A 144,179-nucleotide genomic window follows, 5' to 3' on the forward strand; every position below is an offset into this window, starting at 1 on the left:
GCAAGCGGAGAGTTGAGCATAGAGTGGGTGAGCACGAGTGAGCAAGCGGAGAGCTGAGCACGGAGTGAGTGAGCATGACTGAGTGAGCAAACGGAGAGCTGAGCAGGGAATGAAACAGCATGAGACACACAGCGCACGCATGCTATCTGATGTTTAATTCCGCATATACAGGTGTCGCTGTAAATTACCCAAGTGCGGAGACAAACATGCGCGTAGAAGCCAACATACGGGACAGGGCGTGATAAAATGTCTGCGTGATTTCGAGCGGAACGATCATTCCTCCAGAAGGGAGTTTGAGTATACGACAGTTTCCTAAAGGGTTGCCACCTTGCCTTGACGTCACCCGGTGGCCATGCACAGCGAAGTGGGAACTTCATGGCCGCGCCCAGTGATATGCGCCGCAGCCAATACGGCAGTTTCCTAGAGAGCAGCCATCTTGCCTGACGTCACCCGGTCGCCATTACAGCAGTGTGGGGGCGTCATGGCCGCGCCCAGTGACATTGCGCCGAAACCAACGTATACATGGGAAGGTGCTCACAATAACAGTTCCGAAAACATGATAAGCCAATCACCGTCTTTATTTGGAGCGAGTGACATCACACTGCTAAGCTTATGTTTGATAACTTCTTTTATCGTATCGTTTTCGTAGAATTCTTCCGATGTAGAGCTTGAGACAAACGTTTACGTAATAACACCGGGGTATCGCGTTTCTCCGTTGAAGCGACACCATAGCAGCAAGCAGCAGTGCACGCACATACCGGGATATGGATAAAATAACCGGTCACCCGTTTTTTATTCGGTCTCTTCGTGATAGCTAGAAGGGGGCCGGTCCGATGAAGCTACACGCCAGTGCCATGTTCAACAAACTTTTGTCCCAAGCTGTACTAACTCACTAGTGTTCTGTACCTCTTCACTGCTTGGTGGGTCGGTGACCTTCTTCATTCGTAGCCACTGCAGGGATTTGGGATTATACACGCCTTCTGCTCTGAAAGTATTTAACTCAGCATCAACGTTTCCGAACCAACGAAGTCGCGTATGGTCAAATCGTCGTCCAAACAACAACTTCATTTTATGATGCTCATGTATATAACATGAGCAATAGTAGTGCTTTGATGGGTGCTGCAGGTTTCTAAGAATTAACAAAATCGCCTGACACTCAATGTCGGGGCTCATTCAGGAAAAAAAAAAAAAGCTATTTGAAGTCGTTCCACAGTATAGGTGTCTTCTTAAGGCCATGTCGACGCCTTTCAGAAGCGAGAAAATTATCCGTAAGGTGCATCAGTGTGATTGTAGCCATCTGATAAAGTATTACAGCTTCCAGATTAAATTATAATATATTTAATACTTGCATTTCCTATATTATGATACAAACACATTTACGAAATGAATGTTATACAAGGCCATCCAAGTATTACAGTACTAATTATTATGATAATTATTAATCATAAGAAATCATTACTATCAATGCCCACCCGGGCGTGTTCACATGAAGCAAGATGCGCTACTGCAAGCTAAACATCCGTAACTGTCCCTAACTTGGAATCGTGAGCACTTGCCATTGGCTTGACGGTAAATCTACTTCATGCTGTGGAGGAGCCAGTTTGGGGACTGAACATCAGCCTGACCGAAGCAGCGAAAACATCATCGACATGTGGGGAAGAGAACTCCGAATACCTGAATGTAAGTTCTTCTAAATACAATATCCGCGGGGACAGCGAATATGCGTACTTCATGCAACAACAACACTAACCTTATTTCGCGATGATGTACGTGGAGTTTCAGCAATTCATGCACTTCCGTTGAAAACATGCCATAACGTGCAAAGCATGCATAATCTCATCAACTCGACCATCCCAACCACGGCCAAATACGTTAAACAGACCAATTACCGTGTCAAGAGAAAGAAAAACAACAACATTCGTTTGCATTAAAATCTGTGCTCTACGATTGTTGCTGCAATATTAAACCTAGAAGAACGGGTTATAAAATTTTTCGGATAAAATCTTGCTTCATCCGCGCGAACGACACACCTCAGTTCACAAGCCTGAAACGAAAATTTCGATTTTGTGTTTCCATTTCAGCAGCTCGAATATATCGTGCTCATTTCCACAGTTACATATAATTTTTTTACTCTTTCACTTTTGCACGCGTGTTACGCACGCAGTTCCCGGGCGTGTTATCGGTGTTGCTATCATGGTCGCACTGCGAGAAGGTGATCGGCGCCCTCAGATATGCCTTCTCTTCCTGGTGTTACGAAAGAGCCAAGGTGAAAGGAATAGAAGTTAGAAGCCCTTCGAACCTTCGGCCATACGACAGGGACGCACACCTGCCAGACGCTTTTAGTCCCCATTGAGGAATCTGCACGATCCGAACCAACGCAGGAACAAAGGCCTACCCCAAGTTGGAAAGAAAGGGATGCAGTCTAAGTGCTTCCGCAGCTCCAAGGGATTTCTGGGAAACCGTGCTGTCATATCCAGCGAAGGTCAACGGTGGCTCCTTTGTTCAAGCCTTTAAAAGCGCTGCGCGCCATTTTGTACTGCTCACTCGCATACTGACATGTCACTGTAAATAAACCTGTATAGTTTTCCTTCCCTGGCTGTGTAAGCTCGCTTGCACATGGCGCAGAACCACCATGCTATCACTTACGGTCGTAAAGGCGACCAGCGTACTTTATACTAAATCTCACTAATGTCGCTCGCACGGGTTACCCGATGCTGTGTTTAGCGGAGGAGGAGGAGCCAGGCAAAACGAACGTAAGCGAGCAATCCACCTTAAACGATGTGTATTGTTTTTTACCACTGTTCATTTCAAGTATTAACATTTATAGGCGCCCTTGCTCGCTGTTATACGCCATGAAACATTGTTCCTCTTCCCTGGCTTCGACAGACCTCGAGCATTCACAAACATACTCTTCATGCCACACAGATTGTCGCGCGTATCCACGAAACGTATAGTCACAGCTCGCTTTTGCAGGCTACGCTGCAGTATATGACGGAGGCACCCTAGAGTATCTGAATATACGCACGAAAATGTAAGTGACATAGCGCCTAACCTAAACAGAACAACGCTAATCTTTTTCTCGACCTTCCTGTCTCCCCCCAACAAATTATGAAATGGTGTATTTTTGGCTAACTTCAGAAATGAGCACAAGTTGGTTCCAAGAAATATTTAAGATACTAAATAAGGACTCGAAAAAGCATTTGTAAGATACCAAGTTACTCTCAAAAGTATTCAATAAAGAGTAAGTTGAGTAGACTATTTAAGTCACGTACAAGTCTGGTTGAATTATGCGATTCGATTCGGTAGCATCGTCACTTTCGATAGCATGATGACTAATTTGTTTACAGCTGGAAAGATTCTCGTTAACCAACTGCTGTATAAGTAGAGGTTACGTAATCATATACTAGTCTGATTTGTTGTAAGTAAGTGTCTAAGAACGCAAATGCTTTGACAGTCTCACTTCTGCGTAGCATTATTCGCCTACATAAAAGACTATTCTTACTTAGATGTGCTCGGAATGCTTTTCCAACATTCCCCTGTAAAAATGCAGGTGAATTTTCTCGCAGTAAAAGATTCCGTTTTACTGAGTGTGGGACATACAGCGTGTATAGGCACATGCGGGCCATGTAGCGATGACGAAATAGCGTGTAAGTGCGATCTTCGAAAGCCACTTTCCATATTATTTCACTCATCACTCCTGTCATTTGTGTCACTCTTTCGCTGGTATGTAGTACGCTCTCAGTTGTACGATGACGTGCCCGTCGAATGGATCACATTATCTACTTTCCTACTATTATAAATTTCCTTTCGCATTCTTCCAGCCTGTACAAACGTTTTCTATATGTGGAGAATTTGTTTTCGTCAGCTACGGACCAGTTTCTTATGCAGGTTCGCACTTTAAATTCCCAACCAAATGTTGCCTTAGTGTAGTACTTACGTTTTAGGTTTATTATTGTGATACATTAAAGTAACGCCCCTTACCCTTGACGCAACCTCACTGAGCTGCATTGACGCCATCTACGTGCAATCTTTAATTACTGCCTGATATTTGACAGGACTGCCAAGAGACACATACATTATACATTAAGAGAGGGACATGCATTATGTCTTGCTCTGCTTATTCGAGATAAGTGACTGCACCACAAGGCCTCTGAAGAAGAGCAGGCGACAAAAAGAAAATTAAAAGTGGCGGAGATACCGCGACTTACGGGACATTATTAAGTTGGCGATCATTCTTTTTCTTTACCCCAGAAAATGAGTGCGCACAGTATATTGGTAAAAACAGACTTCATTTTCAACATTTGTACATTTTCACATGCGCTGCCGCACAGTTCAGACACTGTCACTGTCAGAGGCTTTGGTGTAACCCGATGTAGGTGGTGCCGTAGCTTCAGATGCTGAAGGAACGTTCTAGCAGCGCTTTTAGTGGCTAGTTGAGGGTGGCTCAACTGGCAGTTGACATATCACTGCCAGCCACCGCCACCTCCGGCTTGCCAACCGCCGCCGCCGCCTCCGGCTTGCCATCCGCCACCGCCGCCGCCGGCCTGCCAGCCGCCGCCTCCGCCTCCGGCTTGCCATCCGCCGCCGCCGCCGCCACCGCCTCCAGACGTGGTGGTGGTAGTCTTGACAAGGAACACGTGCTTTCCGCCGCCGCCGCCGCCACCACCGCCGTGGCCACCGCCATGACCGCCTCCGAAGCCACCTCCGAAGCCGCCTCCATGGCCGCCACCAAAACCGCCGCCGTGTCCTCCGCCACCACCTCCAGATTTTGAGGTTGTGCGGATAATGTACACATGCTTTCCACCACCTCCTCCGCCACCGTGGCCACCGCCTCCTCCTCCGGCTTGCCAACCGCCGCCTCCGCCGCCGCCGCCGCCAAGCATCCATCCTCCTCCACCACCGCCGCCAAGCATCCAGCCGCCAGCACCACCTCCGGCCTGCCAGCCACCTCCGCCGCCTCCGGCTTGCCATCCACCGCCACCTCCTCCGGCCTGCCAGCCACCACCGCCGCCTCCAGCTTGCCAGCCTCCTCCTCCTCCGCCGACTTGCCAGCCGCCGCCGCCGCCGCCGCCGCCTCCTCCTCCGCCGCCGCCGCTAACTTTGCGGATGATGTAGACGTGCTTGCCGCCACCACCACCGCCTGGACAGATGCGGCACACATGTTAAGTGGGTACAAACAGATCTCTTCTCATCATTTTTCAATGATGGCGACTAGACAGCAATGGTGCTAAAGTTATGTAGTGGGTGATAGAAAATACAAAACATATAATAGGATTACTCTGTCTGCAATTAACTCATTGTAAGAACTCAGCATTCTTCTGTGCATGAACTCCCCTTTCTCATAGTCGCTGTTTGCAACGCTAGCACAAGTGGTAGTTATGAGAGTATACATGGAGTGACTACAGGACTTCCACCACCAGTTCTCTTTTGTTGCAGCGCAGATAGGCCTTCATAAGGTCACTACTTCAGATTTGCATAAAACTGGCTGACTCAGCAACACATTGCATGTTTCCATGCGTTCCAGCTAGCTTTCAGCATACCTCCACCGGCTTGCCAGCCACCACCGCCGCCACCAGCTTGCCAGCCTCCGCCGCCGCCGCCGCCTTGCCAGCCTCCACCTCCTCCGCCGGCTTGCCAGCCTCCACCTCCTCCGCCGGCCTGCCAGCCCCCACCTCCTCCGCCAGCTTGCCAACCGCCGCCTCCGCCGCCGCCGAGGTTACCTGCGATGGCAACCCCGAGCAGGGATGCCACTACAATCTGCAACAGAGCGTCATCCATTATCACTGAGCGTTTGTAGCATACCGTATTCGGCAAACTTTTCAGGATCACTGATCTATCACGTTCACAGGAAACTACGCTGTGATGTCCGAGCGCAAAGATGTTCTTTATAGCGTTTGATATCTAATGCCTTTGCCAATGTCAGCTAATATATAACGTCTAATGCCAGCGTCATTATTACCAATGGTGCCAACCTAATACTTACTAGAAACACGTATGACTGTGGTATTGGCAGTGGACGAACCGAAAAATGTTGAAAACGAAAAAGGCGGTATGTTCCACCTTGTTCATATCCTCATTTTAGAACTGTCTTAAACTTAGCCACATGAAAACTGTATTAGTGTCTATAGGTTTTACTGTTCTAGCGTCTTCGGTCACGCCTGTCACCAGCTCACTACGATCTGACCCTGAAACTGCGCGACCTTTTGCACATCAACGTTCCTAGTTCTGGCCCTGGAAAGTTCGCTTTCACGCTTCATCTTGCGTCAGAAGCTGTTCACATCCTAGGCTTTGGCCTAGAATATCTAGGAAGTGTGCTCTTCCTAGATATTCTGTGACCGATTCCGAGATCTGCTTCAGATCTACTGATACTAGATACCTCACCAAACGCAAAAAAAAAAAGAAGAAAAAGAAACAACTCAGGGTCATTTCTACAGTCTCATTAGTGGCACAACACTGGATGCAAATACGGACAAATAGATACGGCTACTAAAAACGAATGACTCTAATAATGAAATTTGGCTGAATCCCGGACAAGGAAAGCACAGACGATCACAAACAGATTCTTGATCTGACTATAGTTCGAGAAGCCAATGGTGAAGCGGGTCTAACTTCACGATCGACTTCTCCACATCACATGGCTCACTCACCAAGGGCCTCATCGTCGCTTCACACTCCGTGTATCACAGATGTACGGTAGCCAAAGACTCAACCTGTAGAGACAGTTGATGAGAAGTGGCTTGCTGTAACGTGGTGAGCTCGGGTATATATACTGCTGACAGGACCTCCATGAATTGTATCATCGTACCTTCCCACTTTCACCCTTTCCATACTCCTTTCCATACCCCCTGCAAGCTTGGCAGGCGTCTGAGTTCGTCCACAATGAGAGGAAGAAGAACTGAGCCAGCGAGAGTGACAAGGGTCAGCGAAGAAAGTGACCCTTTCGCCGTCTCCTCCAAACGTTCTACTTCTGCTCCGAGAATAAACCTATCGGACGTCAGCTTCTTTGTGTGCTCTTCGTCATATTTTCCTGGTGAGGAGGCCCACACGGCTTCCGGTGCGTTTGGCTCATTAAGAAAAGCTGTGCAATTATGCGGAGGAAGAGCGCGTCACTGGTGGACTGTACCCTCAGCCTGACCCACGTAGGGCTACACGCAGCTGGGAAGCGCATATGGGCTACGGAAGTCTGACCTCTCCGCTATTATGCAGCTGCTTAATGTTGTTTCAGTTTCGGTTTCGTTGCGTCCGAATCGCTAGGGCTCGCGGTGGGGAGGGAGTCAGCTTTGCGTAATCGACTGGTTCGTAGGGTTCGGTCGCTTTCTTGTCAGCCGTCTGCGTTTCGTCGCGGTTATTTTTGGCTCAATATTGACTAGTACTGCTTGGGTAGATGGTTTTTGGTGGGGTGGATCATGTAACCGGAACTGGCGTGAAAGTGGCGTTATTAATGTGCGCATTGAAATGTGGGTGTTCATGGAGAAAGGTCGGCTGTTGAGGTCGGCGGTCAGAGTTAGGTCGTGAGGGCTTGCTTCGTGATAGGAAGCGAATTGATGTGGTCCAATGAATGATTGCTTATTTCATGGTTATACGTAGACCGGATGGGCGGATTTGGAAAGTTTTTTTTTCTTCGGTTGCGAGCCAAACGGTTGCCAATATTAAACTGTGGACCAGCGAAAAAATCCTCTATGAAATACTATGAGTTGTGAGCATGTCAAATGAAATTATAACGGCGAAACTGTTTGTTCGGTTTGGATGAAAAAGGACTATCTGAAGCACCCAGCCCCGACGGGGTCAGGACCATGTAGTCCGTTACGCCAATACATCCCACATTATGGCGGCTTCAGTGCTACTATATGTTTTCAAGCCAAACTCATCTAAACACATTTTCTCCGTTATAGTCTTATTCAGCATTGGATTGTAACCATCGCTGTACACACTACAAGATAATACATGTTGATGTGTCTCCACGCGGTATGGGTCAGCAGATTTTGCTCATCGCGATAAGTTGTGTTGATAGTTAGTTGATAGTATCAATAAATAGTTAAATAAATCTCCTCAAACAACAAAAACGGCATAAATGCAGGCTAGCTGCTGGACAGGCTCGTTTCCATATTTTTATATATAATAGTAAAGAGGCTCCATCATGAGAGAGAAGGACGACAAAGACTGAGTACAGAGTGACATCATGAAAGAGACGCCTCAAAGCTATCTGTATGTCGTCCGCGTCCGTTTCTTTCTTTTTTTTTTCTTGTTACCCAAATTTGGGGGGGGGGGGGGGGTTGTAAGTAGCTAAATGCAGGTTCATAATGTATCCTCTGGATGCATGCACTCGAACACTGCATTAACTTCTTCTCTGTACATATTATATCTGCAACAGCTTCTAAATGTCAACTTGTACGTGCTAAACAAATTACAGTGAAGTGTAACATATACAGGGTGTCCACCGTAACTCTACAGGAAGAAAAATACAAGAAGAAATTTTTAAAAATAGAAAAATCACTTTTTCCCACCTTTAACCAATGGCGATGTAGTCTACGCCTAAAGCCCCACCTTAAGATGGCTCAGGCAAGCTTTTGTGACGATGCATTAATTAACTTTCGTTAATTAACTTTCTAATTATCAACGATACAAGATTGACCCAATCAGAACGTCGGATCGCTTGGGGTCACTGGTAACGTTACCGTTTTCAGAACAAAAATTGAGGCAGTTATCGCGCGAGGAAAGGGCCTGGAAATAAGGTGCTCTGGTGGTCATTTTTTCGACGCTCAAGTAGAAGCGCTCCCGTTTTCATTTCCTGTGTATGCGGGGGCGGGAAATAGCTGTCGAACTAATCTGTCCCCATGCAATCTGTCCCGCGTGCGACAGTGTTTTCCCTCCCCCGCATACAGAGGAGAGGAAAACGGGAGCGCTTCAACTTGAGCGTCGAAAAACGACCCCCAGATCGCCTTGTTTCCAGGCCCTTTCCTGGCGCTATAACTCTCTAGATTTTGTTCTGAAAACGGCAATGTTACCAGTGACTCCAGGGGATTCTATGTTCTCATTACGCCAATCTTCTGTCGTTGTTAATTAAAAACTTAATTAATGCATCGAAACAGAAGCTTGCCTGTGCCCTCTTAAGGTAGGCATTTAGGCGTAGAGTTCATCGCGATTGGTTAAAACTGGGACAATGGATTTTTCTATTTTTAAAAATTGCTTCTATAGATACGGTGGACACCCTGTATACTTGATTGCATTAGTGCCTGAGGAATGGGCGGCTATGTCAAAAGCACCAGCTAAACAACAACAAAACTCGTGGTGGTGGTGACGACTTTTATTTTGGTCTAACTTGTGCGGGTCGGTCACGCCGTAGAAAACCGCAGCGTCCGGCTGGTCAGTCTGCTGGTTTGATGTCGCTGGCTGCCACACCTGTCTTAGTCTTTGGGCTCTTCTTGGGTGTTGTTTCCTTTTTGAGGGACGTCCATCAGCACTACGATTCACTAAAAACAGATTGTACTGCTTGGAGTATTACACTGAACTTGACTGTACAACACGCTCTGCGCGAACCACCTTCACCGAATGCTACAGTCATCGGTTCCGATTTGAGGAGAAAGCGTGGCGAACGCCTCTTTGTGGTAACTAACATAGCTGCGTAAGTGTCACAAACAGGCGTGCACCACTTATTTTCACCAAATCAGGAAACAGGACGATATGATTCCGTAGGGCGATTGTTTTCGGGAGTGCTATGTGGTCAAGTGCTACTTTGAATGGCAACAGAAGAGCGGCCCTCAGCTGCAACCCAAGATTGCCAACGGCGGGAGACAGCAACATACAAATGAATGCTAATGATGTAGTAGAAGCACAACGTCCTGGGATTAGGGAAATTATGCAAAATCATCACATAGATCTTCCCATGAAAGGACTTCCACGTGGGGGGGGGGGGGGATATGTTTAATAGAGTGTAAGAGAAAAGGGACGAAAAGAAAAAGGAAATGTCAGCCAGGCTATTGCCAGCTTACTATTCGGAAAAAGAAACCGAAAAATAAACAAAAAGAAAGAAAGGAAAGGAAACAATGAAAGAACAACAGGCACACCGTGCAGTGCAGTACAGGCACGAAAGAAAGTCCCAAGAATGTCCAGTCAGAGGGCAGACGCAAGGCCCGAGTCTTTCAAGAAGCGGAGCAGGGCTGTGGTGACGGCCCACTGAGTAGGCCGGCAAATGTGTGTAGGCTTCGAACAGGACCCGCACTGACTAAGTAAGCTGCAATCACATAAGATTGACCCCTTGGACGACGCATATTCAAGATACTATCAGCAAACCGAAGCTATTGAACACTCCTGCAGAAGCGGTACGCTGCATGATGTCCTAAATCTCAGAGACTCGCATCCTCGGGTTCCTTCAAGGGTCCTGGCCTTGTGCAAAGACAGTGTGCTTCAAGTTACTGACCCCTACTCATTGCATGAAGGGCTCCCTGGGAATCCAGAGGTCGACCCATCTGCTGATCAACTTTCAACTTTCGCCCTTCTCACCTCATCTCTAGGTGACGGTGCCACCGCGAGTGAGGCCGACGACGGCAAGCCGCCATCATCATCACCACCACCACCACCACCACCAGCACCACCACCACCAAGAGCAATAACAACAACTGCTTTTGGAGAGTACCGCTGCAATAATTCGTCGTGCCAGCAAAACAAAGAAGCACGAAAAGGTCATTGTGCAATGTTCTCTAATGTTTACATGTTGCACGATGCGTTATGTTGATCGACGGGGGAGGGGTGTACGAAGAATTATAAAGGAAAAAGGAAAGGTCAGCCAGAGAGAGGTCGGCTTGCTATTCCAAAAAGAAAAAAAAGAAGGGATTCCGCTACCAGGCACCCATCAAGGCTTGGCGCTGCGTTTCGATCTGATAAAAACAGGTGAACGACTGTTCGGGTGTGGCAGTTGATTTGTAACTGAAGGTGAGAGAAGAAGTATCATATGCCTCTGTGACTGAGTTGGTAGCGTGTTTGCCTACTGATCCCAAGGTTGCGGGTTCAAACCCGGACGAGGACACCAGTAGCTTGGTGGCAGAGTATAAGGTGCTCCAGACGGCTGTCTACCGTGAGGGACGTTAAATAGGGTGCCGTTGGCTGAACTTTCGGCACGCGTTAAGGAACCCTCAAGTAGGCAAAGTTAATCCACGCACCTATCACAGTGGCGTCACAGTTGTCTCGCGTCATAAAGCTACGAATTATTAGTATTATTAATAAAAAATAACATCATGCAATCACGAATTGTTCAACCATCAGGAATTTGTTGTGTGGCCTGCGTAGAGGCTTCAGTGTTTGCCAAGTAACGCTCAGGTGAGCAAAATTAATTCGAGCCATTTCTTTCATGAAGCAATAGCTGCTTAAATTGGGGCTTCTCGTAAGTTGACTACTCGTCAAACCAAACAGATCATAGCGTCGTATGTGCATACTCACTTCGTGCTCCCGTGTTTTTGTGCCCAGAGAGATGCGTTCTCTTTCGGGAATAGAGCAGCAGCTTGAGAGCAGTGCATGCACCTGTAACGTGTGTTCGATTATTCAAAAACGAAATCATTCGTGCATGTAAAAAGGAAACGTCATCCGTGGCAAAAAGCCAACGGGATCTCCAGCAACCGGTGCGCCTTGTTAAGCATGACAAGTGCCGTGCGACCAATCATACGGCCATTGCGCACGTTTCTTTCACTTGCGAAGTGGACAGCACAGGATATGAGGTTCATGTTGTTCGGGTCAGTAGATAGTATAATGGCCCATCAAAACGAATCCGCCGACACAGGAAGCGATCACCGAAGGCGAGAGCAATCTCATTTTCGATGATCACTAGAACGATGCGAACTAGTGCACTGCGAATTATCAGCAACAGTATAGCGATACATAATCGCTTCCCACTTATAAATATCCATTTGCGTGGAAGCCGTCCGAAGAGTTTGGAGGATATGTGATGGGGCACAAGTGGAGCGTGTCGCGTGCTAAATCTGAGCCACCCCGTACAACTGTGGGAACTACGGTTCGCTTAACGTTCATCAGTTAAGGCGTTCTGTCCAATTACGAACTTGCGTGCTGCAGTGCATTCGCTGCACTGAAGGAATCCTGATCACTAACGATGCCAGGAAACGTTTTGTAGAAGAGCTGGATAAGTGCTCCAGACGATGTCAAGAAGTCTTCCTCGCTATTCTGTTGAAGAGCCCCAAGTGGGACGAAAAGGCCGTTCGTAGCTACCGTGTCATGCTTCACAAGCTTGCAGATACAAGACACCTCGTTGAGCTTTACCTTCTGCTCTTCCTGTAGTTGTACTTGCCGGGTTTACGTTCAGTCCTCGTACCCAAGGTAATGCTAACACAGTGGAACACTTATAACCCTCTCAGGGACACTGTTCGCGCCTACCTCCGAAGCTCGCCACTCCATGAGTTACGCTGAAGGCCTGAAGTAGGCCGCTGCTGCCGTTCGCACCTCTGAATGCTTGACCGGAACACTTGTATAACACACATTTACGAAAACGTGTATTAACAGATGAGATCCTGTACGGCCATGAAGTGAGATAAACAGTAGAACAAATTCTGGGTGGATAAGAGTAGTATGGAAAGTGAAGAAAATATATCTGATATAAATAAACTATGCTTGAGAATGGAAGACGTAGGAAGCATCCAAAATTTAGAGACTTATTACGAGCTTTCAGGCAGAGACTGCCCTTCTTCAGGTACATTGCGCAATGTACTTGAAGAAGGGCAATCTCTGCTTGTAAGCTCGTAATAAATCTCTAAATTTTGAATGATTCCTACGGCTTCCATTCTCAAGCATACCTTTGTGACTTCGACATTCTTCACTGTTTTGTTCGTCTATAAATAAAGTAGTTAAACAAGTTGGCAAGAGTATTGACGCCACGGCGGTGTCTCCGCCTCGATCATTAATGTATAATTCTAGGCCTACAAAATGTCACACGGTTAACGTCTCCGCCGGGACTTCGCCTTCCTCAACGTTTATTTATTTATTAATGAGTGTCCAACAACAACAAAAGCCTGGAGGTGGTGCACTCTACACAACGAAAGTGGTTATCTCCGCCTTAGAGAAGGTCAACTGAATATGCACGATATTGCAACATGTACAGCTTTTCTGAAGTCACTTGTTTTCAAAGAAATGTCGACGTGTTGTGTCCTCTGAACACGTACGTTAAGAGGAACACTGGTTTCGAATTCCTAGTGTATAGTCCCGAGGAAGCATTTTCCCCGGTTTCTTTAACCTCTCTTGCTACCTTTCATGCCTGTTACCATGTATAGCATATCATATCATTCATATGCCAGAAAGCTTGATCTACCGGCATCTGTGTATTCCCCTTCGTAAATTTTTCTGCTTGGACAAAATATGTCAATAATTTCTCCTCTCTAACTACCTCAAATAAATGACTGATGTCCTGCTTTTTTCGGAAAACTGCTTCCATGTGTACCATTTGTTATCCTCTATATCTTTCTACGCATTATTGAAGTGTCCCAGTTGCCAATGTACCCGTAAAGGTTGCAGATGCAGCGTGTCTTGGGTGAATTTAGTAGGTTCATAGCCGCTCGCTTTCACGAACATTCTGACATTGCCAATTGATTTACTCAAAGAATGAAATTGCAATAGATTAAAAATCCTTTCCACAGATGACCTTGTTTGCACTTGCTGCCAGAGTGCACATTGGAAAATAAGCGTGACTCACGGGGTTGATCCTAACTGCCTACTAAAGTAGCGGTTGACCTTGGCAGCCTAATATATGTCACACTTATTATTTTGCTCGTGTCAATGCCCTGCTAGCTTGCCCCCTTCTCACCTTCGAATTCTTAAAGGGCCCTTTATAATTTCCCCGTTGCTTTCCCTGACAGTCTAAGTCTTGAGCGAAGGAGCTTTTGTGTGATGGCTGGCAAACCGGTCCCCGCAGTCAAAGTTCAAGACACGAGGAATTTTTGCGGCGACAAGTATTGCGGCAAAATAGAAACACCGCAACGTCGCACGTTACCTGCTATTTTTGAGATGACGTTGGAATAGATTTGTGTTTGCTCTCCTGCATGTGTCAAGCTTGTTTGCCTACTTAAAATACTTGCGTCGTCCGTCTCTTCGACGTCTTCAGCCCGAGCATAGGTTGCCTCCTTCGGATCCAACGCATTATTTATAGATGCACCACTCTGTGCAGAAAGGCGCTCCCAATGGCTTCCACACCCGACACTTGTCGAGAGCTGTATACTGCTGTATACTGGCTTTTAGCTTTAGCCTCTGCAATACGCCTGCGCTAATAGCGTTCGAAAGGAAGTCCACTACATAATTGAAACTTTGCGCGCAAAACAAACGCAGTCGCGTCCGTGATGTGGAAGTGATCTGGTACGATGCTGACACAATACTTTTTTTTTTTCTTGCTGGTTACGCCCTAATCCATGAGTAAGGTTTTTTTTATTCCGTGCTAGCACTGCGAAGCAACTGTTGCTGTGAGCGGCGTACAGACGTGTATAGATACAAAGAGGACAGTAGGAAGGAGTGGGGGACAGGGATCTTAGTGTGCACCCTGGGCCATCTTCAGGGGGAACTGCGTCGACATTCATCTAGAAAGTCTGCCGGAAAACCTAGGAAAACCTCAGACGGCACAGTCTGTGCCGGGATTCGAACCCGCGGGGCTTATTGAACTCTGCATAGAGGAAATTAAAGAGTGTTCATTCTAGCTTTATTGTTCCACCCACAAACGCGCTTTGGAGTAGCTAGTCCTGACTGGGTCGGGACTAGCATCTCCATATTTTTCTTTCATTTCCAATTCTTATTCCAGTTCCAGTTTTCATTCATTCATTTTGATCTCCTTTTTTGACTTCCACGTCAATATATTGAGGTGGTGCCCGAGGTTTCACTAAACAGCCCTATGAAGTTGATCGCGTCGAGGAAGCTCCCCTGCGCACCCTGATAATGGCTAGACAAACGCTGTTGGTCACGATCATGACCGCAAAACTTGAACGCCGTTCGCTGTGTCGTAACACTAATGTGTCACTCGCTGTGATGACAGCTTGTTGTGTAAGACGCCTGGCGACCCAACACACGTCGTATACGTCTTAACAACCGCAGTACGCTTGTGTCAAAGCTGGCTTTAGCGCTGCATTTTCCGGGACGGTGTTGCCAGGCAGAATGGTCAAGAGAGGCCAGTTCCCTGAGGCTGCCAGAAAGAATGTATCTTCCAATCCAGGAAGCCTTTTCCAAGGCTGACATCTCTTAACGCGTATTAAGCAAGCAAGAAAGCCTGCGTTCAATGTGTCGTCGGGAAACGAAAGGTCGGCGAGTGGTATGAGCGACAGAGAGTATAAACAGGTCAAAGTCAACGCCTAGAAATATAGTTCGCCCTATGTTTCATTTGTTCCTCGAAGCCCCATCCGTTTGGTCCCACAGTTCGTGTCAACTATAGATTTAGGAAGGCCGCAGAGGAACCGCGAAGAAAATAGTTGGATGACCTCTAATGCAAAGGTAATTAGCGTCTGGAAGTAGCACCCCATCAAAAAAAAAAAAAAAAAATAGAATTATTAGCTATGACGTTATAAGGTGAGAGCAACACTTAATTGATTAGGCATCAAATTCGTCCAACGTATCACATGCCCTGTCGATGCTCCTCGCTCAAGGTGAAAAGTTCTCTGCAAGGGAGTTCCGCACGGCCTGAAGGGTTGGAAGGCCACAGTCTACAACATATCTTACGTATAGCACTGAAGCAGCTGGGATTACCGAACAGCTGACTGTAATCCCAGCCGCTTCAGTGTTGTGCCTCACAGCGCGGTCTGGGGACTCTCAGTATACCACTATATACGCCCAGTCTCAACGGCTTGTCGTAACACCGTCATTTGCGTTGCTTCGACTGCAGGGTTCGTAAATTTCGCATTATAATTCGGCACTACTGTGATCAGTCGCTGTGAAGCTTGCTTGAGATTGAATCGCTACATCCGGACAACACAATGCTCCATCTGCATTGAGTAATGCTGCACACGGCATGCCGGCACCGGTAAGCGTTTATGATCCGCTACCTGTATACAATGGATTGCGGGCGAACCAGTATCATAGGGTATACCATTACATTTTTAGTTTTGCGAAAGATTAAGGGTCGGAATTCGGAAGGAGCCCACATAGATGATAGGTCAATCCTCTTTCACCGCATGCGGCTAAATGATTGTTTTTCCGCTGCACAGCATCAGATGTAGAGTCTTCGCCTATACACGGACTTCTTTATCAGGGTAGGTTTTCAGCAGGCCAACCTCGGCAACGAACACGACTTCACCGCCACAAATATAGTAATAACCAAAATTAATCGAGTTGGAATCATGGCACCACTTCTTTGGAACGTATTTGGACAGAGCTTGGTCGACGGGCACTGTACCGTGTCACATCTGTGTACAGGTAGTTGTACGTGGGATACAATCCAATGACATTCGTTTGATGTATACGTGTTTCTGTTAAACTAACCAGCTACGTCTCCATAGTGCCCATTGTGCCTTGGGGTAGTGGGCCGCACCATACGTGGCGAATTTCCTCATTCATTATCATTAACTTATTTGTTGTTGTTGTCTCCATAGTTCACTGTAAACTCGCTGAAGAACACAGTATGACTAATGCTGCATGGCACATCGGTACCAGTTACTTTTCAGACATGTCAGGAAGAAAATCACAATCGTCCCGCATTTAATTAATGTCGGTGCCAGTTACGGTGGGTTTCAGTTACGTTTATGTGGGTTTCAGTTATGGTTCCAGAAATGTGAAACACAGTAGACACGGATATCCTTTGGTTTTATTTACGAAGTGAATGACTGTTTTTACAGCGTTACACCAGCATCCCGTGCCGTTTCGCGTCACCGAAGAGCGCAATGTTTCACAAGATAACTCAAATCAATGCAAACTGATTGATTGAGTTTGTTAGATATGAAATGCGGTGCCAGCAGACTTTGCGAAGTTTGAGTATCGAGCGTTAGCACCAGTTCAACTGCCCAGCAGGCTGCATCACCCAAGCAATAGGAATCATATAAAAATGAAAAGCAGCAAAAATGATCTGTGTGCTGTTACACAATGAACGAGCGACATCCAACAAAACAAACACATTCTCAAGCGAGAACTTTCCGAATACCATTAATTATATTACATGCGCACTTTCCAATCCCGAACACATTCATTACAAACGCAAGCTACTTCTGCTGTTGGCGGAACAACGCAATGAAGGATATTCATTACCAGCCGCCACTGGTTAAAGGCTCTGAATCAAAGCCGTAACTCGGCCATCCACTTGAAGAGAACATACTGGGGGCGGAAGACCTAACGACATACACCTTCTTGGAACTTACAAGAGGCGCTGTACTGGTACCTGCGAACCTTAAAGCTCCACTTACAGCATTGCGTATGGCACTCTTATAACCACTCAAGGCCGCGCTCGGGTCGATGCTTTTAACAACGTACGTCTGTCTAGAACCCGTGTGAGTAGGTGCGAAGCTAGCATGATAGCTTCGGGAGTCAAACGCCGGTGCACTATAAGTTGGAGCGGGAACATCAGTATCCAACACTGCTGTTTTAACTAAGTACGCGTGTTTCATGACTTGAGGAGCGGAACTTTGATACTGCGTAACGGGCTCAGCAGCCCACCCATCTGATGCAGCATGAACGGGAGCTGACTTTACAACGTAAACTTGTCTATCGCTAGGATCGGTGTCGAACTCCGCATTCTGCCAGCCGCTCCTGGCTCTCCTGAAACTCGCCGAGCTAGGTTCCAAACCAGCACCTGATCCAGGACTGCCCTCGTTGACACTGGTGATATGGAAAACATAGCTGTCGTCCGCAGATGGGGCGTGAGCAGGTTCAGCGTATTGTCGATCCCAGCTTTTCGGAAGCCGCGCTGACCTGCTGGAGCTCACTGGCCTCACTTCATAGACGAGTGCACTGGCGCGTGATGGGCTCGATTGAGTGGGTGACCGTCCATTACCGTAGCGGCGAATCTTCGGGGGCTGCCATCCGGTTTTCAGCAAGCTATCCCTCTGACGACTTCCTGATGCATTCTCGTCGCCTGGCGTCTTAGCGTACAGTTGACGAGCGGTATCCGTTCCACTTCCTTCATGATGAGGGTCCGCTGCAAGGGAAAAACGCATGGTTATTGAGATAGCGTTATTAGTAGCACACGACTGTTGCCCTTCAACTTGCGGCCTTAGCGGAAGTGAAGTTATCGAACTCGTGCAACGTAATATCGCACTGTAGCTCGTTACGGGGCGAGCGTGCAGTGTAACTGTATAGTTTAATGGAGCGTTCCTAGTTGCGATTGTCCATGTACTTACTTGTTAAATGTTTCGCCTACCGTGCGTACACCCTCAATCGCCACGTACCAGGAATTGAGCAGTAGACCCGTTTTATTTGTTTTTTTGTGTGTTTTTTTTCGGGGAAAATGCAATGAGGTGGCAGCGCGTTGTTGCTTTATCGTCGATATCTGACATGCAACAGTGCGTAACGAATGCCCACTTGGTACACGTGAAGTTTGCACGTTACTATATATAGCTGTTGGTAGGGTTTAAATACTTGCATAGCATATGAAGCAGAGCGGTATTGGCACGTGCAGAGTAACTTTTTTTAGGTGCACCAGCTGCATCGTCTAGATCGAGATGCATGCGCGAATCTACGTGTCCCTTCAGTATGCCTCCACGATACCTCGCTCGTATGCACATAGATTTATGATGTGATTCGTATCATTACCAAATGTTTACGATATATTTGTTGAGTACTGTACTATCGTTCACTGGTCGATGCAGAAATACGAAAGCATTCTTTATTTTTATTTATTTATTTATTTATTTTTGTAATGGAAGCCTGGCTGATTTACTATCCAACCGATGCAGCTGAATAATGAAAATTTTCTCCGCGATCCCTGTGGTCCACAGTCTTTATGCATCAAGCTTTAGATGTGTTGAAGTATCTATCTGGTCCATCCATGGTCGAACAATGCTCTCCATTTCAACTCCAGCTCACTTCAGAATAAACGTAAATGGCATGGTTACCAGGTGTATAGTTGCGTGCCTCATCCCATCGCTATGCACGTAGCTGCTACTGCTGCTGCTGTTAGTTGTAGAGGTGCGGGCATTAGAGTACAGCCTACGTAAACGCAGCGCAAGCGACATTAAGAAACGACAGGATAGCTGCTTTACACTTTACTGCGAGACCTTAGAGTGCATGGACACAAGGGACATGGACATGGACATGCAAGAAAACACTGATCTAGTGCGCTCAAGATACACAGCGGAAACATTCTGCTACATGTGGATGACCTGTTCCGAAAGGTGTAGTCCGTCACCAGTCACCGGCTTTTAAGATAGAGTTGTAGGGAGTTTTGCATGTGGAATTATTGCTTTGTTTTCAGTACTAGTGAAGAACTGACATGCATCCGGACCCTCCTTTTTGTTTCGTTTGCTTAGCTATTCAAAGTAATATGGTCACAACGTGGATACTATACTATCTCTACGAATTATGAAGAGTGGTACGAAAATGGCACTCGTCACATACATTAAAATGTTTCGTTTGTTTGTGGAGATTAGAAGGCTTTGCCCAAATTTTCATGCCCCCCCCACCAAAAAAAAAAAGAAAGAAGAAAAAAAAGTACAAACGCATGACCGCTATATTACGTGATGCTTCCGTCAACGTAGTACGAACGCGCTACGCAAATCTCGGAAACATACGAGAGCTAAAGTGCCTGCCGTCGAGGTCTTCCTGGTGTTTCCGGGGCGACCCTCGCTCCTCCCGGCTCATGAATGGGCCGTATTTTGATACAGATACTTTCCGTAGCGTTTTCTTCCGCGCAGAAGAACAGCACATATTCTTGTATAGTCAAAATCGAAGAAGGCCTAGCCGCGCACATCCGATTGTCAGCTTGGATTGATCCGTAACAATTTCATCTTTGAGGTCCGTATCGTGTAATCTGCCCACAAACTTCGTTCCTGGATGAAGCTGAAGGGTTGTTTCGTACTTATTCTACGATCTAAAGAAGTAAGCATGGGCCTGTCTTATGGAAACGAGTGGTGAGCACTTACGCGAACTATTTTTCAGTTCTGACCGTATAGCTTTCCTTCTCTATCGCAAGTTTCGCGTGTATGTGAACAGATTTAGTTTGCTTCGTTCCGCGATGGAAAAATATGTGTTTGCGGATTTCTGTCATTGCCCTGTTTTCTTTCAGCTGAAAGACGGAAACACGGTCGATCATGCAAGCACCATAAGATTGAGTCGAAAGTGTTTTGATGGGGGTTTCACCTTCCTCACTCGCCCGTAATGCATCGCATACATAATATATGTCAGTGACGCGTGGTAGTCTATCTCCCGCATCATCTCATGCGTTTGGTGTGTTGTTGACCCGATTGCGTAGAGGATACAGCATTATAAGGGCACACTGTCCATCGAGCTTCGGGGCACGAGCGGCACTTAACCGAAGGAAGATGCCGTGAATTCTGCCATTGGCTTTCCTTTCTCTGTGGCTGTAATTACGTGAGCGCTAGCTTGACAGCGCTAACTACACGAGCCAGTTTTCTTTTTTTTTTCTTCTGCGTCTTTCTTGCTCACGTGCGAGACAGCGTGTGAGTGTGGTCAAGGACTCGTGCGTAATTCTATCGGGAGTGAAGCTAAGTAGTGGCGCCATTGCTAGATAGTATTGGTGAAAAGGGTGTATTGCGTGGCGTGCTAGTGTGTCGTATACCCATGGGAAACAGTGCGAACTATAAACATAATGCTATTAATACTGCCTATAAGCAATTAGTTAGTGTTACAGATTTTATATTTCCATTACGTAAGTGTGACACCGACGTTGCATGTGACCAGTGATGTGACAAGTGATGACACCGACGTAACATTGAACCTAACGGCATAGGTAATCGAAAAATGTTTCCACAGCAGCCACGCACTCGTAGGGACTATATGTTTTTCTACTTGCAGGACCCAGGTTTTGAATAACATCACGTTTTTCAAACACTATAGCCCAGCTTCGACGTTTACATTCCCCATTGGATGTCTCCCACGATCAACGACAAAGGGAAGCTTCATTTGGGAAAAGAACTGTCGTATGAAATTTCCTTTCCCTTTTCTATTTTTTCGTTCACCTCCTCTTTATTCTCTTTGAACGTGCTTATTTGTTTTTCTAACGGGTTTTACTGCACGTTGTGTTCTGCTGATACAGTCAAACCTCGTTACAACGAAACGCGATACAACGAAATTCGCGATAGAGCGAAATAATTTGGATTCCCCGGCAGATGGCCATAGAGATCAATGTATTTTAACTCCCGCTACAACGAAACACTTTTTAGCCGCCGCCTCGATACAACGAAAGAACGAGATAAGGTTTATGACCCCAAAGCCGACTTTAGGGTCCTGAAAACAAAGGGCGCGAGCTGCGTCCTGTTCCCGCGGCGAAAGATGGCACGCGCGATTATGGTCGGGAGGAATCTGGTGCCTACAAAAGGAAGTCTGAGTCATTGGAAGGTTAGGGATTTTCTTCCGAGGCTTCTTCTTTTCGCGCTTGTTTTGAACTGTCCGGTTGCAGCCAACTAAAAAGAGCACGAGACGCAAGGCGCCATCGCGCGCGTGGGAAACGCTTCGTTCGCGTGGCGGCGTAAATGACGAAATCAGCCTAGATGATTTTCTTGACGGGGACAAACATGCCGTAGCAACGGAGAGCCTTACGGAAAACGCACTGTCATAGACGTAGAAGGTTTGCGGGAGATCGCAACACGATATGGAGAAAGCTGCGGAGGCTTCGGCGGCGTACGAACAATGCGTGACACCGCGTCTTCTAGGCACGACGCAGACGCGTATAACCGGCTATTTCACGCAAGAATAAAACGCCGTAGGTGCACCTTGGCGCTGTATTTGTAGTTGTTGTCATTTTTCACGAAAAACATTTCCGCATCGTCGCGGGAGTTATCGACGCTTATCTACAGCGCGCACCCTCGCAGAGGTCGCGATCCGTGACCTTTAATTCGGTACAACGAAATGTTCGATACAACGAAAGAAATTGCAGTCCCCGTGGGTTTCGTTATATCGAGGTTCGACTGTATTTCACATGTGTTCGGTTGAGTCCAAACACTCTGAGCTTATGGTAGCGTATTCTTTTTAAATTTTTATATTGTGTTGCGTATCTACTCCGGCCCTACTTTTCTCTTTCATCACCGTGGGGTCAGCGCAAGTAAAATGACCGCCGACCGCGTTAGCTTATCCGTGGAAACAAAAGCATCCCGTTGCACATCGGCCTCTGAGGACTATAGAGTGGTGGACAATGCGCTTTGGAGGCTGATATGTGAGGTACTGTGTCTTGTGGGCTCAGCTGACTCTTTCTGTTCTGCTGGCATGATGCAGTCTGACAAAAAAGTATAGAGTGTTCAAATTATAAACAAAAGTAAAGCGTTTCGTGCGCCATTTCCGACATCGCTAAATTCAACATATCATGAACTCCTCCTTAACAGTAGTGTAGACATATATTGGTTATATTTAACGACGTTACTTTAATATCTAACAACCCACAAGCATATGATGTAAAGTGGTGAAGGCATATCGAAGCAAAATACGTAGGTCGGGACCCGTTGGTATTTTCAACAGGGACTTTCCTTTTAACAATATAGAAGAACAGGCTCCGTTCGAAATACAGTCAAACATCGATATAATAAAATTCGCGGTATAGCGAAATAATTTGCATTCCCTGCCGCAATTGGTTGCCATATTTTGCAAGACTCGATACAACTAAATAGTCGATATGAAATAAATTGTGTTCACCGTGAGTTTCGTTATGTCGAGGTTCGACTGTACCGGCGGATCCCGACCGCACTTACCTTCGATCAACAAGTACCTGATGTTCGAAAAAAGCTTTTCTTACCTATACAGTTGTTCGCCGACTTCGTATAGTGATTTTGTAAGCACAGAGTATTTACGTCATGCTGCACTTATATTATATAGTTGTCTGGCGACGTGAAGCCCTGAATTAATGAACTTATAATATATGATTGGTACATTTTATCGCACGTGCGAAACTACGCCAATGATGCATAGTGTGTTCAGTTCAGTTACGTATACATTCGCTCGGCTTGGCACACAGGCGTTCCTGTTGAGGCAACAACATGAAAAATCCTCAACTGAACCCCTCTATCTGCAATACGGGGCTAAGTCGAAAAAAAAAAAAAAAAGAAATGAAAAACTCCATGTGAACGTTAGGGCTTCGTTAGCAACTTCAGTCAGAACGTTAGCAACGTAGCAGAAAAGAAACAAAATTTGAAAGCGTGCTCTATTCCTTTTTATGATATGGCAGCGCCTGCACAAGGTTTAGGAGTAGGAAAAAAAAAAAGAATTTTCACACGAGTCTGACCTTGCTGGTTTAGCAATGGTAATCCTAGGTACAGTACTGCTGGACGGAAGTTTACAGAACACGCACGGGCGCATTCCTTCCCCAGAGTGACACGCTAGCAGCGAATGGGACCGTACGAACTTAGAGACATGTGCCTAGGTAACCTAATCACCTGTTTGCAAGTCCATACGGTACCATTCGCTGCTAGCATGTCACTCTGCAGAAGGAACTTGCCGGAGAGTGTTCCGTAAACGTTTGTCCAGCACTGTGCATAGGATCAAGCAACCTGTGTGTAGTGGAGCAACCACGATCGGACTTAGGCCGGTTTCGTAGTAACGTTTTTTTCTCGAACGTGTTCTTCACGGAGCCAAAACGGACCAATTGGAACCTATGGGCTCGATTGCCCTTAGATTACTTCTGTGACGCAAACGGACGACAAATACGGCAGTGTGAATATACGCGTGAAAATACGATACACAGTAAATCATTTTACACCTTTATTTGCTCAAACAAGGTGTATTCTTATAAAAACACCCTTTTCTATTCCACAAAGAGTGCAAAAAGTGCATTACTAAAGGTGTAATATCGACATACACCACGTTTTATCCAATGTGGATCATTAAGGGTGTAAAGTGGGGTGTTGAAACAGGTGTTTTCCGTCGAATGCACCTTTTTTACACCCATTTGAATTGGGAGTATGGTGTTAAAAATGGTGTGTTATTTCGTGAGAGGAAAACTATGCTGGTTTCACAGCTCCGCTCAGCAAGTAATCACATTATAGACGATAACCTGAGTTAAAAACACAGTATTTGACAGGGAGGGATGTCAGAAATTTAGCTTACATCTTTGACTCGTTGCATGCGTGAGTGTTAATTGCAAAAACACATTCCCGCCACCGCTACAAACGTTTCCCGCCCCACCACATGTAACGAATGTGCCCGCAACAAATTGTATTTCAGTATATGATCCATCCGACACGCCAATATAGGCTACTGAGGGTGCCCTAGGTCTCTTTATGCCTCTGCACTCAGGTTGGTCCCACAGTGTTGCCAAGCTAACGAGGCGTGCCTGCGACGCATTGCGCTCCGGTTTAGGTTCTACGATGGAACCACGGCTGGAAGTCTACTGTGTTCGCGGTGCCGCTTGCCATAGAAGCAAGAACGTCGAACTGCATGCCTCGGCCAGTGGTGTCGGTATGCTGCCGCGGAAGCTCCTATTACACTATTTGCGAGGGAATATTTGCGAACGAATAATTCCATCATAAAAGGTGTTTTCAATAGAATACTTCCATTTTAAGGGTGTTTTTGTTTTTATACACCAATTATAACAGTGTTTTACTAGGAATACACTAAACTAAAAGGTGTATTAGAAAACACCCATCATTTCAGTGTAAAAGCAACACCGAAAAGGTGTGCGCCATGGGACAAGCCATTTACACCAAAAAAGTGTAAAAAAGTTTACTGTAAAAGTTTAATGGGCCATTGTGAAATGACAGATTAGCATGAGTGCACAAGTTTTCCTGTCCACAGTCCTGTCCTGAGTTTTCTTTGGCAGGTACATACTGGTGTTTAGATGTCACTGTAGCAAAAATTACTGAAAGGTGGATAAGTGAACTTATTGCATGCAGAGGTTCAATTAGTCGTCATTTGGATATAGATGTCAGAAACAGGCAAAAAATTGCTTGAAAGATTGCATAAACTTATTTTGAGCATAATGTAAAAACCCCGAGACTAGGGAACACGAAGGGACAGACACAAACACGAAATCTCTTTATGGAGGCTTCGTGTTTGTGTCTGTCCCTTCGTGTTCCCTAGTCTCGGGGTCTTTACATTATGCATCATCTTCACCAGCTCGCTTGCTTCCTAGCCATTTTTTCATTATTTTGAGCTGCTGAGTGTTTCCGCGTGCCTAGTCCCTGACAGAGCCACAGTTCAGACAGTTCATCCTATCGTAACTTGCACTAATGTAATGAATGTCAAGTCACTGAAGGTCTAGGATGTCATGGCCTACAGGGACTCTTAGTTGACTATCGTTTTATTTCTTGCTCATGATCATAGGTGCCGAGCGGCTTAAAATCCCGATTCATCACTACATGTCGTTCGTTTCTTTCACAGTCGTCAATTCATTCCAAGTTTCACCTCTAAACCGAGGAAAACTTGCAAAAGTTCTAGTTCTTTACTCGGTTTGCACATGCCGTAACGCTATTTTAAAATATATCTCAAGCTAAACAAAATACATGTGTATAAATCCTGTTACATTGTCTGAGCGAACAGTTCGTTAAGCGCATGTTTTTGTTCGCTTACATCGTGAGAGCTGCTCCTTCACTGTTACTGGACGTCTGCCGCTTTCTTGAATAATCATAGGGAACTGCAGCGGTTAAGACCTGTCCGACTGTCAACGTCGGTCTGCTTCGAGGCAAGATGGATGATTGTGTCTTCAGAAGCATGACAGCTCCTATACCAATTCTAGCTTGTACTAAAGCCCTTAAATAAGTGATATTTGTTTTTTTGTTTATATCCAGTCAAAGTTCGCAGTAGTCGGGATTGTCCGGTGCAACGACGTTCTTTCTCCCGCTCTATTTTTCGCACTTCGCTCCTTCTTTCAGTCGCGGAAACTACCTTTAAAAGACCTCCAGAGAACAAAACGACCACAGAAGATCACATTGTACGAGTTTGGGCACGCTTCCTCTTCCTGTTTTTTCAGCCAGCAAAAAGTAAAAATAAATGGATAAAAGAAACATCATCTAGAGAATGGAAGCTTTGTTCCAGAAACATCTCTGTCACGGCCAAGTGTAGCTTTTGGATGGGATTGATCTGTCGAGTTCTCGGTTCACTGCGCGTATTGTTAACAACCAAGGTTGCGGTTAGGTGATGTTACCTGCGGCTCTAAATTTCCTTTGGGGAATGCTGCTCTATTTTTTCTTTTTTTTTTTCAGAGATATTCCTTGAACGTCTACCAAACATTCGAACGTCACGCCCTGTGCACCCCAAAACAGGTACACATGCAAAAAATTGTCAAGTGAATATACGATATATATACTATTCATTCTAATAATCATTCTGTACGTAATACACCACACACTTTGTACATTACATGCCACATTTGAACCTTGAACTTGAACCTTGAACGGTCAAGAAAGGCAAACTACAAAGATATTGATCTCACTCCACGTTGGGCCGGGCGCTTGTGATGCTTGTAAAACATGACTTCTATGACGTTTGGGGCTCGTGTTTAACGTAACCTGCTCGCGTGGCTCAGTGGTTGCGTGCTGGTCATGTCACGTCGAGACTGGGAGGTACCCGGGTTCGAATCCCGGTGCCGGTTGTGCTGTCTGGGTTTTTCTCAGACGCTGTCAGGCATATGTCGGCACAGTTCCCTTAGAAGTCTGCCCGTAACGTTGCCGTCCTCTGTGAGGTCGACAATGGCGAGCCCTTTCACCAGCACCGCCACCACCAGCGTGTTTAACGTAACGTATCCAAATTCACAAAGAACGCACTGCACGCGAACATTCGTACACTTGGTACATGTCCAGCGAAGGGTGGCAAGCACGGCTCTACCAGCGTTCAGGGTACTTGCACATAAATTTATTGTACAGGAAAGTGGTGACCAAGGTGGGGGGGGGGGGGGGGGGTTCCACATCCCCGTACACCATGAAGACACGTTTATTGGCTATGACTCAAATTGTTAACATCTCCAAAACAGAAAAACACAGGCAACTTCATCATCAGGATCAGGCCTACAATGCTTTGGGATTCAAAGAACGTTATGTACTGCGTGGGACACGGCTGTCTGAAATCTCCAGCCCGTGGAGCAGCGGTCTTCTATCAGCGATGTCGCTCACAAAAGGAACTATGCCAATACCATCCCCCGAGGGGAGGCCGCACTCAAACGTGTGCCACGCATCGCCAACAGTCGGGAGAGATAATCCTGTCGAGAGAGATGCATGGCGCACAGTTGTGCACGGCCTCCCCTCGGAGACGGTATTGGTGTAGGTCATTCGTGAGCGACACCATCGATAGGGGACCGCTCCGCCGCGGGCTGGAGGTTTCAGACAACCGTGTCACACAAAGTACTTGAACTTGCGTAACCCTGCAAAATATCCCTGCCCAGTGCTATTCAACCCTGTTCAGTCAATGACGGTAGAAATGCGTTCTGAACGCAGACTACAAAAAATTTTTTTGCTGCCTTCAAGACAGTACTCGTACTCATATTCCAGCTTATGCAACGCAACCCTCCGTCCTCAACTGGAACTTTCTGCCTCATCCACTCTCCAACCTTGACTTCTCTAGATCTGACACCTAATGTCGTGGTTTCATATGTCTGTTGTTGTTCTGCTACATCTGCTTATCACTTATATTATATATAGCAGACAAAAAAAAGAAGAAAAAGAAAAATCAACAATAATGACGAGGTCAAAAGGGGAAAAAAAAGAAATAAAAGCTTATCTGATTTAACTTATATTTGACCACCCTCGAACATGCGGTCACACCAGCACAAATATATGATTATGGGTCACTAACGTACAATTATGTAGCTGTCCGCAATGCCTGAACTAATGCGTTTGACGACACACTCAAGTATAACTTTTTTCTGTCTCTTTGTTTGTAACAAACTGAAACTCAGCCATAACTTTGCCGCCTTTACTGTAATCTTTCGTACCCGACTATGGCAATAATTTGTCCGACAAGATAGGAAGTTCGGCTTCCAGTACTGCAGCACTTTCATTGTTAAGCTCATTATCATCTATAGGTCTGCAGATAATGGAAGACTTGTTCCCAAAGTAACGCCTTCATCCACAAAAGCAAAGACCTTTTTTGTTCCACAAAGTTGCCTCACAATGAACATGCGCCCCCTTTACAAGTTATCTGCCGTCGCATAATTACCGCGTCGGTCTCTGAGAACTGGCTACGGTGTCTCCGCGTGATTAACGAAACAAAGCTCCTTGCGGAAGCACGGCACTGAGCCAGACTCCTGCGATATTCTAATTAGAGAATGGAGAACATACACTGTTGTAATGATCATCGTTGATTGCGTAAAAGGTATAAACTGGGGGGGGGGGGGGAATATAGGTTTATTGCAAAACAAAACAAAAACACGAAAGAGGGGAAAGGTTAGCCTGGCTCCAGCAGCCGGTATAAACTGTGAATTGAATCAATCATACATGAAGCGAAATACATTTTCTTTAACGAGATGATTGCTTTGTTGTGCGTATCCAGAGTACTCAATAGAGTAAATTCCTCATACTAACAAGTATACCCTTGCGTAGTGAATCTGGAATTAAAAGTACCATACAATAGTGGACATACAACCTCAGATAAGTTACCTATTCGGTAGCCTGAGCCCTCAGTGCTTTACGTCACAATTATCGTCCCAAATATACTCATAGTCTTTAGAGAAAATTATAATTTAAAATACGGGCAACACTGTGTCGAAGTTGCCGCAAGCTTCGCTTCGCTCGTCAAGTACGGCGGCAAAACTGGACTGCATGCGCATGACACTGCGTTCAAAACGAAAGTCGGCTACATGTCGGCTACGTAGCCATCAAGTGCAGGAAATCAGTCGGGAACATAGATCACTGTTGCTTGACGAATTTGAGATTATTTTTCGCAGACATCGCCCCGAACCTTTTTACTGCGGTTTTGCTGGCAAGCTAAAATTATTAAGAGAGCTCAGTCACATGTGTAACGTGTTGCACGCGGGTTTACAAGCAACAAGCTGTTAAACCCCCATCATATGTACATAGCCACAGTCATGGAGTCATATGTACATAGTCGCATTGTGCATTTCTCAATTTCTCATCGTAATGGATTCTAGATAGTGTAATAGTGAGTGTTGACGTTGAATAAATTTCCTCAAACAACTGTTAAACTATACGCTAGCATAAGCCGTCTGTCTGCAGCTTTGCGGTGTACCTTTAAGTAGCAAATTTCCTCATTCGTCGTCACCACTTGTATTCGGTGTTGTTTTTATACTCTTGTTGGTATTTCTGTGCCTCATTCAACACTTTTCTGCGGACTATACAGAGTACAGGAACTATATTTCTCCCGATATCATTACATTTCCGATCTTTCTGGATCGCCAACCAAGCAACAACCGGAGAAGGCAACGTAGATGGTGCGTGCGCCCGAAAAGGCAACATTTCCTTGAGTGGGACGGAGAACGAATGAAGTGGACACACTTTTCAGGCTGTCCAGTCCACTTAACGCGTTCTCTGTCCTAACCTATCTCCTGTAAGTCAAGGAGATGACGCCCTTCCCATCGTACTTAGTCGGGTCCAATGCCGCCCTTGAATCCCACACTGCCTCACGTAAGGAGGTTCCTCCTCTGCAAACAAACATAAGATCGTTTTGAAACGCCCGTTTGTTCAATGTCAATACTATGTCTTTCATCACCGGTTGACAGAGCACTAGATGTGTGCGAATATTCGAAATTTCGAATCATTATTCGAATAATTGATAATTCGAAGTGCTTTTCGAATCGAATAGTCATATTCGAAAAGTATTCGAAAGTTATAAAATATCGGCTTCAAGGCACGCCGTGGTAAAGCTGGCGCGGACGCCGCTGGCACCGGGAGGCCACTGTCACGTGGCCTGCGGTAGTTGTTGTCCGCGAGACTGAAACGGACGCTGGCCGCCTATGCGCTTCGTTAGTATTATCGGCGCTAGTCAGAGACAATGGATCGTGACACGGATGAACGTGGCAGCAGCAGTACGGAGACGGCTTCTCGAAAACGGCGGAGTGTTTTATGGGATTTCTTCGAACAAACATCGTCATGTAAGGCGAAATGCACTGCCTGCAAGGCAACCTTAAGAAAGGACCCACTACGCCTCTTCCCAATCATCTAAAATTTCATCCTGCTGCCTACAAGTCGTATGAAGCGAAACTGTCGTTTGTAGACGCAATAAAACCCAAAACGACCGAGACAAGCCAGAAGTCACTGAGCTCCTACATGAAACCGAAACTGAAGCCACGTATGCCCGTACCAAGCTACTGACAAAGAAAATTGCAGGGTTCATTGCCAAAGGCGTTCATTCGTACTCCGTTGTTGAAGAACGTGGGTTTCTGGACCTAATTGGGGCTGCTGCACTGGAATATGTCGTTCCGAGCAGCACTACGTTTTCGCCCTCGGTCGTCCCAGACTTGTACGAACAAGAAGTGCAACAGGTCAAGTCCGAGCTACGCAGCTGTATCATGGACGGCACGGAGTGCTATTCCATTACAACTGACGATTGGACTTCGCGCCGTGGAGACAGTTATGTGTCCATGACGTACCATGTGTTGGACGCGAATTTCACTGCCAGCAAGTACACTTTGGCTTGCCGGGGTGTACCCCAGGTACACACGGCTGGTATTTTGCGCCTTTTTCTGCAAAACGTCTGCGCGGAATGGGACCTTCCACGAGACCTGCCGGTTTTTGTGCTCACGGATAATGCACGAAACTTAATCGCAGCGGTCGCGCAGTGCAAGTCGTGCACCGAGATACCTTGGTTTGCCCACACACTGCAGCTCTGCGTTGAGGATGCTAAAAGGGGGACATCTGGGTTTAACGAAATTTGCGCAAGAGCAAGGTCAGTGGTTGGATATTACAAGCGCAGCTGGCAAGCACGATCGCGTTTGCGGAAAATACAAACAAGCATGAGATGTGCACCGCTGGAACTAATCCAAGACGTTCCCACAAGATGGAATAGCGAGTACATGATGATTTCAGGTATCTTAGATTTACGTTTGGCAATTTCGGGACTTCGGCAATTTCGGGAATGGTGCCAAATGTCGTCATTGACTGACGTGCTCAAGTGCATCGATGAGACAACTACAGAAGCCTGTACTGAAAGCAGTCCTACTCTCTCACTGGTCATTTCTCTGGTTCACTGCATGTCCTCACTGCTACCAAAAAAAGGCACAAGAAGGTGACGTAGTGTCATTTGCGTCAAACCTTCTTCATAGCATGAAAACAAGGTTTATAGACATAAGAACGAATGACACTTTTGCACTTGCACCACAGGCAAACCCAAGATTCAAGAATGTCTGCTTTATAACTCAGATAGGGAAGCAGTGGACTCGGAAACTCTGGAAGCAGCAGTAGAGAAGCATGCTTCAACTGGCTTTCACTGTGATACCACAGAGTTATTTGAGGAACTTGCATCAGTGCCCTCTACATCATCTGCTGTCTGGAGTGTGTTTGGACAATTGGCGTCGGCCCCAGGTGTTTCACCTCAAACGACCCAAAGGCTACCAACACTGAAAGTGGAGGAGTCCCTTCGTTGTCCCTGTCTCGCCACTCTCAGAAAACCCACTACTCTGGTGGCAGTCTCACGGCATTCTGCTCAGTGAGCGGAAGACATCCCCATATCATCGTCATCATGTATATATATATATCTCTCTCACGGAAAATCATGGTTTCCCGCAATGGTTAAGGTAGCACAGCTATACTTGTCCATTCCTGCAACTCAGGTGCCAAGTGAAAGACTGTTTTCTATTTGTGGCCTTACCGTGTCCACAAGACGGCAATCTTTGTTGCCTGAACACGTTGAACAGTTGTTGTTCCTGCATGAAAACCTGAACACAAACGCCTATGCCTAACCACCTTCTTGTTACATCTAATTTAATATTCAAATTTAAGAAGCACCACTAGTGTGCTGTGGCACTACATTTATGGTCTTGTTGATGCAGGCAAAATAATAAATTATTCGTTAATTACTCGAAAAATATCCAAATTCGATTCGATCGATTCGACAGTGGCACTGTTCGATTCGTATTCGATTTGGTGCTGAAAACCACTATTAGCACACCTGTACAGAGCACACGTTGATTTGGTCACGGCTTGGGCTAGTGTAGGCCGTCTTTCTGGACGGAAAATGTGCTGCTTTGGCACCTGGTACAGGCTTTAATTTTCTTGCGCCATAACACTGAGGCATCGTACAGGCTGAAATATTTCGGTGACATTGCTTATGAACATTTTTAAGTGCGAGTAAAGTTTCAATATATCTTCTTCTACCAAAACAACCAACATATTTGAGTATTCTGTAATGTGAGTATTCAATGCGACCTATGTTCCCATTTTTTTCTTTCTACTTTTAATCTAATCTAATCTGCGACGACAGGGCCAATAATCAAAGTTATCGGGTTATGACTTTGTTGGGTGGAACGACGTCAGAATTTGGCTACAGAAGCAGATGATAGCAGATATCCAATCTCATAATGGTTTGCACACATTGATCAGACTTCTGGGATTGGACGTCTGCTACCAACCACTAGATGAGCCGGATTTGACGTTAACTATGACGTTGATTAGCCGTTTACTTTTCTTTTGTTCTCTTTCTTATTTTTTCTGTCCAGGTCTATGAGATTGAAACGCTGCATTTGCACGGTTCGTGTATGAAAGATGTATGTTCGAAAGAAAAACGGTGGAGGGTATTGTGAGTCGCCCTTGCTCGATCTCAGTTTTAGAATCCAGTTAACGAAAGCGGACGAACTTCGACATATACTTCTGAAACGACGGCTTTTTTTCTTCTTCTTCTTGGAACCAACTACGACATCTAAGCAACCGAGCGTTTGCCATTTCCTGCAGAGCCCCCTCTCCAAATAGCTCACAGCCGCTGTGTAACCGGGCTTCATATACGCTTACCTTTTGCCGTTGCTGGCCAAGCGACAGAGGGCTCATTGCTTGTGCCAGATCCCGCCCGTCTGCCTGCCACAACCAGGTGAATGAACAACGCCAGGGGAACCTTCAAATCGACACACACTATGTCTCAGTTTGCGTTCATTTAGTAAAACATTTAAGATATTTACAAATCATCGTGAAACAACAAATGTATATGTTCAAAACATAAGTACCACATGCTCGCAATTATTATTGTTATTACGAATAGCCTCCATGAAACCAAACGACATCGTGTTCCACGACGTGATTTCTGGTTCCGAATAACGGTTTCAACATACCAATGTACTCACTATCCGTGTTATTCTTAACCTATAACGTATCACACGTTAAGTGGCATATTCTGATAGAAATAAACATTGATTTCAACGTGTTTCAATTATAATCCAGCAAACTAGGCCGTGTTTCCCTCGAGTAAGCCGTGTTATTGGACTTCATCTGACTTCTGCACATGTGTAAACAGCGTACATAAAGACACCGTGTAGAAATTAACTCGTGAGAACGCGGAATACAATTGCGCTCTAGCGGCCATGATTAGCACTAGAGCACCATAACGTTTCCCGTTCTCATCGCTTATACGGAGCAAGAACTTAGCAAGTCATGGCAACAACTTAACAAAAACACCGGCATCACACGGGAGCTGTTCATCTGAACAAATTTAGTTTCAGACTTTTACTTCTACACCACATTCCAGCAGGCTGAGCTTACCAGACACTTCATCTTTAGCTCCTGCACGTGATCGTGTGAAATTTCCCAGGTCTACCGGCGCGTTGCCGTGCCTTATATACTACTTAGATGATGGTTGCCACACCGTACGTCACATATATACGTGGCATGCTGCATATCATTAAACTGTGCAAAATTCAGTGAGCGTGACCCAATCGCACATGCAGCTACCGTGAAAACGCACTCGTCAAGTGTTCCATTTTCCTCATCAGCTGGCGCATATTTCACTTTCAAAAACACTCCCTTTAGGCCGTCTTGCCGAACATTCCTGTTTCATTGCACCACATGCTGCGGCATTTGTGTCGCGGCATGAGTGCAACATGAAAGAATTGCAGTGTACTGAGTAGATTACGCGGCAGTTCCAGCATGGAAACCAAGTCGGTGCTTTACGTCGCAGATGCACCAAAAGGGAAAATCTACGAAATAAACGAAGTATTTTCGTTCTTTCTCGTCATGATTGATTGATTGATTGATTGGTGACAGCACTGCTGTTGTTTATTTGTGTGTGTGTGTGTTTTCACATCGTCACTGTTTCGAGTAAGGCCGGTAAACGAAACAACTGAAAAATGTAGATATGCTGAAAATCCTACGAACCGGTGAGGAAATGTTAAAGGAAGAGCCTTATAGGACGAGAGCCGCCGATATCTTGAACAGAATTTGTTCTTTTTCAGGACTGAAAGAAGAAGTACAGTCTCTGTTCGATCGTCTCTGTTGTTTCGATGCCGGCCCAGGACGGTAGCAATGTGGGGAAGGTAAGCATTGCTTCCAGCAACCGTGTATCGGAGATTTCCGACGCACGTCAAAAGAACCCCAGGTGGCAGAAATTATCCGCAGTCCCACCCTGTGGCACGTGCAACATGTCGCCACACAAATAGGCTCATATATAGGCTCAAATCATACGTGTAAAAACCTACTCTAATTAGTTTCTGTTTGAAATGTCGTCGGCTCTGGCCCTGGGGCTCTTCGGTTAATAGAAAATGGAGAGGCAAAAAGAGTTGAAACGGAGAGCAAAATGCGAGAAGGCAATCGAACATGGCACGTCACTACATGCATGCTTGGCGAGCGCGTTGGACGTTTTCCTCCAAAAAATAATGGCTGATGCTGTTCATGCATTTCTGCCGCGATGCCCTTCTGAGGACAATTTAGTCGCGCACTGGCGTTGACGGCTGCTTTTTTGCTATCTTACATGTGCGTATTTCTTCCCAAGGTGACGTACTGACTATGCATTCCATGTAGAAAGCGGACGATTGGCACATCCGCGCCCGGAGACGCGTTCCCGAAAGGTTCGAGCGTCAATCAAAAGATGTATGTGGTACATGTCTTTCATGGCGGGTTATTGAAGCAGTCGAATAAAGATCACAGTTGACTTTGACCAGTGCATTATGCAAAGTTATGCGCATTTTTACGGCATTTCAAACATGTTCTTGGCCATACAACGTCGTACGCCGCTGCTTCGAGAAGAGTGCGTGTTTATACCGCCCTTCTTAAAGGAAGCGCAGGTTTAGGTACTGCTTGGCTTCCTTCGCTTCCTTGTGTGTCACTCTGTAGTTCACTGCCGAATAGTTCCTAATATTTACCTGTCAGTGTCAGACGTTCCACTATCCCGCTCTCACTTTCAACACGATTTCGTGCGTGTTGCCAACTGGAAGACAGTAACGTAGGAAATAACTTTTTGGCCGTATCAATACGGTGGCAGAATTACATGTGTTGTCGTATGGGGTTATTGGCTGATGTCATTAATAGAAGAGAAATGAAGTTTCCTCTGTCGTCAGACCAGGTCTACTGTCACAGAACTTGCTCTGGTTCAAGAAAGAAAAAGACAGGGAAAATAACCAGGGAAAATTAATGATTTCTTACGCAGTATTTTTTGGTTTTTCGTTAGTTTCAACTTTGTCAATGTCATGATTCTCTAACGTCTTTTACGATCCTTCCTAATAATTGCTGCTCAAGTACGATGTGTGTAAGAGTGTCACATGACAAAACAATTTTCGAACGGACTTTTCGAACTACGAAGCGAATCCCCGACGTATTCTGCGATGATACCTTGACAGCATACACAGTATTTGGAACGAACTATGAGGATTACAACAACGCCACCGAGGAGCAAAGGCACACAAGAACGTGTATTTCAAAACAACACAAAATCCCGAGGATCAACGGTGACGTCGTACGCTAGCAAGCACACGGGTTGCAAATTTTCGACATTTGTTTTTAATGCTCCACCGAAAAGGAGGGGCAGGGGGAATAATTTAAAGAAGTTACAAATTTGACCAGTGTGTCACTCGTGGTGCAACCTCTAGGTAAGCTCCTAATCTCTCCACTTGGGTTTTAACAATTTAGATAAATATATGTGTACGCTTCGGGTAATGATGATGAATACCAAATTCATTTTAGTTGCTTCAGACATAAATATGTTATTTCGGGTCCTCTTTACGCTACTTGCAGATACATTTGCTCTTACATTTCTCTTAGATTGTCACGTTTGTCGTTTAGGTGCCCTCATATGAAACCAAGTTAAGAATAAAGGAAAAATTATTGTTCAAAGCACGTCGTCATACCTCATGTATATATAAAATAATAATAACACACAAAAAAAAAAAACGATAGCGCGGAGGTTCAAGTTTCGTATCCAAAGCGGTACGGCTGCTGTTGCTCCTGTTTTCCCTTATCATGCCGTACAATTTCAAAAAAGAAAGAAAACGATGCTCAGCTTAACTTCTCCATAAATGTAGAACATGTATATTACCGCTCATAGCCACAGTAGCTTCGCGGCGCCAAGTCAAAAAAAAAAAAACATGTATATTAAAGGACACCTTTTCATGTCATCATCGATACGTTGCCACCTGGCATCGAGACATTAATTAAGGCGCCTACCGTTGTATTACCGCCGAATGCTGGATTGAATTTCTCGCAATACCGATATGGTTAATCCGACGGCACTTACAGGGTATCATTCCCTGCCCGCAATGGGCAGCATTGCAGGCATCGTGAATTAAGCTAGCTATCACAATGACACGCTCAATGGCTTACTGGTTTAAATTTAGACTCTAATTGTATCACAGACACGTGAACAATGACTGCATGTCTGATGTGTTCAGTGCACCGGTGATCTCAAATTATGACTGTAGGCGTTATGCATGACAAACCCCCTTGCTGATGTTCTGCGACAACAATGCAAAAGATGACATGGCTCGTTTCGTAGGCAAATATGGGGGATCTTCTCGAAGCTGACTTTGCGATCAAAAATAAAATAAAAAATCGCTTTAGAGCGCCGAATTTGGTATCATCTCATTTCGTTTTGATTGCGCATGATAAAACAAATTGCGTTTTCGACACATTGTCTTTCTGTGTCGTTCGATGTTGTTGTATCACGTTTTCACTGCCTGCGATGAGATTTATACGCAACATATAATAATAATAATAATTCAATTCAATTCGTTATTTCACTTCTGGCAAGTTACAAAGTAACAGTAGTGGCCCCGCCTAAGGCCGAAGACTTGTGACTCAGGGGCCGGCGTCAGCAGTGGTGTATGTGTATGAAGATACAGAAGGCATATACAACACTATCAATCCATAGAAAAATTTAAACACACGTAACAATAAATACAGGGCAATCAACATAGTTATACATGCGAAAAACAGTGTTGATAGACCACAAAAGGAAATGCACAGTAAGCAGTAAGGTACAAGAGAAAAAGGAAAGCTAACGATAAATTATTTTTGTGAGACAAGTTTTAAATTTAGGTTTGGTTTGTATGGCACGAAGTTCCTCGGGTAGATGATTGAATATATCCGCAATATAGTAGCTTCCACGGTATGTGCCGTATCGTGTGAAGTTAGTATAGGAACCACATACGGGGCTGCGGTTTTTCAAAGTTTTCGTATCACTGTGTTAGCTATTTTGTACTCGTTGATTCAAAAATGTTTCGAAATGACCGAATATTTAAATAAGTTCTCTAAACATGGCAGCTTGACAATGTTAAATATATCTGTTCCCGTATAGGTTTTACGAAAGATAACACTCTTTATGCAGGTTCTAAGGATCGAGTTCACTTTAAGTTTCCGTCCTTCACTCCTGTGTCTGAAGAGAGTGATGCCATACCGTAGCACACTGTGCCCTAAACTTTCTAAGATAGTCCTTCTAATATGCGGTGGAGCAACATGGCGTAGGCCATATTGAACGGTCGACACTTTCACACCGAACCTTGAGGCACTCGGGCATTGATGCTTACTACATTACTGCGCTCCCCGCATATAAAGACAAATTGCGTTCTTCCATGAAGGAAATTATACACTGGGCCCCGTAACCCATATGAGTAGACTTTGTTAAGCATAATTTGGTGTGAAACAAAGCTTTCGATAGATAAAGGACCTTGCAAGTAGCGTATTTGTTTTGCTCAAATGAATTGAAGATTAACTCAATAAAATCCTCGAGGAGCAGTTGCGCCCCCTTACCCTCAATGCAGCCGTATCGCATGAAGCACATAATGATGTTTTTATCGATAACACTCGACATGACAGAGTACACGTATTTCTCCATGATAATTGAAAGAACCGGAAGCAAGGGGACAGGGCGATAATTTACTACAGTGTTTTTACGCCCGTTTTTGTGAATTGGTAGAACTGTAGCCCTTTCAAGGTGGTGGTGGTATCAGGCACGTAATAAATGTCCCATGTAAACGGTTTGGGACACTTTCATAGATGTGGTTCATTACGTCATGGACGCGTTGTACTGCACGCCAGAATACTGAAGAAAAAATAATTATTCTTCTACATTTCTTACTCAGCGAGGTACAAGCCCTCGAACACAGTCCCGAACAAAGCGCCGACGTCAGAGAGCTCAGAGTTGCGTCCATTCCTATTGGCAGCCGTAAGCAGGTGACTTCTCGTGCGCTGCCTCACTGGGAGCGACGTGCGCTGTGATGTCAGAGCCGCTTGAGTTTCGGTATCCACGGTACCCATTTTCTCCGCTTCTATTGCTCTTTTCGCTGTGAAACATTCAATGCAAGTTCACACTGGTGCAAAGAACCGTATTTTACGTTCGTCTGGGATAACATGTGATGGCCTGTCTCAACCCCTTTAAGATATCAAGCAGACTATCTGAAGTAAGATTATAATTACGACTAATATCTGAGATACGGATCTGATTGCAACAACACGATCTTGTAGATAAGTTGTTAACAGTGGACCGTAAGTCAGGCTCTATCATAACTGGATACCCACACGTGTCACTAACAGGTCCGGTGCTAGGGGTGTGCGGGACCAGAGGCAAAGGCACATCGCGGGGCCTGTGAAACAGACCCCGCTTGGCCTGCTAGGCCTGCGCGGGGCCTATGCAAGCGCGGGGCCTATGCAAGCGCGGGGCCTAAGGCGGTCGCCTTACTCCCCCCCTTATCGCCGGCCCTGGTCACTGGCAGCCGGTGGGCCCACGTTGGAAGTTGAAACGTCGCTGCTTCCATGCACGGAGGCAAGATAGTTACTAAAATGCTCTGCCATACCGGATGAACCCGAAAAGTTCCGTTTTATGACCTCATCAGGTCACTGGTATTTGATTGCCCTCTAACTTCGTTAATTAGGTTCCAAGTTGTTTTTACGAGGGATGTTCAAGTCAAACCGGGACTTTCTGTCTCCTGAGTGTACAAATGGCTCGCGCTACTTCTTTTTCGTCATTTTCACACGCGACAGGCCTCCGTATTCATCACGTGGTGGTGCAAAGTTTGTGCAAAACAGAAGACTCGTGCTGGACAAGATGGCCGACAGCGAGGTGAGCCCGCACATCGAACAGCGAATTGTCATGAACTTTCTCGTGAATGAAGGCGTAAAGTCATCTGAAATTCACAGAAGACTTCAGGCTCAGTATGGCCACGCTACACTTAGCCGCAGCAAAGCGTTTGAGCGGTGCAAACGGTTCCGAGACGGCCATACATCAGTGCAGGACGATCCCGTCCGGGGCGGATCAGAGCCCAGTGTAAGAGTTCCTGAGAACATACAACTTGTGGAGCGCCTGATCCTCAAGGACGCATGACATGTCTCCAACTGGCTCGAAAGACGGACCTTTCTGTGGGAACGTTGAACACTATCATTCATGAACACCTCCAGTTTCGGAAAGTTAGTGCCTGTTGGGTCCCGAGGCAGCTGTCCGTGTTTGACCGGCAGAGAAGACTGGAAATCTCCCATGAGCTAATGTACCTTTCGACACTGAAGGACAGCCGTTCCTTGATCGGATCATCACGTGCGATGAAACGTGGGTGCACCATTTCACTGCTGAGTCTAAACGTGCATCAAAACAGTGGAAGCATCCGGGCTCGCCAGCTCCCAAGAAGTTCCGAAGCACCCCGTCTGCGCGTAAGGTCATGGCCACGGTTTTCTGAGACAAGGCTGGCGTTGTTCATGTTGATTTTCTGCCCAGTGGTACCACCATCAATGGTGCATATTACTGCCAGGTTCTCAGGGATGTGCATAAGGCGCTGAAGCAACAGTGGCCGGGCCTCATCACCAAAGGAGTCCTCCTCCTATAGGACAATGCACGCCCGCATAGCGCGCATTTCACGACACGCACCTTACAGGAACTTGGCTGGGAGTTGCTGCCACATCCCCCTTACAGTCCAGACCTCGCCCCCAGCGATTTCCATCTCTTCGGGCCACTGAAGGCGTTCCTTGGGGGCCGCCACAGCTACGACGACGAGGTTAAGAATGCGGTCCGATCATGGCTGCTACATGCCGGTAAAGTTTTCTACGCTGCTGGCATCCAAGCCCTCGTGAAACGCTGGGACAACTGCATTAGTGCCAGCTGGGGATTACATTGAAAAATAAAACTAATTTCTCGCCTGTAAGTTCAGTTTACTTTTGCGAAAAATGAAAAGTGGCGGTTTGTCTTGAACACCCCTCGTATATTCTCTTTGTTTTCATGGAACTTATTATAGTAGTAGGACTTTTTAGACACTCGAATCATAGCTGTGACCCTGTTCCGAAGTATTCTAAATTCCAAAAGATTAGAATCTGCGGGGTGGCGCAGACATCTCCCCCATAACACCTCTTGATATTTAATTAAGCCTATGATTTTATCGGTCAACCATGGCTCAAGACGTCTTTTCTTTATCTTTCTTTTTGGTTTAGGGACTTGATAACTATCAGCGAAATAGTGGGCAAATATGTTATAAGCCAGTAAATGATCCGCATTGTTGTAAACTGCAGACCAGTCGCAAAGAGCTAGACGTCTATTAAACAATTCTATGTCAATACACTCAACAAAACGATTGTGTGAAACAGTAGGAGTGGAGGGCGTACTTGCTTTCAATAGAAATTTTGTGTAATAGTCCACTATCTCATACGAGAAAACACCTGCTAATAGAACTGTATCACATGATCTAATGTTTATAGGATCCAAGCATGACGACATTACTTTATTACCCATGAATTCCTCTCTTGTTGGTATATTAATCAATGCAGCAGGCCGAATTCGGTCAGTACATTGAGCTAATCTGATAAAACAGGTTTACCAGGCTTTAACAAATCAATGTTTATGTCACCCAACATATACAGATATCTGTAAATCGATCAAGGTCATGACATCTCTCGCAACTCAGTCAAAAACACTTTTACTGGGAGGTCGGTATATCGACATTAGAGCAGATGTTTTATATTGGTTTGAAATTATAAACACTCAACATCCCATCTCAGTTGCTGTTATCGCGACTGGTTCAACATGCAAAGAATTCTTTAAAAGCACTGCAACACCGCCATCTTTGCGGCCTGCATGAGTGAAAAAGACGCTCTTGTAATGTGATAAATACAACAAGGATCTTTCGTTTTCAGTGATATTAATTTCGGTTAAGACAATAGCCTGAAAACTAGACTGATAGCTTTCTAAGTAACATAAGAGTTCGCTCCAGTGTGTTTTGGCGCTGCGGATATTTACATGCAACATTCCAAAGACGTCAGTATCACGCTTTATAGGTTCACCTCATCAAAAAGATATACAATACATAGAGATATATATGTAGATATACAAAAATATCTACAAATGACACAGACATCGTCAAAGCTAATGAATGCTACCAATATCATCCTCTGCAACTATTCGCAACACAGGGCTCTCTAAGCTTCTCTTTGAAAAAATCTTTCCGTTTCTCACCCATACAAATTGATAATCACATTCTTGAGCTTTGCTCTTGGTGGTTCCAGAGTAACTATTTGTTGTATCATGTCAAATTATCATTGAAGAAAATGCTGAGAGGCAACTGCCCAGTTTTCGCAGATAGAACGGAGAGTCTTCCTAGCTCTTATCCACCCATCTTTGGCGTGGACGCAATAATACGTGGATGATGATGATGATGATGATAATAATAATAATATTTATTTGATTTCAGAAATTATTATCTGTATGGTGGCTCGCCTAAGTTCGGAGGCTTGTGTTACTGAGCTCGGCGTCACCAGCAGTTATGACAAGACAGATACAACATGTACATTTAACAACATATATTATTAAAATAATAATAATAATCCAGGGCTTTACGTCGCGGCTAATAATTATAATAATAATAATAATAACAATAATTGAGAGTATAGATTTACACGTAACGTGTGTCCGCTCACAATCACGTAAGACGTACAGTACTACATGTATCCAGTTTATCGGGACCAGATATGCTGCGGTCTACAGGGTGTTTGCTCTAACGTGTCCAGAAATTTTATTTCAAGCGAGCGATAAAAGAGAAACGAGCGCTACTTTTCAGCTACTTGACTAAGAAACAGGTGAAGCAGCACCTGTTTCTTACTCAAGTAGCAGAAAAGTACCACTTGCGTTTCTTTTATCGCTCGCTTTAAACATAATTTCTGGACACGTTAGAGGAAACACCCTGTATACGCAGCATATCTGGTCCCGATAAACTGGATACATGTAGTACTGTACGTCTTACGTGATTGTGAGCGGACACACGTTACGTGTAAATCTATACTCTCAATTATTGTTATTATTATTATTATTATAATTATTAGGTAAATGAGATCATAGATAACAAAGCCAGAAAAAGACAGGATATGGGTCAGAGAGAAGAATAGGCAGTAAGAACGTGTCATACGAGCATCACACAGACGAAAAGCTAGGAGCAGATATAAATCCTTGTGCTTGGCGCAGCCGACAGGGTTAACGATCAAGGTGGAGTTTGCGGTCTCGCGCGAGCAGCAACGGGATGCTGCATTTTTAACGTTCTGTACACATTGTACGGAATACTCAGGCACCGCACTCTATAAATAGTGCTTCACGTGAACTTTACGAGACACACATAGGAACATAGGATTAACCATTACGTTGAACAGTGTTGCTTGGCGAGATATGGTTCAGAACTAACACGTAAAGTCATTGAGCTTCGTTTTGGCCGTTTATGTGTGTACTTTGTCTTTGCACAGCCGCCTCTATGGGTGCAAGGTCGCACTGACTGTGAGCTGAGATGGGATGCTCGTGCTCACCGTGCAAAATGTCGATTCCTAGCCTGTCACCCGTGTCTATAGCCTGTCACTATAGCGTCACAGTTCCACAGTCAATAAACCTATATCCCCCCCCCCCCCCAGTTCCACCCAGTGGTAGCAATACCACCGAATGCCTCAGTGCAAAATCAGTAGATGGATGCAAACCACACAGTCTTTGCCAAGAGGTTTTGCGTTGAAAAGTACCAATGGACGTCGTCACATGAAATGCTCTAATAATGTTAATACTAAAGTAACGGAATAATAACAAGGGAAATAAAAGACGCAAAAATGTAGCGTAACATCACGCGTTTCACATAATTCACTTTCAGCGAAAACTTCCGGAGATTCCGTGGTCAACTGAGAGGTGTTAAGTTTTCCTGAGCTTGGTATATCTCCCTGATGCATCGTGTAACTCGACATAAAATGCCATGGTGGTGATGATGATGATGCTGTACTCGGTTGCCGAAGTTAATCCCACGTTGGCGGGCAACGTCACGTTTTGCGCGAAGTAGGAGATGATAATGGTAAATGATAATGAACAGGATCAAGAGACTTCGGACGACGGCCTGGTTCCAGACTGTTTAATACCCCAGTCAAACGGCCAGTCTTCAATTAACATTGAAACCAATTGAGAGAACATGCGCGAAGCGCCACCGAGCGCATAACGTGTCAACCTGTCAGCGAACATTGAATCCAATGCTCTTTGAGAAGTTGACACGTTGTACGCTTGGTGGCGCTACGCGCATGTTCAATGACCACTGGTTTTAATGTTAATTGAAGACTGCCCATTTGACAAGAGTATGAGATACCTGGTTTCCTTCTTGAATTGCCACTAAATGCGTCTCGTCTGTGAGTAACATAAGTCGATCCATTTCCGAACCCTCGTCACACGTTCCCGCTTCAAGTGTCACTACAAACAATGAATGATATTAATTTGAATTCGTATTATGCGTCAATCTCACTCAAAGACCCGGTGCGCAAAATGTGCATGCGCGCGCTTCCGCGAAGTTTCGAGAGAACCAGCAAAATGTCATGTTTTCGGTTTCTCCAAGAGTAGGCACCACAGTGGCTGACGTGGCCAAGAGTCTCCTAGCGGCAACTCTCCCCGCCCCACGTTGAAAGATTGCCAGCGGCTATGGTAAGAAGACGGGAATCGACCGTCGAGCAGCAATGTTGCCGTACGCGTCGGATATTCATGCGCGGAGATTATGACGTCATGCTTCTCAAAACTGGAAATTAATTTCACGACACCTCCGCGTTGCGTAGAGAAACAGTATTTTGTGAAAATATACGGTGTGGGACACCTGGATTGCTGCGACATAAATTCGGTAGAATTCCGAAGACAGGGGATTCAATCCATAGTGGGTGCTTTTAGGTTCTCTCTATTCTATTGCTAGCTGACAGAGATACGCTACGGTACCTTGAGTCAGAAGAAGGTATGCCAACTCAAATGAGTGACAGGGCGTGGCGCCACATGCAGTCGCTGACGCTGGGAACCCTAGACAACTTCCAGTTGTGCCTTCTATTTGTAAACAGTGAAATGATGAATAGGGTGCTTGAGGGTGCTAAAGACACACACACACACACACACACAAATCAAAATGAGTGCTAAAAATTAAAAACTCGTTATTATTCCACAGTTCTACGTCGCGAGTGCACCAACAGTAGGTTTGAAATATTCTTCTGAAGTTCCGAAATCCCGCGATTGCGGGACTCGAAAAACAGCCCGGACCCTCAGATTTCGGGATACGGCATTTCCGGGGTCCCAACTACTTAACGTGAGTAGTGGAGGAATGGAAGAAGTAAGCGTCATCTTCACCAATGGAACGTTACATGACACCCCACACCCTCTGAACGTGCACAGATGGGGATAGCAGTCCATCTGAACGTGCTAAAGAAATAGGGCTGCCTGAACGCTCCTACCCACTTCGTTCACTGCTTCTGTCCACCTATACTATAAACATTGTAGATAATTTCACGATACGTATTCCACTTTGGACTTCCTGCCTCCTCCTGGCTCTTTGTCTTTATTTTTACATACTTCTTCATCGTTGAAGCATCTCAATTTTTGACACTACGTGGGACGAACACGATCTTTCCTGAGGTGGTATCTCTCCATCCGGTTTTCCGTCCAGAACTCGCGCAATCCTATCCAAACTCGTATCTGCAGGTAAAAAAGGACGACAAATAACAGGAATCTTTCGGTGAGCGCCACTTTTGTCCCGCAACTCACTTTTAGTGCTCAATTTAGCGACTTATTATGTCCGCAACTAAACTTAGCAGAAACATCGCCAGTCGAACTGTTTCTTCTAGCCGTACATCACAATGCAGGACAGTCGTAATGGATGTGATGATTGTAACTTAGGCTGCCCCATACATGTTATTTGCATACGTTTACACTAAGCGTCGGTGAAATGAGGAAGCAGCTCGTTTCTTTTTCTATAGCATCGTTCCCTCTCTATGAAATGAGTCAAAACCAAGTGTGCTGTTGACAGGAAAATAATGTGGCTTTCACTGCGCGGTTGTTCTGCGCGAGTCATTTTCAATTTGTGCCGATGAGGAGACAGAGTGCTCAATCTAGTTATGTCAGAGAAAGCGGATATGCTGTCTGCAAGTGATTGCCGCGGGTAACGCATGAGAACTCGCTCACTCTCTCGTTTCGGCGTCGTTTAGTGTCGACAGATGTCACATGGATGTACATCATTGCTGATAAATAGTTATGGTGTGCTCAGAAGTGTCCGGTAGGAGTTCGATGCTATACGCCATGCATGGTCGCAAGCCGGTCTTTAATGGACATAATGCGTCTAATGCATTGAGCTGCTTGTGAATTTTTCATATAAGTTAGACCTCAAATCATTCATGTAAGCGCAGAAACGATGTCTTACATCACACTGCTTAGGACAAGCGTAAACGAAACCAAACGTACCCTAATTGCATGCATTGCTCGATAAGCTCTACACTGCGATAAACAATATATGCGTATTTACACATATCATACATACAGGCCGTCATTTGTTATCATTTACGGAATTTTTATAATAAAAGTATGAGGCCTCCCTAGATGCGGTTTTCGCAGATGGGCTATGCAGCCAGGCGGGCAGCCTGTCGGAAAGCGTACGTAACTACTGGATGACTAATTACCTAAATTTCACTACTTAATTCATTAATCAGATTAGATTTTTGGGAAAATGCGAGATAGCAGAATTGGAGCCACTCATTATTCAAATCCACCCTCTTTCTTGAAATATCCTGAAACGAGCACGTACATAGAGATATAAGTGGTTAAACGTTGGTACGTAAATAAGTCGAAACCAAAAAAAAAAAAAAAAAAAAAACGACAGGCGTTCGCGTCGGAGAGCCACGTGTTTTGTAGCGATGCAGCTGGAGTAAACGCTCATCTGTTGGCGGGATAGACCGCTTTCCGAAAGTCGGAAATCACGTCGTTTCTGCGCAGGAGGAGTGCGTAGGTCTGGTTTCGGCTCATTTCCATATGAAAATATGTCGATTTATATACCGGGTGTTTCAGTTAAATCCCTGGGCCAAATAATTCGCGAACCGGTGCACAAATCGAATAACTTTCTTTTTTACAAGTATCTGTCCAATACCGCCTACAAGATGCGCGCCGCGTGAATGAGCGGGAGGCGCTCATTATTTAAATAAAACTTCAAATGAGTTTCGTGAAAAAAGCTAACTTCTAAAGCAGGGCGCCGTCGGCATCAAAACGGGTACTACCCCTTCTGGGACCTTCAGTAGATACCTTTTAGAGAAAAATCTGCAACCGAAGCGGGTCATTTGTTGCAGTAATAAATTGGTTTCGGTTTACATATTTTTGTCGCGGCTGGTCGCGGTGAAGCGCAAAAGGACGCTCTTCCACTCCCTTATCCACCAATGAATAACGTCCTTTTGCGCTTCGCCGCGACCAGCCGCGACAAAAATACGTAAACCGAAAACAATTAATTACTACAAGAAATGACCCGCTTCGGTGGCAGATTTTTCTCTAAAAGGTGTCCACTAAAGGTCCCAAAAGGGGTAGCACCCATTTTAATGCCGACGGCGCCCTGCTTTAGAAGTTAGCTTTTTTCACGAAACTCATTTGAAGTTTTATTTAAATAATGAGCGTCTCCCGCTCATTCACGCGGTGCGCATCTTGTAGGCGGTATTGGACAGATACTTGTAAAATGGAAAGTTATTCGATTGGTGCACCGGTTCGCGAATTATTTAGCCCGGGGATTTAACACCCGGTATATAGAAGTATGTGCTCGTTTCAGATTTTTTTTTAAAAAAGAGGGTGGATTCAAATAACGATTGCCTCCAAATCAGCTGTCTCGTATTTTCTCGAAAACATATTATTAAAAACTTCATAAATGAATTTTAGGTAATTACTCCACTGGTTACATGCGCTTTCCCAGACGATCATGGGCGTTCCCAGGATTTTTTCCAAGGTGGAGGCAAAGTGCTTCCAGGGGGGCGGCCAGCGTGCAACTTCCCCCCCCCCCCCCATCCACGTCTTTTTCTGGAAAAGTGCGGGTGTTCAGATGTTCCTGTTATGACATCTGAGAATAATCATTACGACCTATGACTAAAGAGCGCAGAATTTTCACAAGCGACCTTGGAGCTCCAGCAGAGGGTCGATCGTGGCCTCACCGTGCCCCCCTCTCGGTATGCCCATGCAGGCGTCCGTCTGGCCGCGTAACCCGCCTGCAAAAATGGCATCAGCGCTGCTCTCAGAGCTTTTTAAAAAAAAATCTGTAAAGGATAAAAAACACCCTGTATATTTACGAAAATAATAATGATCAGTACTATGCCTGTACACATCTCACATTTCAGACGACCACGGAGGAAAGGAGGAAAGGGGGAGAAGAAGAAAGCTTTCTGCTTGTCCTGGCTACTCCAGGGCCCGCTTGCTCGAAAGTACAGGAAATCCCTCAGTGGCGTCCTGCGTAGCCTTGGCAGGTATCTAGGCAGGAGCAGTATTAATGACCGTCGCGCGTGCTGGAAGCACTCCCGAAGATACTCAGGACACCACTGAACAATCTCCTCAACGTTCGTGCAAGCGAGCCCTGATCTCATTTATGGGAACGCAGACACAAGTTAGGTGCGATACAATTTCAGTATTTCACCAGTCGGGCACTGTGAGCGGTTTCATCTATGTCTTACTCGAAAGTGTTTCACTCCTGGCCGAATGCTCGCAACGGCGCCCGTAACGACAGAAAGGTCGTTTTGGGGTCACCGGAGGTCCGCTTTCAGGCGTCGTCCAAGCAGACGCTCCTTGCACGACTAAGGTAATGGTGGTGGTAATTGGGGTATATTTACACGACTAGGTAACGGAGGTGTTGGTGGTGGAACTGCTTGCTGTATAGTAGGTCACGCTCAGGCGGGCAACGTGACGACTATCTCATGGGGATCGTGCGTCCTGGGACGACTTCACGGGGAACTGTGCCGACATTCGTCTTAAAGCGAATGTGCTTTTTGGGTGTTTTCCCTGGGTTTTCCTCAGATTTACACGACTAACGACAGCCAGATGTCGGTTACTAACCAACCAATCAAAGCAAAGAAGAAGACTAATACTCGCGACGGACGAAAGCAAAGCGCGTGCGGAAGTCTCGTTTTTCTCGCTCTCGTTGGTATATCTCGAGGGTACGGCGAACGTCGGTGTATAGACGACCTGCACCCCTACGTCACTGATTACGTACCGCCGCTTCGCCAAGCATGCTGGTGGGCACTATCAGCTTTATCAGCCTATCAGCGGACGCGTTTTTCCCGCTTCTTGTCCAGCACAGCAAAATATAACCTCGAACCAGTTTTCTCATGACGTCACATCTTTGTAAACAGAGGGTCGTCTATAGGCACTCTCGCCGTTCTCCGTTCCCCCGTGGCCGGCCATGGGAACGTGACTTAAGAACTCGTGTAGTGAAAATGCGGTTTGAAGCTGATAAATTGATCCACGTTACGTTATGTCAAATTTACAAAGCTTTTGTAAATTAGTGTACTGGAGGAACTCATGGTCGCTTGACACCATTGGTGATTTGGGCAGGAACACCAGCATGTTTATTTGGCGCAGAATTCTTTAGGCGGAGGCATTGCCGTCCTCATAGTACTACCACACCGTACGGTAGGTTCCTCTTATCCTTCTGCTCTCCTTCCCACCAACTACTCCTCTGCTCCACTGCTCCAAAAAGTCTTTTCTCTGCGCCGAGCGAGGCTTAATCCGAGGTCCATTCGATTTGAAGTCATCGTCTGAAGTTTACTTCTTTTCTACATATATAGGATGATGAATTTCCATCACACGCACAAGTTTGGATAGGACAGAGCCTAAGACATATGGAGAGAGAAAGAGAGAGAAAAAAAAAGGCTGAAAATATGTGTTAGAAAAGTGTGTTCAATGTATATTCTGAGATACCGCAAATATAGCTCTCTTCTGAAAGCTGAGACAGGCCAGTTACGTGTGTAACAATGGAAGTTAGTTAAATGATCTTTATCACCCCAATTTCTCCTTCATGAACTAATATCACGATGTGTCTATCAAACATAAACAAGTTGTATCACGTTAAGGCAGTTGTACCTTTGTTGTACTACTTCCCCGCACGTCCCAATACAGAAAAAGAAGAGAAAACTTGGATTTCACAGCATGAAGTGTCCCAATGAGCGTGTTATCTCGTTACCAGAAAAGCTGCACAAAAGGATGAGGTAAACCAGAATAACATTTGTTGTATTATGGCCCGGTTTCACCAACGCCGATTAACATTTGAACCGAGATGAACGGTTCTTAACTTGAATTTAACTCTTAACTCTGCTTCACTAGAAGGAGTTATTGTCACTGAAACACTCACCACGTCACCAACTAGCGCTTGTAAAAAAGTATCGAGTGTTAACGTCAAGTTTTAGCAACCCTTGATCTCGGTTCAAAGTTAACCGGGGTTGGTGAAATCGGGCCTATGTGTTTCAAAGCACACTTCTTGTGCAATGTTAGCATTTTTAGCGTTCATGACACTGGCAACGCGGAAACTATTTGGATGTTTCCGTCTGTGCCGTGAAATTTATGAATGCAGACCCCTTTGATCCCGTCAGCTGAGGAGAGATATTGGCCTCCTACTTCCGAGTAGGCGACAAACTTGTTCTGATACGAGTGCCCGTATCGCAGGATCGGCCATTGTAGATGAATCGATGATGAATTTCATTATAGATGATTTCATTATAGATGAATCTCACTTTTTGACACTTCCAGTCAGGCCACTTCTCGTTATGGGACTGTCTGACCTCACTGGGCGGTCATTCTCACCGTCGCAGGTAGGTCAAAAGTCTCACTCTATTGCACGTTCCGGGTAACTGAAGTTCCGTGATCTTGAGATGACTTCCTTCCCTTTCCTTCTCCTGAGCGGAATGGTCGGTGGAATGTGTGCTTAAAGGGGTCCTCCTATAGCAGAGATGGGGGAGTAATGGATTATTTGTAACAAATTACTCTGCATTACGTTGTAATGCATCACGGTAACGAGTAATGCCAATGCATTAAATTCCGTGGAGGTTTAATGAGTGATGGAATGTTATTACATTTTGACTGAGCAATGAGTAGTGACATTACTCATTACTTGGGTTGAAAGTTCACGCATTATCTGAAGCCAGCAATGAGGAATGGTGTCTGCTGCAGGCAAAATATTAATTTCAACGTAGAATGAGTGGTGCTCTAAGAGTCTACTTGGGATCTGCCATCCTTCTTGTTGACCTGATCGGTGATGGCTAAGCGATTCTCCCCCAGCCCGTTTTATTATTATTATTTTTTTTTCGCACACCATTGTCACCGATCAGGTCACCAAGGAGGAGGACAGAGCCCAAGTTGACTCGTGGAGCAACACTCCTTCTACGTTGAAGTTAATCTTACCTCTTATTACTCCATTCAGGTTATGTATACACTCTTACATTCTGAACACCCTTTTCGATGCGAACGGGGTGTAATTTGGATGTCAATCGTTTTGCCCACCCTTGTTACAGCCTTCGGAGAAAAAAGTTTCTAGGGGGGTATACGGGTGTAATAATTACAGGGCCCAATTTTGAGGGTGTATTTGTGGCAACTGGTGTGAAAAGGGTGTAACTGAGCGAAATGTTTAACATTGCCTTGGAATATGAATGCCGTGTACACTGAGTCTTAATTTTCCCTCATACTAAAACCAGTAAGAAACACAAACGCTATCTTGATGGAGAGTTGATAGTCCAAGCAATTCCTCACTTCAGTGTTTGTTGTGTATATAATCAATTAAGTTTAGACACCTCATCCTTCGTTTTGACTGGAAGGTGAGCAGGGCTATCGAATTTGCAGACGCTCGCAAGACAAAAAATATATATTGTATATGTTTTATATGTTAGTATATGTTATATGTGTTAGTATATGTAGTATATGTTTTATAGCTATGTTTTCTCTTAGAAAGTGAGATTTTGGTTCGTTATCCCATTTACGTGATGTTTCAAATTTATCACTAAATTTAAGCACGTATATCCTTATCCGTATATCAGACCGATATATTGGTCCAATATGGCACCAGTTCGGAATTGCTGTATTGGGAGAATATTTGTCCAGAATGCATTACATTTCCATGTTATGCATTTGCTTTGGCTGATATGCATGATATACTTACTATGGAAACCAAGCTGCATACGTTACGCCATTGTTTAAGGGCGTTGATTTACAGCAAAAATTGAATCAGTTAGGGTATCACTCAGTTACACCCCAGATGGTGTTGAACGAGCACCTCTCCTGGAAGGCGTACTTCCATCTTAAGGTGTTGATTTACACCAAAAATTACACACAAGGTGGTGTAAAAAATTTAAGAGTCTACTGCTCTCGTCTCTCGACGAAATCATTCCACACGTAGCGATTTTGCAGACCCTCTAGTCACTGTCACCGGTAATGTGTAACAAACTAAAAGACTAATCACGCCTCTTTACAGTACGCGTTTCAAACACCACATATAACTGTGTTAGAGACTAGTGGGAAGATGTACCCCCAAAATAATCTCATTACTGGCTGAAAGCAATGACCTTAGTAATACACTATAAAGCATGAAAAAGTATTCAGTAATATAATGCGTTACTTTACAAAACTGAGCAACGGTAGTGTATTACAAAACAGAAGTGATTTTCCCAACTCTGTCTTATAGTGATGCAAATCGCGCGAGGTCGAAAGTACCCAAGTTATATATGCCAGCGGCATGGCCCAGCGGGTTAAGGCGTCCCGCTCGTTGGTGGTAGCCAAGGTCGTGCTGAAGGCCGGGAGGTGGTGGGTTCGCATTCTACCACCGGCTGTGCTGTCTGAGGTTTGCCCTGAGTTTTCCAAAGACTTTCCAGACGAATGTCGGCACAGTTCCCCCTGAAGTCGGTCCAGGACGCATACGAACCCCTCTTCCGCACTCCCTCCTGTTCTCTCTCCATCTGTCCACGTCCGTACGCCGCTCATAGCCACAGTTGCTTCGCGGCGCTAACACCGAACAAACAAAAAACGAAGTTACAGGAAGCTGACAGACTGGCGGCGCACCACGACGAACAGCGGTAGGACCATCGTACGGAGAAACTTGACCCTGTCCGCAGTGTACGAGACTACGTCACCCAGGCGTCACCGCATGGTACGCCCGTGATTGGCCGACGCTCCTTTCTGCGAGTCGTGTGCAAACTAAACATAAGGAGGCCCCAGAGCCACGCGTGTAGTGCGGGTATGTATTTGCGACGTGATGCGTTGCTTGCCGTCTCTACACTCATATATAGCAGTGAAGAAGCGAGAGGGAGGAGGAACTTGGTGTAAAAGTGCAGAGGCGATTTAAACAAGTGTAGCTTGTGAGGCAAGATAGACCGTGGGGAAAAGGGGTGAAGATGGAGTTAAGCGTCGATGACGGACGCGATGCCCCTGGCTATCTGCCTATAACTAGATTAATGAATATGACATTTAGAAAACAAACAGTCCGTATACTGAACAATCTAGGATGATATATACAGTGAATGAATGATAAAACAACTATTACCTAACAATTTCGGTGTTGAAGGGCCGAATGAGTTAATACTAGGATCTAACCTCCATATGCGATGACGGTAACGTAGATGAAGAACGTACATGAGCCCGTGGCGCACGCTTATATACTATAGCGGCGCCACTGTTTGCTTATGACAATGGTAATAAGGCTAAAGGGCACAGTTTGGCGCTCACAAGCTAATAAACGGCGTCTCCTTCATTTGGAAAAAAAATACGTGTATACGAGTTTCTCGACAGGAACAACAGTTTTCAGCTAAAAATGCATGGGCTGTTTAGGGAACTTCATGGTCCCTTCAAGGAATCGAAATAATATAGTCTCAAGGTCATTATTATTCATGCTGTGAGCTGTTCTTCCGCCAGCTCAAGCTGCATCTAGTGTGGGGATCTCGCAAATTCGGTGATTGGTAAGCACCTTAACAGTTCTACAAGGAATAGCTCTACGCGTACAACAGACCAGAACTCTATAAACCTTGAGACAACGGTGAACTATATTAGGCCTGGGCTTCCCGCTGTGGCATGGTAGCCGCTTGAATATTTTTTTATTTTACTTTCGTTGAAGACATGCTAAAAAAATATTCGTACTGTTTATTCATGAAGATAACTGGAACACAAGTTGCCTTGCTTGCCCTGACACTGCTTTGCTGTGGTTAGTTTGCAAAGGGACGTACTGCGTTTTTGTTCTTATATGGAAAAAGAGGAATCATGAAGCACGTCAAGGCTAACGGGAGTCGCGTTGTCGACAGTCTCCATTACGTCCACGTGTAATTAACTAGTATCAGTATCCTTTCCACATATCCCGCATTGTCTCTCTCCCAAGTTTCTTCTTCTTCTTGATGTTCATGCAAGACGGTTATGAATAGACCTGTATTGTTGACTGATCAGATGAGTCACAGAATTAGAGAGCCCATCTTCCTAATCGTTTCAGCCTACTATTCCCTATATCCTTAATTTACTGATTCGCTTTATTTTCCCCAACACAGTCGACAAATGAGGCCAGTTCTAAAACTATGCTTTTGCACTTGAGTGTAACGCTCTATCATGTGCTTCAGAAGAGCGCGAACACACCTGTGCTTTACAATTAACTCACCCCAAATTTCCGATAGATCCCTTCCCTCTGTTGCGGCTTTAGCGTATTCTAAATTCATTTAACTGATCTGGTAATTTAAATTTAATAATACCCTCCACTACCCTGAACCATTTACACTGCTACTGTTTTGCGAAGTTTTTTGCGCATAACCTTAGCCCCTCCCTCCCAAGCCAAGTTCGTACGTAGTAGCTGATTATATTTCTAATTCGTTCTTTACCCCAGCAGTCACCACTCTACACCTGTTTACCCAAACTTGATATGCGATATCAACTGCTACTAACATGTAAAATTTCTGTTGTCTTTTGATTACTTTCCCAACATGTATTCCCACAGCTTCTTCAAACGTTAAGTTATTTAATCCAAAATATTTCTTAAAACAGGACCACAGGTACGCCGGTACGTAAACACGCGAAGACGGCGTGCCTCACCGTTTCTATGTGACCGCAAAGCTCGCAGTCCCTTCTGCTGCTTTTCCCCCACAGATAAAACTTGTCCCTCACTGGTATGACCTCATGCGCCACTTTCCATAAGAATGATTTTTCTTTTGCCTTCTAACCAGTATGTATGATTTTCCAACCTTCCGCTGTTATCGTAGATGGATATTTTTCTATTTGTTTCCACCTCAGGTCTCTGTATAACTCTGCGACTGAGCCTTTCCTTTCTTTTTCTTAACATATCCCCCCCTCCCCCCGCGACTGAGCTTTCAATTGCAGCAATGTGTTCTTCCCTGCTTCATAAATTGCTGGTTGCAGGAAGGAATCACCTGCCGTGAGTCCATTCTCAAACATGTTGGCGTAGAACTCCCGTGTCACAGTGGCTATTTCACCTGGCTTGGTGACTCGTCTGCCCTTGTTTATGAGGGCCTCCATGGGCTTTTGCGCTGAACCCAGATGTTTAGAGAGGAGCCTCCGGGAGCACCAAGCTTCCTTCTCTAGATTGCCCTTCGCCGCCATATACCTCAACGCCTCCCACCTTTCCTCCCTCAGCAGTACGAGGTGATCTTTGCCGGAGACCTTTTTAGAAAAGCAAGTGCCACCTGTGTGTATTGTCATCGAGCAAGCGAACTACCTATGGAGGTAGCCCCTTTTGCAAAGAGATATCTTACAAGCCAGATAACAACGCTCCAAAGGGAGAATGCTTTTTGTACGTGCCATACCATGCGAACAATCCTGAAACTCCGGAAGAGTCGCTACGGGTGGCAATACAGTCCTAGTGGGCTTACTGGAACTTGATACGCCACTCACCTTGATCATGATCGAAGGGACGAGTCGCTGTAAGCAAGCGGCGAGAGCATTCCACAGAACCAAATGATGACTGTTCACGGATGATATGTGCACGCCTCGCACAGCCTGGAAGATAGCCATGCTCCCAACATCTGGGCCTCCGAAGGCCAGCCGACACCGGCGAATCCAAATTCGGAAGTTGATTTCCCAGATCAGCAATGCTAACTGCTTCAGCTCTGCGCGTACGACCGGCAAGGTCCCCAGGTACCTTACGGTGACCCAATCAACTACTGGGAGCCCAAATATTTGCGCCACCCTACTCCACAGTAAAAGTGGAACATGGCATCGCAAAAAACAATGCTATGCAGTCTCAGACATGCCACAAGACGGAAACCGTCCGTGCGACATATCCGAAAACGGTGCAAACGTTCACGCAGTGGAAGGACACCATGGGCCAGCTTCCACTGGAGACTAGCGCGTCGCGCATCAAGCCAGCCTGCAGTGATACGCTGCCAGGCGAACTTCGTTGGCACTGCTGGCCTTGTGGCACCCAGTCGCATTTCCTTGAAGACGGCGTAATAGAAATCACAGACGCTCCACAAGGAAATGTCTTCACCTGGGCATTGGACACGCAAGCGCCGCACAACATCAACACAAGAACTAATATAAGCAGAGAGTATTTCCGCCCTGGGACGAATTTCGGGACTCTCTACGAACCACCTGGCGGTGTATCCTAGGAAATACTGTACTAATGTGCAGGCCGGGTGCTCCGACGAACGGAGCGCCTCAAAGGGAATACGCAATTGAAGCGCCCAGCACTTTTCTGGCGCAGCTGGTACTCCCAACCCGCCCAGATCACGGCTTCCGTGTAGTTGAGACCTACAAACCCATTCAACGAATCCGCCCCACAGAAAGCGGGACGCGTGTCGTGTGATAGCAGCTTGTATTACCGCTGGTGGGGATGAAACAGCCGCTAAAAACCACCAGCGAGTGTAAAGGCCGAAACGTTTGGCACGAAAAACTATCCGCAAACTGCCCGAACCGAAATCGGGACCGAACTTTTTTTCTGTGCATAACCGCATGCTACCGAAAAGCAAGCCTTGGGGCACATCGCCTTTCAACCGTCCAGCTCAATGAGATAATCCCCGTATTCATAGGGGTAGAAGTCGCACACAGGGCAACAGTTGACCTGATTGCTACGTCATCGTTGCTATGGTTCTCCTTCAGGCTGAATAGCCATTGGATGATTCGTACTTTTTCGGTTGGCGTCACTTCCCATTTCGGAGGAGAAACCTGGCTTGGCCAGATCGGGCCGAATGCGGGCCGGAACCATGGAGGAAGGAAACACAGGAGCGGCCCTTCCAATTTTTTGCCATTGGGACGGGCGTGCCAGCTTCGCACTGCATGGTGGGATACTCCTGTCTACCACGTGACCGCTCAAGTGATCCCAAGAGCATGCGCAGGCCAGCTCCCAAACCAGACGACGGGAGTCGTGGTTGTCTTGCAGTTCAGATATCTGCATTGTGATGAACGGCGCGCGTCCATCTTTATTTGTGTGTGTTCGGAGGTTTACTCTTGGTTTACCCTTTTACTACAAGACCGGTCAGGTTCTGCAGGACAACCACGCAGGACTAGAAACATCATTCGCGGTAGCGATGTTTGTGTGACGACGTGGTCGCGTGTTGTGTGTTGCTGAAGTGGTAAAGCATGTCAGTAATCAAATTTGTACAACGATGGAGTAAATCAACTGAATCTGCAGCTGTAGCACAGCGCCAGCTTGCAAACGAAGGGTTCAAGATGACTCTCTCACAGACAGGGGTACGCCTGTATGCCGAAACAGCCGGTCAAGTACGTGTTTACAGGAAACGTTATTCCCGTGACAGAGCTGCTTTCTGTTGAAGGACAGCCGCAACCGCGGTTTGAACACGTTAACAGAGCGTTGTTTCCGCAGTGGTGCTCACAGAGTAAATGACTTTGAAAAAGCGGAAAACCACGAAAAGCAGCGGGAGCAACAAAGGGTTGCCAAACCGAAACTTTAGAGAGGATCACGTGGTGGACATGAAGTAATGGCGGTTTTGACAGGAGCGACCGCCAGAGGGGTCCCACGGAATTCTGCTCGAAACGGCCGCTCCTGTGTTTCTTTCCTCCATGCCAGGAACGCTGTTCTCCGAAAAAAGTTTGGTCCCGATTTCGGTTCGGAAAGAATTCGGACCGCGCTAGCAAAGGACCCTTCTCCAGTATATGAAGCACCGGCTCCCCTTTGCCTCCCTCCACCGCGAAAGATCGAGACGCGAATTTGAAGGGAGACCAGAGCAGATCAGTAGTGTATTGTCATCAAGCGGGAGACCAGAGCAGATCATTGTATTGTCATCAAGCAGGAGAGCTACCTACAATGTAAAAAATTTCACCATAAAAAAAACGGGCATGGAAAGTTGGCTGCCAAACATTGGCCGCTTTTTTTTTACGGTGGCCCCGTATAAGTTTTGCCCTTGAAAAATACTGCATTGGCCAGTAATTTTAACAGGGCATACGACGTGTAGCATTACTGTGCTGTGGTCGTTAACAGAACTGCATTGGCCAGTAATTTTAACTGGCATATGCCGTGTACCCTTGTCGTGCTGTGCCCGTCCCTGGAGCCCCTCTTTCTTTTTTTTCTCTACATATAGTCGTAGCAATGAGAGCAGTTTAAGCAATGACCATGCGCAATAGATTGTGATGTTTGTCACATTGGGATTTATTTTCTATGTACATAGTGATGAAAATGCGCCAGTCACATCTGGCATCAAAACCCTGCAAAGAGAAAGGGAACTGTTACAGGGAGCCGAGCAACTGACATGCAATTATACTCACCATTTATTTTTTCAAAGGAAGAACATACGAGGGAACCACGTGAACCCATCAGTCAGCTCTGGCATCAAAACCCTGCAAAGAGAAAGGAAACTATACTCACCGTTTTATTTTTTCAAAGGAAGAACATAAGAAGGTGCACACAAAACGCGAAGGCGGCACGGAACTTCTTCTGGCAGCGTTGATAAGGATATCTGATCATGGCCCTCTCGTATGTGCTGCTTCATATGTGACAGTATCTCTATATTTGTAGTGAACAGACGGAAGCACAAATGGACGTGACATACTTTCGTGGTTTCGGAGAGCAAATCGATTCGAGGCGACCGTCCTGGTGTGTTCTTGTAACGTCCCAAAATGTGACATCTGAGTGTCGCATAGTTCGCCGCCGTACAGTGGTCAACGTAGCCAATAACAGTGTTAAAAACACAAGGGCACCTTCCGCAACGATACATTACAATAAGAGCGCCGTGATGACCCTACGAACCAGGACGCATGACACACGGAGATCTGAACTAGGGAGACGCTTCACAGCAAACGCGAGCCACGATTTACTGGTGTCCCATAAGTTGAACAAAAACCAGGCATATGGTGCACCACGCTCAAAACGCAAAGAACAGGATGTGCGAACAGAAATGTGCTTACCTGACTACATGCATTCACGAGATTTACAACGACCACTTCGTCCTCCTTCATCAACGATCGTCCGCGCACGATGTACCGCTTCCGGCGGTTGCGAATGACGGCAATGTGCCGTACTTGGCTTGGCCTTGCCTCCGCATTCAAGTTTTTGGCTGGCGCATGATGATGGCGCCACCGTTTTACGTAGTTTTCGCAGTATTTGTGTTTACAGTAACACGCCGTAAACGCCCGTAGAAATCATCGTATTTTTTTACAGTGTATGGAGGTAGGCCAGATCAACAGAGCAGAGCAAGAAATGACACGCAGGGGCTATGATAACTTTAAGCGTCTTCCAGCATTACGAGACGGCCAGAGGCAGAGGTAGAAGAAGAACAACAACATTCCCGGTGTGCGCAGCAGCAACGTCAGCCGGGGTAAACCATAACCGAAGCAGACGGCAGAGCAGTGTCACTCAAACTTGCCATGCTTCTTTGCGCCGCGTGCTTGGGTGGCGCGCCCATCTTTTTAAAATCGTCTAATACATCGAACCAATTTTATCCTCCTCAGGTATGAGTGTACCCCGGGGGATCATTGACATCCGAACATTGTCGATATTTTGTGCCGACATTTGAAGTTAACCTACCTGCGTACTTCCGTGGTTGTCTTAGCCTCATTCCTGTTGCAGCTGTGTCGGCTAACACATCTGCCCTATCGGTGTGGAAAAGAAATGGCTTCGGGCTGCCCATGCTTGACTTCAGAAAGCCTACCACTTTCTTGTATTGCGTCACTCTAGTATGAATACAATGATGATGGTGAAGTGATAGCGGTGGCGGTAGTTGTGGTGGTGGTGATACTGGCTGCACTTTCGTGTGCATCCCATTTGCATCCCAGACTACGTGTCAGCTCATCTGACTTCTAGCACGGACCGTGCTTCTAGTAATGCGATCGAGCGACTTGCTGCGGCAGATTTCATGGATGTGCTCACCAGCGACGATTGTGCACCAGAGCAGCATATGTAATTAAACAACACACAGACTGCGAATACGAATAGGAATGTCATTATATTCACCTCTTCAATCATTATTTTCAGATGCGCGCTTGCGTCCAACAGAAATTAAGGCTTCGACACGCGTGTTCCGAATGGAGCCTTTAATCGAAAACCGCGGAGGAACCGTGGGAGCACATCAAAAGCAAGAAACGGAATCTGTTTACGGGACATCCTTCGTGAGGCAGATTTATACATGCTTGTGACAGCAGTACATATTCATGGTTGCTGACGTGCACCAGAACAAGTCAACGTTTTAAATCAAATCTGGAGAAACGTAGGCAGCACCACATCGCTCACTCTCATTCCACCACGTGCTCTACAACACCGCACCCCCTACCGTTTTCACCTTGCCTACATCCTTTCACGCGCTCGCGCTGTGTAGGTTCCATTTATACACTCGTGAGCGTTCCAGTGTACAAAGCGCACTTCGCTTAAAAATGGAGGTAACTGAGTAGGAATCGCTTTGTACTTGCTAGTAGTAGTTGCACACCCTTCAACGAGTATTTTGTGTGTTCCTTTTGTTGTGCATGCGGTGGGATCAGTTCATGTTCACTTACTTTTGGCGTCTATATTCAATGACATTGCATTTACTAAGGAATCTCACATGCCGTGTGCTCTCTGTACAAATTACTTGTCGAATCGTGCATTGCTTTACAGATTTTGCAAGGTGTCAGCATAACCTCAAGTTCCACAAGGTGCGAATGGCCTCACACGAAGTCTAAAAGTTGTTACATGCCTTGTTACCAGGATGTAAGAGCTTCAACAAAAAGCCACAAGACAAACTTCAAAGCTGCAAGACTACAACAACAATAAGTGATGGAAAAGTGGTGATGTAAAGTTTCATACAGGACGATTGTTATTGATCTGTCGCTTTTTGTATGCACACATTGTATCTTTGTTCACTTAGTCCAGAACAGTCATGATGAATACAGTACACTTTAGTCATTGTTATACAGTCTATAGCTACAGACGAATTGCGTGTAAAGTATACGACCCAGTACGTTTGATTGCATGGGATTAATGGGAAGGCATTCTAAAGAATAATTCGGCCAACGTGTTGCATTGCCACATGGCTTCACGCTTCCATTTTTTATTCTCTCTCTCGCTCACCAATATATCGAAGATCGATTGTATATTAATGATTTATCGATTGAGCACGCGTCCTGTAAAGTTTGCGTCGCGTTCCCTTCCCACTGTGTAAACGTGACTGATGTATATAATGCGAATTATTTCTTCTTCAGGCTGATGGGATCTTAACCGACGCGACAGTGGTGGGTCTCCGGGATACACTTAGTCGGAGGGTTCTTTAAGGACAGACCGGCTCCGGTGGATCAGTACGGTACGGTGTCCGCCTACTGATCCCAACGTTGTGGGCTCGATCCCGGTCGCAGACGCCAGCAACTTGGCCCTGATGGCTGATGAGCTACAACTAGAGCGAAACGGCTGTCTCCCTTCAGGTCGGCGTTCTAATGATCGCCGTGGAGGGAGACAAAGTTGCGCATGCCTGCTCTTCGTTTTTAGGGCGAGGGCAGTACAATTTTTTAGATGTGACGGGGACAGCCATTGCGCTTGTCCCATCCTGCAGTTGGGAATACAAACTTGATGACAGGGTTCAAGTTCCTTAGATACGCCATCTTCTGCGGGGGACATTAAATACGGTGTGACGTGTGCTGAGATTTCAGTGCACGTTAAAGAACCCTCAAGTGGGCAAAACTCACAGACCGACCACTCTGGCGTCGCTCAGGATCATATGGTTGTCTCGCGACGTAGAGCTACGAATTATCAATTACCTCAGGGACACTGAAAGATCAGCACAATGCAGACAGCTTAACTTCCCTCACAGAAGACCCATACCTAACGAACACCTGCGTCATGCCGCGAAACTGTTGGCATCCCCGTGCAGGCTTTACACGCTAGAAACTTCCATTGATAAGAGACTCAAAGAAACCAATAAAACTATAAATTCCATCGTTTTCTTTATTTAGGTTTCATTTTAACATACAAATGACTTTGCAAACACATTCATTTACCTAGACTCACTTTATTTAAAGCAAGCAGAACACAGTGTACACGGTGCATACAATGAGTATCGTCGTGACAGTGCTTCGACAATGAAGCAGAATTTCAAAGCAGGGCTCAAGTGGTAAAACCCAAAGGATCCCAGCTTGCTTAAAAATTCTTCTTGATGACACCTGAAAAACGTGAAGGGCAGTATTAGGTGGCCGTGGAGGAGGAAAAGGGCATTCAAAAACACGTAATATCTTACATTGGTTCAATGTGTAATGCCGCAGACATGTGTACGTGCACTGTAGTGTGTGAGACTAAATACAATGGACGCACTTTTTTGGCACACTTTCTCCTCAGTTGTTGTGCGTAGATCATGTTTGGACACATAGTTTTCGCCAACTTAACGATAGATGCACAGAAAGGCGCTGTAGGAAGAAAGGACGTAGGACGACGTATACGGACATCCACCTCCTTCGCCGCGGTGTGCACTACCCTTCTTAGTTTCCTTTTATTTTTCGTGCCAGATTTTCTTTTGAAGTGATTGTGTTTGAGGTTAGCATTCATTAAAAGTGCTTGCCTTTTTTCTGAGTATTATAGTTCCATGGTGAAGACACAGCGTACCGCCTTCACCACCAACCAGCGCCTCCGGCAGCACCTTGGCCGCCGGAAGACAGCCAACCAGCCCCAGCACCAGCTCCTGCAGCTTGCCAGCCAGCCCCAGCTCCGCCAGCTTGCCAGCCGGCCCCAGTTCCGGCTCCAGCGGCTTGCCAGCCGGCACCAGCGCCTGCTCAGCAAATACAGAGGGCCATCAATGCAGAATTGAGCGCTCTCATATTACAATTACAACAATATTCGATATTAGAGGCTCCTGTGTTACCGCACGTTAGACTAATGTGACAGTAATGCGGTATTGCATTTATCCTAGAGCGCAACACCACGCTTTGCTGGATGATGTCTCAATAACTAAAACTATTATTGTTGCTCCTGAGCATTGCTTGATGCCAAAGGAATAATTAATCCTTGCTCCATGCCTCCATACAGAAACGAATCACAATTGTTACCTGCGCCAGCCCCACTGGCGGCGCCTGCGCTCTTGACGATGATTACTTGTGCTGATCCAGTAGAGGCTCCGCCACTACCAGCACCGCCAGCTGGTTGCCACTCAGCACCACTAGCACCGGCTCCGGTATCTTGCCACCCTGCACCAGCTCCAGCAGGTTGCCACCCAGCGGCGCCAAGTCCTCTAGCACCATTACCACCGGCCTGCCAACCGGCACCAGCTCCGGATCCAGCAGGCTGCCAGCCAAGAGCAGCACCAGCTCCAGCACCAGCACCGGATCCAGTGGGTTGCCAGCCAGCTCCAGCTGGTGCCCCACCAAATCCACCGCCGTGACCTCCAGTAGCACTAGCACCACCGCGGTGACCACTAGAGCTTACAGTTTTGATGACGTAAACGTGCTTAGTTGCTACACCAGTGCCCTTAGCCGAGCCTCCGAATCCGCCATGTCTGCCAAGATTTCCACCACCAACTTGCCAGCCAGCTGTGGCACCAGATCCGCTACCACCAAGCTGCCAGCCAGCTCCAGCACCAGAACCACTACCGCCGAGCTGCCAGCCTGCACCAGCACCTCCAGCTTGCCATCCAGCTCCGACGCCGCCAGCAGACTGCCAAACATCAGCCCCACCACCGAAACCTTTGCCAAGACCAGCGCCACTGGCACCGTGACCTCCACCTTGACCGCCGGACGAGCCTCCGGTCGTCACGGTCTTGATGATGTAGACGTGCTTACTTCCAGTGCCAGAACTGCCACCGAAGCCGCCTGTAATGAACAATGTTGCCGGTGGATCATTTCTTTCGTGACAGTTTCGTGAATGCACTCACCGAGGAAGTTCGACGTTTGTTACACGTCTCTCATGGTTCTACTCATGGCCTGTCACAAATGTCTGGCGTTCGCTACCGCATCGACGTCGGAGTCGCTTACCGAGGTGTGGTGTCAACATTCACGTTTTGGAACTTCTCTGATAAGAATATCAAAATTGAATTACCGGCAGGGGCAGCATGTTGTACCGAGCAAGTGTACGAGGTTTAGTTCTAAAGGACTGCGTTCTAACTATCAAACTGTAAGACGACAAACACGGTGAACACAGGCCAATGCGGCCGGTGTCTACGGTGTGCCTTTCGTTACTGTCTTTACAACTAGAATGATGTAGTACTGATTTTCAACTTGTCGTTATCCAGTAACGCCCGTTAACTGGTGGTGATGGTGGTGAAAGGGCTCGCCGTTGTCGGCCTCACACAGGTGGGCAACGTCACGACTGACGCCCTGAGGGAATGTGCGTCCTGGGCCGACTTCTAACGTGTGCGGAACCTAAGGGAATGTGCGTTAACTGCATCAATTCGGCCCGTGATTCGCCACGAGCTCTTGCGGGAGCCTACCATAGCGGCTTTGGAGCGCGCGAACTTTAAATATAACGATTACGATCGCTATGTGAAAGTAGAAGATTGGGGCCCAGTTCTTTTACGTACTTTGGCCACTTGAAACTATCTCTTTTCCTTTGCGGGAGCTTAGCTCCCGGGTTGGGCCGTTTGCATTGTATAAACTACATGTGCCGAGTAAACAGTGCTTGCCTTGACCACTAGACTGCTGCCATACTGCAGGAGATGCAGACCCGCCACCACCAGCCGCTTGCCATCCAGCACCACCGCCACCGGAGCTGCCACCATGACTAGTAGTGACTTGCCATCCGGCAGTGCCACCGGTACCACCAAGATTTCCAGCCAGGGCGAAGCCTAGGAGGGACGTGACAATCTGCAAGCACGTACGAGGTTATCAAAGTAGAAGTCAAGGAAGACAACAAGGAACAATGACCCTCTAGCCGCGTTTGCATAAATGCGACAGAAGCGCATCGACTCGAGCGGAAAACCGATTGAAGACGATGCGCCACCGTTTACGTGGATGCGCATCGAGTCTGGATCGAAACTAGCGCCCCACGGTGTCACATTAAAAATTTTGAGCTCTGCACTTCCGCAACTGGTATTTCCGTCGCCATTTCTCAAAAATCATCATCTTCTTCGCACACAAAAACTACCCCGCAGCCACGTGACCTTCTTCTTCGTCCCGCGGCAAACGTGTTCCCATATTCCTCCTTTTGTTTTCGATGCCATCTTCTGTTTACAACCATGTTTTCAATGCGCATCTACCGTCTCGAGCCACGTCTGTCGGGCGGATTGATGTCGATGCGCTATCCTTACGAATTGACCGTTTACATGAGCGCATCCAATGCTACAAGATCGAGTCAATGCGCTTCATTCGCTTTAATGTAAACGCGGCTTCTGGTCGGTGTGCAGGTGAGTGTCGAGATGGTAGGAACAGAAAATATGAGTAGATTCTGTTTTAAATGCCGCGTTCTCTTAACCTGACTACTAACCTACTACTAACCTAACTACCTGCTCCTAACCTGCTACTTTACTGAACATGTGTTTGACAAGCTGAAGAACTCCCAAGCAACACAGTTGTGAAACCTAATCTCTAATTTATTTGTCAGTACCGTGAAATTTTTGTCACTTCATTACTTGAGACTGTGTAATTTGCTTTTAAAGGACTACTGACTTAAAGGCAAGGCCGTTGTATACGTGTGATCCCAAAGCCATACGTGCAACGGGCTCCTAGAAACTGGAACCAATTGTGCTCACTCAAGCCTAAAGAAGAGCGTTTACCTTGCTTTTGGGCGACGTCAGGTAGGAAGCAGAACTTATGAAATAAATGGCATGTTTTGTTTCATGTCAAACATTCCATGCTCACTGACGTATCCTCCTACATATATTGCTAAATCATGTGAGCCTGCATGAATGGAACCGTAACAGCCTACACACATGACATATAGTGAGAGACAGAAGTCGACGTTCCTTTCATTTTCGGTTTCGGAGAAATTCGGTAAAGCATGGTTCATGATGTAGTTACTTATAAAATACGTTTCAGGACGGCATGCAACATCATCCACAATGACACTCGCTCTACCATTAATTTTTAACGCACGATAAAGCATATCGTCAATCTGGAGTCCATTGTGCGGTCAGCCGTGGTCTCGAGCTTGTTCAACGGAGCCTAGAATATTCGAAATGTCTCACCAGAAACCACATGCTTAGTTCCTTCCTTAGAAACATCCCCAACTGTAAGACTGCCGCTGGAGCTTTGATGTCTGTGCATGGCGTGGTCTTGTGCTTTTATACTAAAAGCGATGCAAGGTAAAAGAGAAAGAGAGCTAGCGTTCTGTTCTGCCTCTGTCTTCTTCTGCCTCATCTTACTCTCTCTACAGCAACAAGAAGAACAAAAAATAGAATGCCGCGGGGCCCATGTGGGTAGGCAAGAGGGGCCCTCACCGGATGCGGTGCTTCCCGAGGGTCAGTGTAGCAATTGGGCGAGAAGACTGGTCCAGTTATGGAGACGAAGGGAAAGGTGCCCTGCAAATAGTAGCCAAGGAAAATGAACCAGACTACTTTCACTCGCCAGTTTCGATTTCGATTGTGCCGTTCATAAAATCCCGGATTATGAGTTACGGCGGTGTAACAGAGTTGCTGGTTGGTGATTTCCGTGGAGGACTCGGGCAATGCGAAGTTGTCATGACTGTCAATTTTTTCATAGGGCCTACCAATTCTGATTGAGAAATTGGCCACGTTCTATCTCTTGTTCTCTAATTTATTCGTCCACGGGGCAGTTTACTTGCCTGAAGTAATTCGAATATGTATTAAGTAAAAAAAAAATAAAAAAAAACTCGGAACGTGAATTTACTGGATGTCGTTGCTCCTGTCGCCGCAGAAGAGCACTAATGGTCTACCCAATAAAATTGGTTGAATGTTGGTAACAACCTGGCGGCTGAGTTCATGTCCAACCTCGCTTGACTGGACTCTTTACCCCTGTCACAATCCGTTTTGGATAGTGGAAAGAAAAGCCACGAGTTCCCGTTGCTTTGGGGTCGCGGTCTGCGGATGCCGACCTCTCCTGCTTTTTCTTAGACGTTCATCGTTTCATCCCAATTTAGTTGTCCTTCCTTTCACTTCTGCTTCATTAGGCCACCGATTTTGTTAAATAAAATTTACGATGTCACGTAAACACGTCCGCGAAACAACTGTGATCATGAGCAACTCCGCACTGGCCCGTTCGTGGATTAGTTTAAGGTGCCTGATGATCCTTTAAAGCGCGCTGAAAGCTTAGCACAAGGCCACCCTCTTTTTAGCTTCCATCACCAGAGACGACGTACAGCTCCGGTCAACCTTAATAATAAAATTGGAAAAAATTCGGTCTCATTTCCCAGCGCGATAACAGCCACCCTTGGTGCACTGGGGGAATGTTAAGTGAACAAAGTCCTTGCGTTAAACTAACAGAATGATTTTGTTCAATTAAGATATGCTCATAGTCCCAAGGGTTGCTGTAATCGCGTTAGGGAACGAGACCACATTTTTTTTTTCAGTGTTATTATTAAGGTTTACCGGAGCTGTACCTAAAAACCCTGCGTGTACCAAATAGCTGCTGTCCTTGGCAGCACATATGCCACAAGCCCGTGTGCAGCGAGCTGAGGCATTGTGAACTCATTTGGGGAAAATGGCGCCAACGAAGTCCGCAGTCGGGATTCGCGGATTAATTGGTTCGCAACCATTCTTAACGTTCTTAGCTAAACGCCGTCAAAACAGAGAATGAGTCCTCCGAAATGTTTGTTTGTGCGTTGAATTTTTAACGATGATTGTGTATGCGAAATTTAACGACAGGAGGAGGAGGAGTGTCGTTGGGAGGAACCCGAGAGGTCTGCCTGCCTGATTAGGCGGCATGTTTCTCGGGAAGGGAAAGGTGGTGGAGAGGAAGGAAGGGTGAAGTGGAAGACCGAGCGGAATCCGCTCGGGGGGAGGATAGCTGCGTCCATGGGCCGACTTCAGGGGAACTGTGCCGGCATACGCCTATTACACATCTGAGGGAAACCCAGGAAAAACCCCAGACGGCACAGCCGGCCCGCGGATTCGAACCCCAGTCTCGAGTCCCAGTCTCCAAGCGCACGCGTTACCGCTGCGCCACCGGAGCTGTTGTGGCGTACAGGCATTCTTTGTGACTAACCAATGAACTGCGCTGCGCGCATTCGAACGGAAAGGGGTTGTAGAAAAAGTGCAACTTGCTGGGAAATTCCTTACTACTATCACTGATGCTTTGACCATGAGAACTTAGTATGTACTCTAAGGTAAATAGTATGCAGTATATCGTATGGAAAGTAAGTAAATTAAGTGTATCGTACGAAAGTAAGTGTATCGTTGAAGTCTGCGACTTTATCATTTATTTCATTTATCATTTATGAGTAAGTGAATTATTTATGAGTGAAGTTATAACTAGAAAGAAGTCATAATCACTCCGTCTCTATTTACTCTCCACCGCCATAAAGGGTTGTATAGCCGAAAGTTATCGATCGAGATAAGATGCATACGAATCGATAGGAGCACACGCTGTAGTAACGGTGACCCTCGCTGGGGAGGGGGGGAGTCCGCTCGGAAGTGCCGGGTACGCTGGCCTTTTAACTGACAAGTATCGTAATCAACTTTGATGGCTCGATTGACCGTTTCAAACAAAGAATAACGAGCTCCTATATCACTCCCAATACACACAGCTACTGGAAAGTAAAACTTCATAATAAGTCACTCCCCTCGACTATTTAGCCGAATTATGCGCAATCTTACGCGAAGCAGCAGACTAAATATGCTTTTGCAAGAGGAGCTATATACTCAGTGAATCGTCAAGTGTACTTATCAGCTGCATTGCATGTCTGCCGTTGTCTCATTGTTTTTTCTAACGACAAGTTTTGCAGTATAATCGTTTCAATTTCGAAATATACAATTTAAGACGGACTCAGAGACGAGCTGTGATTAGATTTCCGTGCACGTCAATGAAGAACTTCCGGATCGGAGAAATTAGTCAGCGGACCGATCACTGCGTCGTTGCTCTTGATCAGAATTGTTCAGCGACGTAAGGCTTCGGATTTTCAATTACTACGCCGTTTGCATGTAACATTAATTGATATCCCAAATCTAATTAACGAGCTTGGAGACACGATGTTGCTTTATGAAAGCACCGTGGCCTATGGATACGGATAGGATATATTGGATACAGAAATATTTCACAGGCAGCACGTAATAAATATCAGTCCAATATTGGGACTATCCCGGTTTCATATGGAGGCCCAATAAAGCCAATGAAGAGCGAATAAGTGCCAGTTTATTTGGGGGGGGGGGGGGCTATACTGGTGTTGCCTTGGCTTGGGGGGCCGCAAGTATGCAGAACTGAACAAATAAAGTGTGTCACGCTAGAAAACGATTCTACGGGTGCTAGACTCGTCAACGCTGAACAAAGTTCAATAGGTGACGTAGCGCTAGAAGGAGCTTTGAGCTTCGCGAAGTTCAAGAGAAATGATTCCCTTTCCCGGCCACTGGAAGTGGGGTCTACGTCAGTGCTGATTAAAAAAAATCAGTGTATGAGCGACCCGCCTCATGGCACGAGCGCGACAGAATGAAGAACGAGCAAGTGCACCGCTTCGGTGGTGGTGGTGGTGCTAGTGACGTTTATTAGGAAACAGAGATGTGGTCTGCTTGCTCAGAATAGTGGCGGCAAGTTACATCAGTTCGCTTCGGTCTGCTCCGCTTCTGTCGGTTTCGTGCTGCGCAGTATAGTGTACCGGTATGGATTCACCGTATAGAAACGAACGGAACGACAAATGAAGCTCGACGCACTTTCCGCTGAAACAACCAACGAAACATACACATTCAAACCTGTGTGTAGTTTTCTATGCTGTACAGCAGCCAGTACACTTCGCAATATTTTTTTTAATTGCGTGTTAGCGCCGCGAAGCAACTGTGGCTATGAGCGGCGTACAGATGTGGACAGATGGAGAGAGGACAGCAGGAAGGAGTGGGGGGACAGGGGGATTAGTATGCGTCCTGGGCCGACTTCGGGGGGAACTGTGCCGACATTCGTCTGGAAAGTCTTCGGAAAACCCAGGGAAAACCTCAGACAGCACAGCCGGCGGTAGGATTCGAACCCACCACCTCCCAGTCTACAGCACGACCTTGGTTACCGCCAACGAGCGGACGCCTTAGCCCACTCGGCCATGCCGCTGGTACTTCGCAATAAACTTCAGACTTAAATGTACAGCCATGGAACCTTGAAGACTTCAAGCTCAATATGTACGTTATGAAATATATTTGGGCTGTGCAAACATTCGAACTTTTCGAATATCCAACCGCTTAATTATCGAAGCGAATCGATGTTTCTTCCAAACAGAATACCTGCACGTAGCTTTTTAGGAAAAAAATCTTCCCGGGAACGGCAACGCAAAGGTACCGAAACGGCACACGTAAGGCCAAAAACAGCACATGAGAGGATATAAAGCAAAGTGAGTGGTAGAGAGGATGGCGTAGACGCAGGCCAGCTGGTGGACAAGATCCATGGAGAACGCAGCCTGATCCACGTGTGCCACAAAATTCGGTTAAGAAATGTACGAGGGTGGTTCCATAAGTTTCCGGCCCGAGGTAGAAAATGCGCGCGAATTTGAAAATGCGATTAAGGACGCGTGGCGCCATCTGTTACAGGGCCAGAGCACCCCCCTCAACCCTCTCTATGCTTTTGTCGGTTGGAGAGCGGCATTTAAAACGGCCAGGGTGCACTCTTCAGTTAAAATGGAAAAAATCGAGTACCGCGCTGTGATAAAATTCTTGACAAAAGAGGGACTTTCGCGTAGAGAAATTAAAGCGCGACTGGACAACGTGTACAGGGAAGGCTCTCCGTCGTACACAACGGTAAAAGACTGGGCTAAGCAGTTTCGACTGGGGCGAGAGTCCATTGAAGATGATCCACGCGATGGTCGTCCAGTGGAAGTGGTGACACAAGAAAATTTGTCTCTTGTCGAGGAGGAAGTGCTGAGCGACAGGCGTCTGAAGGTGAAGGAAATCTCAGAAAGGCTGGGGCTTTCCAAAACAACCATTTTTCGCATCATCGGCGAGGGCCTTCACATGAAAAAGGTCAGTGCGAGATGGGTGCCACGACCTCTCTCGTCAGTTCAAAAGCAACATCGCGCCGTCTGTGCCAATGAGTTTTTAGAGCTCTGTCAAGAGAACGAAGAAGAAATGTTGAAGTCAATTGTCACAGGGGATGAGACTATGGTGCTCTACTATGATCCCCTTTCGAAAAAGGAGTCGATGGAATGGCGCAAACCAGGAGGAGCAACCCCAAGAAAAGCCAAGGTCACACATTCCACAAAGAAGATCATGGCAACAATATTTTGGGATTGTCACGGGATCCTCCACATCGACTTCAGAGAGAGGAACACCACAGCGAATGCGACTTATTATGCTTCACTCCTGCACCGACTGCGAGACGTCATCAAGGAAAAGAGGCGCGGCAGGTTGAGTCGAGGTGTCCGGTTGCTCCAGGACAATGCCCCTGTCCACACGGCTTCTGTTGCCAAGGCTGCACTGAAGGAGTGCGGCTTCGAAGAAATCCACCACCCACCGTACAGTCCAGACTTGGCACCGAGTGACTACTTCCTGTTTTCAAACTTGAAGAGGGATCTCAGAGGACGGAGATTTCAAAACGATAGTGAGGTGCAAGAGGCAGTTTTCCAGCATTTTGCGGAAAAAACTTCGGACTATTTTTTCAAGGGTATAAGAATGCTGGTTGAAAGGTGTCAAAAGTGCATCGAAGCTAAGGGTGACTATGTCGAAAAGTGATACACTTGTTTCGTCTCTATGACTATTAAAAGTTGGTCGGGCCGGAAACTTATGGAACCACCCTCGTACTTATCTGAGAATAGTTGGATCGGCAAACTTTTGCCGCATCGACACAGTCTCGCGATGCAGATATCCGAGTCCGAAATAAGTTCAGCAACGTCATTTTGACGTCAGGCAAAAAAGACACATTTTCTGTAACCTTGAACTTGGTTTGTTTGACAGTCACGCGCCGTCACGTGGGCCATGCAGAGCGTTCAATCGTCGTCTTTATTGGCATCTGCTGAAATTTCTTCACTGGTGAACTTTCGTGACGAGTCTGGCACACCAGAATTGGGGGGGGGGGGGGGGGGGCATTGTCATTGAAGTTTGAAGCCATGTGGCCCATATCATAACATTCTGAAATTGCTCAATCAACGATCGCGCTTCATTGACATTACATTGGTCTGTCATCCAGCCAAAGTGCCAATGTAGCCAGCTTTCAAAATGCATCTTCACTGGCACCTCATTGGGAGTCCTGTGTACAGAACGGCTCTCCTATAACACCTCCAAAATACGTTGTGTGAGGAAAAAAAAAAGAATAGTATCGATAGAGTTTAACTTGTTGTCACGCGAAATATTCTGGCAACAAATATTTCTCATTTGTGGGGATCACATGCCGCTACTTTTGAAATTATTCCAGTCACGCACAAAAGATATCGGTTTTATGCGCAGCGAAGTAGATGATGACAGTGGAAGCGACAGTTTAAACAAAAGACACAATGCTTGATAGGGAGCAATATGTATGTTGTACGTTAGGCACCTTGAATGCATTACAAATGCATTGTGAGTTGCTGCGACGTATGCCCCTCACCGTTACAGGAGTATTACGCTCCCTTTTACGCCTGGTGCGGAGTGTGTGATTTCGAAAACGATTCTGGCTATTAACAATACAATTTTGGTCATCGTACTGCGGAGTGGTACCACTCCGAAAAAGTTAGGGAATATGGGCAAGCTTAGGGGTGTCCCATCATACAGTTGGCAATATAAAAAGAAACACTATACCGTGACCCCTCAGCTCAGGATTTACTGATGGGTTCATTTCATCTCATTTTATTACGAAGGAACGTGTCAGGCAAGCGTGTCCACTTTCGCCGGCTTGGTATGACCTGGCAATTGAGCCTCTTCTACGACGCCTTCGGCACGAGGTTAACATAGATCGCATCCCTCTTCTGTACTGGCCTTCGCGGATGATATCACTGTCGTTGTTCCAAGTGCAGGCTCCGCCATGAAAGCCATCGAAGTGGCTGAGCACTATTACAGCAGTTGCGGTGGAGAGCTGAACAGAAGCAAATGCGCTCTCTCGGCGGTGAACGAGGACATTAATCTTGGACGTGTCGATCCAGCTCATGATCCTGGTTTTCTCTTCAGGTCAACCGGGATTATCCCATAAACTATTTCCAGCATTATCGAAGAAGTTGCGAAGAGGATCTTCCTCTATACAGGGCTCCTGGATCCCTTATCTAGACGAGCATCAACAATAGCGCGGACTCTACTATGCTCCGTTTTGTTCTGCGCTGCGAGCATCCTCCCTGTATCCCGGTGTTTTCAGGTGTCAGTGAACTCTGTGATTTTTCGTTTCTTGTGGGACGTCGCAGTTGGTGAACTCCCGTGTGCTGTTGTTCAGCTTTCCCGAGGACAAGGTGTATGGAACATCCCGAGGATAGACAGAGTAGCGACCGCCTTCAACGTCATGTGGGCATGTAAGGCAGTGTATAGCGACAACCCTGTCACTTCTGGTTTGGCGAGATTCTTCGCCGGAATCCACGTGCGTGACTTGGGTATCCCTCTTGGTCACACTGTTCCACGATCCGCCGACCCTCTTCCTCTCTACCGGAGCGCAGGAAGAGCAATCGTTTGCTTGAAGACGCGGTCACGAAATGTAAACGTGCCTGAAGTTGGTGTCCGCGACATTCTGGATTTGCTCATCCCAAACCATCCGTACTCTCTGCGGCACAACGACAAGTATCCGGCTATCCCGAGTGGAAAAGGATCACGGTGCAGTACTTGAAGCATAGCTGAATCTCCTTCATGCGGCGTCTTGCCCACGGCCTCATCCATCTGCGGGCTCGCTCCCTCGTGCGCACTCCTCTTGCTCTCGAGTGTCCGATCTGCGGCGTGGATCAGACGTTACGGCATGCTTTTTCTGAATGTGTGTTACCCGCGGCCCTTCTTAGGCGAGCTGCAGAGCTTTACGGAGTGCCTAGCATCCCCTACCGCAGTGTGCGGTTCCTTTCCCCGGCACCCTCGGAAGGAACTAACCAGTTCGTCCAACTGGTTGCGGGAATAGCTTGGATGGAGTACCAAGTATGGAGGACCCGTAGACCTGCAGCCCGTAGCAGAACTTTGCCCTGTCCCCAGAGAACACACGCAGTGGTCAGGCGAGAGCTGAAATACGGCCTTCTGGGTGAGAAGAACGTTTAGGAGTGATGACGTTCTTCTTAACATGATGCCACGAACCTGTAACTTTTAAATTTGAGGACGGGAACATTCACATTGAATTTTAGGACACACAATTTTCACACCAATTTTCCATCTGTGTTCCAGTCAGCACCCTTCGTACGACCTGTTGAGAACGCCTTGGGCCAGCCCTAAACACCAAGTGTCCCAAGTGAGATTTTGTTTTTTCCGCTTGGGGTGCTCGTGTTGGAAGCTGGCGCGGTTTACGCTATTTTATCAATCACGAATGCAAAGCCTCTCGGGGGGGGGGGGGGGATGTAGGGGAAAGGTGCAGTCAGCCTGGTCTCGTGAGGCGGCTCGATGCACCCAGAGGAGGAAGAAGAGGGGAGAGATGATGGTGGTACAAGAGAGGGAGGGGTGTGCTAGCCCTCTTGCTCTGGTATTGAGTAGTCCAAGAGAACTACCCACCACAGAAAACATCCGAGCATCCCTCAGTAGTCTTCATTGGGATGCTCCCTGTACCACGGTAACCACCAGGATTATTGGCGAAGTTACCCCATCCCGCAAAGCCTTCACCTCCATTTATTTTACTGTGTTACCCCTAATAAAATACTCACTTTTTTAAAATAAGCATTTGATGCATCGCTTTCGTACCACGACCAATGAAAAAGATAGCATATATTGAGAATTTTTACTGCATATTGCGAAGATTATCAGTGCATAGTTGCATTCATATTGCGGTTGATTTTACTGTATATTTATCTGCGCTCTAGTAATAGGGAAACGTATCTTGTATTGCAATAGAGGTAAGGAAGAAATTCGCTCTCTGTTTCTGGCAAAAAAAAAAAAAAAAGGAAATGAGAAGAAGCGTTGCGTTGACTTGGTGGTAGCGGTGGTCATTTTGACCTCATACACAAAGACACATTTTCTGTCACTTTGAACTTTATTTGATTGGCGGTCACGCGCCGTCACGTGGGCCATGCAGAGCGACCAATCGTCGTCTTTATCCTAATCTGCTGAAATTTCTTCGCATGTAAACTTCGCGACGGGTCTAGCACCCCAGGACACCATTGTTATTTTAATTTGAAGCCATGTCGCCTATATCATTAAGTCCTGAAATTGGTCCATGAACGATGGCGCTTCATTGACATTACATTGGACTGTCATCGAGCCAAAGTGCCAATGTAGCCAGCTTTCAACATCCATCTTCACTGGCACCTCATTGGAAATCCTGTGTAGAGCATGGCTGTACTCTAACATCCCCAAAATACGCTGTGTGAGGGGAAAAAAGAATATTAGCTATAGAATTTAACTTGTGGTCACGCGAAATATTCTGGCAACAAATATTTCTCATTTGTGGGGATCACATGCCGCTACGTTTGAAATCATTCCAGTAACGCACTTCAAGTCACGCACAAAATATATCGGTTTCATGCGCAGCGAAGTAGATAATGACAGTGGAAGCGAGAGTTCAAATAAGAGACACAATATGTGATACGGAGCAATACGGCTCTTGTACGTTAAGCGCCTTGTATATATTGCAGATGCATTGTAAGTTGCTGCGACGTATGCCCCTCACCGTAACAGGAGTATTATGTTTCCTTTTACGCCGGGTGCGGAGTGTGTGATTTTGGGAATGATTCTGGCTGTTAACAATACAATGCTTGGTATCGCTTGCTGTCCCAGGCAGATCGGAGGTCACTTGTCCCATCTTACAGTTGGCGATACAAGGCTACTAATTCTGTGGCTCATGTAATCAGTCAACACTACAAGACACATTTGCGTCCTATAAAACGGTCGTTCGGGGCAGCATCGTTTGCTGTGCTGTTCCCGGAAAGATTTTTTCCTAAAAAGAATGCTTACTGTAGCTCACGTACACTAATCTGAGATGGAGGAGTAGTTCTCTTGCTTGATGGCAACAAATTATGTACATTTTTATGAGGGTTTCTGCGGGATAATGGGAAACTGCCGTCACCCTTCAGATCGACGTTTTAATGAGCGACGTGGAGGGAGTCCTGCTCCTCGTTATCAGGGAGAGAACAGTATTCTTTTTTAGATGGGATATGAGCAGGCATTGCGCTTGTCCCATCCTACAGTTGGAAATACAAAATACGCTACTTGATGATTGCGAGAGGGTCTTACAACCCCACTCCCGCTTGCCATCGTTGCTGAGATGGTGTATTTACAAACACAAAAAACAACATATATATATATATATATATATATATATATATATATATATACAGGGTGTCCAAGCAAAGTGTGAGCATATTTTTTAAATATACATATATCACTTTTTCAAAGGTGAAATCAATTGCAATATAGCATATGCTGAAGGGCACTCCTTAGGGTAGCCTTAGCAAACTCCTGAGACAATGTCCTAATTAATTTTCAATAATTAACTTGTTAATTATAAAAGCTACAAAGTTGTCCCAATGAGAACATCTGTTCCTTTCGATCACCTGATATCGTAGCCGTTTTCAGAACAAAAATCCGTTCGGTAGATCGTCCACAACGAAATTCGTGAAGGAACAACCTTTTTTTTCTTTATTTTCTTCATTGCGCATCTTCGGAGGCGCGTATTTCCTTCATCCCCAATGTGAGAGGGGGAAAAAGCACACTATCGCCTCTTGCGTCCTGGAAAAAGATTAAAAGAAAACAGAAAATGCAACACAAGATAAGGGTAGCTCCGATAGAGTCACCCGATACATTCGTTTTTGTTATGTTTCCGTAAGTTAAAGCTCATCTTCGACGCATGAGGCGGCACTGTGCTCCTTCACCCTCTCACATTGGGAATGAAGGAAATACGCGCCGAAGATGCGCAATGAACAAAATAAAGAAAAAAACGGTGTTCTTTCACGAATTTTTTGCGGACGGTCTACCGAACGGATTTTTGTTCTGAAAACGGCTATGATATCAGGTGACCGAAGGGAACAGATGTTCTCATTCGAACAACTTCGTAGCTTTTATAATTAAAAGTTAATTATTGAAATTTAATTAAGACATTGTCGTAGGAGTTTGCTAATGCCCTCCTAAGGAGTGTCCTTCACCATATGCTATATTGCAAGAGATTTCTTATATAATTTATAATTGGGGGTTTACGTCGCGAGACAACTGAGATCATGACCGACGCCACAGCGGTCGGTCTGTGGATTGCTTTTGCCCACCTGAGGGTTCTTTAAAGGGACTGTCGCATCCGGAACCATGGTTACGAATCCAATACCAATGGGTTCGGTACACTACCACGAGCTATTTGCCAAATTTTCTTTTTCCAAAACCGCCCGGGTGATGAGGAATCGAATTTAAAAGATCCGGTTTCGTTTTCATCCTCGAAAGCGCCAGTGCCAACAACATCGCGTGACGCAAGGTGGAATCTGGCTAATCCGCGGTGAAGGACGATGTCGTCTGCCGCCAAGCCTGGGGCAGCTTTGTTTTTTTTCTGCACGTCGCCCGTATTCACATGTGACACTTTCTAGTGAAGCGGATACTCTTTGTGAATCGGAAGAATCTCTACGCTTGCATCCTTCGCGTGAGATGTCGTTTGGAAACTGACGCAGCGTTCCTGACTCCAGGAAAGCTTCCTTCGAAAACCTCAATGTTTGATTTCGCACGCCTAGGGTACAGCTACAGGCAGACCCCAGACGAAGCAAAAGTTGAAAGCGGCTACATCATTAGCGGGTATCCAGATGAAGCAAGGAGTGTTCATGCTGTCCGTGTATGCTCCTCGCATTTCACCGATAATGTGTACCTGGATGAGAACATCATGCAAGTGCAACTTGGATTGACACAAACTCTTACCGTAAAAGAGAGGTGCATTATTCCAGTAGTGGGGTCTGAGGCAATGGGGTCATTTCAGGATGTACTAACCCTTCCAAAATTTTACACTTGGATGTGCCCAAAGATCGATCCAGGTCCCCCACAACACCCCGAGTTCTTTTTCCTGTGTACCACTGTTATAATGTAACCGCAGCCCCAATTTTTTTTTGCAACACCACCCCAAGATTGAGGTTCTCGGTGAAGATTGTGCGTTTGGAAAAGGTAAGTGAAGGTGGAACTCGTACACCCCATGTTAATTACCCGAAATTCATGAAACCGTCCAGAAATGTAAAGAACACACAATTCCAGATTTTCATTGCAATTGAAGTACTTACGAAGCAGTTTTTCTTTTGTTTGTTTTGTTTTTTTGTGAGTCCTCGCTTCAGGTCCCGAGTGACATTGCCAGTGTGGTGCACGCTGATAACTGTCTGTGCATAGCAAATAATGAATATCTGTGCATGGAGAGTTGAATGTGGACTTGTGCAATGGCTCTTGAATGGTCAACACTCAGTCAACACAAAGATTTATTCACATTTACATAACTTATCGCCTGTCATTATAGTAATTATTATAATACATAGACAAGAGGTAATGCTCTGCCAAGGATCTCTGAAGTTACAGCATTGAAAAATGTTTTCAAAACAGTGGTGCAAAAAAAAAAGGGATCAATGACAGGTATCAAAACTTGTTTGAGGAAATGAGGCACACTAAAGATGATTGCCCTGATAGGACCGGGACGGAAAAACGTTGGCGAGTCATGCGGACGATACACCCAGGTATATCTGTCGTCTGTTTCTCGGTCTCCAAACTCAGCTTGTGAACACACAATAAGCAGTGAACCTGACGTAGCTGTAAAAAGAAAGGACACTTTCCTAAACACGTAGCACAGTAATCTCCTGACAATCATTCTAATTCTAACCAGGCCCTTGAGTTGCACAGCTGGTTAGAGCCTTCGTAACTTTCATTGGGCATTCGTCGTGTGTGCAAACGACGACGACAACTACGAAAATAAGGATGGCTCAACGTGCCGATCTATTGTGGGTACAGTTGGCGAAGACTGTGATTGTCGCTGCAATACTGCGGTGGATACACCACCAGAAGTTCTGGCCGAAGACAAAGAGCTGGGAACAAAGTGTGATGCGTGCTTACACTGTACTTCGCCGTCATTGCACAACTCTGCCACTTCACCAGCACTGCAGCATATAGCTACTCATCGGGTTCCTGGGGAGCACAGACGCCGCACAAACACTTGGATTGTTTCCTGCGTCGTAGTGAATGTCACGGGATCAAGTATTGAGCACTCTAATCATGAACGTACCTAAAGCAGTGGTCCTGAGGCTCGTTCTGTTGCGCTAACGCAGCTGCGGCACGTACATCACCAGCGACTTGCAGAGGAAGCGGATCCGTCGAATATGCGCCGTCATCAAACATGTATATTCGTCACGGGAGCTATTATTAAAGGCATTTGAACAGCACGATTCGCCACTTTCGCGTTCCGAGTCCGCCATCACCGTATGTGCCTTCGCCTTCGTCTCCCTGACCTTGCTCATGCAAGCAGCAAGCCGCGGGGACTCCTCTGGCTCGCCGCGTTCTTATTGGTCAGATTCCTCGTGACGTTGCTAAAGATTCTCAGCAGGGAGTTCCGCTTGGCGCCGGCATCCGTCGTCTGCTGTAGCGCCGCTTACACACGAATTATGCAAAAAGTATTCCGTCGATCGGGATGGGACTTTTGGAGTCATGGTCAGTGAAGGACGGGGAATCTCATTTCACTGTGGTTTCGGAATCGATCTGTGGTCGATGCGACTGTCCCTTTAACGTGCGATGAAAGCTCATCACACGGCACCCCGTATTTAACGTCCCTCGCGGAAGACGGCGTGTCTAAGCAACTTGTACCCTGCCACCAAGTTGCTGGCGTCCTCGGCCGGGTTTGAACCCGCGATCAGAAGGCGAACACGCTACCGACTGAGCCACTGAGGCCGGTTGCAATAGATTTCATCTCGGAAATGTGATATATATATATATATAGATTAGAAGCTTAGGAGGGCGGTTGACCACGAGAATGAAATAAGCAGGAAAAATCAGAAGACGACAAAGAGCTTACAGGAAAACACAAAGGGGAGTTTATTAACACATGTAGGGATAGGGGTCGACGTTTCGGCAGTCAGCGCTGCCTTCGACGGGACTGGGGTTTGGTGACAAGAACAAGCTTTATATATGGGAGAGGGTTATGTACAAGGGAAAGAGAGCAGCGCATGCGCTTTTGTCATGACTAACATAGGTTGGTGACTAAGTGAAAGGGGAATGACCGGGTCTGTGCAGCAGGACCCTGAGGAAATACCCGTGAGCCTGAAAAAGAGACAAAAGAGTGTATGTATTGTGCTGGATTAGGAATGCAGGTTGCGAATAGTAGAAAGGATTCCTGGATCTTCGTTTATCTGACACTGGAATTTATGAATGAGATAAGACTCGCGCTGTTCCCTGAGCCGCTGGGAAAGAAAGCCTGACTGCAGGATGAAAATAGATATATTGGTGATTGAGTGTCCTGGTTTACTGAAATGGCGCGACACTGGCAGATTAGGTTTCTTCGCGACGTCAGATTTGTGGTTATTGAATCGCGTTCTAAATGAAGTAGCTGTCTGTCCGATATATTGGGCGTTGCATTCATTACATTGAAGAAGATAGACAACATTGGAAGAATTACAGTTAAAGTCGCCATTAATGTTGACCCGATAATTAGAATTGGTACTATCTGCAGAGTTAGCGGCTTGCATTGATTTACAAATTTGGCATCTAGTTGCATTACAAGGGTGGCAACCAATGTTATTTTCTGGAAGTTTGTTAATTTTGGCATTTACGAGTCTGTCTTGGATGTTCCGCGCCCGGCGATAACTTACGCGCGGTGGCTGTGAGAATATTTCCTTCATCCGATCAGATTGTGAAAGAATTGTGTAGTGGCGGTTGAGTATCCGGGTAATGTTAGGAACGCTGCCATTGAATGTGACAGTGAGATTTACTGCAGAATTTCCATTGGCTCGAGGAGATCTTTGGAGCAATTGTTGGCGATCTGTGGATCTTGCTCTGGCTATAGCGTCTTTAACAAGTTTGTCCGGGTATTCACGATCAATGAAGGTTTGTTCTAGTCGTTGGAGATGGTTGTCTAGTTCGGCATCGTTAGTGCATATTCTGCGGTAGCGCAATGCCTGACTATAAGGTATGGCTAACTTAGTATGCCTTGGATGGCAACTGCGGAACGATAAGTATTGCTGAGCATCTGTAGGCTTCCGGTATAAGTTGGTTGAGATGCCGCCGTTTTGTAACTTGACTTCCACATCCAAGAAGGTAACAGTGGAGGCGGAGTAGTGGGAGGTAAATTGAATGTTAGGGTGAATTTGGTTGAACCGGTTGATGAACGTGAGAAGGTCACTTTCAGAATGAGGCCATATGATAAAAATATCATCTAAAAATCTCTTGTACACAAGTGGTTTCAACACGGAACATTCGAGAAATGTTTCCTCCAGGGATGCCATGAAGATATTTGCATAGTTGGGGGCCATTCTCGTGCCCATAGCTGTCCCGTTAACTTGCAGATAGTGCTTGTTATCAAATTCAAAGTTATTGGAGGTCAAAATCAGTGTTAGCAGTTCGGTGAGGACAGTAGGATCATACGGCTGGTCAGGTTGATTTTTGTATGCTGAAACGGCCGCTGCTATACCATCTGCGTGGGGAATATTAGTGTAAAGGGACGTGACGTCTAACGTTGCCAAGAGACAGCTTGAGGGAACGGTTACTTGCGATACAGTTTGAAGGAAATGGTTGGTATCTTTGACGTAGGAAGGTAATTTAGGGGGGATAGATTTGAGAACGTGACCGACGAAGGACGATATATTTTCTGTAGCGGTACCGTTACTGGACACAATTGGTCTTCCGGGATTGCCTGGTTTATGTATCTTAGGGAGCATGTAAAATCGGCCTGGTTTAGGGTCTTTAGGAAGTAAGTATTCGTAGAGCGCATCGCCAATTTTCTTAGTGGTCTTTAACCGTTTTAGTGTTTTACATATATCTGCGGCAATTTCATTAGTGGGGTCGGATTCGAGAGGTTTGTAAAAATCTGCACAATTAAGTTGACGGAGTCCTTCCGCCACGTAAGCTTGCTTATCCATTACGACTATGGCACCTCCTTTATCAGCCTGTTTGATGATGATACCTTCGTTGCTTTCTAGCGCGGACAAGCTTTGCTGTTCTGCTTTCGTAAGATTGTGCCGGAATTTCCGATTGTTTGAGCTTGCATAAGTACTGAGAATATCTTTCTGAACAGCTTTGATATACATATCAAGACTTTTATCTCGGTTCGGGTTGGGAGTAAAATCGGATTTTATACGGAAAGGATTTAGGTTTGATTGCGGTTTGTCGTAGAAGTATTCCGTAAGGCGTAGTCGCCGCGCAAAGTTGTCAAGATCCAGATGTAGCTGATATTCATCGATTTTACTGTTATTGGGACAAAACGATAATCCCTTCTCCAGTAGAGAGATTTCCGCGGGTGTAAGGTCACGGGAAGAAAGGTTAACTACGCTACATTTGGTTAGTGTGGGGATGTCGGGAGCAAACTGGCTGTTGCTGTCTAACGGGGTATCTGGACGTGGTTGTGAAGTATTGCTACGGGCTTCGGAATTAGGGGGTGCCGAATCTGTGGAAGTATTATGAGTTGGAGGGCAATCGATTTTGTCTCTAAAATATTTCTTTTGCTTTTGGAGCTTCAGGTGGATGTTTTTCTTTTGGAGGAATTTGTCTAACTCTGATCTATGAGAATGTGACAACGGGGTAGTGCTGTTAATGGCATCGGCGTCTTCGGATAGAGACTGGATAGTATCTTGGCAGTGAGAAATTAGAATTTTAGTTAGGTCTAAAGATGCTTTGTTAAGAATGGACAGCCATTGCACATTGCATTCATGGTTCAAGGGGAAGGTTGATGTTTTGTGGATTTCTAGCCCACGCGGAATCCTGTCGTTTTCATGATAAGTAGCCAAAGTATCACGATGGGAGGTGTAGCGTGCAACTTTATCCGCGATTTTTCTGAGTTTAAAGAACGCCTCAGTGCTACTGCTGACAATTTGTGGAGAGTGAATTGGTACTGACTCACCGGCTAGTCAATCCTGCTGCTTGGCTCGTGACGATTTCTCGGCACGTGTGGTTCTTTGTGTCCATGCTGCAGCCTCCTGGAGTGTCGACCATACGGGGTCCGGCGTTCCAGTGCTTGCTGTACGTGTGTACGTGCGTACGTGCTGTACGTTTAGAGACAAAATCGATTGCCCTCCAACTCATAATACTTCCACAGATTCGGCACCCCCTAATTCCGAAGCCCGTAGCAATACTTCACAACCACGTCCAGATACCCCGTTAGACAGCAACAGCCAGTTTGCTCCCGACATCCCCACACTAACCAAATGTAGCGTAGTTAACCTTTCTTCCCGTGACCTTACACCCGCGGAAATCTCTCTACTGGAGAAGGGATTATCGTTTTGTCCCAATAACAGTAAAATCGATGAATATCAGCTACATCTGGATCTTGACAACTTTGCGCGGCGACTACGCCTTACGGAATACTTCTACGACAAACCGCAATCAAACCTAAATCCTTTCCGTATAAAATCCGATTTTACTCCCAACCCGAACCGAGATAAAAGTCTTGATATGTATATCAAAGCTGTTCAGAAAGATATTCTCAGTACTTATGCAAGCTCAAACAATCGGAAATTCCGGCACAATCTTACGAAAGCAGAACAGCAAAGCTTGTCCGCGCTAGAAAGCAACGAAGGTATCATCATCAAACAGGCTGATAAAGGAGGTGCCATAGTCGTAATGGATAAGCAAGCTTACGTGGCGGAAGGACTCCGTCAACTTAATTGTGCAGACTTTTACAAACCTCTCGAATCCGACCCCACTAATGAAATTGCCGCAGATATATGTAAAACACTAAAACGGTTAAAGACCACTAAGAAAATTGGCGATGCGCTCTACGAATACTTACTTCCTAAAGACCCTAAACCAGGCCGATTTTACATGCTCCCTAAGATACATAAACCAGGCAATCCCGGAAGACCAATTGTGTCCAGTAACGGTACCGCTACAGAAAATGTATCGTCCTTCGTCGGTCACGTTCTCAAATCTATCCCCCCTAAATTACCTTCCTACGTCAAAGATACCAACCATTTCCTTCAAACTGTATCGCAAGTAACCGTTCCCTCAAGCTGTCTCTTGGCAACGTTAGACGTCACGTCCCTTTACACTAATATTCCCCACGCAGATGGTATAGCAGCGGCCGTTTCAGCATACAAAAATCAACCTGACCAGCCGTATGATCCTACTGTCCTCACCGAACTGCTAACACTGATTTTGACCTCCAATAACTTTGAATTTGATAACAAGCACTATCTGCAAGTTAACGGGACAGCTATGGGCACGAGAATGGCCCCCAACTATGCAAATATCTTCATGGCATCCCTGGAGGAAACATTTCTCGAATGTTCCGTGTTGAAACCACTTGTGTACAAGAGATTTTTAGATGATATTTTTATCATATGGCCTCATTCTGAAAGTGACCTTCTCACGTTCATCAACCGGTTCAACCAAATTCACCCTAACATTCAATTTACCTCCCACTACTCCGCCTCCACTGTTACCTTCTTGGATGTGGAAGTCAAGTTACAAAACGGCGGCATCTCAACCAACTTATACCGGAAGCCTACAGATGCTCAGCAATACTTATCGTTCCGCAGTTGCCATCCAAGGCATACTAAGTTAGCCATACCTTATAGTCAGGCATTGCGCTACCGCAGAATATGCACTAACGATGCCGAACTAGACAACCATCTCCAACGACTAGAACAAACCTTCATTGATCGTGAATACCCGGACAAACTTGTTAAAGACGCTATAGCCAGAGCAAGATCCACAGATCGCCAACAATTGCTCCAAAGATCTCCTCGAGCCAATGGAAATTCTGCAGTAAATCTCACTGTCACATTCAATGGCAGCGTTCCTAACATTACCCGGATACTCAACCGCCACTACACAATTCTTTCACAATCTCATCGGATGAACGAAATATTCTCACAGCCACCGCGCGTAAGTTATCGCCGGGCGCGGAACATCCAAGACAGACTCGTAAATGCCAAAATTAACAAACTTCCAGAAAATAACATTGGTTGCCACCCTTGTAATGCAACTAGATGCCAAATTTGTAAATCAATGCAAGCCGCTAACTCTGCAGATAGTACCAATTCTAATTATCGGGTCAACATTAATGGCGACTTTAACTGTAATTCTTCCAATGTTGTCTATCTTAATTCTTCAATGTAATGAATGCAACGCCCAATATATCGGACAGACAGCTACTTCATTTAGAACGCGATTCAATAACCACAAATCTGACGTCGCGAAGAAACCTAATCTGCCAGTGTCGCGCCATTTCAGTAAACCAGGACACTCAATCACCAATATATCTATTTTCATCCTGCAGTCAGGCTTTCTTTCCCAGCGGCTCAGGGAACAGCGCGAGTCTTATCTCATTCATAAATTCCAGTGTCAGATAAACGAAGATCCAGGAATCCTTTCTACTATTCGCAACCTGCATTCCTAATCCAGCACAATACATACACTCTTTTGTCTCTTTTTCAGGCTCACGGGTATTTCCTCAGGGTCCTGCTGCACAGACCCGGTCATTCCCCTTTCACTTAGTCACCAACCTATGTTAGTCATGACAAAAGCGCATGCGCTGCTCTCTTTCCCTTGTACATAACCCTCTCCCATATATAAAGCTTGTTCTTGTCACCAAACCCCAGTCCCGTCGAAGGCAGCGCTGACTGCCGAAACGTCGACCCCTATCCCTACATGTGTTAATAAACTCCCCTTTGTGTTTTCCTGTAAGCTCTTTGTCGTCTTCTGATTTTTCCTGCTTATATATATATATATATATATATATATATATATATATATATATATATATGTGTGTATTTAAAAAATATCTTCACACTTTGCTTAGACACCTTGTATCCAATAAGAACATGTGGTACCTTCGGTAACCTGATGCCGGAGCCGTTTTCAGAACAAAAATCCGTTCCACAGATCGTCCACAAAAAATTCGTGAAGGAACGCCATTTTTTCTTTATTTTGTTGATTGCGCATCTTCGGAGACGCGTCTTTCCTTCACACCAAATGTGAGAGGGTGAAAGAGTACACTATCGCCTCTTGCGTCCTGGAAAAAGCAAAACAGAAAATGCAAGCAGATCACAGGAAAAAACAATAGAAAATGCAACCCAAGATAAGGACAGTTCCGATAGAGTCACCCGATACATCTGTTTTTGTTTTCTTTCGGCACGTTAAAGCTCATCTTCGACGGGTGAAGGAAAGACGCGTCTCTGGAGATGCACAATCAACAAAATAAAGAAAAAATGATGTTCCTTCACGAATTTTTTGCGGACGATCTAACGAACCGATTTTTGTTTTGAAAACGGCTCCGGTATCAGGTGACCGAAGGGACCAGATGTTCTCGTTGTGATAACTTCGTAGCTTCTAGAAGTAAAGAGTTAATTATTGAAAGTTAATTAAGACATTGGCTTAGGAGTTTGCTAATGTCCTCCTAAGGAGTGCCCTTCAGCATATGCTATATTGCAATTGATTTGATCTCAGAAAACGTGATATATATATATATATATATATTTAAATATGTTCTCACTTAGCTGGACACCTTGTGTATATATATATATATATATAAGGTAAAAATTAACCGGAAATCTTTTGCTGCGAGCATAGCATATATTTGTAGGTGCTCAAAGGTCGCCACGACAGTACTGGACAGCTGTTTCGGCCTTATTGGGCCATCGTCAGGAGTACGCAGGCAGGCAACGTTTGAGCGGATGGCGGGAGCAACAGAACAGAACATTAAGGAGGCTGGAGCATTCACTTCTTGTTGTCTAGCAAGTTTTGATACCATTCACTTTTGGAAGTCGGTCCTTCGTCTCGTATTTTTTGCCACGGTGAGAAAAATCTGTGAGCGTTATACGTGAAGAGATTTATTTATTACTTATTTGAGAATAGAACATAGAAACGTCAGTTCTTCGATAAAAAGAGTCGCATATGGAAAAGAATGGCAAATTTTAGAGGTACTGTAAAGCAGTACAGCTGCAATCTCAATAAATTTATTTATTCAATAGGCTGAGCCCTCAGTACTCTTGCGTCAATGTTTTCGTCCCAGTCGCGCTCCTAGTAGAAAATTCAAATTGAAAATTACGCGCAACACTGTCTCAAAATGGCCGCCAACTGCGCATTGCTCGTAAAGCACGGCGGCAACACTACATTGCGTGCGCATAACATTGGTCTAAAACAAAAGAAGCTAGTCGCTCCGTGTCGGCTACGTAGTCATCATGAGCAAAATGCCAGACGGGAACATAGATCACTGGTTACTCACAGTTACTGCTCAAAGCCTGTGTACGGACGCTGTCTCGTTTTGGGACCCCTGGATTCGCCGAAACAGTGCCGAAACCCAGAGACTACAAAATGACCCGGGATTCCAAATATTTTTGTGTGCATTCATGCGTGTACTTTTCTCTTTCTTCGTATAATTAGATAAATACGTACACAGATTTTGATGTTTCTGTAGCTTTTTAGCTCAAATATTTATCAACTTTGTAGTTATTTCAGTCTTTTTTTTTTCAGTTACAAGGGGGACGTTTCGACCCTCTTGTAACACGCATGGTTACATGGATGGATATAGGAATAAAAAACGAAGACGTAGGTCGCGCCGGTTTGACCAGTACCTCCATGACGCTTTGTGGGTGTGCACTGAACACTTAACACTGAGTGTCGAGAACTGAAGTCGTCTTAAAAGATGGCTTCAGCACGTATGTCCTAGATGTAGTTCGCTAGGGCACACAACTCGGGTTCTGGGTGCTGCTCGGGCCAACTCCCCATAGCACCTTCTCGACACCGAAGGATCGATGGTCTAGTTTATCGGCAGCGTTCTTCAATGTTTTTAACCAATGGTGTCGAAGCGTCGACAGGTGACCAGCTGGTGTTTCGTGTCCGCCGGGGTTCGTCCGCATGTTGAACAATTAGGCACGTGTTACCAGTGTTGTTTACGCCTGTGTGTGTCACAGCAGCAGCTGTTAACGGGAAGGTGTCAGGAGAACGCCATGTGTGTGGCACAAAACCCGCTCGTCTATCCGAACCACAGAGGAGAAAAGCAGAGCGTGCAACTGCGGGCGGGTACGGAAAGGGCAAGCGCGATCGAGAGCGGAAGCTGCGTGTGAAGCGGGCGAAGGGACACGTAGTGAGACAGAGCGACAGCTGCTAGCATAGAATAGGTAGGATCGCGATAGTACTCGGCATCTCTCACATAGACGTATCGAAGACGAGCACCTTCACTGAACAAGTGTGCGAGCAAATAGGATCCGTGCTCCAAATTACGTCACCGATCCGACGACGCGCAACGGCATCTGCATAGATTTCGTGATGACCAGACCGAACATGAACTCGGTTCGCCACATCAACATCTTCAGCAATCATTTCTTAGACCATAAAGCCACCATAGCTACTGTGTGAATACGTAGAGTGGCGGCGGTATATCGCACATTTTGTAGGCATTTGAGGCGGTTCGTAGTCCATTCTTAAAATGAGGATCGTTCGCTCCGGCACTGCTGTGGAAGAATAAAGAAACCAGTTTGAAACGTGTCGAAAACTGTGTCCACTATCTTTAATAACCTTTGTGCAAACATATCACACGCATTTTGCAAACAAATTTGCAGATCGTTACGGAAAGTGTTCGACGTTTAGCGGCAATGTCAAACGTTTCGTCACCGTCAGCAAAAGTCACTACCAACTGCCGCTGAGAATCGCAACAGCATCCGTCATCGTCCGCAAAGTTTTTGATTTCGTATTAGTGCCACGAAGCAACCATGGTTATGGACGGCATACAGACGTGGACAAATGGAGAGAGGACAGCTGGGAAGAATGGGGGACAGGGGGTTGACGTGCGTTCTTGCCGACTAAATGGGGAACTGCACCGACATTCGTATGGAAACTCTGCCGGAAAACCTTGGCAAAACCTTAGACAGCATAGCCGGTGGTAGGAGTCGAACCCATCACCTCCTACTCTTCCACACGACTTCGTCTACCACGAACGAGCGGACGCTTTTACCCACGTGATTAGTTCTTTCGTTCTTTTACTCTCCCGGAGCTCCTAAATAGGTATTCCATATGTGGGAACATTATAATCGGACGTGGTAAAAAGGAGCTTCGTACATCTTTTGTTAATCCGCGATTTGTACTGGCATTGTTATCATCTACCAGAGTATTCTAATTTGCATTGATAATCTTTGTAGCATACTTCATTAAGTGACATTCTAGCTATTGTTTTACACATTTGTTAAACTTTTTCCACTGTTTGTTTCCATTGTCTGAAATGCGGCTTCCGAACCGTGGGCAGCGGAGCCTTGTCAAGTTGCCAGCTGGCAGCTCTTTGCTCCTTTGCCCAACCATGTATATGGTAAATTGAATAAATTGAATTGAATTGAACTGAATTATCTCGCGGGATGTCGTTCACGCCGTCTGGCAGCACGAACGTCGCGGAGTTATAGCGTAGCCGGTGAGCTGCGGAGCATTCGCGCAAGTACGTGTATGTAAAGTTCGCAGATGTGCCGGATATGCTGCTGCGGGATGTGTATGTAAGCGTTCGGTGTAAGCATGTGTGTAAGTGTGGGCGTCCGGTAATGCCAGAAAGCGGCGTACGACCAAGTGTGCCGTCATTGCACTCCGACAGATGTTCAGAAATGCTCACCGAAGAGTACAGCTACTTCAACAAGAAGCGAACGCATTTGCAGGCGAAACCTGTGTTTCTCCACGAGGCCCAGGGCAACCTATTGTCGGGTTTGCTGTTGCGCCGCACGCAAATCATGTACGCTCACAGCGCAGGGACCGATCTGTCTCTGCTGCAATGCTATCGTATTTCGTACGCTTTCGGCAGTGCGCTAAAGAATACAGTGATTTTTTCAGGTTTCACTTTCCGTATCAATGACTTTGGAAACATATTCATTTACCTAGACTCACTTTATTCAAAGTAAGCAGAACACAGTGTACACAATGCATAGAATGAGTATCGTGACAGTACTTCAATAATGAAGCAGTTCAAAAGCAGGGTTCAAGTGGTAAAACCCAAAGGATCCCAGCTTGCTTTTGTTGATGACGCCTGAAAAACGTGAAGTGCAGTATTAGGTGGACATGGAGGCGGATGAGGGCATTAAAAAACACGTAGTATCTTGCATTGGTTCTAATGTATAATGATGAAGACCTGTCTCCGTTTCCTGTAGAGTGTGAGTCTAAACACAGTGGGCGCACTTTTTATCTTTAACTGTTACGTGTAGATCATGTTGAGACGTATGGTTTGCGTCTACTTTACGTTAGATGCACAAAAATGCGTTGTAGGAACAATGGAAGAAAAATTTCAGTAATTTTGCTGCACAAGTCATTGCTAATTAACTCTGTACCCGGCATATGTGCGGTAACCTATATGCCGCACAAAATCCGTTTGGAGTGCACACTGCACAGTTCCGAACTGGGCTTTCGCAGTGAATATCTCTCGCCTGTGGGAGCTGTGCAATGTGCACTCCAAACGAATTTTTTGCAACGACAAGGCTACGGCACGTATGCCGGCAACAGAGTTAGCATTCACTTTTGAGTAAAATTCGAGATTTTCTTTTTTTACAGTGAAGGGCGGGCAGAGGTCGGCAAAATAACTCATGATCGCGATAACTTACGATATGCACAATCACGATCGCCGACTGCGTGAGTCCCGCGTGTTTTCACACCACTTGGCAGCACCTCTGCGATAATTTGCCATCACGTTGCCATGGAAACGCGAAGGACCGCGATTATTGTGATCGCACTCACGCTGCACTCAGATATCGTGAGCTCGCTTAGTGCACTCATGCTGACGCGTCTCTCAGCGGTAGTAACGGGAACCACTGTGTACGGTTTGGAACGAAATCGTTCGCTTCAACGTCGTTATCGCGTGCGTTCGCGATCACTGTCCTTGCATCGCTACGGCAGTCTGACGTTGATGTTCAAATTGCTGCTGCACATCCGCGCTTGCTTTCTGGAACGTTTTGCATTAGTGTTTATATTTATTGATATTTTTCCCTGCCAGAGGCAACAGAGCACGTTGTAAAATTAACCGATGGGGTACTGTGTTTCGGTATTGCAACCGCGCATGCCGCTTACTCGCACATTTCAATTATCTTTTTTTTTTTCAGTCAAGCAGGCGTATCATGCATCATGATTTATGCATCATAATTGCATTGTGTGCATTGTAATTTTGCCGATGTAATTGCCATTGTAATTTTCGAAATAAAGCAAAAGAGAAGAATTCTCGTGTTCCTAATCTGTTATCAAGGTTCGGAACCACACGTGGTCCGCCGTTCATCCAACATATGCCAGGAACATAAAGGAAGAGATACATTCAGTCGAACACCGCCCCTGAATGACATTCAGTCATGGTAAAGGTCGCGCCACAAAAAAAGTTTTGAAATCAAGTAACTCAGCTGTACATTTCCGGGTGTAATTTTTTTACATTATCTCGTGAGCGCACTAATATGTCATAACTGACATCGCGTGCTGATATCGTCATCGCGAGAGTGCGATAAGTCATAATGATTCGTGTGAAGTCCGTCTGGCGACGTGATCATCTGCGGTCGTCAACTTTTATCGCCTGGAGCCGTTTGATTATTTCAAGCTCCCGAAAATATTGGTATCACAATATTGCGATACAGGGCGCGATATCGGCCTTGTAGTGAGCGTGAGGTCGACGCGCTCTTATCAGATGATTGTGATCGTGAGTGATCGTGAGCAAAAATGCTGACCTCTGAGGGCGGGACCAGGTATACCGACAACCACCTCCTTCGCCTCGGTCTACCATTCTGAGTTCCCTCTTATTTTTGATGCAAGGTTTGCTTGTGAAGTGATTGTGTTAGATCAGCACTCATTAAAAGTACTTACCTTATTTCTGAGCATTATAGTTCCATGATGACCACACAGCATACTTTCTTCACCACCAGCCAGCGCCTCCGGCAGTACCTTGGCCGCCGGAAGATTGCCAACCAGCCCCAGCTCCAGCTCCGGCAGCTTGCCAGCCAGATCCACCAGTTTGCCAGCCTGCCCCAGCGCCTGCAAAACGAAGACAGAGCGTCATCAATACAGCATTGTGCGTTCTCATATTACAATTAATATTCGATATTGGAAGGTCGTACGTTCCTGAAAGTTAGATTAATGACACATTAATGCGGCATTTTCTTTATCCTAGAATGCAACACCGCATTTCACTGGATGATGTCTCAATTGCTAAAACTATAATAGTGTTGCTAATAAGCATTCCTTGACGCAAAAAAATAAATCAATAAATAAACTGAACATAATCGTTACCTGCGCCAGCCCCACTGGAGGCACCTGCGCTCTTGACGATGATTAGTTGTGCCGATCCACTGGAGGCACCGCCACTACCAGTCCCGCCAGCTGGTTGCCATCCAACACCACTGGCACTGGCTCCGGTATCCTGCCACCCTGCACCAGCTGCAGCAGGTTGCCACGCAGCGGCACTAAGTCCTGTAGCACCACTACCACCGGCCTGCCAACTAGGTCCGGAGCCAGCAGGCTGCCAGCCAACAGCAGCACCAGCTCCAGCAGGTTTCCATCCAGCGCCAGTACCGGACCCAGCGGGTTGCCAGCCAGCTCCAGCTGTTGCTCCACCAAATCCACCGCCGTGACCTCCAGTAGCACCGCCGCGATGACCGCCAGAGCTTACAGTTTTGATGACGTAAACGTGCTTAGTTGCTACACCAGTGCCCTTAGCCGCGCCTCCGAATCCGCCATGTCCGCCAACATTTCCACCGCCAACTTGCCAGCCAGCTGCAGCTCCAGATCCACTACTACCAAGCTGCCAGCTAGCTCTAGCACCAGAGCCACTACCGCCGAGCTGCCAGCCATCTCCAGAGCCAGAACCACTACCGCCGAGCTGCCAGCCTGCACCAGCACCTCCAGCGCCAGAACCACTACCGCCAAGCTGCCAGCCTGCACCAGCACCTCCAGCTCCAGAACCACTACCTCCGAGCTGCCAGCCAGCTCCAGAACCAGAACCACTACCGCCGAGCTGCCAGGCTGCACCAGCACCAGAACCACTACCGCCAAGCTGCCAGCCTGCACCAGCACCTCCAGCTCCAGAACCACTACCTCCGAGCTGCCAGCCAGCTCCAGAACCAGAACCACTACCGCCGAGCTGCCAGGCTGCACCAGCACCAGAACCACTACCGCCAAGCTGCCAGCCTGCACCAGCACCTCCAGCTCCAGAACCACTACCGCCGAGCTGCCAGCCTGTACCAGCACCTCCAGCTTGCCATCCAGCTCCGGCGCCGCCAGCGGTTCCGCCACCGAAACCTTTGCCAGCGCCACTGGCACCGTGACCTCCACCTTGACCACCGGACACGCCTCCGGCCGTCACCGTCTTGATGATGTAGACGTGCTTACTTCCAGTGCCAGAACTGCCACCGAAGCCGCCTGTAATGAACGACGTTGTTGGTGGATCACTTGTTTTGTGGCAGTTTCGCGAATACGCTCATCGAGGAAGTTCGACGTTTATTACACGTCTCTCATGGTTCTACTCATCGCGTGTCACAAATCTCGGGCGTGCGCTACCGCATCGACGTCGGCGTTTCTTACCAATGTGTGGGATAAAGATATCACGTCTTTTAACTTCTCCGTTATCAACATAAAAATTTAATTACAGGCAGCAGCAACATGTCGTACCTAGCAAGAGTCCGAGGTTTAGCTCTAAAAGACCATGTTCTAACTATCAAACTGCAAGAAGACAAACACAGGGCAATGCGGCCTGTGTCTACAGTGCATCTTTCGTTATTGTCTTTGCAACCAGCGTGGACTCGTATCTCCAGTTCTTGTACGTACTTTGCTCACATGACACTGTTTTTTTTTTGTAGGAAGTATAACCCCCCCTCCCCGGTCCCCGTCCCCCCGGTTTGAGCCATTTGAAACTATGCTTTACTGAAAAAGCGATTTCAGAAACTACATGTGCGAGAAGCAGTGCTTACCTTGACCACTTGACTGCTGCCATACTGCAGAAGATCCGGCACCACCGCTACCGGCACTGCCACCGTGACTAGTAGTGACCTGCCATCTGGCAGTGCCACCGGTACCACCAAGATTTCCAGCCAGGGCGAAGCCCAGGAGGGACGTGACAATCTGCAAGGACGTATACAAGGTTGTCAAAGCAGTTGTCAAGAAGGAGAACAAACAGTGATGATCCTCTGGTCGGTAAGTAGGTGAGCGTCAAGATTGTTGCAAACGAAGATATGAGCACATCCTGCGTTCGACGGCTAAATTATGCGTACTCTTAATCTCACTACTTCACTGAACATGAACAAACTCGAGGGCTCCCAGGCAGCATAGTAGTGGAACCTAAACTAGTTATTTTTACACTACATTGAAATTTTTGTCGCTTCATTACTGAGTCTGTGTAATTTACTTTTAAAGCAGCACTGATTTAAAAGTATGGTCGTTGTACGTGTGATTCCTCAGTCATACGTACAACGAACTACTAGAAATCAGAACCAATTGTGCTTACTCGAGCCATTATAGGAGAAGCTTTACTTCGCTTTTTGATCAACGTCTGGTCGGAAGCAGAAATCACGAAATAAATCGCATGTTCTGTTTCATGCCAAACATTCCGTCTTCAGTCATGTATTCTCCGTACGTGCATAGATAAATCTTTAGAGCCCGCATGAATGGAACCGTAACAGCCTATACATATGACACATAGTGAGAAACAGAAGTCGACGTTCCTTTCATTTTCTGTTTCGGAGAAATTCGGCAAAGCAGTGTTCATGAGGTAGTTACCCATAAAATGCGTTTGAGGACGACGTGCAACATCACTCACAATCACACTCGCTCTGCCATTATGTTTTAACTAATGATATAGCGTGTCCTCAAGCTGGAGTCCATGGTTTGGTCAGCCGTGGTCTCGAGCTTGTTCAACAAACCGTATAATATTCCAAATGTCTCACCAGAAACCTCATGCTTAGTTGTTTCCTTAGAAATATCCCAAACTGTAAGACTGTTGTGCATGGCGTTGCCCTGTGCTTTTATACTAAAAGCGATGCAATGCAAAAGAGAAAGAAGACTAACGTTCTGTTTGCCTCATCTTACCCTCTCTATAGCAGGAACAATAACAAATAAAATGCCGCGCGGCCCCCTTGGGTAGGCACGAGGGGCTCTCACCGGATGCTGCGCTTCCCATGGGTCAGTGCAGCAATTGGGCGAGGAGACTGGTCCAGTTATTACACGATGGGAAAGGCGCTCTGCAAATAGTAGCCAAGGAAAACGAACCAGACCACTTTCACTCGCCAGTTTCGATTTCGATTGTGCCGTTCATAATCTCCCGGCTTCTGTGTTACGGCGACGTGGTAGAGTTGCAGGACGGTGAGCTCCGTGGAGGTTTCGCGCAACGCCAACCTGTCATGACTGTCAAATTTTTGATAGGGCCTACCAATGCTGATTGAGAAACTGTCCGCGTCTTATCCCTCGTGCTCTAATTTACTAGTCTACCGGGTAGTTGACTTGCTTGAAGTCATTTGAATATGTATTCAGTAACAAAAAGAAAAAAAGAAAAGAAAAACTCGAGTCTACTGGATGTCTGGATCCTGTCGCCGTTGACGAAAGCTAATAGTCAACCCAACAAAATTGGTTGAATGTTCGTAACAATCTGTGGCTGAGTTCATGTCTAACCTCGCTCGACTGGACTACTCACCTTTCATAGTCATTTTGGGGTGGTGCAAAGCCAAGCAACGTGTTGGCGTTCCTTCGTCGTCGCGGTGTTTGGCGACAGACCTCTCCTGCTCCTTCTTAGATGTTCATCCTTGCATCCCAATTTAGGTGTCCTTCTATTCATTTCTGCCTCATTACACCACCGATTTTGTTAAATGAAATTTACCATTTCACGCCTCGAGACAACTATGATCATGAGCAACCCCGCCCTGGCCCATTCGTGGGAACCTGTCTTACCCATCATAAGTGTTTTTTAAGTTTTTTAAGGACATCGGTCAACTGCATAATCTGTAACCCACCCCATTTCTCTCGCTGTGGCTTTTTGATTTCTGTCTGGTTTTAATATAATCATCATATTTTTAATCTAAGTGCGCTCACAACAACTGTCTTGGCGCATTACGGCCTAAGCTGCCTTTGCGCCATTAACCTCCGTATCATCATCATCATCACCACCATTCGTGGATTAGTTTAGCGTGCCCGATGGTCCTTTAAAGCGCACTTATATCTTAGCACACGGCTCACCCTTTTTAGTCTCGTTCACTGCAGAGGACGTACCTAAGAGCCCTGTACCACGCCACCAAACAGCGGCTGTCTTTGGCAGGCAGATATCTCACAAGCCTGTTTCCAACGAGCTGAGGCATTGTGAACTCATTTGGCAGAATATAGCCAACGAAGTCCGTAGTCGGGCATTTCGCTGATGAATTGTTTCGCAACGCATAGCATTCTTAACCAGACGCCGTCAAAACAGGGAGTGAGTCGTCCGAAATGTTTGCTTGTTCGTTGAATTTTAACGCTAATTGTGTATGCGAAATATAACGATGTTGTTGCGCAGAGTCGTTCTTTGTAATTAACCAATGAACTGTGCTGCGCGTATTCGATCGGAAATGGGTTACAGACAGAGTGCAACTTCCTGGGAACTGCACTTCCAGAGTGCAAGTTCCCAGTGCTAATACTGATGCTTAGAGACAAAACAGAGATTGAGTCGTCCGAAATGTTCGTTTGTGCGTTGAATTTTAACAGTAATTGCGTATGCGAAATTTAACGACAATGTTGTTGCGTGCAGTCGTGTTTGTAACTGACGAATGAACTGTGCTTCCCCGCATTCGGACGGAAATCGGGTTACAGAAAGAGTGTAACTTCCTGGGAAATTTCTCACTGCTAATACTGATGCTTTCACCATGAGAACTTAGTATGTACTCTATGGTAAATAGTATTTAGCATATCGTATGGAAAGTAACTAAATGTGTATCGTTGAAGTCTCCGGCTTTTTCAGTCAATGACTAAGCGAAGTATTTATAAGTGAAGTTATAACTAGAAAGAAGTCATAATCACTCCGTCTCTATTCGCTTTCCACCGCCATAAAGGGATGTATATCCCAAAGTTATCAACCGAGATACGATGCGTACGAATCGATGGGAGCACCCACTCTAGTAACGGTGACTCTCGCTGGCCTTTTAGCTGACAAGTATCGTAACCACTTTTAGGTACACACTGATGGCTCGGTTGACTGTCTCTTACCAGCGGCATGGCCGAGTGGGCTAAGGCGTCCGCTCGTTGGTGGTAGCCAAGGTCGCTGAAGACTGGGAGGTGGTTGGTTCGAATCCTACCGCCGGCTGTGCTGTCTGAGGTTTTCCCTGGGTTTTCCGAAGACTTTCCAGACGAATGTCGGCACAGTTCCCCCTGAAGTCGCCCAGGACGCATACTAACGCCCCGTGACCCTCCTGCTGTCCTCTCTCCATCTGTCCACGTCTCTACGCCGCTCATAGCCACAGTTGCTTCGCGGCGTTAACATGCAACAACAACAAAAAAAAAAGGTTGACTGTCTCAAACACAGAATAACGAGCTCCTATATCATTCCCTATACACACAGCTACTGGAAAGTAAAACTTCATTGTAAGTCAGTCTCCTCGACTCTACAGCCGAATAGTGCGCAATCTTACGCGAAGCAGCCGCACTAAATACACTTTTGCAAGAAAAGCTATACTCACTGGTTCGTCAAACGTATATTTCAGCTGCACTGCATGTCTGACTTGTCTCTCTCTCTCTTTTTTTTTTTTTTTTTCTAAAGACCCGTTCTGTAGTGTAATTGTTTAAATATGCCAACATATCATTTAAGACGGACGCAGGGACGTTAAAGAAGGTGTGCTGTGTGCTTAGATTTCCGCGCACGTCAACGTAGAACTTTCGTACGAGAGAAATTAGTGAGTGGACCAATCACTGCGTCGTTGCTCATGAACAGAATTGTTTCGCGACGTAAAGCCTCGAATTTTCAATTAATAGACCGTTTGCATGTAATATTAATTTATATGACTAACCTAATTAACGAGCTTGGAGACATGATTTTTTCCCATAAAAGCACCGTGACCTCTGCATACGTACAGGAAATACTGCATACAGAACGATTTCCAATGCAGCACGCAATATCGACAATATTGGCACTATCCCGGAGAGAACGGCTATCCCGGATTCATTGGACCTGTCGAGGTCCAATCAAGCTAATAAGTCGCCATAAGCGTACTGGAGTAGCAGGCCCAACGTAGAGTTGGGCCAACATCTTTATATTTTTCTTATTTTTACCAACCAACCAATAACTGGCAGTTTATTGGCTATATTGGTGTTGCGTTGAACGATGTTCAATAGATGACATAGCGCTAGGAGGAGCTTTGAACTTCGCGATAGATAAATGTTTCCCTTTCCCAGCCACTGGAGTTGGGTCTACATCAGTGCCGATTACAAAAGTGTATGAGCGATCCGCCCACTGGTACGAAGCGTGACAAAATGAAGAGCGAGAAAGAGCCCCACTTCTGTCCGCTCCAGTGGTCGTTTTCGTGCAGCGCAGTGAAGTGTGCCGGTGTGGCTTCAGCGTAGAAACGAACGGAGCGACAAACAAGGCGCTACGCTCGTTCCGCTGAAACGACGATGCGCACACACATACACTCTCAATCATGTGTGTGTCTTCTCTGCGGTACAACCACCAGTGGAATTCGCGATAGACTTCAGACTTAAATGAACAGCCATAGAACCTTGAAGTCTTCAAGTTCAAAATTTACATTACGAAATACATTTCGGCTGTGGGAACATTCGAATTTTTCGAATATCCAAACGAATAATTGTCTGGAATCGAATATGGAATTCTATGTGAACATCGAAGCGAATCGATGTTTCTTCCAAACACAATACACACACGTTGTTCCGAAAACGGCACATGGGAGTGTATATAAAGCAAAGTCAGTGGTTGAGAGGATGTCATAGACGCAGGTCAGCTGGTGGACAAGATCCATGGAGTCGGCACAGTTCCCCCCGAAGTCGGCCCAGGACGCATACTAACCCCCCTGTCCCCCACTCCTTCTTGCTATCCTCTCTCCGTCTGTTCACATCTGTACGTCGCTCATAGCCACAGTTGCTTCGCGGCGCTAACACCCAATCAAAAAAAAAAAAATCCACGGAGAACGCATGGAGAACGTGATCCCTGTGTGTCACAAAATTCGGTTAAGAAATCACTTGTCTGAGAATTATTGGGTCGGCAAAGTTTAGGCGCATCAATACAGTCTCGCGATGCAGATATCCGAGTCCGAAACAAGTTAAGCAACTTCATTTTCACGTCACGTAAAAAGACACATTCTCTGTCACTTTGAACTCGGTTTCATTGACAGTCACGCGCCGTCACGTGAGCCATGCAGAGCGTCCAATCGTCAAGCACCTCAGGACACGATTGTTATCTAAGTTTGAAGCCATGTTGCCCATATCATTATGTTCTAAAATTGCTAAACGAACGATGTCCCTTCATGGACATTACATTGGTCTGTCATCGAACCAAAGTGGCAATGTAACCAGCTTTCAACGAATGCACCTCATTGAAAATACTGTGTATAGAATGGTTTTACTTTAACATCCTCAAGATGCGTTGTGTGAGGAACAAACAGAATAGTATTGAGACAGTTACTCTTGTTTTCAGGCGGAATATTCTGCAACAAATATTTCCTGTTGTGGGGATCACATGATCCTGGTTTTGAAATTATCCAGGTAACACACTGCAAGCCAAGCACAAAAGATGTCGGTTTTATGCACCGCTAAGTTGATAATGACAGTGGAAGCGGCAGCTCGAATAAAAGCCACAATACGTGATAGGGAGCAATACGTCTGTTACACGTTAGGCACCTCGAATGTATAAGCAATGCATTGTAAGTTGCTGCGACGTATGCTTCTTACCGTTACAGGAGTATTACGATACCTTTTACACCAGGTGCGGATTATGTGACTGTTAAGTGTGTACTTAAGTGTGTGAGCTGTGTGAAGTGTGCGTGGGAACAGGCAGTGCTCGGCTCAGTCGAGTACTCCCGTCGCTGGCTCTGCTCCACTTGCATCTTCCGCTATGATCAGGGTGATATGATATGATATGATATGATATGATATGATATGATGGTCAGGTTGAGTGGCGCATTCTGTTCTGGCCAGTTTGCTAGACCTGTATCGTCCTCCGTCGCGACTCTCCCGTATATCATGGATTGTTCGCATGGTATGGCCCGTACAAACGGCAATCTCCCCTAGGAGCGTTGTTATCCTGCCTTTCAGCATAGTGCGCGTCTAGTGCAAAGGAGCCTACCTCCATAGGTAGCTCTCCTGCTTGATGACAATACATGAACTATGATGGCTCTCCTGCTTGATGACAACACAGACTATGATGGTATCAAACGAGTTTGTATGCGGTGTGGCGCAGAGGGCCACCTCAAAAAAGACTGCGCCGTCCCGGTGTGTGCTCGCTGTGGTGATTTTGGTCATGAGAGGTTCGATGCTTTGTGTAAGCGCTGTGGTGGGGATCATGCTGTATCCGAATATTTGGCTACGATATGGGCATCCCGTGTTTCTGGTGGCGGTGTGCTACCAACTGCTCCCGTTGGAGCGCCTCCTGTGCAGGCGCTCGCGGACGAGAGCATCACGGCTGAGGTGGCATGTTCAGCGGGAGTGGCTCACGATACCGTTAGAGTGGCTGAAGAGCCTTTCGCTCTTAGGGATGGCAATCATAATGGTAGTGGAGATGCAGTTAGTGGTGACGGTGCCGACGCCGCTGACACTGTTGTAGGTGTCTCACTGTTAGCGCCGTTACCAGTCCTGCTAGTCCAGTTAGTGTTGCAGCTGTAGTAGTCAGTGGCGGTACTCTTGATGCAAGAGATGCTTCTCCGCGATATGCTCACGCGAGTGCTGCTGTTGGTGGCATTGTGGCAGGGTGTAACTCCCAGATTACCGAAGCAATCGGCGACGAGGATGAGTGTTGCGTCCTCAGACTTCGAGCGGTTGGTGATTGATGAGGACCCTAAGATAGTTCACGTGGGTGAGAGGGATTTTCCAGCTCCTGTCGCTAAACGTATGCGTGTGTCCTCCGACGGCTCCCAAGTGCATGATGGCTCTCCAATGGACGATGAGCCCTAGTGTTAAATTCGCTGCATTTCATTTCTTTCTAATGTCTCTGTTCAGTCTTGCAACCTTAAAGGTCCGGGGGTTTAGCAGGGAGGCCAAGAAGGTGGAGATTGTCGATTGGGCAAAGTTGGCAGGTGTGGACATTCTCCTTCTTCAAGGGACTGGTTGCCTTTACGGGCGCGCGATCTAGTCCCTTCAGGATTCACATGGGCTCAGAGCTTTCCTCAGTCCTGGCTGGCCACACAGGGCAGGCGTGGGTATTTTAGTGTCTCCGTCATTCCGGGGTACCGTCCGATGGTTCGACACAGACACCGATGGAATGGTTGTGGCGGTGGAATTAGAGTACTGCAATAGTGCTATTCGCATTGTTAATGTTTACGCCCGTACCCGTCGCGGTGAGTGCTCAGATTTCTTTCGCAATTGACCCTTTTTTTCTATGGTAACCAAAATTTACTCCTTAAGGGCGACTTCAACTGCACAATAGACTGGCAGCACGGCAAACAAGCAAATAGAGAACTTGAGCGCTTAGTAAATTATGTTGGCTTCATTGATGCTTGGTCACACGTCAACGGGAATGCCTATGAATTCACCTGGGTTGATTTCCGCGGCCGCGACAACCGATTGGACAGATCTTACGTCTGGCCAGGATAGTCGGGTTTCATCGCCTGCTGTGTGACGCGACCTGCTGGGGATCTCACGGATCAGGTTGGTGTCTTGTTATCTTTACCTGGCCTGCCAAACTTTCGCTCTGGCTTCAGTTTTTGGCGCCTGAACGTGTCTTTGCTCAATAACCCGAAATTAAAACCGACGTAAAAAATTGACTTGCGGATGTTTGTTCCGCACCCGATTTTGGGCCTAGTCACTGGGAGGCTCTGAAGCTGGATGCAGCACACCGTTTTCGGCATTGGGGCAGACAGCGCGCGCGTGAACACCGGCAGTAAAGAGATGCACTGTTAGCTGTGCTTCGCCACCCTGACTCACGCAATCCGGAATCAGCGTCCGATATCGAGGACGTGCGGAGGCGCGTAGCCACTCTCCGAATGCAGTCCTGGCGCAAATTTGTTCCGCAACGCAATGTGGTGTGCTGGTGCGCACCAAATGCCATGTGGCACAAAATCTGGACTTAGGAATCACTGAGCTCCGGTCAGCTGACGGTTCAATTCTGACTGATCTCGGTGACATTCAGGAAGCACTGCCCGGCCCTTTATTAGAAGCCACCTCACAACGAGCCCGTTGTCAGCCGAGAGTGCCCACTGCCGGCGAAACAAATGGAGCATGTTGACTCAGGGCCGCTCACGCAAACAGAAGTTTTTGCGTCTGTCTCCTCAATGACGAGCGGAAAGTTCCCTGGCATTGACGGCCTCCCAGTTGAGTTCTACATACGCTTCTGGATCGTAATTGGTTCTTGCATGACTTAGGTTTTTAACATCTGCTTAGCCCAGGAGTCCCTATGCCCTAGCATGCAGAATGGTGTTGTTGTTATTCTGTGCAAAGACAAGTCTCGAAAACTGGACCCAGATGGTTATCGTCCGGTTACTTTACTGACGAGCGATTATAAGATCCTAGCTAAAACTCTTCTGTTGCGCGTTTCACCTCTGTTGGAGAAGGTGTTACATCCTTGCCAAGCATGTTCTGTCCCCTGCAGGTCCTCAGACCTTCATAGAATCGCTCTTCGCGATGCCATCCACTGGATTAGCAGTGACCATGCCTCCGCTGTGCTGGCGTCCTTCAACACGCATACCTGTTCTCTCGGCCGAGGGCATACGGGTTCGCCATTGCTTGGGTGAGGTATGTGGAAACGTTGTATAGGGGCGCTAGAAGCGTTGTCTCTGTCGCTGGGGGCCTGTAGTCCCCCTTTGATGTAACTTATGGGGTCCGTCAAGGATGTCCTCTCTCTCCCGCCTTGTACGCCATCGCCATCAACCCTCTACTCGAGAGACTGTGCTCGATTCCTGTTATATTGGCACTGCCCAATGGATGCCCTCCACTTTTTTTTTTTTTTTTTTCGTTCGCGGACGACATCTCTGTGATCCTTTCTCGCGAGTGTTCACTGGGGCCCGTTTTGAAGGCGTTTGAAGACTATGGAGCAACATTTCGCAAAATTTCAATATCTGCGTTCGCTTGTAAAAGGAAACTCTGAGTTGGTCATAAAGGGACTCGACTTAACTGTGGACAATTATCCGGCAGCCCCCAGCATCTTAAAACAACAGTTCGGGTATCGGGATCGACCCATCGCAGAGCATATGGGACAGCTTTTACAACTTTCTCATGTAAGATCCGCTGACGACGTGACGAAGATCCGTTTACTTCGTGACAATGTAAGAGTACGGATGCAAAATTTGAAGAGTTTACAAGTTTCCGAGAGCGCTTACAGCATAGTACTTATGACGGCACTGCTACGAAAACTCCCTCCAGACTTGGAGCTAGAGTACTATCGTCATCTCGCACACCCATCTGGAACCGACGCGAGGGGCGTAGGGACCACTGATCTCTATAGTATATGGCTGGATCGCGCATAGGGTGCTCCACAGCGCGGAACCGGCCGCCATATTGGTGGGCCCAACACGTACTGTCGTCTGCATTTAGTTAAGCGCGGCTGCTTGCAATTTTTTGTTTCCTTTGAATTAGAGGGCATGCCATGCCAGCTTGTTGCAGTTTTCAGTGCGCTTCACACACGGACAGACGAAAGGGGTGAACTTTTCACAGGTAAGCTATTTATTTTGAGGAAAAACAGTGTTTATTCGTATCGCATGTATGTGACACTCGCGCTTGCTCGCACTGCTACTTCGCTGGTGCCGTTAGGTACTAAGAAATTATGTTTGGCTGCTCTATTTATGTATTTTCTACACAATGTGCTTGTGCTATACAGGTTCCCTCACAGTCGCCCAGCCGTGCTGAAGAAGTGGGTGCAGAAGATGCATCGCAAAAATTGGGCCCCATCTAAATCTTCGGTGCTCTGCAGCAGACACTTTGAGGAGGCCTGTTTCGATCGTACAGGGCAAACTGCGCGACTCAAGAGTGATGCTGTGCCTACAAAGTTTGACTTTTCACAGCACCTCCTGAAAGTAAACACAATAGTACCACATTAGAATTTGCTTGGGAACCTGTGTAATGTGCAGCAATTCTGAATGTGGTAGTTGATCCAACAAGCTCAGTACAAGTCTTCAGAAGTGAAACATCAGTCAACATACATGACACAACAAAACTTATGCGACAAAATTTATGGTACAAAATAATTTACATTCCCTGCTAGGCTTTCTGTCATCATCTTTAAGGCTCATGACAATGCAAGAAATAGCTTGCAAACAAAATTCCACAACTTCTAAGTTTTAGCTGGTGGTGATCACAACAGCTCTGAATTTGTGCACTGTGCTCTGGGTGCAAAGTCATGGAGACTTGTAAGACACTTTTTTTTGCGAACTCACATTGCACTTGCTGGACTGAACTGACACTACTACTTTTTGCTTTTATGGTTCTTCGCAATGTAATTTTACATTCACTACCTAGAAATGCAGAGTCATGTCCCTGATTTGATTATTCAAGACAGTCCTAGTATAAGGTCAGGGTCCTGTGGCGTAATATTCGAGCTTCTAGGAACCAATACATATACTAGCTCGTTAGGTATTTCTCATGCAATGCAAAAATAAATAAATAAATAATAATGAAGGAAAAATAATATTTTCTAGGTTTTCACTGCAGTGCCCACTGACCTCCATCATGACCTCAGTTCCTGGCATGTGCAAGAAATGTGGAAATAAATGCTGAATTTAACAAACGTTGTCATTTATCCCACATGAACAACAGCTTCTAAAAATAATTAATTAATCTTTCCATCGCAGAGGGTACAGCCAAGATAACCACCTCCAACAAGACATAACATAGAGGTAGAGCAGGACGTCAACCATGAGATTTTACAGCCAGGACCATCGTGGGCTCCAGGTCCAGGGGTCTTGTCACCTCAGCCAGTCCGATCCTCACATAACCTTGCTGCTGACCACACATACACAGTGCAAGAGAGTCCACGGACCTTAAAAAGGAAGATAGACATCACAGTTGAAGCACTGGATAACGTGAAGAAGCTGAAACGCTCCGAAGAAAATTCCCGAAGACTGAAGAAAAAGGTACTCACTGCGGAGAGTGTTATAGATGACCTCGAGCAGAAATCTCTCGTATCAAGTCAATGCACTGACATGCTTCGTGGCACCTTGTCTGATGTGCAGCTAGATTTAGTACTGCGCACCCTACAGAACAAAGTTGGAAAAGTAAGCAGACAGCAGTATCCCCAGTTACTGCGTAGCTTTGCGCTCACTCTCCAGTTTTATTCAGCAAATGCATACGAGTACGTCAGGAAGACATTTAACCTTTCGCTTCCACACCAGGCGACACTTAGGTCGTGGTACAGCTCTATACACGGCGAACCAGGTTTCACACAGGAAACCTTTGATGCACTCAAGGTTCTAGGTCCACATCTCTGAGACACAACGTTTTCCCTACCCTCTACGAGCACATGTTCGAGTGCTCTCCAGAAGAAAACCACGTCATTCGCCTCATAAAGCTTATAGCTAACTGCTATGGCAAGATTCGACTTCACCATCTTGCAAAGGAGCACACAGAAAACGTGAATGACAGACCACGACTACGAAAGAAGCTCTCAAGAATCATAGTATTCAACAATCAATGACAATGACTAATGGCCGTAGAAGTCGAGTGTTGTAATATTAATTTATAAATTCTACATGTCTTGTTCGCAGTGATGTTACTGTGCAATTTTATCCAACTTTACTGGGTATCACTTTAAACAAGCCGTTTGTGCGGTAGGGTGGAAGTAAACTGCGGCGTTAACCTCGCAAGTGCAATCACTCTTGCAGCACTTGTAACGTCATGCGCTCTTCGTGCACAGCGCTTCGAATTTCTGTAACGAACTGCGCCGACAGCTGAACGACTGCAACACACTCGTAGAACACAATACGAATGCCAATGGATTATGGAAAAGGCCAAACGAGAACCATATACAGCGCCTAACGAACCACACAATAACAAACGAAAACCACACACAAACGAAACTACCTTACAATAACAGGCAGTGCAAACCCTTTCTATGCAAAAGGAATTAAGTTGTCATTGACCAAATTCCTCTATTTTTATGCTTCCCGTGCACGTAACTAACGACACCATATTCGGAGTACAGGAAGCGGAGAAGAAAAAGAACGTAATTACCATGAAAACTACAGACACACCGCCGAAGCACGGTAGGAATACACCAGCACACTGATTCCTAAGAAAGATGCGTGCTAATCAACAATCAGGAGCGTTTAAAGAGTAACAAATGCTCCAAATCGAATCGCTTCCCATTGTTTCCTATGCGGCGCCATTGGGCCCTCCAACATGGCGGCCGGTTGCCGCACCTCTCTCCCACGAGCCCCTCTCCTATGCGCGATCCAGCCTTTATACATAGAGATCAGTGGTAGCGACTGACTCACGAGAGGTTTCTCCGACAGCAGACACCGGTACTATTGACTCCCTAATTTCCTTCCTTCGGAGGGAAATAGAGCACAGAGAACGAATGGTGCCACAGAAAAGGGAAGGTCCATCCCATTAGGCAGACTCGGTTTCCTCTGGCCGTACCCCTAAGATCGCTTCTGCCGCGGATCTCAACACCATCGCGGACTCAACAATCCAAGAGCCAAAATCGTTTCCGTGGCTCCTTTGTGGACCAAAGGACCATTCCATCGCAGCCTGCGTAACCACTTTAACCCAGGAACAAAAACTTGCAAAATTACGCCTAACGGGCTGTTGTTTCAAGTGTGGCAAACCACGACATCTGGCTAAAGACTGTCGCACCACCAAGCGACTCTCCTGTTCACACTGTACCAGTAAGCACTTAACATGGCTCTGTTGCAAGAACTTGCATGAAACGCACTTCTCATCCGTGGAGACGTCCGCAATCTCAGACACTCATCAATGTGAAGGCACCCGCTTCATGCCATGAAAGAGTCATTTCACTGCAGTCAACGTCTCTGCTGTTTATGGTAGTTTGACCCTCCCTCCCTGTACCTGCTGACTCCTCGGCTCAGATACAGCAAAGGCCGCAGCCTGAAACACTGAAAAAACATAGAATGGGTGATACGATCAAGAAGCCTGCGATCGCCGACCGCGTGCACGGAACTGTCAAATGGTTCAACTTGAAGGACGGCTATGGATTCATCAACCGGAACGACACCCACGAAGACGTCTTCGTTCATCACACGGCCATCACTCAACAACCCACAAAGAGTAATTCGCAGCTTAGGCGATGGAGAGGTGGTCGAGCTTGACGTCTTTCTTGGAGGGAAACGCCGCGAAGCGGCCAACGTGACTGTGCCGGGTACAGAATCCAGGAAATCCGGACGATGCTGGCCGGCGTTGTTTTCATGGACGCCGTTTCCCCAGACCACGCCGCTCGATGTCCCGCAGAGGGCCACCACCACAAGACACGAAAGACCTTCCCAACATCAGGTGTCTCCTACCTCAGCGTTCATGGCCCATACCGAGATACTTTAACCAAGTGTTCTACCGTTGCCTTAGAGGTCTACCAAGAAACACCCTTCAAGGTGACCTTCGCAGTGCGTATGAGTACGACGAGCATGACCAGCAAGTAAAACGGAGGCCTCCAAGAGGGTACTCTGGCATGTACTTTAAGCGTCATCGCAGACGATCAAGAAGCAAGCATGACGACGTAGAGAGCTATAGGGACAACGAACAACGTCTACTACATAGAACGGCAAGGTCGCCTTGCAGCACGTAATCCTGCACAAACGTTCGAGCAGTAGGTGACGTGATGCTGCTACCGTCACCCAGTTTTCCACTGACCTCTCGAGTGACCGGCTCTCGCTCGGGGATCGCCGACTTGCAGATAGGACGCGACGTAGATCCGAGAGTGCAAGATAGTACTTCCCGACGGATCAACAATACCTCTGCCCATTCAGTACCTCCACAAGCTGGAGCTTTGACTGGAACTGGTACCTGCGGCCTCAGATATCTCAGCTTCTCACTTTCGCTCCGGGGAGTGTAAGAAATGGGAGACGACGATGACGTGTCCCGGATCACCTGTCAGGTGTTCCTGGCGCCTGCGCGCGTGTTTTCGATTTCATTCCTCTACGACGGCCGACTGATTCGGAACTAGTCTCTTCTGGGCTCGTCCCGGCCACATCGGGCAATTAAACTGCTCTCCCTCCAGTTGAAGTTGTTCTTTTCTACAATTCTTGTTCCCAAGCCGGGCGGGGACCCATCGCTGCCGAGTTCCTCGCGCCCGATAACATTGCTCAACTCCAATTATAAGCTTTTTATGTCAGTGTTGAATAACCGTCTACGTTGCGTAACCCCCTCGATCATCCATGAGGCCTGATGCCGTTGTGTGCCGGGCCGCGGGATGTACCCGGCATTGTCTCTAATTCGTGACCTATTGCAGTACAGGAGCACGAATGGCGTCAACGGCAGTGGCTCTTTGGACCAAAGCAAGGCTTTTGACAGAGTGGTACATTCTTTTCTGTTTTGCTTGCTCCTTCGGTATGGCTTTCCTCAAGAGTTCCTTTCTGTAGTGATACTGCTCTCACACAAGCAGCATTGTGTTCAACGAACGTGTGGGTCCACCTTTTAGAGTTGAACGCGGTGCACGCCAAGAGTGCCCCATGTCGCCTTTGCTGTTTGCGTTGACGCTTGATGGGTTTATTCGGCACGTTATTGCACATTGGGGCATCCTGGGCTTCCCAATACCTGGCAGGACTAGTGTTAAGGTTTCTGCGTATGCGGACGACATCACTTTGTTTTTGAGGGACGAGATATCCTTACGATATGTAGGTGAGATTTTTCAGCGATACTCTTTTATCTCCGGTGCACAGATGAATGTTTCGAAGAGCAAATTCCTGTCTGTGGGCTTGTTCGTCCTGCCTCCTGGATTTATTTTCACTGCGTGTACCGCTTTGCGCATCCTTGGCGTGCTGTGTGACAAACGTGGCGCGCTCCTTGCAAATTGGGAACGCGTCATTTCATCAGTCAAGGCCACCATTTTGTCCACAGGGCACCTTTCTTTTACTTTTTCGGAGTGCAACTCTTTCGTCCGTGCAATTCTCTGCCCCCGTTTGTGGCACCTGAGTCAGGTTTTACCGCCGCCTCCCACGTTGTCACGCTGTTCTCACTCTCAACTCCTGTTCTCCTTCTTCTGGTCAGCGAAGCTTCCTGTCATTAACCGCCCCACTCTGCGGCTTCCAGTCTCTTTGGGGAGCTGGAGAATTCCTGATCTTTCTGGTGGTCTCCAAGTGCGTTGCCCTCAAGGTCCTGGTGGGAGTATTGCGGGACTCCAATTGTGCAGCCAACCGTCTAGCGGCCTACTTCTGTTCGATGCAGACCCGTTTTTTGCCTGGTATTCCTCCCCTAAGGGACTGTGTGATGGCTGAGCGGCATCTGCAGTTGTACGCATCTTTAGTGGAGCTGTACCGCCAAATTTCGCCTCTCCTGCGCGACCGGGGCATTTAAAGTGGCGGCTGTTCGCGCCCCTGAGCGCCTCGCGTCGGCTGATGAGATGGCCCGTGCCCGTCTTCAAGGCTTGCGTCTCCCCTTCCGCACCCGCTTGTTGAGCAACCTTCCTGGGTCCTCTCAGGATATTGTCTGGCAAGCCTGGTGGGACGTCCTTCCTTCCCCCGGAATATTACGCCGCTTAGGTATGGTGCAGAGTTCCACCTGTTGTTTCTGCGAGCGACCCGAGAGTGTCCAACACGTCTTGTACGATTGTCGCGTGTCACGTGTCTGTTGGGTCCTGGTTTCACGCTGCTTCTCGTTGCAGTGCCCCACGCTTTGAAACGCCCAGGAAAGCTCGCACTCGTGCTCTGCTCCGGCGTGGGAGGTCTTTGCCGATCTTAGCGGCGGTCGCGTGTCTGCGACCTGCTCTCAGATCTTTCCTTAGTTTTGAGCTGCACCACATGCCCTCTGAAGCTTGTCTTCAGACTTGGTATGCAGAAGCTGTTTTCTGCGTGCGAGATGGCCTGGTGGCTTTCCCACATCGGTAATGTCGCCCTAGCGTTTTTGCGTGGCAGGTGGTACTGACATACTTTGCTGTCCCATTAGTTAGTATTTTTCGTACATGGGCTTATCATTAATTTTCTGCATGGACGATTTTGTTTTCTGTACATACACCCCATTATTTTTGTCAGTGACATCTGTGCATATGCCCATGGCCACCCTACTCAGTGGGCCGTAACTACAGCCCTGCTCCGCTTCTTGACAGACTCGGGCCTTGCGTCTGCCCTCTGACTGGACATTCGTGCTGTACTGCACTGCACTGCATGCCTGTTTTTCTTTTCATTTTCTTCTTTTCCTTCTTTCTTTTGGTTTATTTTCAGTTTCCTTCTTGATCTTTTTCTTTATTTTTCTTTTTCGGAATAGCAAGCTGGCAATAGCCTGGCTGACATTTCCGTTTTTTCTCTTTCCTTTTTCTTTCACTCTATTAAACACCCCCCCCCCCCCCCGTTCAGTTTGTGGGTATTTTTTATGTGATTGTGTGTGTTCTTCAGTTGCGTGTGTGTTCATCTGCGTGTGTGTGTTTGCGTATGCATACATCACATCCAGTGTGTGATTTGCTTTGACCACTGGATCTTTGTACATAAGGCTGTGTCATGTGTCACTGCAACCTCAGCTTTGTACCCTTTCTCTCCATTGTCACCCCCATCCACCTCTTCTTATAGATATCTTGTAATTAGTCCCATGGCGTATTGTTAGTAGCCTGACTGCATCCTGTAAATATCACCTGTGCACTGTAAATAAATTTCCTTATTTCTTACGATGCTGAGGCACAAACAGCAAACTCTCCCAGAGAGTGCTGTTATCTGGCATGTGGGATTGCAACGTGCAGACAAGCGTAGTTCCCACATATAGCGCTTTGCTACATAGCACTAGAAAATTACGCTATATTTTCCTCCTCGCATTGCTACGATCCGCTATAATACCGCTCTTGTTGAAGTAGAGCGCCGGTCAACTTTTCCAGCGCTATATTGAGCGATGAGCCTGCGTTAACCAATCGTGAGCTTCTTTCAGCCGTGACGTCGCGGAAGCTGATGTTTGTTTTGCTTTCGATCACTCAAAGCAGCAAGACGGGAATGCGACGACGACGACGACGACTTGAAAATGGCCAGGAGTTTCATCTTCCAATGCATGGGTGTTTGGTTACTATAGTCTGGTACTATGGTCGCGGCTGCTCTTCCGCTCCGATGCCAATACATACAGCATCGAAAGTGTCATCCCCCTTGATGCTGCGGATACCCGACGCCGACAGTAAGCAATCACGGCAGCACCGGTGCAGCATAGCGCTATGTGCTCGGTTGTATGTGAGAACGGCAAACGGAAAAACAGCGCTAGGTTTCGAGCGCTATTTTCTAGCCCTATAGAGCGAAGCGCTATATGTGGGAACTCGCCTTTAGTGTCAGTGCAAAGGGGACTACCTCCATAGGTAGTTCAAATCCGCATAAGCGGTGGAGGGAGGCAAAGGGGAGCCGGTCCTTCATATACTGGAGAACGGCCCCTTGATAACGCGGTTCACCCTCGGGTGGGCCGTATCTTTGAATGCGCGGCCGAGAAAAAGGCCGTTGGGGCAGTACTGCTTGCGGTGCTGTTCCGGTAAGATTTTTCTTAAATTTTACAATGCTTGTGCTAGCCATCTCGCTAGGACTGTACTGCACTCCGCAGCGACCCTCCCGTGTTTGAATTGTTCGCTTGGTGTGGTCAGTACGAAAAGCAAACTCTCCTAGAGAGTGCTGTTATCTAGCTTGCAGCCATCTGGACACCATCGGACTTCGATCGTTATTGTGAAGGGGCTCGTTATTTTATTCCCCCCATTCCATCCAGCAATGGGGTAGAGTATCGCCTGTGGCGATGAAACTCCCCACTCTCCAAGGTCGAAAATAAAGTTGTTGTTGTTAGCTTGCAGCATTGTAACGTGAAGTTACTGTCTGTCCAAAGGGGACTACCTCCATAGGTAGCTCTTCTGCTTGATGACAATACACACAATGCTTGTTATTGCTTGCTGTATCTCTCCTGCTTTATGAACGCGGATTTTCATGCCAATGCATGTCTTTTCTCGATATGGTTCGTATCTGGACGATGAAAAAACACATTTGGTCTTGGTTTAAGACAGATCAGAAGGGTTCTATGAGGCATACAAATGCATGTTTCACACATTGTGGCATATTTCGCACGAAGGTGCATGAAAAGTGCATATTTTGCCATATTATCAGGTGCGAGAGTTTACTTCTTTTTTCGTGGATGCCTTTGCGGGATTCCAGATCGCGTTGGGTCGTCTATGGGGTAGGTTCGCCCATAATCCTGGCGGTTACCGTGGTACATGCTCAGGTCTCCCTTCAACTCCGCGTACGCGGTGGAGGGAGGCGAAAGCGAGCTGGTCTGTTAGCTTCTGACGCCCTGCTGGGTAGGCCGCAGCTGCAGCGGTCAGAGAAACCGACAGGGCTTGCGTGGCTGGTCCCCTCGGCCACCCCTGTGTCTGTCATCGGCGACGGGTTCCGGATTCCGGGAATCCTCCGCGGACGCAGCCCTCGTTGGTTTCACATGAAAATGAGACGAGGCACTGGTTGACTCGTAATACCGACCGTGGTGAGTACGGGACAGTGTTCCCTGAGTGCCTGCACACGTGTGCCTGCCCATCCACAAGTATATGTATATATTTGTACTATACTGTGACGCGTCCTGGTGTGTGTCACGAATTGACAGTTCGTGGAATTTCCCTTGCCCGTGACTGGGTGTCCCGTGGGAGAGTGGAAAGATGAACATGTATATAGGGAACCGCCATACTGGTTGAGAGGCTTTTGGATTGAGAGTGCTGTGAAATAAAGATCGTGTATAGTCTCCACGCCTGGGCCTGGCCTGTCTTCTTGCGACTCCGCGACGGACTTGCGGCTGCACCTGACCACCATTCCATCACCACTACGACCACCCCGTGAGAGGGAATCTTAATTTCGTCCTTCAGATTTTGGAGAAGGGCCCCTGTATAACGCGGTCCGCCCCCGGGTGGGCCGTGTCTTTGAATGCGCGACCGATACAAAGGTCGTCGGGGCAGTATCTCTTGCGGTGCGGTTCACGGGAAGATTTTTTCTTAAAATCGCAATGAAGACTACGGAGGGATGCTCGCATGTTTTCTGTTCTGGGTAGTTCTCGTCGTCGAAGTTCCCATCAGCCCTGGCGTGCCACAGGCGGCGCTTTATTTTTGAAGCGTGATGTGGGCAAGCTCAAGCTTGTCCCATCCTACAGTTGGCAGTACGAGTCCTCTTGGACTACGCAAATCCCAGAGCATGAGGTTTTGCAAGCCCATCCCTCTCCTGTGCCACCATCATCTCTCCCCTACCTCTTAGAATGCTTCTTATTGCTTGCTGTAGCTCTCCTGCTTGATGAGCGCGGATTTTCATGCAAATGCATGTCTTTTTTCGATATGATTCGTATCTGGATGATGAAAGAACGCTTTTTCTCTTGCATGGTTTGGGACCGATCAGAAGGGTTTTATGATGCACATACAAATGCATGTTTTGCACATTGTGGCATATTTCGCACGAAGGTGCACGAAAAGTTCATATTTTGCCGTATTTTCAGGTGCGAGAGCTTACTTCTTCTTTCGTTGATGACTTTGCGGCATTCCGGAAGGCGCTGAGTCGTCTTTAGCGAAAATTTTGGTCGCAATCGAATATTTTTTTATGTTTCGGTGGGGTGAGGTGCGGTGTTCAGCCCGTACCCTTACTGCTCCATCGTCCACTTCGAGCATGGCGGATGGATCGTACCTCACCTTCGACACACTACCGTTACGAAGAAGGGCGACGTCAGTAATAGAGAGGGTTTGAGAACCCAGCCCCGGGCGAAACTACGGCACCCCCTGCCCTGAACCCTGCGCGTATTTTTCCCTGCGCGGCACGTGTAGGGAGGGTTGTCCGCGCGCTTATCGGCGGGGGAGGGCTGCGCGTGCGCTCATCATAGCATATTTTTCAGCCTGGGCAAACTTCTTTGGCCATACTTGGGCCGACTTCACATATTTTCCCGATACAGCAGGTGAGCGGTTTACATGCAGATACATGCAAAGAAGGGTCATACACAAAAAAGGACAAGTGAAAATATATTTATTAATGCCATTCAAGTTTAGATATATTTATTAAAGCCAATAGTGCTGGGAATTGTGATGCCAACTTCACCACCTGTAACAGGGCGGTGCTCGGGTGGAGGGTTGCTGTGGTGGGCGGAGCGTGACCGGAGCGCTGCGTGCTAACCATTCCACCTGGGCTGGCTTCTTTCACCATTTTCCTACTTGGGCCGACTTCCTTCCCGTGACAGGTGGGCGGAGCGTGACCGGAGGGCTGCTGTGGTGGGCGGAGCGTGACCGGAGGGCTACGTGTGCGTGCTTACCCTTCACCCTGGGCTGACTTCTTTCACAATTTTACTACTTGGGCGTCGCGTGGCCGGAGGGCTGCGTGCGCGTTTACCATTCAGCCTGGGCCGCCGACTTTCGTCATTTTTCAACCTGGGCCGCCGACTTTCGTCATTTTTTCAGCCTGGGCCGCCGACTTTCCCCATTTTTAGCATGGTCCGCCGACTTTCGTCATTTTTCAGCCTGGGTCGACTTCAATAGTAATTTTTCCAGCTACAACAGGTGTGCAGTTTACATGCAAAGGATAACCATACACAAAAGTACATGTGAAAATATATTTATTAAAGTCATTAGGAATTATGTTATGACTCTGCGTGAATGGGAAAAAACTTAGCCAAAAATCTGAAATAGAAGGAACACAATACACGTAACAATACTTATTACAGGTATGATGCATTAGCATTGAATAGGTATCACAAATCAAACACAATATTTTTATTAGTGGAAGTTTTCAATGAATCAGAATTGATAGCGCATTTAAGATATTCTTAATCAATACGATTACAATCAAAATTACAAATTGTATTATAAAACGTCTAATATTCCTATACGTGAGAACCATCAGTGCAATAGCGGGAAGTTCTGATAGTTGTATGCAGTTAAATGTGAACAGCAGAGACTCTGGAGGACTATGGGACACGAACACAAGAGGAAATAAAATCTATACCAATACAAAGAAGATATTCCACTTCACCACAGCACGCTCCAAGCCAACAAACAGAACAAAGAACGACACGAGCACAAGAGGAAATAAAATCTACACCAATACAAAGAAGATATTCCACTTCACCACATAGCACGCTCCAAGCCAACAAACAGAACAAAGAACGACACGAACACAAGAGGAAATAAAATCTATACCAATACAAAGAAGATATTCCACTTCACCACATAGCACACTCCTAGCCAACAAACAGAACAAAGAACGACACGAACACAAGAGGAAATAAAATCTACACCAATACAAAGAAGATATTCCACTTCACCACATAGCACGCTCCAAGCCAACAAACAGAACAAAGAACGACACGAACACAAGAGGAAATAAAATCTATACCAATACAAAGAAGATATTCCACTTCACCACATAGCACACTCCTAGCCAACAAACAGGACGACACGAACACAAGAGGAAATAAATCTATACCAATACAAAGAAGATATTCCACTTCACCACATAGCACACTCCTAGCCAACAAACAGGACGACACGAACACAAGAGGAAATAAAATCTATACCAATACAAAGAAGATATTCCACTTCACCACATAGCACACTCCTAGCCAACAAACAGAACAAAGAAGGACACGAACACAAGAGGAAATAAAATCTATACCAATACAAAGAAGATATTCCACTTCACCACATAGCACATACCTAGCCAACAAACAGAACAAAGAACGACACGAACACAAGAGGAAATAAAATCTACACCAATACAAAGAAGATATTCCACTTCACCACATAGCACGCTCCAAGCCAACAAACAGAACAAAGAACGACACGAACACAAGAGGAAATAAAATCTATACCAATACAAAGAAGATATTCCACTTCACCACATAGCACACTCCTAGCCAACAAACAGGACGACACGAACACAAGAGGAAATAAAATCTATACCAATACAAAGAAGATATTCCACTTCACCACATAGCACACTCCTAGCCAACAAACAGAACAAAGAACGACACGAACACAAGAGGAAATAAAATCTATACCAATACAAAGAAGACATTCCTAATCAAACAGCACAGTAATCTATCATCCAGTAAATCAGAAAATAGACATGTTAAAAACTTCACCATATAGCCCGCTCCTAGCCAACAACCAGATCTAATGATATCTAACCTGCATGATTTGTTGAAGACGGATGCCGATAGATGTATGGAAGACCTCGGAACACGAACACAAGAGGAAATAAAATCTATACCAATACAAAGAAGTTATTCTTAATCAAAACAACATAGTAATCTATCATTCAGAAAATCAAACCCATCACAAATTTAATATTCCTATACGTGAGAACCATCAATGCAATAGCGTGAATATCTGTCATAACATTTCGAGCGCAATAGGGAATCTCAATTTCATATTCCAACATTACTAAACTTTTAATTTCTTATTAAGTGAATAGCATAGACGTAAGGAAATAACGAGAAACAACACAATCAACAGCTACAATTAATAGAGAGCCAAACCTGCGCACCATCCAACACATAGAGAAATAATAGCTAATCAATCTATCAAGGGCGAAATAGCACAGGCTTAACAATATAGCACAGACTTAACGCTGAAGAACAGAGGAACACGCGGCGACACGTAAACATCAACAGAGGAAAATAATCTATCATTGAACTATCATAAAATCAACCAATATACAATTTTCATTCTAACAAACACTACAAACCTTGATGGAGGTATCCAAGACGTAGGAAATATGCACTGTTTTCACTCTTTTCCTCAAAGTCGGGAGACTTTATGTCTCTATCTATATGCCCAAAGCGTTGCGCATGCTTTATCACTCAAAGGGTTAGGGGCTATATTCCTTCGTCCAGCAAACAGAACGCTCTAGAGGTCAGATAAGAGAGAGTTCAAAGGCGATATAGTTTATTGTGCAGCGCAAATAGATGCAGATATCACTCGCTGGGGTCACTATCTTTTCGCATCCTTTCACTGAAACGGAAATCTTTCGTCAAAGTGGTTGACAAGTCGGCTAAGTTTGTAGAGATGCGATATTGTTATTGAAGATGTAGAGAAAGTCCAAATTATTAATTGGTAGCAGCGATACACAATCAAAAACGCGAAACAGATCTAATTACATCAATTTTGTAATATTTTGCAACAGAAATTTCTAATGAACCACACAGAAATATCAAATGTGAAATGCAACTCAGAGTTATGAGGCATTCCCATCTTAGAGGTACTTACTTATGTCATGCGAGTGAACAATTGGAACAAATACAAGACAATAATTATCTCGAGCGGTAAGTTCACAACTCATAGAATATCAGTCGAGTGAATACTTGAAACAAAATCAAAACAATAATTCTCACGACAGGTGGAGATTATAGCATTCTAAACCAGATAATAAAATTTTAATCAATAAAATAAACATAGATATGCTTTTAATTAAGTGTAGATGTGCACTTGAAAACAGAAGAGATTTTCGCTCTACATTGAAAAGGTGGACAGATTTTGTACTCGATACCATAAGTCATGGGAAGATGTGATAAAAAACTGCTTCGAAAAGGAGGAGCCGCGAAACGATTTCATTATCGCTGCATTTCAATACGTCCTAGACATGGTCGTATTCGGAGATATGGTACAAACTACAGAACTGAAGGTGCAAGAATTTATATGCCGAATCTACAATACTTATAAAAATATCTGCACATCAACGTCGGAAGGGCCATTAGGATTGATGGCGGACTTTTTGAGGTTTGCCAACGAAGAATTGAAATACACTAGACCAGATGTAATTGTAATCATTGCAATGGGCATTGCGTACATCAAGAAAGCAGTCGGATCAAATTATCATTTACAAGCGGTCTATATCGCACGATTCATTACGGATTTGTTGAAATTACACATATCTGAGATGGAAAGTACATAAAATCTTATCACGTGATATATTCAACTACCACGGCAACGCAATTATTTTCTTCTACCAGTCTCTGCAACGATGTCGAATCAACAGAAGTTCAATATTGTCGTGCAAGGTCTGATGTATTATCACCTGTTGAAACTCAACAAACATATCAATTGCGGTGGACCACCGGACGATTTTCATCTAATACTCTCTTGTACGCCATTCAAGAACCTTCATACAAAGAAAGGAAGCATCAATAAGAGACTCTGCAAATTCATCGCGACAAAGTGCAAGTTGTTGAAGCAATACAAACACGGCGACAACATATCGCCTGCATTAATCAACGCTGGATTCAAGCGCCCAATAATCAGAATAAACTATTTAATGTCTTCGGAATTCATCAATGAAGACAACAAACGAAAACTTCAGAGTTTGAAATAGAATTGTAATTTATCGAAATAAACAAGTGTATAAGTGAAACAATAATTGTAATCTTTGTCATCATTAAAATGAATTCTTCGCATCACAATGAAAAACACTTTACATTTAGCACGGCTAGACTGAGAACAATGATCACTAAGGAAACGAAATATTCCACAATTTGTGTAAGAATTCTCGTATGGAATGAGACCTGACCACCAAATAGGTTTTACTCGACTACACTCTGTACAAATTCAACCCCCGAAGGATAGAATTGCCGGAGAAGGATCGGTCATTGAAATTTAGAGATATGATACATCGGTCTAAAAAAAGGATCACTAATCTCATGTGAAAACTTATCATATTTCACGAATTAAATTCCACAGTGCATGTATATTTCTCAATCAGTTGCACTAGCCCAGACATAGTAAAAGAAGAAGAAAAGGCGTCTTTGACAAGCAACCGATTGGAGTGCGGAACAAATAAATAAATATTTTTGTCAACACAGTTGTTCATTTGTATGAGTAGGAAACAGGAGCCGTCCAAGGCTTGCAGTGGGGGTCAAGATATGGCAAAACGGGAAATAAGGCAAGATAACTGATTGCGGCTGGCCGTTCGCGACAACCTTTACAATCGCATTGGGGTTCACTGCCTGGGAGATAATACGAAGCCTTCGCGAAAAGCGAATCTATTATCAGATGCCACAATGCAAACGAAATATTTTACGAGCACGACGTACAGGCCAAGTCTACGTTTCTAATCACATAGTCTTCATAACACACGGCACACAAACGTATATGAAATAATTTCCAAGTGGCAATCAGATTTTGGGAGAAGTGGATCACACAACAGCCATCAGAAGTGCTTAACCAATGTACAATGAAGATGAGCGTTATGCATATAACACAATGGAAGATATGTTATATTAATTATAATAACCAGATCAGCGCAGGTCACACATAAACGTAGATCCAATTCACAAAATATACTTGAGATTTCCCGTAACCATACAGAAAACCTATCACATTATTTTAGTGTCATGGCATCTGGGCACTACAAATGGAAAGGTCATACTTTAATTTTATAAGTCTTTAGCTCATAACATTGTAACACGCAAATTCCACACTAAAGATAATTTTCTTCTTTAAATTTTCAAAATCAAAACTGCATGCTATTTCTTGCATTTTTCTAAAGATATAGATTAAAAAGTTGTGCATATACTCACACATACTATACAAGATATTTGATTGTGGATTCATTGCAAAATTTATTGATCCACATTAAGGAGAAGTGTTGACTACCACACAGCGGTAAGAGTTTAATCACAATTTGAACATGTGTTGCGATTTATGATCAGTGTTGTAGAATGTGTAATTTCACAATACGCAAGCTTTAGGTCCCTCACTTTGACGAGCACTCTTTCATGATGTCAGGGAGATTAATCGAATGGATTGATATTTTCTGTATACACCATAACATAATGCGAATTCTTTATGTCGCGGATATTAAAAGTTACGAATATCTTTCGAACGAAAATTTACTTAAGACTCGAAGAAAGGGTCGCGGGTTCAGGGCAGGGGGTGCCGTAGTTTCGCCCGGGGCTGGGTTCTCAACCCCTCTCTACTACTGACGTCCGCATTTTAATCGGCGTGATGCTGTGCCGACAACAAAGCCATGACGAAACAAGCCTGAACATTAACAACAAGAAAAACACGAAGATACGTGTGTTCGTGTTTTTCATATTGCACATACTCAGACTTGTTTCGTCATGGGTTTCGTCCACCAGCTAGCCTGCGTTTACGCTATTTTATCAATCACGGACGCAAAAGCTTCACTCCATTTATTTTACCGTGTTATTTCTACTAAAATACACACTTTTTCTTTAAAATAGGCAATTTGTGAATTGGTTTCGTACTGAGACCAATCAAAGACATTGCATATATTAAGGTTTTTTTCTGCATATTTTGGAGATTTTCAGTGCATAGTTGCATGCATATTTCGCGAGTTTTTAGTACATATTTATCGGCGCTCTAGTCGTAGGGGAACGTATCTTGTATTGAAATAGGGATAACGACGAAATTCGCTTTCTGTTTTTGGCAAAAAAATAAAAGGAGAAGAAGCAGCGTTGCGTTGGCTTTGTTCTCTCAGTTCTCTCATGTTCAACAGTTGCCGCTTGCGTCGATCCCTGTCGTATGAATGTGTGTATGAGTGAGCAAAAATGTAAGAGTGAAAGGAGGATGAGTGAGAGAGAGAGAATGGCTTGTCCCTTTAGATGACGCACCCTGGAAGTCGCTAAGAAGGCGTGTTAGCTTAGCTCAATTGGTAGAGCCCTGGACCGGTAATCCAGAAGACGTGGGTTCGAGTCCTACAGCTGGCTAACCTTTTCAGTGACTTTCATCTTTTATTGTGATGGTCATTTGGCGTCACGCAAAAATACATTTTCTGTCACTTTGAACTTTGTTTCATTGACAGTCACGCGCCGTCACGTCGGCCTTGCAGAGCGTCCAATCGTCGTCTTTATCCTCATCTGCTGAAATTTCTTCGTTTATGGACTTCGCGACGAATCTAGGACCCCAAGGCACAATTGTTATTGAAGTTTGAAACCATGTCGCCCATATTATTACGTTCTGAAATTGCTCAATGAATAATGACGGTTAATTGACATTATCCTGGTCTGTGGAACCAAAGTGCCAATGTAGCCAGCTTTCAATCAACGCGCCTTCATTGGCACCTCATTAGAAATCCTGAGTAGAGCATGGCTCTAGTTTAACATTCTTAAAATGCGTTGCGCGAGGAACAAAAAATAGAATAGTATCGATACAATTTAGCTTGTGGTCACGCAAAATATTCTGGCAACAACTGTTTCTCATTTGTGGGGATCACATGCCGCTACTTTTGAAATTATCCGAGCAACACACTTCAAGCCACGCACAAAAGAAATGGGTTTTATGGACCACGAAGTAGATAATGACAGAGGACGCGGCAGTTTAAATAAAAGACACAATACTTGATAGGGAGCAATATGTATGGTGTACGTTAGGCGCCTTGAATAGATTACAAATGCATAGTGAGTTGCCGCTGAGTATGCCCCTCACCGTTACAGGAGTATTACGCTCCCTTTTACGCCAGGCGCGGAGTGTATGACTTAGGAAACGATTCTGGATATTAACAATTCGGTCTTCCAATACATTACGACAATACACGTACCACGGACCTCAGGTTAAAATCCTAGGAGTAGTTTTTGACAGTGTAAGGGTCCCAGCTGTCGACTGGCCTCGAGTATTCAGCCGCTGTAGTGCTGTGCTGCGTGAGCTTAAATTTGTTGATCTGCAATCCGATTGCTTTTCGGGCACGACTGTTAGCAGCATGGTATTACAGTCGCTTGTGGTTTTTAGCGGCTGTGTCATCCCCACCAGCGCTAATACGAGCTGCTGTCACACGACACGCGTTCCGCTTTCTGTGGGGCGGATCCATTGAATGGGTCTGTAGGTCTCAACTGCACGGAAGCCGTGATCTGCGTAGCTTGGGAGCACCAGCTGTGCCAGAAAAGCACTTGGCGCTTCAATCGCAGGTTCTCTTTGAGGCGCTCCGTGCGTCGGGGCTCCTGGCCTCCGGGTTAGTGCAGTATTTTCTAGGATACGCCGCCATGTGGTTCCTAGAGAGTCCTGAGCTTCGCCCCAGGGCGGAAATACTCCCTGCTGTTGCTGTTGTGCGGCCCTTGCGTGTCCAACGCACAGCTGAAGACATTTCCTTGTGGAGCGTCTGTGATTTCTACGCCAGCAGCGCCAACGAAATTCCCCTGGCGGCGTATCACTGCAGGCTGGCTCGATGCACGTCGCGCTTCCAGTGGAAGCTGGCCCATGGTGTCCTTCCACTGCGTGAACGTTTGCACCTTTTCTGGATATGTCGCACGGACGGTTGTCCGTGTCTTGTGGCATGTCTGAGACTGCAGAGCATTGTTTTTTTGTTTGTTTTTTTTGCGATGCCATATTCTACTTTTACTGTGGAGTTAAGTGGCGTTCGAACGAAAATTTACTTAAGACTCGAAGAAAGGGTCACCCGGGTCGACGAACCCGTTTCCGGAAAAAGCAACACGCTCGCGTGCGGTACCGCGTTAACGCGTCGGGCGCAGAATTGCGTTCGGTTTCGGGTACGGCATTATGGAAACGCGGCCCGGCGTGTAGCCGAAACGTCTTCGACGACTCGGGTGACCCTTTCTTCGAGTCTTAAGTAAATTTTCGTTCGAAAGATATTCGTAACTTTTAATATCCGCCACATAAAGAATTCGCATTATGTTATAGTGTATACAGAAAATATCAATCCATTCGATTAAATTCCCTGACATCATGAAAGAGTGCTCGTCAAAGTGAGGGACCTAAAGCTTGCGTATTGTGAAATTACACATTCTACAACACTGATCATAAATCGCAACACATGTTCAATTTGTGATTAAAGTCTTACCGCTGTGTGGTATTCAACACTTCTCCTTAATGTCGATCGATAAATTTTAGCAATGAATCCACAATCAAATATCTTGTATAGTATGTGTGAGTATATGCACAACTTTTTAATCTATATCTTTAGAAAAATGCAAGAAATAGCATGCAGTTTTGATTTTGAAAATTTAAAGAAGAAAATTATCTTTAGTGTGGAATTTGCGTGTTACAATGTTATGAGCTAAAGACTTATAAAATTAAAGTATGACCTTTCCATTTGTAGTGCCCAGATGCCATGACACTAAAATAATGTGACAGGTTTTCTGTATGGTTACGGGAAATCTCAAGTATATTTTGTGAATTGGATCTACGTTTATGTGTGACCTGCGCTGATCTGGTTATTATAATTAATATAACATATCTTCCATTGTGTTTATGCATAACGCTCATCTTCACTGTACATTGGTTAAGCACTTCTGATGGCTGTTGTGTGATCCGCTTCTCCCAAAATCTGATTGCCACTTGAAAATTATTTCATATACGTTTGTGTGCCGTGTGTTATGAAGATTATGTGATTAGAAACGTAGACTTGGCCTGTACGTCGTGCTCGTAAAATCGTTCGTTTGCATTGTGGCATCTGATAATAGATTCGCTTTTCGCGAAGGCTTCGTATTATCTCCCAGGCAGTGAACCCAATGCGATTGTAAAAGTTGTCGCGAACGACCCGCCGCAATCAGTTATCTTGCCTTATTTCCCGTTTTGCCATATCTTGACCCCCACTGCAAGCCTTGGACGGCTCCTGTTTCCTACTCATACAAATGGACAACTGTGTTGACAAAAATATTTATTTATTTGTTCCGCACTCCAATCGGTTGCTTGTCAAAGACGCCTTTTCTTCTTCTTTTACTATGTCTGGGCTAGTGCAACTGATTGAGAAAAATACATGCACTGTGGAATTTAATTCGTGAAATATGATAAGTTTTCACATGAGATTAGTGATCCTTTTTTTAGACCGATGTATCATATCTCTAAATTCCAATGACCGATCCTTCTCCGGCAATTCTATCCTTCGGGTGTTGAATTTGTACAGAGTGTAGTCGAGTAAAACCTATTTGGCGGTCAGGTCTCATTCCATACGAGAATTCTTACACAAATTGTGGAATATTTCGTTTCCTTAGTGATCATTGTTCTCAGTCTAGCCATGCAAATGTAAAGTGTTTTTCATTGTGATGCGAAGAATTCATTTTAATGATGACAAAGATTACAATTATTGTTTCACTTATACACTTGTTTATTTCGATAAATTACAATTCTATTTCAAACTCTGAAGTTTTCGTTTGTTGTCTTCATTGATGAATTCCGAAGACATTCAATAGTTTATTCTGATTATTGGGCGCTTGAATCCAGCGTTGATTAATGCAGGCGCTATGTTGTCGCCGTGTTTGTATTGCTTCAACAACTTGCACTTTGTCGCGATGAATTTGCAGAGTCTCTTATTGATGCTTCCTTTCTTTGTATGAAGGTTCTTGAATGGCGTACAAGAGAGTATTAGATGAAAATCGTCCGGTGGTCCACCGCAATTGATATGTTTGTTGAGTTTCAACAGGTGATAATACATCAGACCTTGCACGACAATATTGAACTTCTGTTGATTCGACATCGTTGCAGAGACTGGTAGAAGAAAATAATTGCGTTGCCGTGGTAGTTGAATATATCACGTGATGATCACGTGTGAGAGCGCAAGATGGCCAGCTTGATGAGCGCTCACTACACAACCATCGGGTCTCGAAGGAGGCAAACACGTGTTTGCAACCATTATTTGCTCTTCAATAATGCGACTGCCTAGTGTTTTCTTTCCGTCTAGTGTTTTGTGAGTGACCCGCCCAGTTCTACATTCGGTACGCTGCGCCGCAGCGCCCATACACTTTTGCGAAGTTACCTTCAATTAAAAAAATATTATTTGAGTTTAACAAAAAGTACCTCTAAGATTTTTTTGCTACGACTTGCTAGGAAGACGGTGCAGCGAATGACACCTCCATCACTCTTTTATCCCAACCTACTCACACCGAATTTTTCGGTCGAAAATGTGCATTTTGCCGAATTTTTGCAAATCCCCGATTTTTTTACTGCGCCTTACAGTGCACCGGCGGGGCTGGATTTTTTTGTGCTGAAAGTACAGCATGGGGGCTATACGAAAAAAATGTTGAAGGAGAAATTCCAGAACTTTATATTGCAAAAAAATTGGTAAACTTGCACAAACTTTGCAAATTTCGTTCGCGCCACAAGCGTCGAGCCCGTCGAGTGCGATGGTGAAAATTGCTTACATACCGTATAATGAACTCTCCTCTATCAAATAAGACGCTTTCTAGCGTGCTCCGTGCCCTACGTGGGCCATAATACCTGCTTTAACCCACATAGGCGTTCGCCAAGCACTGCATCTTGGAGGGGCTCTGCACCCTATAAATTTCAATTCCGTTAGAAAAGAGTAAAGACCAATGTTCTGTTGCTTTCGGAGTCATAAGGAACCACCAAAAAAGTTCACATAAAATTATAGTGGGGTCGAGCGGCACCTCTGGATCACTGGGCGTGGAATGGTCCAGGAGCAACACAATAGTATTTTAGTAAGTGAGACACCATCCAGCGAAATGCGGTGATGCGCTCTAGGATAAAGAAATACCGCATTAATGTGACATTAATCTAATGTGCAGTAACATGCGACCCTCCAATATCGAATGTTGTTGGAGTTGTAACATGAGTGCGCACAATGCTGTATTGATGAGGGTCTGTATGCAGGTGCTGGGGCTGGCTGGCAAGCTGCTGGAGCTGGTGCTGGTGCTGGAGCAGGCTGGCAAGCTGCCGGAGCTGGTGCTGGGGCTGGTTGGCAACCTTCTGGCGGCCAAGGTGATGCCAGAGGCACGGGCTGGTGGTGAAGAAAGTATGCTGCATCGTAATATCGGAATAACATCGGAACTATAATGCTCAGAAAAAAGGCAAGTACTTTTAATTAATGCTGATTTCAAACACAATCACTTCATAAGCAAATCTTACACGAAAAATGGGGACTCGGAATGGTAGTGGAGACCGTGGCGAAGGACATGTTTGTCGGTATACCTGGTCTTGATCTTCGTTCAGCGCATTTTTGTGCTTCTAACGTTAAATAGACGCAAACCATACGTCTGAACATGATCTACACATAACAATTGGGGAGAAAATATGCCACAAAAAGTGTCCCCACTGTGTCACACACTACAGTGCACGTAGACAGGTCTTCATCGTTATACATGAGAACCAATGCAAGATACTACGTGTTTTTTAATGCCCTTATCCGCCTCCATGTCCACCTAATACTGCACTTCACGTCTTTCAGGTGTCATCAACAAGAGCAAGCTGGGATCGTTTGGGTTTTACCACTTGAACCCTGCTTTTGAACTGCTTCATTATTGAAGCACAGTCACGATACTAATTGTATGCACGGTGCATTGCATGCACTGTGTACACTGTGTTCTGCTTGCTTTGAATAAAGTGAGTCTAGGTAAATGAATATATTTGCTATGTCATTTTTACGGGAAATGTAAACAAGAAAAACCACTGCACTCTTTGGCGGACTGTCAAAAGCATACGTAAGAATGCTGCAGACGAATGGCGGTCCCTGTGCTGTGACCTTACACGATTTGCGTTTTTACTTTATCTTCTCAAATAACGGGCTCAATTTTAGTCGCAGTCTATTCACATAACGCTTACCGATATATCTGACCGTCAGATTGGCACGAAAGACAAGACCAAGCACAGGCTCCAGAAACTGAATAATTGAAGTATCAAAACCTGGTAGACACAAGAAGTGAATGTATGCGGTTGCTTAATGTTAAAGAAAAAAATGACTTTCTGACTTTCTAAATTTTGGTGGTTTAATTGCCAAGCGCGACTGGCTCACATTGTTTAAATTATATATGTTTCTGGACTGGAGGTCTTTAGTATATGCCCTCAGCAGTTTTCAGTAATTTGCAACGCCTCCTCTACTTGACGTCCTGTATATCATCGGCATGGAAGACGTAACCCTACGCTGATTGAACTACTTTACTTCTGTGGGAAGTCACTACACGCTTCCTTTGTCTGCTCATCGTAAAAAACTAAACCGACACCTCCGATCCCCAGCAATACTTTTGCTATCATTGAGTTGTTGCTCACGTGCGCACAAGCACTTTGACGTAACCGGTACCCCTCAAAAGAGCACAGCAATACACGGAGCTCCAGCGCGTGTGTCACAGGAGTCAACAATCAAGACCGTTCACTGGCACGGCGCAAGGAACGGAAAATGCGAACGCTGTTACAGTGCAGAGGAAATCCCAACACTACATACGACGTCCGACTTGAAGCACACAACCCATTTAAATATGGAGAAGGAACCCAGCCAGCAGACCATCGTTGGACCACCTCCTAGTGGTTAGGATGATCGCGGATGACGCCGAGACGGGGAGGTGACACGGGTTCGAATGCCCGCACCTGGTGTGCTGTCTGAGGGTTTCCCTGGGTTTTCCCGGGACACTTTCCAGACGGATGTCGGCACTGTTCCCACGTGGCCCTGAAGTCGGCCAACGACGCACACCAACGCCACATTCCCCCCCTCATTCATGCCGTCCTCTCTGCATCTGTCCACGAGTGTATGCCGCTCATAGCCACAGTTGCCTCGCAGCGTTAACACGGAAGAAAATAAATATTGGCCTAGCACCATATTGCACCAATGCCAATATTGGTCCAATGTTGCAAACCCGTGCTCAGCCAATGAAAAATATAGAAAGCAACAATGCGGCAATCCATTTTATAAATGAAAATATACCTTCTCATACCGGGTGTATAGATAGGATGGCCACGAAGTACGGAAGCGCTCGTTCCCCAGTCTCAGCTTCTCCCGTTGCAGTCAAAGTCGGACGCAGAAACCTAAATTCCTGGAATATGGTTTAGGACCCGTGTTCGCTCAAAAGGGTCGACGGCATCGATTGATGCCAGACCTAATACAAGACTTGTGCGGCGACGAGAGAGAAAAGAGCCTTCTCCCTTTGTGCCACTGGGGATGATGTGGAATATCCACTCCGAAAATAAAAGGAACTGTACTTGCCACTTGAAATACGTTTAATGCCGGCGACCCCAGTGCGTCTCCGAACACAGGTACAGCAAACCGCGTCAGCTCGCAACACGAGCACAAGGTGAAAAACAAAATCTCCCAAAAAAGTCTGACACACGCGGTCTCAGTTGCAACTAACCCTGTCACGATATTTTGTTGTGTAAAAACTCCAACCCAGTCAACGGTGGCAAGCGGGAGTGGGGTTGTAAGATCCCTCCCGCTCTGCCATCGGGGTGGTCCCACAGAACTGCGCATCACAGAAAGGTTGGAAAAATATTTCCAGGAGTAGTATACTGCAAATGTATTAAACAATTTGAACTAGAGTTACACGTAAGGTGAGTGTGCCCACAATTGTGTGGCTACATGTTGCACGTGCCGCATGGTAGGACTGTACTGTCACCTACTCCTCCTCCATCTCAGATTAGTGTCCGGTGCCAGCATTACATACTGGGCACCGTAACGACCTCAGAGAAACAGAGGCCTTTGAGGCAGTCGAGGAAGGTCGTCTGGGACTCTTGAGTTGAGGGCTGGCCCAAGGCGTTCTCAGCAAGTCGTACGAAGGGTGCTCACTGGAAAACAGATGGAAAATTGACATGAAAATTGTGTGTCCGAAAATTCAATGTGAATGTCCCCATCCTCAAATTTAAAAATCACAGGTTCGTGCTATCATGTTGTATAGAACGGCATCACTCCTAAAACGTTCTTCCCACCCAGGAGGCCAAATTTCAGCTCTCGCCTGACCACTGCGCGCGTTCCTTGGAGACACGGCAAAGTTCTGCTGAGCGCTGCAGCTTCAGGGGTCCTCCATACTTGGTAGGCTATTTCGGTCGCCAGTAGGACGGATTGGTTAGTTCCATCCGAGGGTGCCAGGGAAAGGAACCGCACACTGCGGTAGGGGATGCTAGCCACTCCGTAAAGCTCTGCAGCTCGCCTAAGAAGGGCCGCGGGTAACACACATTCGGAAAAAGCATGCCGTAACGTCTGATCCTCGCCGCAGATCAGACACCCGAGAGCAAGAGGAGTGCGCACGAGGGAGCGAGTCCGCAGATGGATGAGGCCGTGGGCAAGACGCTGCATGAAGGAGATTCGGCTATGCTTCAAGTACTCCGCCGTGATCCTTTTCCACTGTGGGATAGCCGGATACATGTTGTTGTGCGGCAGACAGTACGGATGGTCTGAGATGAGCAAATCGAAAATGCCGCGGACACCAAGTTCAGACTGGTTAACATTTGGTGACCGGGTCTTCTAGCAAACTATTGCTCTTCCTGCGTTTCGATAGAGAGGAAGAGGGTCGGCGGATCGTGGGACAGTGTGGTCAAGTGGGATGCCCAAGTCACGCAGGTGGATTCCGGCGAAGAATCTGGACAATGCAGAAGGTGACAGGGCTGTCGCTATCCACTGCCTTACACTCTCACTTGACGTGGAAGGCGGTCGCTACTCTAGGCGGTCGTCTATCCTCGGGATGTTCCATACACCTTGCTCTTGGGAAAGCACCTCACCTGTTCTCGGGAAAGCTGAAGAACAGCAAAACGACGCCCCATTAGAAACGAAAAATCGCAGAGTTCAACTGACACCTGAAAACACCGGGATACAGGGAGGATGCTCGCAGCGCCGAACAGAACGGAGCATAGTAGAGTCCGCGCTATTGTTGATGCTCGTCTAGATAAGGGATCCAGGAGCCTTGTATAGAGCAGGATCCTCTTCTCAACTTCTTCGATAGTGCTGGAAATAGTGCCTTAGATAATCCCGGTTGACCTGAAGAGAAAACCCAGGGTCCTGAGCTTTCGAACAGGTTGGATGTCAACACGCTATAAGATTAATGACCCCGTTCACCGCCGAGAAAACGCACTTGCTTCTGTTCAGCTGTCCACCGCAACTGCTGGAATAGTCCTCAGCCACTTCGATGGCTTTCATGACGGACCCTGCACTTGGACCAACAACGGTGACATCATCCGCGAAGGCCAGTACAGATATAGTAGGCTTACAGCCCGGCAGAGGGATGAGGTCTATGGAAACCTTGTGGAGAAGGCGTCGTAGAAGAGGCCCAATTGCCAGGTGATACAGAGCCGGCGAAAGCGGACATGCTTGCCTCCCACGTTGCTTCCTAGGAAAATGGGATGACATGAACCCATCAGTAAATCCTGAGCTGAGGAGTCACGGTATAATGTTTCTATATATTCCCTCACTTTTTCGGAGTGGTAGCACTCCGTGGAGTGTATTGTCATCAAGCAAGATAACTACCTATAGAGGTAGCCCCTTTTACACAAACTCTACCTTACACACCAGATAACAACGCTCCAAAGGGAGATTGCTTTTTGTACGCTCTAAATCGTTTGGCACCTTTAAAGGTGTAAAATAGGTGTATTAACAAAGATCACACCCCTTTCACACCCTACAACTTTGTTTTGGAAGTTCCTGAGGGTGTAACAATGGTGTACTACACCCTCAGGTTAAATATGGTCATAAGTGTGTCGCCTGGGTGTATAAAGGGAGTATGTTTATTTTCGTTCACATGAACAAAAGTAAATATATACAACAACAGGGAACGGGAAATTACATTACAAAAGTGCATGGCGTGGATTTACAACCCGTCTACCATCTGATAATGTATGCAGATTTAGAAGATCTCTTGAGATACTGCTTAAATTTCTTAAAACACATTGCTCCTCATTGCAAGACAGAACAAATACATGACAGTGCTCATCATACTCAACTGCAGTTAATGTTTTATGAGAAAAATGGTATCAGAGTTAATAACATATATGCCTGCAATCTCAACGAACACGGGTAAGTCCTCCTCGGTTCTTTGGCAACAACACACCCAACAGCAAATGTGTTATCATTACCAACTGCACTTTTCACATAGACTATAGATTCTGCGTGAATATCACGGTCATGAATGTAACTCTGAATTGCTTCTGGAGCATGTTGAAGTAGTATCTCCTTGGAACCATCAGTAGATGTGGCATTTCTGATGAAGGGTTGCGACCACACATACATTTGATAAAATTTATGTCTTATTGCTAATGAAAGGGTTATGTTCTTAAAATTTCGAGTTTTTCTAGCAACATCTTTAAAATGCTAGTGTTTCCCTTTGAAACGCATACACCATAGAGCTAGGAGAGGACCAAACATCCTGATGAGTCGCGGTTAATTAACAATGTAATGCATTTTACAGGCGTTAGATATTTGTGGGTACCACACTGGAAATCCTTGAAGAAGCGAATAAATGCAACGTTCTAAGTAATTAACATGCACATGGGGGAGGTGCCTGCTCATGAGAAGGTCTACAATTTCACGAAAGGCTATATACAGCTGCCATGCTTCATTGCCATGCACAGCTGCCATGCCATACATGATTGTCTGTTTGTCGGCTGTGCATGTTTGCACACATTTAATCACCTTGATGTGCATACATATATGGACCTCAATGTGATTATATGCAATATGCTGGTAATTGTGAATACACAGTTACCAGCATATTGCCACGAACCCAGCAGTTTTATTCAGCGTTACACCCTTTACACCCCAATTGCCATGAGGGTGTTAAAATACACCTTAAAAGGTGTGCGCCATGAACATTTTGATTTACACCCTTTAAGGTGTAAAACGATTTAGAGTGTACGTGCTATACCATGCGAACAATCCTGAAGCCCTGGAAGAGTCGCTGCGTGGGTAGTACAATCCTAGTGGGCTTACTAGAACTTGATATGCCACTCACCTTGATCACGATCAAAGAGCCGAGGCGTTGTAAGCCAGCGGCGACAGAACTCCACAGACCCAAATAATGAGAGCTCACGGATGACATGCGCACGCTGCCCGGCTCTCACTGCCTGGAAAATAGCCATGCTCCCAACGTTTGGGCCATCGAAGGTCAGCCGGCACCGGCGAATCAAAATTTGGAAGTTGATTTCTGAGACCAGCAATGCTAACTGCTTCAGCTGGTGGGGGTGGATGGTGAAAGGGCTCGGCGTTGTTGGCCTCACAGAGGTGGGCAACGTCACGACACTGCTTCCGCCCTGCGCGTACGACCGGCAACGGCTCCAGGTACCTTACGGTGGCCCAATCAACTGCTGGGAGCCCAGATATTTGCGCCACTTAACTCCACAGTAAAAGTAGAATATGGCATCGCAAAAAAAAAAAAAACAATGTTCTGCAGTCTCAGACATGCCACAAGACACGGACAACCGTCCGTGCGACATATCCAGAAAAGGTGCAAACGTTCACGCAGTGGAAGGACACCATGGGCCAGCTTCCACTGGAAGCGCGACGTGCATCGAGCCAGCCTGCAGTGATACGCCGCCAGGGGAATTTCGTTGGCGCTGCTGGCGTAAAAATCACAGACGCTCCACAAGGAAATGTCTTCAGCTGTGCGTTGGACACGCAAGGGCCGCACAACAGCAACAGCAGGGAGTATTTCCGCCCTGGGGCGAAGCTCAGGACTCTCTAGGAACTACATGGCGGCGTATCCTAGAAAATACTGCACTAAACCGGAGGCCAGGAGCCCCGACGCACGGAGCGCCTCAAAGAGAACCCGCGATTGAAGCGCCAAGTGCTTTTCTGGCACAGCTGGTGCTCCCAAGCCACGCAGATCACGGCTTCCGTGCAGTTGAGACCTACAGACCCATTCAATGGATTCGCCCCACAGAAAGCGGAACGCGTGTCGTGTGATAGCAGCTTGTATTAGCGCTGGTGGGGATGACACAACCGCTAAAAACCACAAGCGACTGTAATACCATGCTGCTAACTGTCGTGCCCGAAAAGCAGTCGGATTGCAGATCAACAAATTTAAGCTCACGCAGCACAGCACTACAGCGGCTGAATACTCGAGGCCAGTCGACAGCTGGGACCCTTACACTGTCAAAAACTACTCCTAGGATTTTAACCTGAGGTCCGTGGTACGTGTATTGTCGTAATGTATTGGAAGATCGAATTGTTAATATCCAGAATCGTTTCCTAAGTCATACACTCCGCGCCTGGCGTAAAAGGGAGCGTAATACTCCTGTAACGGTGAGGGGCATACTCAGCGGCAACTCACTATGCATTTGTAATCTATTCAAGGCGCCTAACGTACACCATACATATTGCTCCCTATCAAGTATTGTGTCTTTTATTTAAACTGCCGCGTCCTCTGTCATTATCTACTTCGTGGTCCATAAAACCCATTTCTTTTGTGCGTGGCTTGAAGTGTGTTGCTCGGATAATTTCAAAAGTAGCGGCATGTGATCCCCACAAATGAGAAACAGTTGTTGCCAGAATATTTCGCGTGACCACAAGCTAAATTGTATCGATACTATTCTATTTTTTGTTCCTCACGCAACGCATTTTAAGAATGTTAAACTAGAGCCATGCTCTACTCAGGATTTCCAATGAGGTGCCAATGAAGGCGCGTTGATTGAAAGCTGGCTACATTGGCACTTTGGTTCCACAGACCAGGGTAATGTCAATTAACCGTCATTATTCATTGAGCAATTTCAGAACGTAATAATATGGGCGACATGGTTTCAAACTTCAATAACAATTGTGCCTTGGGGTCCTAGATTCGTCGCGAAGTCCATAAACGAAGAAATTTCAGCAGATGAGGATAAAGACGACGATTGGACGCTCTGCAAGGCCGACGTGATGGCGCGTGACTGTCAATGAAACAAAGTTCAAAGTGACAGAAAATGTATTTTTGCGTGACGCCAAATGACCATCACAATAAAAGATGAAAGTCACTGAAAAGGTTAGCCAGCTGTAGGACTCGAACCCACGTCTTCTGGATTACCGGTCCAGGGCTCTACCAATTGAGCTAAGCTAACACGCCTTCTTAGCGACTTCCAGGATGCGTCATCTAAAGGTACAAGCCATTCTCTCTCTCTCACTCATCCTCCTTTCACTCTTACATTTTTGCTCACTCATACACACATTCATACGACAGGGATCGACGCAAGCGGCAACTGTTGAACATGAGAGAACTGAGAGAACAAAGTCAACGCAACGCTGCTTCTTTTCCTTTTATTTTTTTGCCAAAAACAGAAAGCGAATTTCGTCGTTATCCCTATTTCAATACAAGATACGTTCCCCTACGACTAGAGCGCCGATAAATATGTACTAAAAACTCGCGAAATATGCATGCAACTATGCACTGAAAATCTCCAAAATATGCAGAAAAAAACCTTAACATATGCAATGTCTTTGATTGGTCTCAGTACGAAACCAATTCACAAATTGCCTATTTTAAAGAAAAAGTGTGTATTTTAGTAGAAATAACACGGTAAAATAAATGGAGTGAAGCTTTTGCGTCCGTGATTGATAAAATAGCGTAAACGCAGGCTAGCTGGTGGACGAAACCCATGACGAAACAAGTCTGAGTATGTGCAATATGAAAAACACGAACACACGTATCTTCGTGTTTTTCTTGTTGTTAATGTTCAGGCTTGTTTCGTCATGGCTTTGTTGTCGGCACAGCATCACGCCGATTAAAATGCGGACGTCAGTAGTAGAGAGGGGTTGAGAACCCAGCCCCGGGCGAAACTACGGCACCCCCTGCCCTGAACCCTGCGCGTATTTTTCCCTGCGCGGCACGTGTGGGGAGGGTTGTCCGCGCTTATCGGCGGGGGAGGGCTGCGCGTGCGCTCATCATAGCATATTTTTCAGCCTGTGCAAACTTCTTTGCCCATACTTGGGCCGACTTCACATATTTTCCCGATACAGCAGGTGAGCGGTTTACATGCAGATACATGCAAAGAAGGGTCATACACAAAAAAGGACAAGTGAAAATATATTTATTAATGCCATTCAAGTTGAGATATATTTATTAAAGCCAATAGTGCTGGGAATTGTGATGCCAACTTCACCACCTGTAACAGGGCGGTGCTCGGGTGGAGGGTTGCTGTGGTGGGCGGAGCGTGACCGGAGGGCTGCATGCTAACCATTCCACCTGGGCTGACTTCTTTCACCATTTTCCTACTTGGGCCGACTTCCTTCCCGTGACAGGTGGGCGAAGCGTGACCGGAGGGCTACGTGTGCGTGCTTACCCTTCACCCTGGGCTGACTTCTTTCACAATTTTACTACTTGGGCGTCGCGTGGCCGGAGGGCTGCGTGCGCGTTTACCATTCAGCCTGGGCCGCCGACTTTCGTCATTTTTCAACCTGGGCCGCCGACTTTCGTCATTTTTTCAGCCTGGGCCGCCGACTTTCCCCATTTTTTAGCATGGGCCGCCGACTTTCGTCATTTTTCAGCCTGGGTCGACTTCAATCGTAATTTTTCCAGCTACAACAGGTGTGCAGTTTACATGCAAAGGATAACCATACACAAATGTACATGTGAAAATATATTTATTAAAGTCATTAGGAATTATGTTATGACTCTGCGTGAATGGGAAAAAACTTAGCCAAAAATCTGAAATAGAAGGAACACAATACACGTAACAATACTTATTACAGGTATGATACATTAGCATTGAATAGGTATCACAAATCAAACACAATATTTTTATTAGTGGAAGTTTTCAATGAATCAGAATTGATAGCGCATTTAAGATATTCTTAATCAATACGATTACAATCAAAATTACAAATTGTATTATAAAACGTCTAATATTCCTATACGTGAGAACCATCAGTGCAATAGCGGGAAGTTCTGATAGTTGTATGCAGTTAAATGTGAACAGCAGAGACTCTGGAGGACTATGGGACACGAACACAAGAGGAAATAAAATCTATACCAATACAAAGAAGATATTCCACATCACCACATAGCACGCTCCAAGCCAACAAACGGAACAAAGAACGACACGAGCACAAGAGGAAATAAAATCTACACCAATACAAAGAAGATATTCCACTTCACCACATAGCACACTCCAAGCCAACAAACAGAACAAAGAACGACACGAACACAAGAGGAAATAAAATCTATACCAATACAAAGAAGGTATTCCACTTCACCACATAGCACACTCCTAGCCAACAAACAGAACAAAGAACGACACGAACACAAGAGGAAATAAAATCTACACCAATACAAAGAAGATATTCCACTTCACCACATAGCACGCTCCAAGCCAACAAACAGAACAAAGAACGACACGAACACAAGAGGAAATAAAATCTATACCAATACAAAGAAGATATTCCACTTCCCCACATAGCACACTCCTAGCCAACAAACAGGACGACACGAACACAAGAGGAAATAAATCTATACCAATACAAAGAAGATATTCCACTTCACCACATAGCACACTCCTAGCCAACAAACAGGACGACACGAACACAAGAGGAAATAAAATCTATACCAATACAAAGAAGATATTCCACTTCACCACATAGCACACTCCTAGCCAACAAACAGAACAAAGAACGACACGAACACAAGAGGAAATAAAATCTATACCAATACAAAGAAGATATTCCTAATCAAAAAACACAGTAATCTATCATCCAGTAAATCAGATGAAAAAATCAAACTCATCAGAAAATAGACATGTTAAAAACTTCACCATATAGCCCGCTCCTAGCCAACAACCAGATCTAATGATATCTAACCTGCATGATTTGTTGAAGACGGATGCCGATAGATGTATGGAAGACCTCGGAACACGAACACAAGAGGAAATAAAATCTATACCAATACAAAGAAGTTATTCTTAATCAAAACAACATAGTAATCTATCATTCAGAAAATCAAACCCATCACAAATTTAATATTCCTATACGTGAGAACCATCAATGCAATAGCGTGAATATCTGTCATAACATTTCGAGCGCAATAGGGAATCTCAATTTCATATGCCAACATTACTAAACTTTTGATTTCTTATTAAGTGAATAGCATAGACGTAAGGAAATAACGAGAAACAACACAATCAACAGCTACAATTAATAGAGAGCCAAACCTGCGCACCATCCAACACATAGAGAAATAATAGCTAATCAATCTATCAAGGGCGAAATAGCACAGGCTTAACAATATAGCACAGACTTAACGCTGAAGAACAGAGGAACACGCGGCGACACGTAAACATCAACAGAGGAAAATAATCTATCATTGAACTATCATAAAATCAACCAATATACAATTTTCATTCTAACAAACACTACAAACCTTGATGGAGGTATCCAAGACGTAGGAAATATGCACTGTTTTCACTCTTTTCCTCAAAGTCGGGAGACTTTATGTCTCTATCTATATGCCCAAAGCGTTGCGCATGCTTTATCACTCAAAGGGTTAGGGGCTATATTCCTTCGTCCAGCAAACAGAACGCTCTAGAGGTCAGATAAGAGAGAGTTCAAAGGCGATATAGTTTATTGTGCAGCGCAAATAGATGCAGATATCACTCGCTGGGGTCACTATCTTTTCGCATCCTTTCACTGAAACGGAAATCTTTCGTCAAAGTGGTTGACAAGTCGGCTAAGTTTGTAGAGATGCGATATTGTTATTGAAGATGTAGAGAAAGTCCAAATTATTAATTGGTAGCAGCGATACACAATCAAAAACGAGAAACAGATCTAATTACATCAATTTTGTAATATTTTGCAACAGAAATTTCTAATGAACCACACAGAAATATCAAATGTGAAATGCAACTCAGAGTTATGAGGCATTCCCATCTTAGAGGTACTTATGTCATGCGAGTGAACAATTGGAACAAATACAAGACAATAATTATCTCGAGCGGTAAGTTCACAACTCATAGAATATCAGTCGAGTGAATACTTGAAACAAAATCAAAACAATAATTCTCACGACAGGTGGAGATTATAGCATTCTAAACCAGATAATAAAATTTTAATCAATAAAATAAACATAGATATGCTTTTAATTAAGTGTAGATGTGCACTTGAAAACAGAAGAGATTTTCGCTCTACATTGAAAAGGTGGACAGATTTTGTACTCGATACCATAAGTCATGGGAAGATGTGATAAAAAACTGCTTCGAAAAGGAGGAGCCGCGAAACGATTTCCTTATCGCTGCATTTCAATACGTCCTAGACATGGTCGTATTCGGAGATATGGTACAAACTACAGAACTGAAGGTGCAAGAATTTATATGCCGAATCTACAATACTTATAAAAATATCTGCACATCAACGTCGGAAGGGCTGATTAGGATTGATGGCGGACTTTTTGAGGTTTGCCAACGAAGAATTGAAATACACTAGACCAGATGTAATTGTAATCATTGCAATGGGCATTGCGTACATCAAGAAAGCAGTCGGATCAAATTATCATATACAAGCGGTCTATATCGCACGATTCATTACGGATTTTTTTCTTTTAAAATCAAATCAAATCATTACGGATTTGTTGAAATTACACATATCTGAGATGGAAAGTACATAAAATCTTATCACGTGATATATTCAACTACCACGGCAACGCAATTATTTTCTTCTACCAGTCTCTGCAACGATGTCGAATCAACAGAAGTTCAATATTGTCGTGCAAGGTCTGATGTATTATCACCTGTTGAAACTCAACAAACATATCAATTGCGGTGGACCACCGGACGATTTTCATCTAATACTCTCTTGTACGCCATTCAAGAACCTTCATACAAAGAAAGGAAGCATCAATAAGAGACTCTGCAAATTCATCGCGACAAAGTGCAAGTTGTTGAAGCAATACAAACACGGCGACAACATAGCGCCTGCATTAATCAACGCTGGATTCAAGCGCCCAATAATCAGAATAAACTATTTAATGTCTTCGGAATTCATCAATGAAGACAACAAACGAAAACTTCAGAGTTTGAAATAGAATTGTAATTTATCGAAATAAACAAGTGTATAAGTGAAACAATAATTGTAATCTTTGTCATCATTAAAATGAATTCTTCGCATCACAATGAAAAACACTTTACATTTAGCACGGCTAGACTGAGAACAATGATCACTAAGGAAACGAAATATTCCACAATTTGTGTAAAAATTCTCGTATGGAATGAGACCTGACCACCAAATTGGTTTTACTCGACTACACTCTGTACAAATTCAACACCCGAAGGATAGAATTGCCGGAGAAGGATCGGTCATTGAAATTTAGAGATATGATACATCGGTCTAAAAAAAGGATCACTAATCTCATGTGAAAACTTATCATATTTCACGAATTAAATTCCACAGTGCATGTATATTTCTCAATCAGTTGCACTAGCCCAGACATAGTAAAAGAAGAAGAAAAGGCGTCTTTGACAAGCAACCGATTGGAGTGCGGAACAAATAAATAAATATTTTTGTCAACACAGTTGTCCATTTGTATGAGTAGGAAACAGGAGCCGTCCAAGGCTTGCAGTGGGGGTCAAGATATGGCAAAACGGGAAATAAGGCAAGATAACTGATTGCGGCTGGTCGTTCGCGACAACTTTTACAATCGCATTGGGGTTCACTGCCTGGGAGATAATACGAAGCCTTCGTGAAAAGCGAATCTATTATCAGATGCCACAATGCAAACGAAAGATTTTACGAGCACGACGTACAGGCCAAGTCTACGTTTCTAATCACATAATCTTCATAACACACGGCACACAAGCGTATATGAAATAATTTCCAAGTGGCAATCAGATTTTGGGAGAAGCGGATCACACAACAGCCATCAGAAGTGCTTAACCAATGTACAATGAAGATGAACGTTATGCATAAACACAATGGAAGATATGTTATATTAATTATAATAACCAGATCAGCGCAGGTCACACATAAACGTAGATCCAATTCACAAAATATACTTGAGATTTCCCGTAACCATACAGAAAACCTGTCACATTATTTTAGTGTCATGGCATCTGGGCACTACAAATGGAAAGGTCATACTTTAATTTTATAAGTCTTTAGCTCATAACATTGTAACACGCAAATTCCACACTAAAGATAATTTTCTTCTTTAAATTTTCAACATCAAAACTGCATGCTATTTCTTGCATTTTTCTAAAGATATAGATTAAAAAGTTGTGCATATACTCACACATACTATACAAGATATTTGATTGTGGATTCATTGCTAAAATTTATCGATCCACATTAAGGAGAAGTGTTGACTACCACACAGCGGTAAGAGTTTAATCACAATTTGAACATGTGTTGCGATTTATGATCAGTGTTGTAGAATGTGTAATTTCACAATACGCAAGCTTTAGGTCCCTCACTTTGACGAGCACTCTTTCATGATGTCAGGGAATTTAATCGAATGGATTGATATTTTCTGTATACACTATAACATAATGCGAATTCTTTATGTCGCGGATATTAAAAGTTACGAATATCTTTCGAACGAAAATTTACTTAAGACTCGAAGAAAGGGTCGCGGGTTCAGGGCAGGGGGTGCCGTAGTTTCGCCCGGGGCTGGGTTCTCAACCCCTCTCTACTACTGACGTCCGCATTTTAATCGGCGTGATGCTGTGCCGACAACAAAGCCATGACGAAACAAGCCTGAACATTAACAACAAGAAAAACACGAAGATACGTGTGTTCGTGTTTTTCATATTGCACATACTCAGACTTGTTTCGTCATGGGTTTCGTCCACCAGCTAGCCTGCGTTTACGCTATTTTATCAATCACGGACGCAAAAGCTTCACTCCATTTATTTTACCGTGTTATTTCTACTAAAATACACACTTTTTCTTTAAAATAGGCAATTTGTGAATTGGTTTCGTACTGAGACCAATCAAAGACATTGCATATATTAAGGTTTTTTTCTGCATATTTTGGAGATTTTCAGTGCATAGTTGCATGCATATTTCGCGAGTTTTTAGTACATATTTATCGGCGCTCTAGTCGTAGGGGAACGTATCTTGTATTGAAATAGGGATAACGACGAAATTCGCTTTCTGTTTTTGGCAAAAAAATAAAAGGAGAAGAAGCAGCGTTGCGTTGGCTTTGTTCTCTCAGTTCTCTCATGTTCAACAGTTGCCGCTTGCGTCGATCCCTGTCGTATGAATGTGTGTATGAGTGAGCAAAAATGTAAGAGTGAAAGGAGGATGAGTGAGAGAGAGAGAATGGCTTGTCCCTTTAGATGACGCACCCTGGAAGTCGCTAAGAAGGCGTGTTAGCTTAGCTCAATTGGTAGAGCCCTGGACCGGTAATCCAGAAGACGTGGGTTCGAGTCCTACAGCTGGCTAACCTTTTCAGTGACTTTCATCTTTTATTGTGATGGTCATTTGGCGTCACGCAAAAATACATTTTCTGTCACTTTGAACTTTGTTTCATTGACAGTCACGCGCCGTCACGTCGGCCTTGCAGAGCGTCCAATCGTCGTCTTTATCCTCATCTGCTGAAATTTCTTCGTTTATGGACTTCGCGACGAATCTAGGACCCCAAGGCACAATTGTTATTGAAGTTTGAAACCATGTCGCCCATATTATTACGTTCTGAAATTGCTCAATGAATAATGACGGTTAATTGACATTATCCTGGTCTGTGGAACCAAAGTGCCAATGTAGCCAGCTTTCAATCAACGCGCCTTCATTGGCACCTCATTGGAAATCCTGAGTAGAGCATGGCTCTAGTTTAACATTCTTAAAATGCGTTGCGCGAGGAACAAAAAATAGAATAGTATCGATACAATTTAGCTTGTGGTCACGCAAAATATTCTGGCAACAACTGTTTCTCATTTGTGGGGATCACATGCCGCTACTTTTGAAATTATCCGAGCAACACACTTCAAGCCACGCACAAAAGAAATGGGTTTTATGGACCACGAAGTAGATAATGACAGAGGACGCGGCAGTTTAAATAAAAGACACAATACTTGATAGGGAGCAATATGTATGGTGTACGTTAGGCGCCTTGAATAGATTACAAATGCATAGTGAGTTGCCGCTGAGTATGCCCCTCACCGTTACAGGAGTATTACGCTCCCTTTTACGCCAGGCGCGGAGTGTATGACTTAGGAAACGATTCTGGATATTAACAATTCGGTCTTCCAATACATTACGACCTGCCGACCTTCCATTTGATGCCAATACACTCTCTCATTACGACAATACACGTACCACGGACCTCAGGTTAAAATCCTAGGAGTAGTTTTTGACAGTGTAAGGGTCCCAGCTGTCGACTGGCCTCGAGTATTCAGCCGCTGTAGTGCTGTGCTGCGTGAGCTTAAATTTGTTGATCTGCAATCCGATTGCTTTTCGGGCACGACTGTTAGCAGCATGGTATTACAGTCGCTTGTGGTTTTTAGCGGCTGTGTCATCCCCACCAGCGCTAATACAAGCTGCTATCACACGACACGCGTTCCGCTTTCTGTGGGGCGGATCCATTGAATGGGTCTGTAGGTCTCAACTGCACGGAAGCCGTGATCCGCGTGGCTTGGGAGCACCAGCTGTGCCAGAAAAGCACTTGGCGCTTCAATCGCGGGTTCTCTTTGAGGCGCTCCGTGCGTCGGGGCTCCTGGCCTCCGGGTTAGTGCAGTATTTTCTAGGATACGCCGCCATGTGGTTCCTAGAGAGTCCTGAGCTTCGCCCCAGGGCGGAAATACTCCCTGCTGTTGCTGTTGTGCGGCCCTTGCGTGTCCAACGCACAGCTGAAGACATTTCGTTGTGGAGCGTCTGTGAGCGTTGTTATCTGGTGTGTAAGGTAGAGTTTGTGTAAAAGGGGCTACCTCTATAGGTAGTTATCTTGCTTGATGACAATACACTCCACGGAGTGCTACCACTCCGAAAAAGTGAGGGAATATATAGAAACATTATACCGTGACTCCTCAGCTCAGGATTTACTGATGGGTTCATGTCATCCCATTTTCCTAGGAAGCAACGTGGGAGGCAAGCATGTCCGCTTTCGCCGGCTCTGTATCACCTGGCAATTGGGCCCCTTCTACGACGCCTTCTCCACAAGGTTTCCATAGACCTCATCCCTCTGCCGGGCTGTAAGCCTACTATATCTGTACTGGCCTTCGCGGATGATGTCACCGTTGTTGGTCCAAGTGCAGGATCCGTCATGAAAGCCATCGAAGTGGCTGAGGACTATTCCAGCAGTTGCGGTGGACAGCTGAACAGAAGCAAGTGCGTTTTCTCGGCGGTGAACGGGGACATTAATCTTAGCGTGTTGACATCCAACCTGTTCGAAAGCTCAGGACCCTGGGTTTTCTCTTCAGGTCAACCGGGATTATCTAAGACACTATTTCCAGCACTATCGAAGAAGTTGAGAAGAGGATCCTGCTCTATACAAGGCTCCTGGATCCCTTATCTAGACGAGCATCAACAATAGCGCGGACTCTACTATGCTCCGTTCTGTTCGGCGCTGCGAGCATCCTCCCTGTATCCCGGTGTTTTCAGGTGTCAGTTGAACTCTGCGATTTTTCGTTTCTAATGGGGCGTCGTTTTGCTGTTCTTCAGCTTTCCTGAGAACAGGTGAGGTGCTTTCCCAAGAGCAAGGTGTATGGAACATCCCGAGGATAGACGACCGCCTAGAGTAGCGACCGCCTTCCACGTCAAGTGAGAGTGTAAGGCAGTGGATAGCGACAGCCCTGTCACCTTCTGCATTGTCCAGATTCTTCGCCGGAATCCACCTGCGTGACTTGGGCATCCCACTTGACCACACTGTCCCACGATCCGCCGACCCTCTTCCTCTCTATCGAAAGGCAGGAAGAGCAATAGTTTGCTAGAAGACCCGGTCACCAAATGTTAACGACTCTGAACTTGGTGTCCGCGACATTTTCGATTTGCTCATCTCAGACCATCCGTACTGTCTGCCGCACAACGACATGTATCCGGCTATCCCACAGTGGAAAAGGATCACGGCGGAGTACTTGAAGCATAGCCGAATCTCCTTCATGCAGCGTCTTGCCCACGGCCTCATCCATCTGCGGACTCGCTCCCTCGTGCGCACTCCTCTTGCTCTCTGGTGTCTGATCTGCGGCGAGGATCAGAC

The 144,179-nt window shown here is 45.8% G+C and overlaps 3 protein-coding genes and 3 non-coding genes across 6 annotated transcripts; 2 read left to right on the forward strand and 4 right to left on the reverse strand.

Moving 5' to 3' along the window:
* Positions 1-4,444: 4,444 nt before the first annotated feature.
* Positions 4,445-6,659, reverse strand: LOC135395133 (testis-specific gene A8 protein-like). Its single transcript, XM_064626405.1, has 3 exons — positions 6,648-6,659; positions 5,541-5,720; positions 4,445-5,140 (listed from the first exon to the last, which is right to left on the reverse strand). The coding sequence occupies exons 1-3, from the start codon at positions 6,657-6,659 to the stop codon at positions 4,445-4,447; spliced, it is 888 nt and encodes a 295-aa protein (XP_064482475.1).
* A 10,112-nt stretch (positions 6,660-16,771) lies between these two features.
* Positions 16,772-55,635, reverse strand: LOC135395222 (uncharacterized). Its single transcript, XM_064626480.1, has 5 exons — positions 55,516-55,635; positions 55,035-55,284; positions 40,307-40,377; positions 32,946-33,045; positions 16,772-18,091 (listed from the first exon to the last, which is right to left on the reverse strand). The coding sequence occupies exons 1-5, from the start codon at positions 55,633-55,635 to the stop codon at positions 17,202-17,204; spliced, it is 1,431 nt and encodes a 476-aa protein (XP_064482550.1). The 3' UTR covers positions 16,772-17,201.
* A 6,963-nt stretch (positions 55,636-62,598) lies between these two features.
* LOC135395310 (uncharacterized) lies at positions 62,599-64,015 on the reverse strand. The gene is made up of 3 exons (XM_064626576.1): positions 63,997-64,015; positions 63,076-63,834; positions 62,599-62,798 (listed from the first exon to the last, which is right to left on the reverse strand). The coding sequence occupies exons 1-3, from the start codon at positions 64,013-64,015 to the stop codon at positions 62,641-62,643; spliced, it is 936 nt and encodes a 311-aa protein (XP_064482646.1). The 3' UTR covers positions 62,599-62,640.
* A 57,060-nt stretch (positions 64,016-121,075) lies between these two features.
* Trnat-ggu (transfer RNA threonine (anticodon GGU)) lies at positions 121,076-121,148 on the forward strand. Its single transcript has one exon. It is a non-coding gene; the product is annotated as a tRNA-Thr (tRNA).
* A 12,906-nt stretch (positions 121,149-134,054) lies between these two features.
* Trnat-ggu (transfer RNA threonine (anticodon GGU)) lies at positions 134,055-134,127 on the reverse strand. Its single transcript has one exon. It is a non-coding gene; the product is annotated as a tRNA-Thr (tRNA).
* Positions 134,128-141,356: 7,229 nt separating this feature from the next.
* Positions 141,357-141,429, forward strand: Trnat-ggu (transfer RNA threonine (anticodon GGU)). The gene has a single exon. It is a non-coding gene; the product is annotated as a tRNA-Thr (tRNA).
* Positions 141,430-144,179: the final 2,750 nt, after the last annotated feature.

Source organism: Ornithodoros turicata, chromosome 1, assembly GCF_037126465.1.
Source record: "Ornithodoros turicata isolate Travis chromosome 1, ASM3712646v1, whole genome shotgun sequence".
NCBI lineage: Eukaryota > Metazoa > Arthropoda > Arachnida > Ixodida > Argasidae > Ornithodoros > Ornithodoros turicata.

Bases quoted from the DNA above. Each gene is read 5' to 3' on its own strand.
- LOC135395133 (XM_064626405.1), bottom strand. The intron at 5,141-5,540 runs GTATGCTGAAAG...GCATCTGTCCAG, and splicing joins TGGCTGGCAAGCCGGTGGAG to GCGGTGGTGGTGGCGGCAAG.
- LOC135395222 (XM_064626480.1), bottom strand. From the start codon at position 55,635: ATGGCTATCTTCCAGGCTGTGCGAGGCGTGCACATATCATCCGTGAAC. The intron at 40,378-55,034 runs GTGATTCCTTCC...TCGTCGTCGTAG, and splicing joins TGAGAATGGACTCACGGCAG to CTGTGGCGGCCCCCAAGGAA. The intron at 18,092-32,945 runs GTAAGCGTATAT...TTTCCCTTGCAG, and splicing joins TTGGCCAGCAACGGCAAAAG to CGGACCCTCATCATGAAGGA.
- LOC135395310 (XM_064626576.1), bottom strand. The intron at 62,799-63,075 runs GTAACAATTGTG...TTTGCTGAGCAG, and splicing joins CGCCAGTGGGGCTGGCGCAG to GCGCTGGTGCCGGCTGGCAA.